This window comes from Scardinius erythrophthalmus (genome assembly GCF_964197995.2).
Source record: "Scardinius erythrophthalmus genome assembly, chromosome: 12".
NCBI classification, from domain to species: domain Eukaryota; kingdom Metazoa; phylum Chordata; class Actinopteri; order Cypriniformes; family Leuciscidae; genus Scardinius; species Scardinius erythrophthalmus.
The window spans coordinates 11487742-11631920 of NC_138232.1; the positions used below are offsets into that span (position 1 = coordinate 11487742).

The 144179-nt window shown below is 38.3% G+C and overlaps 4 protein-coding genes across 4 annotated transcripts in view; all 4 read left to right on the plus strand.

Annotated features, from left to right (window-relative positions):
• Window positions 1-2182: 2182 nt before the first annotated feature.
• On the plus strand, window positions 2183-72200 carry col7a1 (collagen, type VII, alpha 1). The gene is made up of 119 exons (XM_081379845.1): window positions 2183-2482; window positions 8565-8646; window positions 10698-10878; window positions 11734-11890; window positions 12384-12477; window positions 12674-12832; window positions 12996-13153; window positions 13466-13595; window positions 13688-13807; window positions 14906-15061; window positions 16359-16478; window positions 16682-16831; window positions 17595-17711; window positions 18200-18346; window positions 18818-18943; window positions 19095-19241; window positions 19434-19553; window positions 19653-19919; window positions 20002-20145; window positions 20719-20844; window positions 23738-23884; window positions 24136-24261; window positions 24341-24487; window positions 24580-24699; window positions 24801-24950; window positions 28560-28696; window positions 28899-29025; window positions 29314-29457; window positions 29579-29754; window positions 29951-29980; window positions 30097-30123; window positions 30241-30285; window positions 30424-30525; window positions 30624-30686; window positions 30935-30970; window positions 31055-31108; window positions 31189-31260; window positions 31369-31482; window positions 31885-31911; window positions 32620-32673; window positions 32825-32896; window positions 33086-33145; window positions 33230-33265; window positions 33372-33416; window positions 33627-33662; window positions 33783-33827; window positions 33920-33955; window positions 34087-34122; window positions 34225-34260; window positions 34443-34514; window positions 36095-36154; window positions 38391-38426; window positions 38529-38609; window positions 39056-39091; window positions 39178-39222; window positions 39311-39382; window positions 41338-41382; window positions 41475-41510; window positions 41604-41645; window positions 41730-41810; window positions 41889-41924; window positions 42217-42252; window positions 44452-44532; window positions 44617-44652; window positions 44793-44864; window positions 44978-45022; window positions 45791-45826; window positions 45911-45946; window positions 46646-46750; window positions 46875-46940; window positions 47165-47200; window positions 47435-47470; window positions 47572-47610; window positions 47695-47730; window positions 47822-47932; window positions 48171-48380; window positions 48501-48536; window positions 51144-51188; window positions 51311-51424; window positions 51524-51595; window positions 51689-51733; window positions 52532-52567; window positions 53746-53781; window positions 53854-53898; window positions 54039-54071; window positions 54212-54274; window positions 54615-54650; window positions 55650-55730; window positions 55889-55957; window positions 56083-56118; window positions 57612-57671; window positions 57923-57967; window positions 58047-58082; window positions 58191-58286; window positions 58502-58627; window positions 58800-58871; window positions 58978-59013; window positions 60012-60071; window positions 60160-60204; window positions 60579-60614; window positions 60773-60808; window positions 61183-61239; window positions 61514-61585; window positions 62154-62225; window positions 62646-62681; window positions 62796-62876; window positions 63466-63519; window positions 63602-63655; window positions 63738-63800; window positions 64652-64714; window positions 64815-64931; window positions 65428-65505; window positions 65590-65643; window positions 65786-65834; window positions 66190-66620; window positions 68054-68185; window positions 68258-68320; window positions 70872-71045; window positions 71194-72200. The coding sequence occupies exons 2-115, from the start codon at window positions 8574-8576 to the stop codon at window positions 66207-66209; spliced, it is 8880 nt and encodes a 2959-aa protein (XP_081235971.1). The 5' UTR covers window positions 2183-2482; window positions 8565-8573; the 3' UTR covers window positions 66210-66620; window positions 68054-68185; window positions 68258-68320; window positions 70872-71045; window positions 71194-72200.
• Window positions 72201-77188: 4988 nt separating this feature from the next.
• Window positions 77189-81569, plus strand: LOC308699226 (G-protein coupled receptor 22). The gene is made up of 2 exons (XM_081379894.1): window positions 77189-77302; window positions 77455-81569. The coding sequence occupies exon 2, from the start codon at window positions 77562-77564 to the stop codon at window positions 79140-79142; it is 1581 nt and encodes a 526-aa protein (XP_081236020.1). The 5' UTR covers window positions 77189-77302; window positions 77455-77561; the 3' UTR covers window positions 79143-81569.
• Window positions 81570-132562: 50993 nt separating this feature from the next.
• ip6k2b (inositol hexakisphosphate kinase 2b) lies at window positions 132563-138402 on the plus strand. Its single transcript, XM_081379907.1, has 5 exons — window positions 132563-133106; window positions 134723-134939; window positions 135792-135940; window positions 136095-136270; window positions 136993-138402. Exons 1-5 carry the CDS (start codon window positions 132884-132886, stop codon window positions 137518-137520), a joined length of 1293 nt encoding a protein of 430 aa, XP_081236033.1. The 5' UTR covers window positions 132563-132883; the 3' UTR covers window positions 137521-138402.
• Window positions 138403-143714: 5312 nt separating this feature from the next.
• Window positions 143715-144179, plus strand: part of sec61a1a (SEC61 translocon subunit alpha 1a) — a 7119-nt gene continuing 6654 nt past the window's right edge. The window contains exon 1 of the mRNA XM_081379899.1: window positions 143715-143852. Coding sequence (XP_081236025.1) covers window positions 143846-143852 — 7 coding nt within the window. The 5' untranslated portion in view covers window positions 143715-143845. The remainder of the gene's footprint in view (window positions 143853-144179) is intronic.

Consider the following 144179-nt stretch of genomic DNA (forward strand, 5'->3'; position numbering starts at 1 on the left):
GCTGAAACAACCCAGCAGTTTTTTAGAGTAAAGAGTCCATGCATGACTTGGCTAATATTCATTGCATACATTTTTAATGAGAATACATTAAACTCTAATGTGCATGAATCTGCCAGGCTTTCCAGAAGTTTATGAAAAAAAAATTTATTAATAATAACTATCATTATTGTTGTTATTAATTTATTATTTTCTTTTTTATATTTTTTTCTTGATAATAACAATCGATTATTATTATTATTATTAAGCTTTGGTTATACAATGTTAATGCTTTGATGTAATTTCTGTATTGCAATTTGATGTAATTCAATTTATTACAGTTTTTTCCAATTGCTAACACACAATTTTGCAAACTAGGCTGGTTTTATGAAAATACTTAACACAGTTCAAACCACACTCTCAAACTGCAAAATACCTCATATATCCTGCAAAATGAAGCACTGCAACCAAAGCATTATCAAAATCAAACTTTTGCACGAAATGGCACACACTTCCTTCATATTAGCAGATTTTTGTCTAACCAACTACTGTTGGACATAATGAAAAGCACTCTCATCTTTAGTATGCTTTGCCATAATACTAAAATAGTTCAAATTGTAGCACAGAAATATTTGCATATACACACACATGCTGTTGAAACATTTATTTATTTTTATTTTTCACCAAACAAGTCAGTGCAAGATATGCACAGCAGATATATTTACATTGGACTGAACAAAAATATGCTCACAAAAAACAGTAAACTGAAAAAGATTGAAGTGTTAACAATGAATCATTGAGGTGTTTGGCACACACACATGTATCGGCCAATCAGCTCATGGAGTGTCATTTTGAATGGCAGTGTTTTGAAATGGCAAACATGTGACTTTATGTCAGATTGGTGTGTCTTATGCAGAGAACCTTGTTCAGTGCATTTAAAAAGTGCCATTTTGAATTGCAAAATGTGTGTAAAGCAGAAAATGTGTTTAGACTTGAGAAGAGGTTTTGCTCTCTGTGTGTCAGTTTAAATAATTGTGCTGTGCATGTCATTTTAGTGTGTTAGCAATTGGAAAAAACTGTAAAGCAATCATAAATCAGTTTTGCATATTATTCATTCAAGATCAGACAACATTGTGCTACTAACCTTTTTTAAGCCCCAAAACGGTGTAACATAAGCAACTGCTTAATTTAAAGTACATAATTGTTTTGAATACCACCACATTGTCACCCATTGTCCACACCTTTGTTTCCAGTGCAAGTCTAAACCTGCCCTTAGAGAAAATCTGTGATGACAATATACTTCTTTGCTTTTGTTTAGCGCAAAAAAATCCCAAAATAAACCCAAAAAGTATGACACCTCCAATTTTTTTATTATTATTGTTCATAAAGAGAGGGAAAACTAGTGCAACTCAAGATTATGCCTTAAAAAGGACAGATGCCCTATAGGCTTGGATTCCAGATGAGTGTGGACAGATGCTTGGGTGTGCCACAAGTGTGTGTGTGTGTGTGTGTGTGTGTGTGTGTGTGTGTGTGTGTGTGTGTGTGTGTGTGTGTGTGTGTGTGTGTGTGTGTGTGTGTGTGTGTGTGTGTGTGTGTGTGTGAGAGAGAGAGAGAGAGAGGATCAGGAAAAAAGAAAGAGATATGGATGGAGAGAGTATATTTACTGTAAACCTATAGGCCTTTAACCAATAAGCAACGTGGTTACATGACAGATTGAGATTTGCCTAAATGTAACACTGTTTTTTTCCCCGCCTAGATTTGACAATCTCTTTGCTATTGCCTCAGCTTGATCCTGTAAACCTTTTACCCTGGACCTGCTATCTTAATTTAAAACTTTGCTCAGTTCACGAATCTCTGCTTCATAAAATTAGAATGATTCATGCAAACATTGTCGAATTTGCTCAATTTTGTCTTTAAAGAGTGGTTAAATAACTGGAACGATTTTTAATATGGTAAAAAATAAAGACAAAAATAATAATTGTCTCCCGTTTATTCTATTTTTATCAGACGTTGTGATGTTACGGCACCTGAAAAAAAAAAAAACATTTAATTATGAACAATTTACCTGTGCAGGTACAGGCAAGAGAGTAGAACGCACGAGCACCGCTGGCACATGATTTGATTGGCTGTAATGTGAGAAGGCGGGCAGCTCGCGCAGAGTTCTGAAAGACGATCCTGTGAAAAGAGTGAATGTAGGGATGGATTTAGTTAGCTTCAGGCATCTGAACAAGTCTGGACTACAGTGCTTTCACCGCAGCAGAGAAAAACGCACAACCAAGGAAATATGACTTTATTTCTCTGCTCGTAGTCAATGAGAGGATTTTTGCAGCCTTTACCGTTTTGAGGAGGGCAAGTCCACTGGGAGTTTGGCAGATGCTCACTTATCACACAGGAGCAGGTTGATAAAACTAAACTCTTTTCGAGTCATTCTTCGTTCAAATACTCATTGAAGGGAATTTGTCAAATCATGTGTGACTAGGACAACGTCGTTGACCAGTTTTGAGCGGTAAGTAGGCTCTACGAATGTTTCCTTTGAATTAATGGAGCTCTCCATTAGAAGTGATAGAGCGCTCTGGGGTCAGTGATGGAACGCTCTAGTAGTAGTCAGCAATATAACGATGTATAAGGGAGCTGATTTAGGATCAGTTATAGAGCGCTGTCAGAGACTGGATGCTTCTGGACAAGTTATGTCGCGCTGTCAGTTATACAGCGCACTAAAAGGTCAGTGATAGACGCTCTACTCCAGGGCAGTAATCCTCAATCTTTTGACCTCCATTGGATGCTTCAGGAAAAGTTATTTCGACCTGTCATTTATACTGCACACTTTAAGGTTAGGTCAGTGATAGACGCTCTAGGGCAGCAATTCTCAACTTTCAAACCTCCGTTTTCCACCATTGTCCTAAACCATAAAAGAGATCTTGAAAAGATATTTTCTCCCCAGATAGCACAGGTCTATTTGATGTGATGTTTACATCTGGAAGACGTATTTTTAAGAGTGTTTGCACATCTGCAATACTATAGGACGTTTCCTGTCAGATGTCTAATAGACATTTAGAAGATCTTCTAAACGTCTATTTGACATCTGACAGGAAACGTCCTATAGACGTATTGCAGATGAGCAAACACTCTTAAAAATACGACGTGTGCTATCTGGGGAGAAAATCTCTTTTCAAGATCTCTGACATCACATCAAATAGAGGTGTGCTATCTGGGTCTGGTGTTATGCCGAAGCTGTTGTTCTTTTTATTAACAAAAAAGGGCATCAAAATTACTTTAAATAGGCTAATTTAAAATAAGACAAAACAATCATTAAAATAAGCATGTTTAATAAGTAGCCTACATAATACAATCTTAAATCTCCATGAAAATTTTTATAATGACAATACACTTTTCTATTTATGCCAAGCTCTAAAAATCTTTGATCAGGAACAAATTTGAGTAAAAATAAAAAATATATATATTTTCCTTAATCTTTATTTAGTAAATAAAACACTGAAAAAGTCATGGGGCCTATGATTATTGTTGAGGACAAAAAGGTTGGAGTCCAAAAGGTTGAAAACTATGGGTCAGTGATTCTGCAGTCAAATCAGTGATAGAACTCTTTGGGGTCAGCAATTCAAAACTTTGAGATCCTTTATAGTGTGCTGTGTGTCAGTGACAGAGAGAGTTCATAGGGTCAGTGATAAAGCGCTTTAGGCTTGGGAAGAGAGAAGCGTCATGATAGAGTGGTGACTCTTGAGTTTGAAGCAATAGGCTAATGATTTATGAGAGCTGTGGAATGTCAACCTTGTTTTACAATTTAGAGCACAGCTTAAAGCTAAAAAATTGTAAGGACTATCATGCACAATAATGCCGGTCTAATGAACATGACTGATTACTGGCACGACACAAGCTTCTGGTCACAACGGAATAGCTCGATTCTTATTATTTGACTGAACAGATGTGCTTCAAATGCCTCAGATTTATTCATATAGTTCTCATTAGATGTGTTAAAACACATCATCACTGCATAATTAGATATTTTATTTGTATGATACTGCTTGAGGTGTCCTTGGCTCCTGTGTTACAACATTATAATGTAGGCTAATTCACATTTTTTATGTTAGTTAAATCATACAGGACATAAGGAACTAAAAATGGCAGTAGAGAGCACAGATCAGAAAGAAGATCAAATAAATCACAGCACAAATATGGTTCATGACTAGACCACATGTGCACGTGTTGCCGTTTATATGGAGAACTGCTGTGGGGAAATTAGAAAATGATGAGCTGATGTTTCGATGAAATTGAAAAAGAGAGATCTCCACATCAGCATCACAACATTTCCAAATTGTCTGTTCAGGGAGAGGGGCGGGGCATGACCTCAGTTGAACTTGTGTGATTCGTCACTTTGGATATCTCACACTCAGTAGGCAGGGCTGGGGTGTCTAGGTTACTGTGGACACCTGCTGAGCATGCTTGCATGGCCGAGGGGCTGCTCAAGTGTTGCCAACTATTTTCAATGGAAAGTAGCAAAAGCCTACTCAGAAAGTCGCTAAATTTCACAAGATGACGTAATGCATTAACTGTCGGCAGTTTACATCTTTTTGCTCTCCTAATCTGTGCTCAAATACTGTAATTTTAATATAGCTGAATGTCTTATAAAAGCTGTTCCCATTTACATATTTTCTGTCAGACAATGGAACGAGCATGACATAGTGTCTGACTACATGTTAATCAGCAATCGCTAATCGCTTTTTTGAAAAAAGTCACTAGGGGTCTGAAAAGTCACAAAATTGTTGAGTGATTATAGTGACAGTCTGTGAATGTTAGTGTGTGGGCTTTTGTCCTGTATAAAAGAGAATGCATGTCATTACTGAGAACAGCTGAAATGCTCAGTAGTCCTTCGCTAAAGATTTTCTTAAGACTGAGCCAAAAATAATCATATCAAGAACAATTATAAATCGGCACCTTAAAGTGTTCTAGGGTTTTAGTCCCTGTGTTTGCCATTCACTTTCTCAGTTCTTTTGATGTCAATACACTTCTTCAGTAAACAGTAGAAAACTTTTTTGTCAGCACGTTTTGTCGCATGTGTGTGAACAACATTTGGGGCACATATAACCAATAACATCTGTGCGTCAGTCTCCATAGCTTCTCTCCTGATTAGACTGTAACACATACATAGTGAAGCATGTGAATAGAAATGCCTTGTGTATGTCTAGATATTATAAGGGGGTCAGTTTGTCCTGTGTTTCTCCTGGGATGTTGTTTATTTGTTTTCAACTCTTTGCACACACAGAATCTGTGAACTTTTTTCAAATTTGTCTGCATTGATGATAGGGGATAATTGTATATATTTAAATATGGTGAAATGAGTTGAATGAAGTTTATACATTTATTTATTGGCGGCTGAAAAAACATGCATAAATTAATGAAAATAATTAATAAATGACAATGCATGCACCTCCCCATACATGATCGTTTTTTATTTTGGCTAATTTGGGAATATTTTTTGTGCTGAATTACTCAATTACTCACTCACTAAATTTTGTCTGTATTTTGGTTGATGCTTGCTTCTTGTCTTTCTCTATTTCTTTTGGAATCCACTCAACTAGAAGATGTGTTTGTTTTTATTTCCCTATGATATCTATCCTTTTCCAAGTACTCTGCCCTCTCTGTTTTTGTTTCTGGTACTGCTGTGTGGGAGACAGACTGTAATGAAATAGTTGGCAGTGTGACCAGCAAAAAAGCTTTGACATCCATTTTTTCTTTTGTGTTCTAAAAAAAGTGACCTCTCATACTTTAATATATTGAGGATAAACTCTAGTGACATTGTCAGGGCAAGGAATGTTTCTAAATTAATTCCTGTCCCTTTTAGGACATCATCTCCTGGCCATGAGTTTTTCATTGTTCTAAAAGTCTGTTTGAAACATGAACACTTTCATGACTCATAACGCATTGTTATAAACTCATGTCATAAACTCATGACGCATTGTTTTTTGGAGGGAGAAATTAGAATTACACACAATAAATCACTCATTAAAAATTAACAAATTGTGTGCAAAATTCACCAACATGACAATGTCAAAATGGATACCATGTATAAAATCGTTTTATGTGACATTTTGTTCATAATTTTCTGAAAATACAATGAAATCTGTATTTTAGATTGATTAAACTTTCCATTATACTTGTGATGTGTCAAAACAGCATCTACTATTCAGATATGAAAAATCAGCTCTATACCATTAGTTGTTGGTCACATGTATGTTATTCTGAAACAGGGGTATAGTTCACAGAAAAATTATCATTTTGTCGTAGACTTGCTATGTCGTACTTTTCAGCGGTGGTCTGGTATCTGTGTTCAAATTTATTACACCGGTAATGCCGCCAGTTGGATGCTAGGTGGTGCTGTGCAGTAATGTTCTACAGAAGAAAGAAATTAATTCATGTTTAAAATGACATGAGGGTGAGTAAACCTTTTTGAAGAAGCTACCCCCTATGAGGATATGTCTGTTACTATACTTACTATACCTCAGGTTTACCGTTTTCAATAAGGAGGCTTTAGAAAGCTTAACGTAAATTATTATTTGACTGCAATCTTTGGAAAAGGATGGGGAATAAATTACTACTATTATAAACTGTTGGATAGAGTAAGAATCATCAGTCAGAAACATAATATTCCTTGTTTGATTGCAAGTGAGACAGGATGAGATGACAATCAAAATGAACATTTTAATTGATGTATACTTGGTATTTGTAGTGTAGCAGCTATTGTAGAGTGGCATGCATGTAGTGGATTCTTCTCCTAGCATTCACTTTATAGAGCTCAGGAATGTCTCTGTAAATCCTCAGTCTTTTATGTTAAGCCACACATTAAATAGCCTTTTTTATTGTTTGAAAATGTCAGGACTTAGATCTATATGTGAACTGGGTTCACATACAAAAAAAAAAATCAAACGCTGTTACATATCATATTCTGCAAGTATTGCATTCAATTGAATGATGGCATTGCTCCATAGCAATGTTCTCTTGACCCCAGGTTGCAATGATCAATGTGTAGATGAAGGAAGGGAGAGGCTGAAGGAGACAATCTGGCAGTTCAAACTCAAATATGGTTCAGACAGGAATCAGGATACTTATAAATGCTATAATTACCATTTCATAAACCACATAATGATGATGGTATCCTTTTAATTAATGCAAACAACACTGAGAGAAACAGAGACGGATTGACTGAAAGGGAAAGAGTTGAATGGGAGATGGAGAGAACAACTACAACTGTATTCCACTTAAAATCAGAAATCGAAAAAAAAAGTGATTTTAATTTTGATTCATGTGCATATGTGTATGTTTATATTAATAATATTTACAATAATCAGTAATGTGAACCCATTCTGTATATTTGTGTAGTTTACCATATACTGTATATGCTGCTGTTTATGTTTTTATTGCCATAAGGAATTTATTCCTTTACTCTTTAAAGGGGCCACATCATAGAATTTAGTTAATGGCACAATAAAAAAAGATCATGTCACTGGACAAGTTCACTCAGCTGAAAATAGAAAAAACACAAAATGTCTTGTGTATGTGGGCGGTTTGATTGTTTAGATGGGTGTTTAGTCTGTTCGTCTGTGTATTTGCGTGTGTTCCGGATAGGCATGCGTTTTGTGATGCATTAAGGTTTTTGAGATGCGTCTGGGTATTTTGAAAGTGGTTTAAAATATACATGTAGTGGCTTTTTTTAGATTTGACAATGAGACTAAGTTTAATCTGAACTGAAAGTCATCATCATCACGATGAAGACAAAACAGGTAAAATAATTCCTGTTTCCCCCAGACAGTAAGAGACACTGGAAAAATAAACCAATACATATTCAGTTATGCTTGTCTGTCTTAGATCTTTTAAGATTTAATAATGTCCATGTGTGTGTTTTATGTGCATCTCTGTTTGTCTGCAAGTTTTTAACTTTGTTTTTAGGCAGGCCATTTTCCAGAGCAGTCACTGTTGAGAGCAAACCAGCGTGACTCCAAATGTGAACCACGATTTCCTCTTTATAAATCAAAAACAGACCCGTCTGCTGAAATGCATTTAAAAAAAAAGGCGTCTTTGAAGGCACAAATAGCGACACTAAGCACACGCAACAAACATTCATGTTTTGACCACTTCCGTTGAGAATGATCCCACATAACTCTGTCATGGATCTGAATCAGACAATAGCTTATTATTTTAAGCAACAGAAGTCTGTAACTCTAATAGCATTTGGAATGTTCTAATAAACAAATGTTCTCTTTTGAAAAAAATGATTCTTCATTGCCCATTATGGAGCTGCTTTAAAAACTTGCACAAGCTCATCTTCCTCTGAGTGTCTGCTCTTTATTTGTGTGGTGGTGATGGTGCAAGCCCCACCTTGCTTCTCAGTTTCTTGTCTTTGAGCCTCTGCCAGATGTGCATGGTGTCTGGGCATTCATTTCACCTGAAGGAGGAACATTATGTGACTGCTGCTGAAGCTGAAAACAGGGCAGATTGCTTACTGAATAATCAGTTGTGGGCATATAGATGACCTTTTCCCCCCACATTTCTCTTTTTGTGTGTGTCATTATGTGTAGGATTTGAAAATGGGGTGTTTGCTGCAATGGACTGTGCTGCTTGCTGTGTTGCTGTCTCTCCCATCGCGTTCTACAGCTCAAGGTAAAGATTAATGTACTTTTTCAGGAAGTGTCATTCAAATGAATGTGTATAGCGGACCACAATTAATTTATCTGTAGCATGTACAGTACTCATGTAGCATGTTTAATGCAGTAATATCAATTTGCAGAATTTTTCCTTTGCAATGAAAATGAAGACATTTGAAAAGAAATTTGAGTCATGTAAGAAAGTCACAAAATCATAAAGCTAAAGTGATTCTAAATTTAATTTCATAAATATTATTTTATTATTATATTTGTAAATATATATTAAATACTGATATACAGTAAAAGTATGTTTGAATAAAAAACAAAATAGCATTCAAAGTAACAATATATTATTAGTAGTATAATAAGTAGTATAATAGTAGCTAGGCAACGATTAATCGCATCTAAAATAAAAGTTTGTGTTTACATAATATGTGTGTGTACTGTGTATAATTATTTTGTACATATACACACACATGCATGTATATATTTAAGATTTTTTTTTTATTTATCTATCTATATACTGTATATATATATATATAATATAATATAAATCATGTATACATATATATACAGTATATACAGTACCAGTCAAAAGTTTGGAAACATTACTATTTTTAATGTTTTTGAAAGAAGTCTCTTATGCTCATCAAGCCTGCAGTTAAAAACAAAACAAACAAAAAACAGTAATATTATGAAATATTATTACAATTTAAAATAATGGTTCTCTTTTTTAGTATATTTTAAAATGTAATTTATTTTTGTGATGCAAAGCTGAATTTTCATCATCAAGTACTCCAGTCTTTGGTGTCGTATGATCCTTCAGAAATTAAATATATACATGCATATGTGTGTATTTATATATACAAAATAATTATACACTGACAGTACACACACATACAGTATATTATGTAAACACAAACTTTTATTTTGGATGCGATTAATCGTTGCCCAGCACTAATTATTAGTTAGGTGTTTTCAAATAATACATTAACATACATACACAATAATACATCTTTTATGCATTTTTATGCATTAATATACATAGATCGACATACAAAGTTACCTGCACGAAGAAAGACCCCAAAATATTGCCTGATATATATATATATATATATATATATATATATATATATATATATATATATATATATATATATATATATATATATATATATATATATATATAATATTAATCAATACAGATAAAAAAAAAAACATCACTAAAATCTGTCGATAACCAATTGGGTCCCAGTATTGTGCATCTAATTTTAAATGCTGCACACACATAGTACATTTCTTATCATGCCCTATTCATGTGCAGAGTGCAGTGACTCAAATCAAACACAGCAGGTTAATTAGTTTGTTACCTTAAGGGGCATTCATTCAAGCAGCCGTTGAGTCACACACAGTCATATAACTGATAACTGAGTATGACTGGAAGTATGCTGAACTGTGTAAAGGAGAGACACTGCACACGCTGCTGAATTAATGGGCCCAGATGCTTTGTTTTCTTGAATTGGCTTTGCAGACTGGGTGCTGATGGTCATTTCCCGTGTGTCTTCTCACCCTGATCCTTCTCTAATCCTTCACTAAATACATGAATTGAATAGGCCACAGATGTGAATGTTTATGGAAATACTGAAGTTCAAGTTCGCAGTTGCATTTGTCACATACACAATGGTACACATTGAAATGTTTTGTCAAACCCTCTGTGCATCTTAGATATAATAGAAAATATACATTAGCCTATGTACGGTAGGTATGTACAGTATGTTATATATAGACCTATATATACAAAATAATTGTAGGCAAAGAAGCAAATGTAGAACAGTATATTAGCACTGTATATTTTCTTCTGAACGCATTTTTATTCCTGTTAGTGACTGTGCTTTAGCATTTTTGGTCACAACAGTCTAATTTTGGCTGCACTGATGAAAACATGTATTTGTATTAATGAAAACCCACATATCCAGACTTCTATTATAAATATTTGTCTAACTCTTTTACTGTGAAAAGAGAAATACAGTTGTGTATATTAATGTGGTTGTTTTTCTCTGTTGGCAGGCCAGTGCAATGATGTTGTTGCAGCAGACATTGTGTTCCTGGTGGATGGATCATCCAGTATTGGCAGGGCCAATTTTGTGTTGGTCAAGAATTTCATGGCAGGGATTGTCCAACCCTTTGCCAGAGCAGTAGGACCCAATGGCATACGTTTTGGAGTCGTACAGTACAGCGATACTGCCAGGTCTGTGAAACTGTGTTTGTGTACTTAAGTCATGTTTACCACAGACATTATAAAGGTTTTTGTAAATCATTTTTATTGTATTTTATTTTTACTTATTCATTTTATTTATTTATTTGAAATATGTTATTGAAGTGCAATTTTAACAAACGGTTTAGAAGGTGGTCTTTCACCATTCAAGTAAATAGGATAAGTACTAGATTTCCTACATAGAAAATGGCTGCCAATTAAACTGCCTTTAAGGGACTATTTACATTATTTTTACATCCTTACCTCTTATTGTATGCAAATAGTACATACTGTGTGTTATGGCAATACAAGTGGATTCATTTTTATGACTCTAACAAACTGAACAAGGTAAGTTCATATTATTTAATTTGCCAAACTTGTCCAAGTTGAATAAATTCAGAATCTAAATTGAATCTGAACCATTTTGCTCAATATTGCAATGTGAAAACTGTTAGTATTAAAAATCAGCAGAGTAGTATGTAGAATCTTGATGTTGTTGTGTTGTAAATAGTTGTTTGAAGTAACCATTGTGATGATTCCTTAATTTTCTTTTGGTGAATCTTGTGCACCCTGCTCATCATTTTTTTGCAGATGCAACTACTTTGCAGGAAAAAAGATATAAATCATGTAATATAATATGATACAATGGATCTGGATTTTCTCTTTCATTCAAACAGTAGTCAGCAGTTAAATGCACCAAGTCAATTGAGTTAATAGAGCATGTTATTGTGAACAGTGTTGTGATGGCTGCACATTTTATATTTGTTATATACATTAAAGGTTTATGTATGTGTTTGTAAGATTGTTGGGACTTTTGTTGATTATACTTGTGTGTTTTATGCCAATCAGGGTGGAGTTTACATTTACAGCATACCTGAATGGAGCTGAGCTCATAACTGCCATGGAGAATATTAACTATAAAGGTGGGAATACGCGCACTGGGGCTGGTCTCAAATACATCGCAGACAACTTCTTTAACCCTGCCTCTATCAGAGATGTACCCAAGGTGAGCTGGCTATTATGATACATTGTTTGACTTGCCACATCTGTAGTATTTTGACATGGTCCATAAATGTGTAAATTACTTTGTTTGGCTTTGAATTATGAAACACAGTGTCTTATGTAGCATTTGTACACTATGTGCACGTTCCACAATTTGGGGTCACTAAATTGTTTTAAAAAAGAAGAAATACTTTTTTATAATGTTACAAATATTTCTGTATTTCACAATATTACTGTTTTTACTGTATTTTTAATCAAATAATGCAGCCTGGGTGAACATAAAAGGCTAATTTAAAAAACAGTAAAATCTAACTGACCCCAAACTTTTGAACAGTATTGATTGTTAAATTTTTAAGATTCTATGTAAAATAAGTCCCATTTTGGTATCCTAATGGTATCATGAGAAAAACGTATTGGTTGACCACACATTTATAACTTATAATTATGCATAATAGTTTTATATTATTGACTCATGAAATTGTCTTTCATTTTTTCAGATCACTATTCTTATTACTGATGGTAAATCTCAGGACAATGTGCAGGAACCTTCACAAAAACTACGTAGCCTAGGAGTCAAAATATTTGCAGTGGGTAAGAACTGTGCGAATACTGTATATATTATTTAGTATTTAGCCACCACTGTATATTTTAAGGAAATGTTTTTTTCTGTAAACTTAAATGCATCTGTGGGCTGCGGATTCAGTGTGTGCAAATTAAACATACATTTGGTTTTGTATTGATATTATGGTTGTTTCTCTCTCTCCCTCTCTCTGTCTGCATTTCTCAGGTATAAAGAGTGCAGATCCAACTGAGCTGAATCTCATTGCCTCTCCTCCTCAAAGTGACTTCACCTCTCAGATTGGGAACTTCAAAGCTTTGAGCTCTTTGCTTCCCCTAGTGTCTCGACGCGTGTGTACAACAAGTGGAGGCTCTTACTTAAGTGATGGTAAAAGCCTGATGTGAAGTAGACACACTGCAATTAAATCCAAGAATATGATTATATTTGTAGTTTTGTTAAATTTTTCATTTAGAACATTGACACTTGTAAAATGCTTTAATTGATCCTACTAATTGAAAATCATTGATTTGTATTATTGTTTCCCCATCAGAGGCCTACAGAGGTCCATCAGACTTGCAGATTTCAGATGAGACCACCAATTCACTGAGATTTCGATGGAGATCTGCAGGAGGGCCTGTTAGTGGCTATGTGGTTCAGTACAGGCCCTTATCTAGCTTGGGTCAGCCAATCACAGCAGAGCTCCGACAGGTGAGAAGAATGTTCATCCTAAATGACTGTTGCTTTTTTTGTGCAAACTATGACACTAACTTTATGCTTATTATGTTTCTAGTTTTTAAGTTTTAATAATTTTGTTATGTGTTTTTGTCTTTTTAAGTAGTTTTTATTTTATTTTATTTTATATATATATTTCTATGTAGTTTTAATGTATTCTTATTTCAGTTTGTCATTTTATGAATATTTTAATAATGTTATTTTTTGTTTTAGTTAACAACACTGGTTTACACAAAGTATAGCATAATGGTCTCCAGTAAACTTCAGCCTTTATCTTTTGACCTGCAGGAAACAATACCAAGCAACCAGCAGAGCTACATTTCACGAGAGCTGCGTTCAGGCACAGACTACCTGATCACCGTTATTGCTCAGTACCCAAACAGCTTGGGAGAGTCAGTGTCTGCCAAGGCCCGAACAAGTGAGAAATGCCCTTAATAGAAAAATAAATATTTAATTCAGCTTAACTCCGAAAACAGCTCTCATTCTCTCTTACCCCAAACCGCCCTCTAGAGCCTCTCCTGGGTGTGACTACTCTGCGACTGGTCCAGGCCGGGTTTTTTACTCTGGCTTTGGGCTGGGACGCTCCAGCTGACCAAGTACAGGGTTACAGAATCACTTATGGACCTACAGGTGAGAGAGATACAAAACTACATGCATACTAATCCACAATTTTATTACATTTCTCAATAATTATTTTACTCTTTGAATAGTGAATATTGTAGTGTGAGTCAGTGGAAGAGATTGTAAAGGATAAATATAGAAAGAGATAGAGATGAAAAGGATAACTGGGACAAGCAGCACTGTAATATAAACTAGTTGTATTGCTAGTTTATTGCCATTGTTATTGTCTAAAGAAGATGCAAGTGGTGCTTGCATGTGGAAAAAAATCGTCGCGACAGTGTTTTTATGTGAGTTGCTATGTGGTTGCTAAGCTGAAAGTCGTACATCTGATCATTAATAGAAGTAATAGCAGATATATGTATGTATATGATGATTAAATATTCTTGTTTGTTGCACAAATAGTGCAGATTACACACCAAATGTAATAATTAGGGAGAGGAGTTTAAACAAACCCATATTTCTAAGTGTGAGCAATAGTAATAGTGATTATCTCAGTGGCAAGCACCACTAGCTAATGATTTTAGCAGTTTGATAAAAAGAAGATTGGGAAGTGGAAGAGTGTGTTTTTGTTTCCCAAAGGCATTTTTATCAATTGCAGGAGTGCCAGTTTGCTTTACCTGGTTGGTATCCAGGTGTGAGCTGGCAGAGAACAGATCTTGTCAGATTAGGTGTGGCCCTATGTTTAATCAGGTTAGTTTTTGAAGCTAGAGGAAGATGTTTCAACCTGCCTGTCTCAGCCCAATGTTGCTTGTAAATGAATAGACTGAAACTGTGATTTAAGCTTATACTGTGTCATTAACTGACTCATGTATTGAAGATATGCTGCGTTTTGTTGGCCGGCTGGTATGGGTTGCTATGAGCTGCTACCACTGTACCAAACTTCAAAACTGTTCCATGTTAAGTCCCGCCTAAAGAGGTATTATCAGTCTTGAGACCCAACAAAATGAGTGAAATATGAGAAAAATGCATTTGTGGCTTATGAAAAGCTATAAAAATGAGGATAACCATGAACAAAGAACTAACTGTGAGGTATGCAGATAAAGAGATGCAGTTTTCTTGTGCACGTGGTAATTTATAATTTGTTTGTCCTGATTGATTGGTTAACAGGCCAGAGTGATGCACAGCTGAAGGAACAAACTGTTGGAGCGGAGTCTACTTCTCTGACTTTGCTTGGTCTTAAGTCAGACACAGAATACGTGATCAACTTGTACACTCTAATTCCCCGCAACAGTGCCTCACCAGCTACCCTGACTGCCCGTACATGTGAGTCCTCATACGTTACTGTTCAGAAGTTAAGGGTCAGTTTTTTTTTATTAAAGAAATCAATACTTTTTTTCAGCAAAGACGCATTAAATTGATCAATTTAATGAAAGTATTGTGACAGTAAAGACATTTATTATGTTATAAAAGATTTATATTTCAAATAAATAGCAGTTCTTATGAACTGACTATTCTTCAAAGAATCCTGAAAAAAGGTTTCCATAAAAAATCATAGCTGCCAACTCTCACGCATTCCCCGTGAGACACACGCAATTGACACTTTTCACACGCTCTCACGACACACATCCATTTTCTCACGCACAGAAAAATCGCGAAGCAAAGAGGACACGGAGACCGACAGACTAGACAGAGCAGGTTACTTATGATATAAAAAAAATCGCAGCTCTCAGATTCTGTCACTTTCATTACGAAATTCAGACAATAAATACCGTTTTGGCGCTTGTAAATGTGACGCGACAGATCCCTAGCGGCACGTAATCCGATCATCTCTAGCTGATAGTAAATAACATTAAAACACAAATGAACACTGTTGAAAGGTACAGTACAACTTACCGAAATGTATATTCCTCATACATAATATCGACCAATCAATCAAACAAAGGGGTCAATAAAACAGCTGGAGAACAATTATGTCACATAACATTTACCTCAGGAAAGCCATTTAATGACCATAATAATATAGGCTATAGCACGTTAGTTGGCTAGAAAAAAAGCTATAGAGAGTATTTTGCTAAATATGTGTACTATATTGCATATTTATTATATTTTTATATAAATAAAAAAAAATAAAAAAAATGTATAATAAAAAAACGCATTATATTTAATTTGTGTTATTTTTTACCTTAAATAATACTGCCAGCTGATAGGGCTCTCTGTATGTTTACAGCATTAGGTGAGTTGTTTTTTTCTTGAGAAAAATGAATGCCTATCTTGTGTAGCCTACCTAATATTTATCCAAATGAGTCAATATTATATATTATTAATCTCTCTCCAAGCAAAACTCAAAAGTTGGCAGCTATGAAAAATATTAAGCTTTTTCAATGTGATAATAAAAAAAAGGAGCACCAAATCAGCATACTGTATGCATTAACTGTTTTTACTGTGTTATTGATCAAATAAATGTAACCTTGGCAAGCATAAGAGACTCCAAACATTTGAATGGAAGTGTACGGTACATGACAGTCTGAGTCAGCCACACAATATGTTGTCTTCTCCTGCATCTCTGAAGTGTACATGCTAATATATAAAGCTCTTTCTGTGTATATGCCTGTGTTTGCAGTGCGTTTAGAGGGAGTGCAGCAGCTCTCCGTTGAGACCATCTCAAGTAACAGTGTTCGAGTCCGCTGGACAGGCGTGACAGGGGCCAGAGGATATAGAGTTGTTTGGGGCCCTTTCACAGGTCAACACCCAAATCTCAGCTGATTTTTGAAGAGGCTATTTTTAATAAAATGTTTTCCGCAATGTGATAAAGTAATGCATCATCCAGTGAGGATGTCTATGAGTGTTGTAGATATGATTTCATAATCCGTTAGAAGCTCATTTACTTTTTTCAGATTCCTGTTTTCTGCTAAGAGTCTTTTTGGCTGTGTTTTTTTTCTTCAGGAAGTGATGTGGAGACTGTAGAGCTGAGAGGTGATAGTGAATCTCACACTCTGGGGAATCTGACACCAGACACAGAGTACATCGTTACAGTCATCGCCCTGTACAACGGAGAAGCTGAAGGACCTGCAGCCACTGCACGTTTTAAAATAGGTACACAAACACACATGTGGACACATCAACATTTTAAAATAGGTACACAAACACACATGTGGACACATCAACATTTTAAAATAGGTACACAAACACACATGCGGACACGTCAACATTTTAAAATAGGTACACAAACACACATGCGGACACATCAACATTTAATGGTACATTGGAGTGGTGGATAACATTTTTGAAAAGGATGCACTGGTTTGGAAATAATTCCTGCAAAAGGTAATTTCTCAGGCAATAATTCTAAAATAAACAACTAGATGAAATAAATGCATGTGTTGTTCTTCTCTTTCAGATGTCCAGCTAATGTGTAGTAGAGCATTAATTTGTACAGTTGTGTACTTAGTAGACATTGTGTACAAATGGTCTTGAGTTAAGAATAGCGCAGAGGGAAAATTTAAGGCAGCATAAAAGGAAACCAGATGTGTGGCTCTTTTTCCATCTTGTGCACAGTTATCATACACAGACAGTGAAGTGGTTGCTTTTAATCTTGCTATTGACTCACTGTCTGCTAGATCAGAACATAAGAACTGTTTTTTTTTTCTTATGACTCACAGACTACAGCAATTGAACGCGTGAGGGTGTTTGTATATGCATGTACATGTTATAGCGAGAGGCAAAGAGAAAGAAGGGACGAACTGTCTATAAATATTACAGGACATAAACTTCAGAAAGATGGAAGCCATTGTTTTAATATTTTATGGGTCAGGAGGGGAGATAAAGCTAAAAGATGTTTAATGCATTTGGCTTTTAGAGCGCTCCGAGCAACAGGTCCTGAGAGCTACGACAACAGGACCCACCAGCATCAGATTAAGCTGGAACCTCATACAGGCCGCCAGAGGCTACCGACTGGAATGGAAAGCCGGAGAGAGTAAGAAACTCTTTAGTAAAACACACAAACACACTAAAACCCCCCAGGATTTGACTAAATTTAACAGTATATTTTTCAATACAACACTGTATTTAGATAATTTTCTGTCGTAACAAATTACTGTAAAAAAATAGCCATATGCATTGTGGGATGTGGGATTTTATTATAATTTACTTTAAATGTATTTTCTCTCAGCCAATGCAATTGTGTTACACAACACATGATTGAACTGTATTACATAGAAAGATACGCCTTGAAATCTATACTATATATGGCAGTGTTGTAGGGAAATAATATTTTATAAACAGTTAAGGGGTCGTTTGCAATGCAGTTGTATCTGATATGAACAATCTGCATACAAAACATAATTTTACATAAATAATAAACTGAAAAATACCATTTGAACATTACAAATGAGTAACTAAAAGTGACTACAGCAACAAACTTTAATACATTTTTTTATCTTTTTGTAATCCTGCTGACCACAGGAGGCAGAGTTCAGAAGCAAGATTTCCAACAAAGCACCACCAACTATGAGCTCAGAAATCTGCAGCCGAGCACCGAGTACGTCATTACTCTATTTACACTCTATGATGGGCGAGAGGAAGCTACATTCTTTTCAACCAAATCAACAGGTCAGAAAAATCATTTGATGGAAACCAATATGATATTGTTTAAAGTTCACTATTGCAGTTAAACATAGACACAGTGGTGAGTGTGAGACCACTAGTGAAAAATATTTTTCTAATTTTCTACAGATTTTTCTTTTCATTAGTTTTCATTTAACATTATCACGATATTTAAAAAAAATGACAATTGACCTTTTTTGTCATCTCAAAGTAGCATTCAGGCTGCATGAAACAAGTTTGTGTCAACCTGATGATCATGTTACTCAGCATGGTTTGAAAATGAACCAGATGATCTATAAATAGTACAGACTAGTTAAATATTTATTCTTCGTTTTACATTGTAACGGTTCTTTGTTTAAAATTTTATTTAAAGTTTATAAAACAGTCTGGTGCTTATTTTTCCAGGATGTGACTAAATAATTTGTTTGTGCCTTCCATGCCTTTCATGTAATATGTTGACTCGTGGGTTGTCTTTAGTAGAGCAGTCAGTAGGTCGTGTCACGAACCTGAGGGTGGTGGATTCACTTGGAAACATTATACAAATAGGATGGACAGGAGTCTCTGGGGCAACGCAGTACAACATCAACATACGTAATACGGAATGTGAGAATATTATTCCCTTTTTATACAAATACAGTATGTCAGTATAGCATTAAAATGTTACTTTGTAATACAGTATATCATTCATGAGGTTTCCATTCATTAGATCTGCCACTACACTGCCTGTTTCAATCGATTTACCCATATTTTACAGCAAATACAGAGGTGAACAGAAGAGTTCCTGGGAATCAGACCACTTTTGGCCTACGGGACCTCATTAACGGTGTGCGCTACGCTGTCAGTGTGACGGCACTAGTCGGATCCAATGAAGGGGAACCAGCAACAGTGTACATTCAAACAGGTTTGAGCATGCATCAGAGTTGTTTTTACTCTGATGACTCTCAAAAGAGTTTGATGATTATCAGTGTACATATATCAGGTTCATAAATCTGGGCTATGATACTACAGTAGATACTACTGAAGACACTGTGGATGCATTATTAATGTGCAATCATTTGGTCTGAAAATAACCTGTGGTAACTATATTTTCAAGAACCACCACTGAGGGTGACCAACTTACGGGTAGTTGGCAGCAACAGTCGACGAGTCAGGATTGCATGGACTGGTGTTTCTGGGGCGACAGGCTACCGGGTTACCTGGAGACAAAGCAATAGTAGGATCTGTTTTTTGCAAACACTAAGGTTTCCTTTTTTAATTGATATATCATTTATGTTGGATTTAATCAGTTAGCTGCTCTCTCTCTCTGTCACAGCTGCAGAAGAATTCCGTGTGTTAGGTAGCGATATCACTACCTACACTATAGACGGGCTGCAGCCAGATGATTCTGTTGTTGTGGGTGTTGCTCCAGTGATTGATGGGCAGACTGGAGAAGTGGTCTCTGTGTCTACTAGAACCAGTGGTTCTACTGGAATAGTCACAGGGCTACGAGTCGTTGAAGCAACATCCACAAGGATACTAATAACCTGGACTCCTGTGAATAGAGCAACAGGCTATAAAATCACCTGGCGGCGTAGTGATGGTACGGACAGCATTCAATTGAGTGCCCTAAATTGATGCTAAGATGAAAGTGGAATTATTTTCTTTTGCTTTTTATATTGTAGGAGTGGAAGACTCTGAGAATGTGCGCGCTGATGTGGCTTCCTTTGCCATTGATAGACTCCAGGAAGCTGCAGCCTACCAAGTATTAGTCTCAGCCCTTTTTAACTCACGGGAAGGGCCTGCTGCCACTGTGACTGCAAGGACAGGTAAAACTCCACATATGTTAATTCAGTAAGACACAACCATAAGCAAGCATTCTAGACATGTTCACATGATTATACGTGTCTTTTTGTTTTCAGAAATATTCAATTAACCATACATGTGAAATTTTTAAATGCTTTTAGTAACCATAAAATTAAAATGGGCAATTCTTATTTTTTGTGGAGTATTGCAGAGTGTGTTATAAATGATTTATCCATGCATATCATAAAAAAAATCATGTGCCCTTGTCATCTTTAATCAAAAACATTATCCTCCCCTTCCCCTCACAACGACATCTCTTCTCTGATAATGTGCACTGTCATGAGGGCTGGACAATAATCTCTCCCCTTCAGCATCCTTTCACGAAATGGCAGCAGTTAGCAAATGACAACAATCCTACAATCGAATCAATTTCCGATGGACAAAATCAAGTCCCGCCCTACATTTATTTTTGTTTGAGAAGCCATTACACTAATATATATGTCACAATAGGGAAGAAAAGACAATTTCTGAACTTTCAGCAATAAGAAAGGTTTAATATCAGTCTAATTTTTAACTGTGCCTATTCTATTTTTCAGATCAGGCCATAGTGGGTCGCGTCACCAATTTGCAGGTGCTGGAGGCCCAAGGGGAGGTTGTTCGAGTCAGCTGGGTTGGAGTTCAAAATGCGACATCATACAGAATACTCTGGAAGAGGACAGATGGTCAGATTTCTACAAATCACTCTACAAAAATTCTGATACTTGCTCTGATGATGATATTGTGGCACCGTTCCTAAATAATATAAAATTGAATGAGTTAAGAGTCAATGGCAAAGGATCTGGATGAACCTATTAAAGAAAGTGAAATAATTGAGACAATCTCTACGTTGAAGAATAATAAAAGCCCAGGACCCCACAGATATATAAATGAATTCTATAAAAACTTTAAAGAACTAGTTTCTCCGCTCTTATTAAGAGCACATCATTATGCGCTGCAATATGGTACAGTGGCGCCCTCGTGGAGGGATGCAGCCATTGTTGTAATTCACAAAGAGGGCAAAGATCCTGCTGAATGTCAATCATATTGGCCTATTTCATTGTTAAATAGTGATTTACGTAAAATTCTTGCAAAAAGGGTATATAAATGAATTAGTCAAATTATACATCCGGACCAAACCGGATTTTATCCCAGAGAGATATTATGGAGATGGAGCGTTAAATATTATGAGCTATACAAAATCTACAGGTGCAAAGGCAGTATTCTTATCACTTGCTCATAAGGCATTTGATCGGATATCTTGGCAGTATCTGATCCAAACTCCCCAATTTCATAAAGTGGGTTCAAACACTCTACATAAATCCAATCGCCTCAGTGAGAGTTAACAGTTGTAGATCTGGACGCTTTACTCTAGAACGTGGATGCAGACAAGGATATCCATTGTTGCTGTTTGCTATCAGCATCAAACCTCTTGCTCAACTCATTCGGGACGACAGTGCAATTGAGGGAATTATAATTGGAGGAGAGGAACATAAGTTGTCGTTACACGCCGATGATGTCCTACTTTTCCTAACAGAACCTGAGACAACAATTCCATATTTAAAAAAGCTAATTCTCAAGTATGGGTACTACTCTGGATTTAAAGTGAATATGGATAAAACTGAGGCCATAGATGTTAATGGTCAAATTTCAAAACAAAGCCAAATTAAAAGCAGGTTCAAATGGCCCAAGAATGGGTTTAAATACTTGGGCATCTTTATTCCCTCCTCTTTGGACCAGTTATACGACACAAACTGTAAAAAAGTGATTAAAAATATTAGTGAAGATTTAAATCGTTGGACAGCTCTCTCTGATTGGCCGTGTTGAATCTATTCGTATGAATGTCCTGCCGAGATTACTCTATTTGTTTCAGATGTTACCTATAGAAGTGCCAAAATCTATCTTTGATTTGCTGAATAAAATAATTTTTAAATTTGTTTGGCAAGGAAAATGGCCAAGAATAAGGTTTAAAATAATACAGTCACCTAAAACAAATATTTTTTTTGGTCCAATACTTTTGGGCATCTCAATTGAAGTCACACACAAACCCGGTGGATCAATATTGAAAAGAGCCTCTGTTCCAGGCCCCTTAAAATAGTACCCTTTTCCAGTGTATTATAAAAAAAATACCTCCATGGGTGAATGGACCAAAGTTACTTTAAAAATTTGGAGAACTATACAAAGATCATTTGGTTTGTCTAAATAAATCTCATCTGCAGCAAGCATTGGCTATCTTAATGACTTTGCACCATCTCATACAGACGTGGGTTTCAAAAAGTGGTCACAAAATATGGACTTGAATAATTTCATAATGACACACGTAAATCAGTTGAACAAATAAGAAATAAATTTACACTCCCAAGGTCTGAATTTTTTTTATATTTACAACTGAGACATTTCCTCACAAAGCATAAGGAACTAGAAATTATTAAAACATTCCTCCCCAATAGAAGGTTATTTTAAAGAAATACAAATTGGACATGCGGTCAACAATTTATTTTCTAAAGGATATTTTTGTCTAAGAATTCAAATAACACATTACAGATCAAGGAAAAATGGGAGGAAATTAATGAAACAGTTCCTCTTGAATCTTGGGAGGAAGCTTGTGGAGAGGTACATCTTGTGTGTCCAATGTCTGGAGGGAATTCAAATGGAAGATAATAACTCGATTTTTTCGAACAAGTGCTGGAGAAATTGTGGTCAGCATGTTGGTACCCACACCCATATTTTGTGGTCATGTCTAAAATTAAGAAATTACTGGAAAGATATATTTAATACCCTTAAAGAAATCTTCCATTATGAAATCCCAGAAGACCCCATGATAGCCCTTCTAGGTGTGCGTCCAGAGGGCCTTGAGGGTAGAGCTAAAATATATTTACTACAAATTTTAGTCAATGCAGCCATGAAGTGTATTACATGCATATGGTTAAAACCTGACCCTCCATCATACAACGCTTGGATTCAAAAAAGTATGGCAGTTGTACGAAACAGAACAAATCACGTTTGCATTACAACTTCAGAAAACTGTTTACTTAAAGAGGTGGGCTCCTGTAATGCCTTTAATACTTCAGTGATCATGAGTTATACTATCATATTCACCCTGTGTTCATCTCTGCCTCTCTCCCCTTCCTCCCCCTGTACTAGCTGTATTTGTTTTCATTCTCTGTATAATGTGTACGATATAATTAAGTTTGAAGAATTGTCAATTTTGTGGGAACATGATAGACTAACATGTTAAAACCCAATGCCATACTGTATTGTATGTAATGCTGTGGTTCTAAATAAAAATGTAAAAAAAAAAAAAAAGGACAGATGGTGAGATCTTGCAGTGATTTTAAAGTACACTCACATAGTCAATTCCTATAGGAAAGAAAAATCACCCATGTCATCTTTAGTATCACAATTTTCTCCTAGACTGCAGTGATATTAAATGAGATACTTTTGCTAATACAAATTTTTTTTTTAAATCAAAATGCAAAAAGGTTTTGGTGTTGGTTTGTGACCTCCAGGGGTTAAAGCTCATAAAATATGTAGACTATAGACCATGATAGAAAAATTAAATTGTGAGTGTGATTATAGGTGAAGAGGAGCAGAGTCAGCTGGTTGGTGGTAACGTGACATCAGTGGATCTGAGGCAGTTGGATGAAGGGGCACAGTACGAGGTTAAGGTTTTGGCTCTAGTCCGGAACAGAGAGGGCCCACCCGTCTCTGTCAGAATCACCACGGGTGAGTGCTGTTCGTTTGTTTCCCTGCTTTTCGAGTCATATATACTTAAGTATGTTTTTGGAGAAGTTCATAACCGTATTCACATACTTTTCTAATCTGCAGAATAAATATATTCACAAAGTGAACAAAATAAATAAGTGAACACTTTTCTTTTGATTGTCTTTTATTGTGGCTTGGCTAAAGATCAGATCAGGTTTAATAGAGATGTTTCCTTATGAAAGTGTCCTTTGAATTTACTGTTTGTTGTCTAGGGGGACAGAAGGTGACAAGAATAGAGGGTTTGCGTGTTTTGGATTCGACCCCAGGGGGGCTCCGTATAACCTGGAGACCAGTGAGAGGAGCCAGCTCATATCAAATCTATTGGAGGTCTTCACAAGGTAGTTATAAAGGCACACATGTAACCACATATAAATACCAGACACAACTAAGTTTATGTAATGTTTCTTTTATGACTAGGTGAGCCTGAATCAAGTCGCCAGATTAGTGGTGATGCAACTTTTTACACCCTTGATGGACTGCGTCCTGGTCTAAGCTACACTGTAAGATTGTCTGCTGTGCTGAACAATGAAGAGACTGAAGCTACCTCTATCAGAGCAACCACTGGTACACATGACACAGTCTATCTCATATTTTATCTCTCTGTCTTTTTACAGCCTCTTTCATTCATTATTTCTGTGGGTTTTTTTTTTTTATAGATGTCCTGCCACCCGTGACTGGTTTGAGTGTGACAGACATTACTGAGAATTCAGTCCTTTTAGGCTGGTCACCAGTAACTGGAGCTACAGGCTATATTTTACGCTGGATAGAGGGAGAGGGTGAGTCTTCCAAAAGTTCAGGAATTGATAGTGTGTGGTTTAAGGATCAAAAACACAATTAGAGTTGCATTTAGTGTATTAAATACTCTCTCTCTCTTTAGAGACAGGAACGAGTCAGTCTGAAACGCTGCCCGGAACAGCCACCTCGTACCGTGTGATGGGTCTACAACTGGGCCGTCTATACCGTTTCACTGTGCAACCAAACTTCCAAAACCAGATTGGACCTGAGACCACCGTGGAGGAACGAACAGGTTATACGGTTTCTGTCTCTTTCACTCCTGACTACAGTATAGACAAATTGAAATAGTTGAATTAATTAATTAATTAACTGATTGTTATAGTTAAAAGCATAAAACACATGTGAGGACTTCAGATGCATTGTGCACATATTTATAAAAAAACACAAAAACAACCAAGGCTGTCAATGTTAACTCGTTAATACATGTGGTTAATTTTTGTCCAGTTTAACACGTTAAAATATTTAGCGCAATTAATGCAGCATCCATAAATTTTTGTCATCCTTTGGGTAGCGTTACATTATATGACCATGCTCTTATTCATGTAAATGCTTTCAAACCATTCAAGACAAAAGAGATCACGCTGCCTGTGAATGACCTGTCTATGTGACACACACACGACACAGAAAGACGCGCGCCAGTATCATGCGCACAGACAGTGTTAGTTCCAGAATATAGTTCTCTTTCACGCTTGAACGAACAATAATACGCACAATTATGCCAAAATGTCAGTTTTGTTAAGTAACCTCATGACATAATAAATCAATCAGAACGTCATCTCACATTCCCTTTAAGCAGACGCGCTTGTTCTAAAGTGGATTCCTATTATAACGGCGGATTTGCCAGGCGCACGCCAGGAGCGGTTCACAGCCAAGGAGAGCAACGCTCTCCATTGGGGATGGAGAAACCCACCCAAATTAACTTCAGTTAAAAAGGCGTATGATAATTTGTCGTAATAATTACTATCTATCGTAATAATGTATGATTTGCAAAAATGGAAACTGCTGCTTCTGTGTAGATGAGAGAATCAAAGTGTATGCGCGTTGTGCACACACTACATTGATTATGGCCAAGCATGCGCCCTAAAAATAGCATATGAATAACATGCGCAACGCGCCACTCACTTTAAAGGTATAGCGGAGGATCTTTCCGAATTTTAGATAAGAACCGCCCTCTCCACTTTTTGAAAAAATGCACATGCGCACAACACTCTACCTGCTCCCGAGAGGGAACGCCTATTAACGTGTGCGAGGTTCTCCTCGTGCACGCTCTGTTTACAAATTGCTGTCGGCATCGCTCATACAAGATTACTTTCCAAAAGAAGATTTGCACTTTTTCTCCAAATAGCATGCCAAACTTTACCTGTCGAGTAGAAACTTCGCGACTGAGGCATCAGTGGGAAGCCCAACATGTGTTATCAGCGCACGCCATCGTGTGAAACAATCTCCCAAAAACACTCTGATCTTGTTTCTCTCTTCTGAGGCCTTTCTCTTCTTCTCATACAGTTCGTACAAACTTTTTCTCTTGCGACCCTCAGACATTTTCAAAGGACCCGGTGAAACGGCGAGCTTCAATGAATGGCTTAGCTCTAGCTCACCAAACATAAACACCTGAAAGTGCGCATGCGCAGAAAGCGAAAACTAAGGGACGAGCCAGGGACGAGCACGTACGACGGCCTTACGTAAACATATCACCAGAATGATTGACACTTAGGTGGACCAATAGTTTACACTACCCACCCGGAAAAAGAAAATCCTCCGCTATACCTTTAAACTATTTTTTCCTGGTTAGTTTCGCAATTGTTTTCTAAACCTGCAAAATAGCATGAAGGAACGTTTGCGCCGGAACACGCCTCCTTTTTTGTGCTGAACCGCCCAGGGAGCACAAGTTCATTCCCTATTTTAGCGACGTGCTTCTGTGAAGGGAAAAGCGTGCTTTGCGCGGGTGCGAAATAGGAATGATACATGCGTCGGTGTACAAAGTCAATTGCGCTGGGTGCAAGATAGGGCCCATGGTCTGCTTGCGCACTTTTACCTCGCGCATGAGCAGGTCTTTCCACCATAGATATCATATAAAGGCTAGATGTCTCGTCCGCGCTGCTGGCCAATGGAGCTCGACATCCGCACACGGCGGCCATCTTACGACAGGGTGCTCGCTCACTCATAACATGGTGCATGTACTTTTTAAATAACCATAACTTGCTCAATTTTCTACCGATTTTCAAACGGTTTGGTTTGTTATAAACGTCAGAGATGTAGCTATTATACTGCATACATATGAATAATTATGTTCAAAATGTTTAAGCATTCAGAATTATAGCCACGTTAATAACGTTTGTAAGAAACCAAACCGTTTGTAAATCCGTCCAGATTTCAGCGAGATAAGAGGATTTGTGTGCGTGCTGCTCACCTTAATTCACAGAGCCCTGTCCTAAGATGGCCGCCGGTGATGCCGGAAGTGACTCCGCCTTAAGACATCTAGCCTTTATATGATATCTATGCTTTCCACTATCAAATCATGTAAATAGCAGATCTGCCATGGCGCGAGCGCAACTGGCATTTAAAGGGAATGGGAGATGAGACTCTGATTGGTTTAACGCACGTAAATCCCAAAACACACCCATTACTCATTAAGAGAATAGGGACAACCCCATAGACCATGCGTTAAACTAGCAAAAGTGGATTCAGACACGCACGTTAGACCATGCGCTTAGATCGTTAAAATAGGGGCCTTAATAAGGATTAGTCTTTTTTTAATTTATAATTTATGCAGTGCAGACTGTTGATTAACTTAATATTCCTACCTGTTAGACAGGAAGGGTACAGGTAAATATGACATTTATTATGGGCTTATGTGAGGATTGTTTGAAGTTCACTTAAATTAAAAGTTGTTTTATTTTTTTAAGCCTAATAAATGTTAAAAATGTATAGCTTTCAATTACACTGTAATGTTGATTGGCTATAATGAATGTTTAAAATGTTAAATTGGGAGGGGGGGCAGCATCAGGGATACTGACCTTCATTCATAAAAAGATGCCATAAAACTAGTATACTATCTTTATGTTTTTTCTAAATTAATTTGGAGATTAACTGTGAAATTATTACATTATAAAATATATAAACTAAATATAAACCTATAAAAACGTAAGTGTTGTTAATTGCAAATTTTTTTAATCGATTGACAGCACTAAATAAAACATACTATATTATTGGTATTTTAACAAATGTAAGTACTTATTTCAGTATTTATATGCATTTGTGTTCAGTATGAGCAATATATTTAATTTACCATTATTTTTTACTCTAAAATAAGTAACAATGATGTTTATAGAAAATACAGGTCTGACTCCACTCTTTCAGTAAAACCTTTGTGGGTTTATTTCATACAGTACTCTCTTGACTTTGAAGTTGAGGCAAATTATAGCTTGCAGTGTGATTACAGTGAACAACATGCCATTATACTAGTCAGTCACAGGGACATGTTTCGCTCACTACATACTCTCACTACTAGCAGTTTTTTCAAAGTTACAGAGACCGACAAATGGTCATAGTGCTTGATGTCATGTTGTACTTTAACACACTATCAATGTGCAATGAATGTAGTCATCATTTATACAGAAAAACACACATAGCTGTGTGCTTATATTAGCTTAATTTTTAGCATAGCTTTATTTTTACAAGCCAAGATTTCATGGCTGTGTAGCTGGGTAACAAATGTTTCTAGTTGTTCTGCAAACAGCAGTGATGATTTAATGGACTACATGAATTGCAACATTGTTCTATTGACTGTATTGTTCTTCAACTGTATTCATAGCTTAATATGTTTAATGCATCCATGTTTTAGTGTGTGTTGGAGGCCGTTTGGATGTAGTCTTCCTTGTTCCTGCGTCTCGTGATCGCTCGGGTCTGGGAGCACGTGTGTTGTCTATGTTGGCTAGTTCTGCTAGATCCTTCACCTCCATCGGTCCCAGAGACTCTCAGGTGCGTTTCTTTCTATCTTTTTATACTAGGTACTATGTACTATACTATGTACTGTAGTCATGATATTCACTTATATATATATATATATATATAAATATATATATATATATATGTAAATTGAGAGTACCCTCTTCTGACAGAGTGAATGAAGCATTGAGCAGGCCAGTGTTAATGAAGTGCTTGTAATACCTGTTTGCTCCAGATGGGGGTAGTGATGTACAGTGAAGATCCAAAAGTGCGCTTCCTCCTCAATCGTCATAGCAACAGTGAGAGCCTTCTGCGGGATATTTTGTCCATCCCATTCAATGACAGACCAGGAAATAATATAGGTTAGTTTGTATGTTTTAATTTTTAATTAACATTTTTAAACTTTGTGGCTATCCTTTTTTAATGTTGGTGTACCAGGAGTAAGTATGTGAATGTCCAGGTCATGTTATATATGTAAATTTTTTCCACCTTAATGAGAGCATTGAAGGGGGTTTTAACTGTGACAAAACATAACACCAAAGTTTAGTTTAATTTCAAAATATATATTTTTTTCATCAGAATCTAAATTATATATATGGTATCATTATGTTGAACGTGAGTGTACTGATATTTTCTGATTTTATGTGCAGGCCGGGCAATGACATACGCGCGTCAGTTTTTGCTGAGCACGGCAGCAGGTCGGAGGTCTGGCGTTCCTGGGGTGGTTGTTATTATCGCTGATGAGAAGTCAACCGATGATCTTAGCAAACCTGCTGCCACTGTTAGAGCTGATGGTAAGCCATACAAAATCAGACCCAACATATTCAATTTACAAAAACACACAGCAAACCATCCCGGCTGCTCTGTCCCATGTTCATATGAGTGAGTTAGCGCTGTGATAATTCTGTCCCTCAGGTGTGACAGTGTTGGCGGTAGGAATTGGACGGGCAGACCCTACAGAGCTCCGTTTGGCAGTGACTGATGGCAGCACTCAGAATCTGATCTTTGCTCAAGACACAAATCAGCTCTATGGTCTCCACCCCGACCTGGCAGACCTCCTCTGTGGCCTTGCACGGGGGACCGGTGGCACGGTCAGATACAATCCATCCGTCTAAGCTGTCATTAATGTCGTATCATCATTTTTTTATTATGACGCTTGCTTGGCCTGTCAAGCCTGCGAGAGTCATGATACAGCAGAAGGTTTCAAACCTCTCTTATAGTGTCTATTGATGAGAAAAGAAGACCTGGAACAAAAATGACTCACTTTGATTTGTTGTCTCCTTTTAGACAGGGCCTTGTACAGTAGAGTGCCCCAGGGTAAATACATTGAAAATACACAAACATCCAAACATAATTACATAAAAGCTGCATATACACTTAAGCAAGTTTTGGTTTTGTACCACAAAAGATGTTTACTTATGTCTTTGTTGCAGGGTGCTAAAGGGGAACAGGGTCAGAAGGTAATTGTGGTGTCTTTCTTTTTGTTTTTGCACATAAACACTGCAAGTTGACTTGTTGGCCTTTATTTTTACTGTAGTTTTCTTGTGAATACATTATGTCTTTTTGTGTGTATACAGGGTGAAAGAGGCAGAGATGGAGTAGATGGAAGGAAAGGCGAGCCTGTAAGTTCATCTACATGCACATTTAGCTATGTTTGTTCATCTACACAATGGAATGCATTAATTCTTGCTTAGAAACAATTTGTTTCTACATGCTGGAGTAAATGTCAGTCTAATTCTTTGTGTTTGTTTTTTAAATAGGGCCGTGATGGTTTATCGGGTCGTGAGGGCCCCAGAGGACCAGAGGGGCCACCAGGTCAACCAGGCAGTGGTCTGGGAGTGAGAGGAGAGAAAGGCGAGAGAGTAAGTGGCACTTAATTATGCATACACACATACGCGCACAGATCACACATGTTGTTGTACTCTCACCCTCTCTATTTGTTTCTTTCCATCTTTTTCAGGGTTTTCCAGGATTGGACGGCAGTCCAGGTGTTCCAGGTCGTTCTGGTGCAGTTGGACTACCAGTAAGAATGAAACATGAACAATGTAATTAAGTGGTGCTGTTAAAACAGGTATTTATGGAAATATGTACTGTACATCTAAATGCATAACATGAATGGTAATAATCAGGGCTAGATGCATAATAAAACCTCTTAATCTCTTAATTATTTAAATCCCCTTTAAAACAGTGCCACTTAAAATATTAAAGCTAAACAAATTCTCACTAACTGATTTCTAACGTAAGTTCATTGTGTGATGACATTCTGTTTAGGGCAGTCAGGGATTACCAGGTGTTAGAGGAGACCCTGTGAGTACTCATTAACACACTACATATATAGACAAAAAACATACACAAACTCTTACAAAATGTTTTATCTGTTTTGTTTTACAGGGAGACCCAGGTCTTGTGGGGCCTCAGGGATTGAAGGGAGAGAAAGGTGAAAGGGTAAGATATTGAAATTAAAATGAATCTCTCACTGCTCTACTCTACCCCTTTATTTAGCAGGATTTTACTGTTTACTACAGGGGGAATCTGGATCTGCTGTTGGAGGAGGTTTACCAGGCCGTAAAGGGGAGCCAGGAATCCCAGGGATCCCTGTAAGAAACACAAGAAAATCACTCACACCTGCACAGTGACAAAAAAGCAGAATGTATGAGCACTCAAAAACATTACATTACCCGTTCTATGTCTCTCTGTCTTTTTAGGGCACTCCTGGTCGTCCAGGTGTGGTTGGGGCAAAAGGAGAGGCAGGTCCACAAGGTCTGTCTGGACAGGATGGTCGCCCTGGGTTGCCAGGCTCTCCTGGGCTTCCTATTAAGGTCAGAATCCTTTGCCTTTTCTGTTTAAAGTGTCTCTCAATGTGCAGTATGGCTCCTCTTCACCACCCCAGATATAACAGAAGGCTTGATGATTGAACTCATGGCTCGATTGGACTCCTGTTGTGTCAAAAGTGATAATACCTTTCAGTTTTATGGGCGTCACCATCTTTGATATTTCTTTGGACACTGTGTTGCTCATAAGAGAATACGGGGTTGGCTCCTGTTGCACGTTTATACAGATAGTATTCGAGATGCTACTGGAAGTTGCTATGTAAACGGGACATTTTGAGACTTGCACCTGTAATTAAATGTAATTCATTATTTTCACTGTTTGAAGTTTCAGATATGCCTTCAGCTAATCATGTCCTGTCTGTTTTTGTGTTTCATTTCATTTTCCTGCAGGGTGACAAAGGCAGCCCTGGAGAGAGGGTGAGTCGATATAAATTCTTATGATAAAATTCCTTCTCAAAAAAGATGAGAAAACAATTGACAGTATAACAATAATACAGAACAAATATTATGATATAAGACAGGTTTACAGGTTTCAAATATTATGAAATAAGGTTTACACAATGGTGTGTAAACCACTATATTTCTAGAGTTACACTGTCCAAAAGCGACAAAGCATGTTTAGGCTTATTCAATAATGTAATGTTAAATCATTTTTCTGACAATCAATTAATTTATACATTACCACATGAAGCATGTTTTTAGTCTATTTTTCAGTGTATGTTATACATACAGAAATATTATTGAGAAATATTATTGTATTTATTGCATGTATTCCATATATTAGGAACATGGTATTTCATATGCCTTTAACACACAATCTATGTAAACATCAGATGGAACAAGAATTTACATTAGTTAAAAAAATGTTTTGCATAATTTCAGAAGTCCACCACACTCCACTGATAGAAATGAAATTAATTTTACGATGCATTTCTAGTGAATTTGAATGCAATAATAATTATTTTATATGTGGAGAAGCAGTGTCCTATGTTGTTTTAGGGATTCAACAAGGATAAAGTAATCTAATCACTGTGAGAACTCTATGATGGCATACTTACATCTGTTATGACAATTAGGCACATTTCTTGAACATAAATGTTTTGATCTGTTTATTCTGATTAATAGGGTCCTCCCGGAGTGGGCAGTGGGGTAGCTGCCAAAGGAGATGCCGGTGAACCCGTGAGTGTTTTCATTATTCATGACAAAGTGGCAGTGTAAATGGATGTTGACGTATGTATGTGTGACCGCTGCTGTAAATTGGTTGTGTGGACTACAATGTGTGTTTTTGAGTTTTTATTGCATGCACTTAATGGTATTTGTGTGTTTTTAGGGAAGTCCTGGACCATCTGGTCCACAGGGCCCACGAGGACTGACTGGACAAAAAGGAGTTAAAGGAGAAACTGTATGTTTTTGTCTGACACACACACACACACACACACACACACACACACACACACACACACACACACACATATATATATATACTTTGTTTGTAAGCAATTTTATTTGTGTGGGTTTTTGTAAAATGTCTGGTTTTCTTGTCTATGAATGCATTTCCTTAACCTGGCCTGTGTGTGTGATGGTGTTGCAGGGTGAGAGTGTTGAGGGTAAACCAGGCCCCCAAGGAGACACCGGAGACCCTGGTGATCGGGTATGAAAATCTTTCACTAATATGTTTCATGCTCACTCTAACATTCATTCTTATTCTTCTTTTATTCTTGTTATTTTGTTTCAGGGTCCCCGGGGACCTCCAGGTGAAAGCGGAAGTAAGGTAAAGAAACAAATTCAGTCCATGACTTTATTGTGACTTGTGTCATCAAACTTTCTAAATGCATAATCTATGAATCAGTTGATTTTGTTTTTGATTGTTCCTTCAGGGTGACCGAGGACAGACTGGAGCTCCTGGTTCAGATGGACCCAAGGTGAGTATGTGTCTACACATGATCTGAAACATCTCTCTATCAATGTATCCAGATTTGTATTCATTATGCTCTTTAGTGTTCTTCAGGCTTGTTTTGAATGTTATGTGTGCTAAATCGTTTAATTCACCTTTAACAAAGATAGTACAACAATTTAAATTAGTGAGATTTCATTTTGATATCATTCTTTGTATCATTTTGATATTTTTTTAGGGTGACCGAGGCCTTTCAGGTCCAGCAGGAGAAAAGGTGTGCCCTTAAAGCTACATAAGATAGATATAGATATAGCATAGATATATATTTTTTTTATATACAGATAGCTGTGAGTAATACTGTACTTCTTTGTATCTGTTTTTGTTTGTATGTTAGGGAGATAAAGGTTCAGCAGGCCCACCTGGACCTCAAGGACTGAGGGTGAGTGGCTGCACTAACTTTGATAAGTCACAAGCCATGTGAAAATGCATGAGTGTACATGCATGTTGTAAATAATTTATATGTGCCCTCAGGGTTTGCCAGGGAGCAATGGCCTTCCTGGAGAGAAGGTAAGTAAAGATGTCAACAAACAGCATTAATCATGCATTATATATATATATATATATATATATACATATATATATGTATGTATATGTATATATACGTATACATGAATTTATGTGTCTCTGTTTGCTATAAGGGCACCGAAGGTGCAAAAGGGGAACCAGGAAGCAGTGTAAGATCAGACTTTTCATGTTTTAAAATGTATATGAATGTTTCATGCATTTGTAATTGTCGTCTTGATGGTGACGGTCTTCACTGTGGCTTTTTTTTTTAGCAGGGTCCAGGTTCATTTGGGAGAAAAGGAGAGCGGGTATGACTTTTGAGAACAATGCAGAGACTTTGTCTGTGTCAGATAACAGTATTTCCATTTTATTCTTAAGTCTAAATCTTTTTTTATACTGACATTTAGATGGTACAAAACCAGCAAAATCAGATTTTTAATGCCAAAGCTCCATTCAAAACTTCAACTATTTTAACTATTTCTTCTTTTAGGGTGAAAGGGGCTTTGCAGGTCCTGATGGTGCTAAAGGTGATAAAGGAGATGCAGGACAAAAAGGGGAAAGGGTGAGTTTTGTGAATGAATGAAGGTGTTCATCTGGGAAACCGCCTGCTCTTATGAGATGGTGAGGAATTACACTTACAGTTGTGGTCAAAATGATTGGCACCCCTGATAAATATGATCAAAGATGGCTGTAAAAATAAATCTGCATTGTTTATCCTTTTGGTCTTTTATTAAAAAATTGTGCAAAAATCATTGAAGTAAAAAAATGTAAAGTGGGGGATAAATCACATTATGAAATAAATGTATTTCTCCAAAACATGTTGGCCACAATTATTAGCACCCCTAGAATTTTTTTATGAGTAAAATATCTCTGAAGTATATTCCCATTCATATTTACATTTTTTAGAAGACCAGGGTGAGTAGGAACATGAAATTGTCTAGCTATGACTTGTTTCACAGGAGTTTAAATATGAGGAAACACAAAGGCCAAATTCCCTAAATCATCCATCACAATGAGTAAAACCAAAGAATATAGTTCTGACTCTCCAATGATCACAGATGGAGAATTGCAGAGATTAGTTGAGTCTTAGGGTCAGAAAGCTTTTAAAAAAATTCAAACAACCCATACATCACCACATGTTGGTTGGGAGGGTTTCAAGAAAAATCTGCCTCGCTCATCCAAGAACAAACTCCAACATATTCAGTTGTCAGACACGACTGGAACTTCAAAAGGGACAGGATTCTGTGGTCAGATGAAACAAACAAAAAAAGCTTTTTGGCAGCAAGACCCAGATGGGTTTAAACCAAACGGATAAAAAGTACCCCATATCCACGGTTAGATATACTATAATGCTGGATCTTTAATGTTACCAGGAGATCCTGGACATTAGCAAATAGCAACAGATTAAAAATCTAAACCTGACAGCCTCTGCTAGAAATCTTATAATGGCCAGTGGTTGGATCTTCCATCAGGACAACGATCCAAAACAAACATCAAAATCAACACAAAAATGTGTCATTGTGTACAAAATGAAGTTTCTGCCATGGCCTACCCAGTTCCCTGAACAGAGCCCTATAGAAAATGACTGGGCTGAACTGAAGAGAAGAAGCACCAACATGGAACTGGGAATCTGAAGGACCTGGAGAGATTCATTTTGGAGGAATGTTCTCTGATCTCTTGTCAGGTGTTCTCCAAACTCATCAGGCATTATAGGAGAAAACTGTCCAGAGCTGTCTTGGCAAAAGGAGGTTACAAGAAGTATTTAATGAAAGGGTGCCAATAATTGTGGCCAAAGTGTTTTGGAGAAAACCATTTATTTCATAATGTGATTTTTTTTTCCCACTTTCAATTATTTTACTTCAATGAAAGGTTAAATGTTTGTGAAATTTTGGAATGAAAGAACAAAAGGATAAACAATGCAGATTTATTTTTCACAGCCATCTTTGATCATATTTACCAGGGCTGCCAATAATTCTGACCACAACTGTATGTTGACATTGAGTTTGTTTATGGTGATCACACAGACTTGTGAAATAAGCTCTTATTATTCTTATTATTCAGAAATGGATTCATAAGATTAATTTCAAGGTGCAACTGAAATTGTGAAACTGCATTATTGAACCTTTCTAATCTGTCCCACAGGGTGCCCCTGGAGCAGGAGAGCCCGGCCAACCCGGACCTAAAGGGGACCAAGGCGATCGGGTAAGTTTGTCTTCATGACTTTCACAGGGAGGAAATGTTCACACCGATATATAAACTTGTGACAATACCGGTATTACCTAGAACACCTGGGGTGGTGTGGTAGGGGTTTGAATTAGAATGCGTGCTCACTTTTCACATTCGCTTACAAATTAGACAGGGTTTCCGCGGGGTCTTAAAAAGTCTAAAATTCTGAACTTTAAATTTAAGGCCTTAAAAAGTCTTAAAACCGGCCAGATTTTCATCCTAGGTCTTAAATTTCATTTAGTCAGGTCTTAAAAAGTGTTTACCCTCGTTCATTTCCAGAAACGCTGGCCGCAGAAAGTTATTACAAAGTAGCAAAAAAGTATCGAGTTGTAGCCTACAAAGCGGAGCTCTAGCAGGGGTCTCCAACACGTCGCTCGCGTGCTACCAGTCGCTCGTGGCTTGATATGAGCTAGCTCGCCAGAGGCCGTTCACATATCGCGTCTTTTGCGCGCTCAAGTTTGTTCAAATGTAGGCACGCGGCAAGCACGCTCATAATTGAAGCGACGCGCTCATTTTTTTTACCAGACGCAACGAGATGAAAAAAATCTCAACTTTTCAGAATGCCGCAAACGCATCGCAGGTCATGTGACAGGAACCAACCAATCACCACTTTCCAATATTTAAAGGCTGAAATATGAGGTTTATCTTTGTATAAAACCTTTTTTGTCAAAACTTTATTTGGACTTGTACATGTTAGTAGATAACATGTTGCAAGACACTCTTTTAAAATCTGGCCATCATTTTTAATGGTATTTTAATGTTCACGTAAACAAAAAGTGCATATTGATGCTAATCAATTTGTTATTTGCTGTTTTTCGACATAAAACTTGTTGAATTGACTTCATTCTGTAGTATTAGTACTTTTTGAACAGGATTCTGTGATAACCGTGATAATTTTGGTCACTTTAATCATCTCATCATTTCCTCTCTAGTTATGATCAATTATGATCAACTAAAATCAACAGTTATTGTGTTTTTACAGTTTAATATGCAAAAGTACAATTTTCTATAAAAAAAATCTAAAAAAAAACCACACACATCAGATAATCCTAGATAGATAGAAAGATATATAGATAGATACTTTAATGATCCCGAGGTAACTATCTATCTAACTTGGATAATGCGTCGTGTAGGTCTTAAATTTCAATCTTTATGGTCTTAAAATGACTTAAAAAGGTCTTAAATTTGACTTACTGAAACCTGCAGAAACCCTGTTAGAGATCAAGTGTACTCTGTGTATATAGGCCTATAATTTGAGGCCATCAAGGAGCCGCTATCAGTATGCGGGGTATCAAAATCGCTTTTGAATGCATGCTCGCTTTTTACTTCGCTTTCAAAATTCATGATCACATGTATTCAGGATCTTTTCCGCACCGAATCATTTGCCACCGTCTTGTCAGTCATCTCTCCTTACTCTCTTCACGTGATAAGTGAAATCTGACTCCTGCTGCACTGTGCTGCTACTCTGCAGCTCGTTCTGTATGGAGCAGATGCTTTCAGTTTGTAACTGTAGTGTCCGTTGTCCAACTGAACAAAATGTTTTTTATTTCTATAAAAAAGCAAAACAACAGTGTGGGCAGTGCCGTAATGGGCAAGTAATGTAATCGGTGTACGACTGAACATCGTGTAACACCGGTAACACTGACTACTGCAGCAAGCCTACACTAGATTTGCATTTGCAGATGAAAATACCAGAGCATGGAAAGCAGTAAAAGTATAGCAGTAAAGCTTTGGTTTCAGGGCTTTTGTTCTGTGGAAATGAAATGCCGAATCAACTGCTGTAGTAGTAGTCATAACATTCAACATAGTCTAGTTATCTAATAAACATGACATTATATATTACAAGAATTGTTGGGTACTTGACGAATTGCTTTTGTTCCTCTTTAGTCACTTTGGATAGAATTGTCTGCTAATTGCATAAATGTAAAAATCTAAATGTCACTTCTTGTTTTTTGTCTTTTGTGCATGAAAATCAACACAAAGTGACTCCATATTTGCAGTGGAAGAAGACTAATCACATTTCATCATGCAAATAAATGCATGAAAGAAAAACAATTGCAACTGAATAATAACATTACGAATGTCGAACTGTATAGTTCTGTAACTGTATTTAAATAGATCAGTTTAAAGAAACCAGAAATAGATAGCACATCTACATTTCCCCATCCTATCAATAAGAAAGAAAGATTATTCTTTTTATTTATCTATTCAGGGTCTCATTGGATTGTCTGGAAAACCTGGTGCGAAGGTAAAGTGGGCCCTTAAACTGTCTCTCTCATTCCAGTGACTCCGCATTAGCCTGAATAAGTTGTCATATATTGCTCGCCCTCTTTTCTCTGTGTGACTCTAGGGCAATCAAGGTGACTCAGGGGAGAGAGGGGAGGCAGGCAATCCTGGTTCACAGGGGCCCATGGGCCCCAGAGGGAAAGATGTGAGAGTCTACACACTTTTATACATGAACACAGGCCTAAATGCTGCTTCTAACAACTTCATCTGCAAATAATAGTCATTAACCAACATTTTTTGGGGGTTTAAGTGTGTCTGTCATATTAGGTCTTTCTGAAAGTTACTACTTTTACCATCTCTCTCTGACTATTCTGTTTTTAACATTTAACTCTTTCTTGTTTTTCTTCTAACAACTTTCTTTCTCAGAGAAGTAACAAGTAGTCAAGGTAATAGGTGTCTTCAGATGTTACTCCACACTCAATTAAAGATACTGTATGTGCGCCTGTAGCCTCAGAAATATAGTATTGTATCGTTATTTATGAAGGTGTAATTATTTTTAGTGAATAAGATTTTGTAAACTGTTCTTGTAACAGTGCATACATACAATTTCATTATTTCATTAAGTCTAATCTCTTGGGGTTTTTTTTATAGGGACTAAAAGGAGACAAAGGAGAGGATGGTATTCCAGTACGTTTTCCCTATTTCTTTTCTCTATTTATGAGTATGTTTGTGTTTTTTGTATGTAATATTGCTCTGTTTCTCTTGTCTTTCAGGGAGAATCAGGGTTGCCAGGTAAACCAGGGGAGAGAGGTCTAAGAGTGAGTATGCAGATTTGTTATGTGATGCTACGAATCATTGTAACTTATATTCCAGCCACATCCTAACAGTGTTCCTTTAATATTTAAGGGAATAACGGGTCAATTAGGTCAACCTGGGCCAAAAGGAGACACGGGTGATCCGGGGGAAGATGGACGAAATGTAAGACATATGGCTGCCTAAATGTATTACATCAGAATTAAGGCTTGGTCATGCTGAACTAAATATTTGCAAACTTTCTTTTTGAACCAGAATTATTTATACTCAGTCTGGATTTTATTCCTGAATGAAAGACAATTGCACATGCATTCACAAAAATGAAAATTCTGTCATCATTTACTCACCCTCAAGTTGTTCCAAACCTGTATGAATTTCTTTCTTCTGCTGAACACAGAAGAAGATATTTTGAAGAATGTCAGTAACAAAACAGTTGTTGGACCCCATTGACTTTCATAGTATGGAAAAAAGTACTGTGGAAGTCAATGGGGTCCCATAAAATGTTTGGTTAAAGACATTCTTCAAAATATCATCTTTTGTGTTCAGCTGTGTGTATCTTGATCAAGCGACACTGTTACTACACAGCGCTAAGAGGTCCAGTAAAGAAAGCATTTGAATTCGCCACAGAAGTAATAACATCGCTGCAAGATCTAGTGAGAAGCATTCAAATTTCTCTGTTATTAACCGTAGATCTCTATTAGATCAAACAGCGCTGGAGTGGAAACCAGGAGAAACATTGTGCCATGAATGAACTAATTATAGGCTTTAAGTCCACAGATCAGCAACATTCACCATGGATTTACTGTAGTAACACTAACTGTAACCATGAAAGTTTGGCAGGATTAGTAAAATGCTTTTAAGTACGTCACACATCTTTTTCCAGCTCTTCAAAATTCAAATATTATCATATTTAAATGTTATTTTTAATGTGATGACCAAAACATTATTTGTTTATCCTTCAAAGATTACCCCCATTTATAAAACTAAAAGTTTTTATTTAAAAATAATTTTTTAAATAAATTTCTCTGGCATTTCTTTCTTTTTGCTGTATCGAAAATGCACCAAACCGTGACACCACTGTGTCCTATCAAACCAAACCGAGAAATTTGTGAACCATTACACCCCTACTTACAACAGATGTTGATCTTCCTCAAAGTTTGCCTTGATTGTTCTACGTTTACACTTTTACATTGCACACATTTTGTAACATTTTCAAGAACAAGTTCAAGAGTTTCTTTAACACTTACTTTTTTATCTTAAAGGTGGTATCAGCGATTTCAGGCCCAAACATAAATGATCACATTCATCTAATATTTCGCTAGCTGCACGCCCCATAAGCATGCTGTCAAAAAAACGCGTCTCTCTAGGTAGCCTAGGCTCTGAGATCTGCACACAAAAACAGCTGTTTTCAGTCTGTTTGGCCAAACAATCAAAACCCAAACAAATAGTGTTCCAACCAATCACCGACAGGGGCGGGTGTTGTGAGGTTTTCGCGTGCAGCCGTCATAGGCAGCCGTGCACGAGCGCAAAACCTCACAACACCCGCCCCTGTCGATGATTGGTTGGAACACTATTTATTTTGGTTTTGAGTGATGTTGATACCAACTGTTTTTGTGTGCAGATCTCAGAGCCTAGGCTACCTAGAGAGACGCGTTTTTTTGACAGCATGCTTATGGGGCGTGCAGCTAGCGAAATATTAGATGAATGTGATCATTTATGTTTGGGCCTGAAATCGCTGATACCACCTTTAATATAAGACAAAAAGAAGATAGTTTTGTTTACATTTTATTTTGTTTTTGACTGCTAAAACTAATACAGTTTGTTGTTTGCCTTAATAATGTGGATAAATAAAAAAACAGTGGTTTAAATTCAAACTTTTCTACTTAAAAAAAAAAAGGTTATAAAAATGTTAATCATTATCGATATACCGAACGATATGAAACATTATATTGTGATAAATTAGTTGGCTATATTGCACAGCCCTAACCATACAGGTAAAAACATCAACCTAGCCTCCAAATAAAACAACAACAGATCTCTACTGCGATATATTTAGCACTGTTGGGTCAGATTATTGGTTTCTTTGTCTGGTCATGTGATCAGAGTTTTGTTTTGCGCAGGGTACCCCAGGCCCCAACGGACCAAGAGGCCCAAAGGGCGAGCAGGTGAAAGATTAAAAACTTGTATCACAAATGGTTGGACCATCACACAAACAATTAAATTGTCATCTAACTATCTTCATTATGGGTAATTATAGGGAATACAAGGTCCCCCTGGGCCGCCTGGAGATTTGGTATGTTTTTATTATCATTATCTCTTTTTAACCCCCTCCCCTTTTATATTAGTAGTTGTTTTTGAAATCTTTTGAATTTGTTTATTCTGTTAGACAACTGGAGAGAAACAGCTGAAAGGTGACAGAGGAGAAAAGGTACAGTAAAATGTTCATAGTCTCTTAATTTTGTCTATCACACATATTCTGATTTTGTCATTGTGATACTCGTTCCAACACCAGGGAGAGGCAGGTGACCCAGGGGAGCATGGGGCTAAAGGTCAAAAGGGTGAAGGAGGAGCTTCAGGCCCTGCAGGACCAAGCGTAAGTCAGCATGGAGATCAAACAGTATGTGTTATTGTGAGTAATAGGATTTGTATCTGAAACTGTTTGTTTTATTAGGGTTCTGAGGGGCAGCGTGGTCTACCAGGAGCCAGAGTAAGTACCTCTCTTTTGTGCTTTTGTGCCTTCTAGCCATTTGCACATTTCTTTAATCTGTTTGTGTCTCTATGTCCATGTACATACTGACTGTAAATATAGTGATATACTCACAGTAGAGCTTAGGGCAGTGACAATGCATTTTACAACTGGTTTCTTTCTAAATATTCAGATAACTGAATTGTCATTAAATCTATAGAACCTCACTTTATTAATTTTCACTTTATTAAGTAATTTGTCATTACTTTTGATAGCAGTCTTTAATATCTCATTCTACTTTCTGTTTCTCAAGGGTGACCCAGGTGATAGGGGCAGTCCAGGAGACAAGGTAAGGGTTTTCTCTGTTTACTGTGGGACGTCATGCTGTCTTTAGTTTTCTGGCTACTGTGTCCAGGCTGTAGATTTCCAGAGGAATAAAGCGTTTGACTCTCCTGTCCCAAAACAACACCAAACACATTAACATGACCTCAAGAAATTAAATAAAAAACATATTTTGCACAAAACATTATTTTATTTTGAAATCATGTGTGTATGATTAACAGGTCCTGACATACCTGACAGGAAGTAGTAATAGCCTTGTGGTTTAAGATCTCTGAATCTTAAAGCAAATGCTGCAGGTTCAGTTTTATACATGGGACACCTCACAGGTCCATTTAAATTTTGATTCAGGGAATCATGATGTGATTACAAAACAGTATTTGATGCATCAATTTTTCAGCTGTGCCTTTCAGCCGCAAATCATTTTAGATAAATCATGCAGTAGACCTAGTGGTTCGCTTTTCAACATGCGTGGAAGTTATGGGTTGCTTAAGGGTTCTATGTTTGGATTTGACAGGCGTGAATAGGCTGTTGTTTCTTTAGCTCCAGTTGGACACAAAATATGATTTTTATGTCATGTTCGTGAAAAATGTCAAAAGAGTTTAGCAAATATTTTACAACCCTTGCCTGTAGTGTTTTACAGTTCGCCTATTTTAATGAAAAACTAAAATTAAGTAAATAAAAAATTGTTCAGTAAAAGTATTAAAATGCATCTGGGAATGATTTCTTTCCCCAGCCCTAATTACTAAAATCATTATCTGGCTTAATCACTGCTGAGCAAAGCATTTATCCAAAAGTTGCTAATAAATGGAACAGAGCTAACAATCTTTGTATTTGTATATGATATACTCTACCATACCGTAAGTTTGGGGTCGGTAAGATTTTTGAAATGTTTTTGGAAAAAAAACCACCAAGGCTGCATTTATTTGATCAAAAATGCAATAAAATGTTTTACAATTTAAAATAAATTATATATTTACATATACAGTATACATTTTGTATACGGATATGCCGTGCCGAACCAAGCTCAATTGGAAATGAACTGGAACCGTTTCTTACCGCTATTATAACTGTTCTGGCTGACGGTGGAGAAGCGGCTAATATAAAAGTTTTTAATGTCACTTTGATCAGAATGCGTCATTGCTGAATAAAAGTATTAAAAAAGTCACTTTTGTACCAAGTACCAAGTTTCACGTAACCTGCAATGGATTTTATTTATAGATGGATAAATTAAATGTAAGTTAATTTGATTTTAAATGGATTGTAATGTCTGATCACTTTCCTCTATTACCATTATGGTCTTAAGTTCTGTCTGTTCAAGACATTGAACACATTGCTTCATCTTGCGCTGCAATTTTTTTGCTGTCAATTACTTTTGGAATGAAGCGTCTAATAAGACGCTTTCTTAAATATTTCTTCAAAGGCAGGTGTAAGCGCCTTTGCAAAATCATTCTATTTTAGAGTACAGCAATGACAATATTTTGAAAGTAAGTGCCATACAGTGGATGACAGCTGAAAAATGGCTGAAATGGTAACGCTGGCTGCACTAATCATCAGTGTAAAGTATAAATATAACTGCTTAGTCATGGATCTCTCTATTCTGCAGCAGCTGTGACACACTTCATTATGTCAGGTTTTACCTCTTGGGGTTTTAAATAGCAGGTCTCGCTATAGCGCTGCAATTATTAGTTTTTGGCTGTCTGCAAGACAAGTAATCTTTGTTTACTATTTGTGCTACAGAATTGAAACAAGGTTTGTTTCGCAGTGGGAGGAAATGAGAAAACAAGATTTTACTGATGTCTCGAGAAATATTGTAAACCATGTTGCAGCTTTCTGTTTCCTCTCAGAGAGACAGTTGTGTCTGACCCTTGTGACGTATACTTGTGTACCAGTACTCATCTACAGTAATTTATCCTTTTGATCTCTGTTCCTTTCATAATCATTGTGTAGGTTTTTAGGCGGGGCATCATTGATTATTACATTAAGCTGATGATTGCTGCGTTTGGCATGTGTTTGGTGTTGTTAATGACAAAGACTGGATCTATCAGTCAACCCATTTTCATTATTATTCATTCAAGTTGGTGACAACCCAATGCTGGTTTGAAAATTTGATTTTGACAGTGATGTTGAGTGTTTGTATGCATGGATAATATGTGTGTGTCACAGCTAATTTTGATTGTTTCACGCACATGTGCGTATGCATGTGCAGGGAGAAAGAGGAGTGGCTGGATTGGATGGACGACCCGGTCAGGATGGGAAACCTGGTCTTCCTGGAACTCCTGGATTACGGGTCAGATCACTTCATGATCAGCCTTGCATCAGCCTAATATTCAAAGAATCCTCAATCAGTTCCTAATTGTTTTTGGTTTTGTAGGGTGACCCAGGAAAACAAGGGGATCCTGGACGAGATGTGAGTACTTCTTTTCCTCCCTATGTCAAATCTGTTTGTTTTGTATCATGATGTTGCCACTATTTGGCTACAAATCAGTCCACTTTTCAGTCAGAAACTTTTGATGCTGGATAAATAAACATTAAATTGTTGTGTCCTAGGGATTGTCGGGACTAAGAGGGCCTCAGGGGCCTTCAGGACCACCTGGTCCCCCAGGAACTGATGGCACACCTGTGAGTAATATCATGGCTTAATTTGTGTAGGGAAAATCATTTACCCATACAAATTCCCACACCGGCGCATAAGTCCGTTATCACGTCAAAATAATGTTTTGTTTTATTTCAAGGGTAAAGCAGGGGAGGATGGGAAACCAGGACTGCCTGGAAAAGCTGTAAGTGAAGCTGTAATCTGAGAACCCAACATCTATTCAAAAACCTTTGAATCTACTGTACATGCAATATATGCATGTACCATATTCTCACAAGCCCCTTAATGTTGATATTTTCAACAACCCTATTGTAATATGAGTAGAATGTATGAATTTCCAAGCTGGCACTTCCTGAGTTTATTTTTTAATTTTATTTTTTAATCAAGTCAGCTCAATCTAGAATGCAGTAAGCAAACACTTGTTCCACTTTAGTAACCACACCTTGTCCTCCATAAATGAGACAATTAAACCATCCTGCTGATTATAAATCACCCTCTTAGCAGCCTAATGAGCATTCAGTGGGAGGTAACTCACCCTAATATATGCTTTATAGTCAAAATATGTAAGGAATTTCAGTCAGCCGTGTACTAATGTTCAGTTAACCTGACTCAGATAGATTGCGCCACTGGAGCTGGGTTCACGCAAAACCCGCTTGTCCTGCAGTTTCTTCTGATTTACTGATCACAGCCCTGAACCAGCTGTGGTAATTGCGGGAGCTATATTGGGCAGGATGGCACCCGTCATATATCTGTAATACATGGCTGCGTGTCGCACGAAGCGTTTAGAAGAGAAATTACTGCTTGAATGAGCTGCACAAAATTACAAGAGTTCTCATACCAAAACAGGAAGAGCTGATTACAGGAAGTCTTGATTACAGAAATTATGAAAACGCGCCTCGCACTCATCCAGATGTCTGTGTTTAGTGCCTCGTTTTCTATCAAACTTTTTTAGGGCGAGGACGGTGTGCCAGGAGAGGATGGTCGAAAGGTAATAAAACATCTATTGTATGACTACATTGTAATTTTTGATAATTAGCCTCACTGATTAAATCTGGTTATGCTTCCTTCGCAGGGAGACAAAGGAGAGCAGGGGGCTGCTGGAAGAGACGTGAGTCTCTTGTGCTTATCTTCCTGATCATCCTGTTCTCACTCTCTTCCTGCCTTTCACAACACAACACAACACAACACAAGACAAGTCCATCACAGCTTATCATACTCGGCACTACATAACACTTTCAAAATGTACATTCTGACTTTTCCTACACCTATGTTATGAAAAAGGTTATTATTACCATTTGTGGATCTCATTCTCTATGTGGCATCAAAGTGTCGCCTGATAATGTTTCATTTTGTACTCTGCTATCTCTAAGCCTGTACCTGCTGTTTTCGTCCTGTGACCACATTTCACTTTAAATGTACTCAGATTTTGTTGCTTTATGTTATTCAGTCCATGCCATTATGTCTCTCTGCCCTTTTTACTCGCTTTTTGTTTTTTATCTGTCTCGCACAGCTAATTTTCCCATCAGCCCAAATCAGATTTGTTGTTAAATGGATGTTTTCAATCATAGAAACACACTCGCAAACATATACACACACTCTCACACATATTTTAAATGCGTGGATGCTCTCCTTCCTGTGCTTGATGCTGAGTGCAGTCAGTAATTATGAGTCAGCAGCCTTATGGGAGAAACTCTTCACTGATGAGTTTATTTGATGTGCAAATTTATGCCCATTAATTAAGGAATTAATTTGGATCATGGTTATTTCTCTCATCTTCTCTCTCTCTCTGTTGCTCACTCTTCCTCAGGGTCGAGATGGGATAAAAGGTGATCAGGGCATCGCAGGACTTATTGGCCCGCAAGGTCCCATTGGACCCCCTGGAGTTCCTGGAAACGTCGGACCACCAGGACCTGTGCGTTTGTGTTTGGCAAATGTTTGAATATAAATCGAATACTCTGCTACTCTATTAATCCCACAATAATTATCAAAATGTATGCAAAGGGCTGTATATCTCTATCCTTCTCTATTTCTTCCAGGTGGTCTATGTTAAAGGGGAGTCGGCAATCCCTATTCCAGGGCCCCAGGGCCCTCCAGGAGCCTCTGTAAGTAACCTCTACCACTGCTGGTTCTTAAGTTGTTTTTAGAGACTTAGTATTTTTGCACTTGAGAAAAAAGCACCACTTATATTTCTTCTAAAACTGTGAAAATCTTGTTTAGTAATTTATTATAGCCCAAATACATATATTGCATTGAAGTTTGAATTACCAGCAATATGCAGCTATGTATCCTGTCTTACATACTGTATGTATTGTTTTCTATCAATCAGGGAGTACCTGGAGTTCCAGGAGCTGCTGGAGCAAGAGTAAGTTTATACGTGTGTGTGTGTGTGTGTGTGTGTGTGTGTGTGTGTGTGTGTGTGTGTGTGTGTGTGTGTGTGTGTGTGTGTGTGTGTGTGTGTGTGTGTGTGTGTGTGTGTGTGTGTGTGTGTGTGTGTGTGTGTGTGTGTGTGTGTGTGTGTGTGTGTGTGTAAGAGAGTGTGTTGTGTTTTATTTTTTTATTATTTTATTATTAAGTTGTCATAATGTGACCTTTGTAGGGGGAAAGAGGTCTACCAGGCTTGAAAGGAGATGTGGTGAGTGTATTTTTACGCATGTGTATTCACTGCTCTCAGAGCTGACATAAGGCAGTTCTCAGCATAACTGACTGTAATAATTCAACTCTTCTGACTGACAGGGTGATCCAGGAGAGGATGGCAAACCAGGAACTGTAGCAGTAAGGAAAACACTCATGTACGCAGAGTCACACATGCATGGCTAGCAAGATGACTAATGTTATTTTCCCCCGGTTTTGTCACAGGATGTGAAGAGAGCGTTCTCAGAATTTGGCATTGAGGTACTTAGAAATTTATCAACAAGATTGACATGTTTGTATGTAGATGTACATGTCACTCTCTCCTATCATTTTCATAAAATTTCCATTTTAGGTCAGAGATCTAAAACTATTAATTGAAGACCGAAACAATATAGTATCAAAGACTGAGGGAAAGAGGGGCGATAAAGGAGATGTCGGACCTAGAGGCCCTGCAGGAGCAGATGTGAGTTAAAATCGTGGATACATTATGTGACAGAGTGGTGTCTGGTATTTTAACAGTTGGAGTAGCGTGTTACAGGACCTTATCCAATGAAGAGCATGCTAAAACTCTATTGGTGCTCTCCATGGTGCTGAAACTGAGTTCTGGTTTGAAAACATCCTGCAACTCTCCATATTTCTCCAGTGTCCTCTCCTCTTCTTTTTTAAACCTTGTTCTCTCTTCTTTGCATACTGGCTTTCAGGGTGCACGAGGTCTTCCAGGTGAGCGAGGTGTGAAAGGAGAGCATGGTGAGAAAGGGCCGCCTGGCCCACAGGGTCCTCCAGGCAGGGCAATTGGAGAGAGAGGCCCAGAGGGTCCACCAGGACAGGCAGGTGAACCCGGAAAGCCAGGAATACCAGGAGTACCAGGACGAGCCGGTGAACTTGGAGAAGCTGGCAGACCTGGGGACAAGGTAAGAGAAGAGATTTTTCTACAAGATTTTGTTACTTGTAGAGGATAAAGAGCTGATTAAAGAAGACACTTGATATAAAGTTATTGTAGAAATGAGATTATGAGTTTGTCTTTGTTGCAGGGAGAGAAAGGGGACAAAGGGGACAGAGGGCCAGGTGTAAGTACCATTGCTATCATTTATGCATTCAATTTAATGAAATTAAATGAACTTTGTTCAAGAAAATGCACCAGCAATATATATATATATATATATTATATATATATATACCTATATATATATATATATATTGCAGGCACATTTTCTTGAACAAATATATATTTTACCAGCCATGAGTGTCTTGCAATTTTTGCTTGTATTAGATGCTTGGTGTATGTTCAATATAGTGCTGTCAAATCAATTAATTGATTTTTTAATATTATTTTTTCTACATAATATATATGTGTGTATATATTATTATACAGTATTTACATGTTATATTTATGTGTGTGTGTGTGTGTGTGTGTGTGTGTGTGTGTGTGTGTGTGTGTGTGTGTGTGTGTGTGTGTGTGTGTGTGTGTGTGTGTGTGTGTGTGTGTGTGTGTTTGTGTGTGTTTGTGTGTGTGTTTGTTTGTGTGTGTGTGTGTGTGTGTGTGTGTGTGTGTGTGTGTGTGTGTGTGTGTGTGTGTGTGTGTGTGTGTGTGTGTGTGTGTGTGTGTGTGTGTGTGTGCCCTTGTTTATATACATTGTGGGGACCAAATGTCCCCATAAGAATAGTAAAACCTGAGATCACCTACATTGTGGGGACCAGCCAGCGGTCCCCACTTTTCAAAAGGCTTATAAATCACACAGGATGAGTTGTTTTGAGAAAGTAAAAATGCAGAATGTTTCCTGTGATGGGTAGGTTTAGGGGTAGGGTTAGTGTAAGGGGACAGAATATACAGTTTGTATGGTATAAAAACCATTACGTCTATGGAGAGTCCCCACAAAGATAGTGAACCAGACGTGTGTGTGTGTGTGTGTGTGTGTGTGTCTGTATATATATATATATATATATATATATATATATATATATATATATATATATATATATATATATACTGTATATATATAAATGTGTGTGTGTAAATACAGTATATACACACAGACATATTTAATATATATAAATATATATAATAGTATATATATACACACACACAGGGCTTGACATTAACTTTTTTGCTCACTAGCCAATGTGGCTAGTGGTTTTCCAAAGTTACTAGCCACACAGCATTTTTACTAGCCACATTTTTGTTGTTGTGAAATTACCTGATAAAAGTTGACTATGGCGTGCTAAAATGTACTTGAACTAGATTTACAACCCTTTTAAATGTAAAACCACTGTATACACCCAAATCAAGACTACATAAATATATAACAATACAGGTCATTATCATTAGCTCTGATAAGGTTGTGTGTAAAGCTCCTTTTTAAAATAAAACCATGTATTATGTATTATGTCGCCACATTGCTCCACCGGCAAACGACATAACTCCAGCAGGTTCTTTGTTGTCTGTCACTAGCGACAATATTCATTAGGGCTGTCAAAATTGCTCAAAAATGACCTTCGAATATTCCCTCTAAAAAAAACACAGAGCTTATATTCGAACTATTCGAACATCTGGTTGCGCATTTTGTCAATGACGTGCATTACGTCAATAACAGGACAAATTAATACAAAGAGACATAACTACTTGTATAGGTAGTTTATTTAAGTTTAAACATATTTGACAACGTATTACCTACACGAAAACAAGGAAATCAACTAATGGCCAAGACCGCAGACCTCACTCACTCTCGCTCGCTCACTCGCAGGCACTCTTCATCTCTCTAGCCCTCACACTCAACACCAAACGCGAATAGAGCATCTGGCGCGAGTGTAAAGACGCGTTTACGCGCGTCTGGAGGTCTTGCGGCGCGAATGAGGCGTCACGCGCTCTGTGCATAACAGTTTAAAAATGAACAACAACAATAAGCGAATGTTGAGTGCTGATCAAGAGTTTAATGCAAGCCATTTAAGGTCGCGACTCTTATATAGCAGGCTTCATTCAGTGATTGAAACAAATATTAACATTGATTGAAGTTTTACAGTAGCCTATATATAATCGACATTGAATGCTCCGAGCGAGCCGTGCTGTGGGAAACATGGAACTTTTCCTTGACATGAAACGGTAAATAATCAAACCAGTGGAAGCCTGCAGTGCATGAAACTGCTGTATCTAACCTACCTTATTCATGCAATATCTATTCAGTCAGTACAGTAGCCTACACTTCATGTTTCTGTTTAACGTTAAATAAAATGACCCCTCAGGCAGCGCGCCCACTCACAAAGCAGACAGCCGCGCCTCTGCTACCGCGGGCGTTTTTCCACATTCGAATATTAATTTTCACCTTCGAAATTCTGTTTTTTAAAACTATTCGAATATATATTCGAATTTAGAATATTCGTTGACAGCCCTATGGGAGTTGTAGTGTCGTAGTGTCACACTTATTTCAGATGCCTTTTGAAAAGACTACAATTATTCAACCCGCCAAAGTGGCTAGTTGGAGTGACTGTGTTACCCGCCACGAGCAAAATCCACCCGCATTTGGCGGGTTGGCGGGTTGGCGGGTGTTAATGTCAAGCCCTGCATTATGTAAAACAAAGACTTTTATGTTAGATGTGATTAATCGTGATTAATCGGTTTGACAGCACTAGTTCAAAAACGACTTTCTTGCTTTTATATGGATTAAATCTTCTCTTTTTAGGGTCCGGCTGGATTGCCTGGCCTAGGAGGGCCTCCAGGACCAAAGGTAAAACAAAATGAAGCTCACATTTTAGTACACTAATGGACTAAAGTGTACAGTGAACTGAGATAAATATTTGTAGTTATTAATTTTGTGTGTGGTAAAATTTATGCCTGTGTTTTATCAAGGGCGATTCTGCCACCGCTCAGAGTGGTTTGCCTGGTCCAAGGGGTCTGCCAGGCCCCCAAGGTATCAGAGGTGAGCCTGGTGCAGTAGGGCCTCCAGGATCTCTGGGAGAGCGGGTGAGGGTGGAGTTTTTGAAGTGTTTGTATGTGTGGATTCTACCTTATATGTTTTTGACCTTAGTTGACAGTCTGATCTGTGATGTGTTTCTCTCTCAGGGCTACACAGGTGCTCGTGGGGAGAAAGGGGACAAAGGAGCCAGTGGCGAGATAGGAAAAGATGGCCCCCCGGTGAGTGTACCCTTTTACTGGCCTTAACTGACAATAGAACTTCTCTCTCTTTTTATTTAATTTTACAATAAAACTGTGGTTTTGTTATCTTAGGGAAGTCAAGGAGATCCAGGAAAACAAGGACAGGATGGGAAGCCGGTGAGAAACAAATTCCTATTAGCTGTGTTGCCAGTTTTTACTTATTAAAATGGATTTCAGTTGCTTTGTCTAATTAATGTTGTTGTTAATTTTTAATTTTTAAGGTTAATTAAGGTTAGTTATTTGAACACATCTTTAATCCTAAGTATTAAACTTTGGCATGTAACGTGTCCCACACCATTTGTAGATAGTGTGGCTTGTTGTGGAGAACTGTGCTGTTATTTTTTTAAGCGATGAGACAATTTGTGCCTGGTGGATGATAAAACAGGCAAAAAAAAAAAAAAGGAGGGACCCAAGGCTTATCTGTGAACCAGAAAATCATAGAGATTTTGGATGGGCTTTTGTGGGGCTAAGTCCAGTAAGTAACCACCAATTAACCAACCAGAATACCCTAGCAACCACCCAAGATATCACAGGAACTGCATAGAAACATATTTTGCACTGGCAGGCACCACCTTCTGATGATGTCTTTGCATCCTTATGATTTAACAGTCATGCATATTGGTGTACTATAGTTATGACAAACCATGGTATGTTAGATTACCAGAGAATGGTTAATTCCACGAATCTCCTTCTCTCATTTGAAGGTTTGACAATGTTTAGTGAATTCTGCAACACTTTATAATCAGTTTGCTTTTCATTAGTTAGTCAAGTATGCCGTAATGTAGTAGTCATACAGTATATAAACATGCTGTCTCATTAATGAAATGGAGATGAAAAGAAAGTTTAGCTTTAGTGGAGAGGAAGAGGAGAGTTTATGCTCTCACTCACACCTTTATTTATTCTCCTCTGGAGCAGGGTTTGAAGGGACTGGCCGGTCCACCAGGCCTACCTGTGAGTAACAGCATCCCAACATGGCAGCCTCTCTTGGGCTTGCCATGAAGGAAAGCCTGGGGATTTGCTGCGAGTACTAGGCCTTGCTGTGAGCACTAGCTGACTTCCTTTGCTTGAGGCTCCATAGATCAACCACACAGAAGTAACAAATGCAGCACTGCTTCAATCCGCTAACCAATCTGTCTCCTCTTTTCCTCCACTCCTTTTTGTAATCCCACTCCATTCATTTTCTAATTCCACTCATTTGTACCATCACACCTCTGCTCTCTCTACACTTCCTGTCCCTCCATTCCATTCTCCCTCTCTCTTTAGGGCTTGCCTGGGTTCCCAGGAGTGCTGGGCAGACCGGTAGGTTTTCTGTGGCTGAGATTGTAGGCTGCTTTACTAATAATGGGAAGGAGGCCGTCCTTGTCTGTGTAGTTTGTTTGTTTGTTTGTGTGTGTGTTTGTGTGTTTGTTTAAGTCTGTTAGATGGTCATATATTTGTGAGTTGAAATATACATTGTCTTAAGTCTCTGTAAGCAATGTAAATGTTTGTAATTTTTATACACTACTGTTCAAAAGTTTATTTTGTTTTTTTGAATGAAATTAACAATTTTATTGTTAATTTAAAAACCCTTTAAATTAATGAAAAGTGACAGTAAAGACATTTATAGTGTTGCAAAAGATTTCTATTTCAAATGAATCCTGTTCTTTTAAACTTCCTATTCATCAAAGAATCCTGAAATGACGGTTTCAACAATGAAATTATTAAGCAGCACAACCATTTCAACTGAAGTAATAATAATAAAAGCACCAAATCAGCAAATTAGAATAATTTATGAAGGATCACAGGAAAAAATTACATTTGAAAATATATTAAAATAGAATGGAGTTGTAATAATATTACAGTTAAATTGTAATAATATTTCAATTACTGTTTTAACTGTATTTTTGATCAAATCACCAGCCTTTGTAAGCACAATTCAAAAACATTAAGAAAATTGTGCTGGCTCTCAAAGTTGAACAGTAGTGTATGTGTATTCGATGTTTGTGCAGTCGTTGTCAGAAATATACAGTATGTCTGTCCATTCAGAGCTTGTCTGTGCTTTTTTTCTGTGCATGTGTGTGTTTGTGTGTGTCTGTGTGCATTATATTTGTATCAGCCTGCTGTTCATACCAAATGTGTATTTTGCACAGGGGAATCCAGGAGAACCAGGAATAAGAGGACCAACTGTACGTATATTCAGTTATGTACATACTCAAATGAAAGAAATATTATTTCTAACCTTTGGTTTGGAATTTCAGGGTCCGATGGGTGGAAATGGACCCCCAGGGGCTCCTGGTGTGAAGGTAAATACTGCATTATTTGACATAGACCCCAGAATTTCATTCATTAGCAGTAATTTCAGATAAATCACAATAGCATGAACCATGTTTGTTATTTTGTCTTTATTTGTGTCCTGATTATTTGTGTATGCATGTCATTTTAGGGTGACCAAGGAGAACCAGGCATTGGAGTTCAAGTAAGTTTTCCAGCTGAGTAGAGATGAACACTTTCCTTCAGGCGATTTGATACACAGAAGGAGGCCGTGTGTTTTTGGAGTTACATAACTAACCCACCAGAGTTTACTCACTCTTCAATATTTTCTTTTCATTCTTCAAGGGCCCTCCTGGACCTCAGGGCAACAGAGGGTTACCTGGACCTGCAGGCACTCCAGGAGCCATAGTAAGATAAAAATGCAATATTGGAGTCTTTCCAACAGCTAAGAGGAGTTTGACCTCTGTCTCTCCACAGAGGTCATTAGACAATCTCTGCAGCTTCAGCTTAAAGCCTCTTCACATGCTCTGTTTATCCCTCTGTGTCTTCGGTTTGCCCTTGGATTTTGGCAAAATGACAGTATTTTTCCTCTTCGCGTAGGCCTATTTCAGCAGATACCGCTTAAATATCAGTGTACTGTGACGTTCAGTAGATCCTGTGGGTATTTCATAGACATCTTGCTCTTATAGAATGTGGTGATTTATATTTGTCTGTGTAGGGATAAATGCAGAATTTTCTATGTTTACAGGGGCCACAAGGACCCCCAGGGCTTCCAGGACAAGTGGTGAGTAAATAAACATAGCAGACAAACATATATTATAGAGAATTTCATATTAGGATAAATGCTCTATTACATCTATTTCGCTCTTCAACCAGTCGGCAAAATGGTGAATGTGAGGCAATGCATAGTTGAGGGTCTGAGCAACAAATGACAAGAGCACTTGACTTTGGATTTGAACAATAATATATCGGTTTAACAGTGCCATCAGAACTGCTTCTATAAGGTGCGAGAAAGATTGAAACTGAACCCGCAATTCACTCTTTCGAACTGACACGGTTGGTGCAGTTGCAGGCACAATCCAATTATGATATCGTGATGCATGTATTGCATGAATGAGTATGGTATTTTGAGGTAGTTGGCAGTACCCAGACCTTGTTTATATGAAGTGACTCTCTGTTCTCCTGTTGTCTCACTAACACACACACACCCACATTTACTAAGCTATCTAAATGGGGACATTCCATAGACTTCCACTGTTTTTATATACAGTTAGTTGTAAATGCTAAAACCTTCCAAAATGAAGTTTTGTCAGGTTTAAGTCACCTTTTGGTGGTGTACATTTTTACCCAAAATATCATTATGTAGGTACACAGACACACACGCACACACAGTCTTTTCATACATTACATCACACATACACACAAATACTCTGTTTAGACATTCCCTCTGAGATTTAGGGCATGCATAAGCCTACTTAGGGGTATTTTTCTTGTGAATATCAATTATTACTCAATTGTCAAAACAATTGTTGATTACTTGATTACCAATCTAATTGAAAATGCCAGCTTTAAGGGCAAAAGTAGAAGGAAAAATAAATAAAATATAAGGTGCATTTTCTCTTCAAATAATTCACTATTTCATTACTTTTTCTGCAGGATTTATACATTAACATACACAAAAATGTATTTTATTTGTTTCTTTAGCATGTTTGTGATAAGTAAAAAAGACCCTTGTATGAGTAACAAGGTTATCTTTAACATGTTAACTTAATGACATACACAGGGTGAAGGGGGCAAGCCTGGGGTCCCAGGGAGAGATGGTGTTACAGGGAAAGAGGGCCTGCCAGGATTACCTGGGAAACAGGTGAGTGATCAGAGGCCCTTGACATTTACTGAGACATATGCATTAATTTCATGATCTTCTGCTTCTTCTTTTTTCATCTTTTCTTTGCTTCTTTCTGTTCTTCCCTACTTAACCGCTTTCTCTTTGTCTAATTATCTCTTTCTGTCACTTTCTTTCAGGGTATTGCTGGACCCATCGGCCCCCCAGGGCTTAAAGGAGAACAAGGAGACAGCGGTCCACCAGGAAAGGTGCATCCATATGTGCATCTGCATGTGTGGATTTGCACGTAATGTGTAGTTTGATTGACACTATGCTTTTAATTCACAACCTGTTCAATTTATCTCTCTCCCTTTATTTCCACTGTGTTCTGCAGTCTGTCACCGGACCCCCTGGAATGAAGGGTGAGACGGTAAGTTGTTGCCATGGTTACAACATAGCGAACACTATGTGAAGATCAACCCTTCTCACCTGCTTGAACGATAATCTCATTTGCAGCAAACATAATGTTAGAGCGCCATGTACGTGAGCTCTTCAATAGAGTGTTGACAAAACCCAAATGCCAACTGAGGAGCAGCACAGTATTCAAGTAAACCTCGGACAAGTGAAGACTTTTATTTGTTCAAGCCAAGCATAGAAGCTATATTTTATTTTACTTTAATCTAATGTTTTATGACTGCTTTCGATTAAAAGGTTTCCTTGATCCTTGATTCTGTTTTTTCATACCAACTTTGGGCATTTTTTGACAGTTTCTAACTTCCTATATGGTTTCCATCCAGTTTCATTAATGTCTTTATCATGTTTGCTGGTGTCTTTAAAACAAATCCAACACAAGAAGGTCTACAATGTTTCATAACACAAATTAACTATCAATTAGTTAACTTAGTTAACTAGTTAACTATTAGTCTTGAACAGAATTTGAACAGAACAGAAATTCACAATGGGGCAACAGTGCAACAAGATAAATGTAAAATATTGACAAGTCTTAAACATTATACATACTAACAAAATTCAAATGTGCTAAAATTAATTACTAATTGTCAGCAAAGTTATATTCAATCAATCACGACCATGTAAATCCAGTAATTAAACAAAATTTCAGCATGAAACATGTAGAGATATCAGACTGTAGGGACCATTCTACTCATAGAAATGATGTTGGTAAAAAATACTGAGTAGTTTATCTGCCTAGAATAACGCACATTGTTGTCCAGAAGAATTAATACAAAAAAGCCCCTTACTTTCTAGACTTCCATTTTAAGTGCCTTATTTATTTATTTTTTTATGAGCGACAAGTCAGAATTATTTGAGTCTGATTAATATATTTAGCTGTATGTATATGTACTTTCAGCTTCTAAATAAATCTGATACAGGAAAACTTTGACCCTTCTTTTTCAGCATTCTGCCATCTCTATGACACAAATACTCTGTAATTGTGCCTTATTGTGTGTGTGGGTTTACTTAGGTACTGGCACTGATGTGCTCCATATATATTTACCACATTTGTTGACAGTTATAACAGGACAGGGAAGTAAACTACTGTGACTGTTGCACATTAAACGCCATGGGCAAAAATCCATCACCTGCCTTCACTGTACAGCTAAACACTTCCAGGAGCACCTAATCTGTCAAGAGATCCCATCAACAGTTTAGACTATGATGGAATCTTGATAATATCTGAAAAAATATGTACAGCATGTTCTCAGAAATGTGCAGAATGTCCTGAAAATACATGAATGGAATAAACATAACTCAAGCATTTGGTACAGTACCAATTCCCCTGAAGGAAGTGGATGGCTTATCTGCACTGCGCCATGACATAGATTGTAGATAATGCACCATAGATGTATTTCTGACATGAATATTTCACATCATTAACTCATATATTTTTGCTGATTGTTTAAGGGATCTCCTGGTCAGACATTGCCAGGCACTGTTGGAGAAAGAGGCCCTCCTGGATTATCAGTGAGTTTCACTCGTTTTGGTCATATATGTGAAGTTCTGTCCAGCCAACTATTCATTCTGATGTTTTTATCAACCTTTCAATGTTTCTGAAATTGATATGTTTTGATCTGCATATTTATGACCCATCATTTATTCTCACAGTTTTCCATCATATTCTGTCATCAGCCATCCTTCATCATTTGTAGAACTGATTCTGAATTCATATTTCATACACTAACTCATTTCTTTTGTGTGCCTGTTTTGTATTTTAGGGCCCAAAAGGAGACAAGGGGCCAGCGGGGATAAAAGGAGAAAGAGTGAGAACTGTCTGATAATATTATAGAGCACCGATCTACATTGTGTAGAAATGGAATTTAAAGTGTTTTTTACGCACAGGGTGCTGCTGGTGATCCTGGAGATTCTGGAGAAAATGTGAGTACCTGCATTCACTTCAAGGGCAGAAGCAATAGCACCACCATCCATTTCATCTCCACTATAATCCATGCATCCTTAAAAGACTTTTTCACATGAATTTTTTAGGGAATGAGAGGCCCACAAGGGCCCAAAGGATTCAAAGGTGAGCCAGGCGTGGGGATGGCTGGGCCTCCAGGACAACTTGGACCCATCGGCTTAAAGGTCATTGAATAATTTTATTTTGGAGTTGTTATAGAACTGTTGCTAACAAACCTCAAACTCTAAGTGTTAACTTTGGCTTGTGGCTCATCCATACAAACATGAATGATAGTACCGCAAATCGACCACATGGCAATGCTTTTGCAATCATATAGTCAACCACAGAAAATTAAAAAACTAGTGTGTATATTGAATCGAAGGTTTTTAATCTGCTCCAGGGTGACCCTGGCTTGCCAGGTCCTCCAGGCCCTCCTGGACCACGTGGATTGGCTGGGACACCAGGACTGGCAGGACAGAGAGGTGAAGCAGGTCAGCCAGGACCCCCTGGACCACAAGGAGAGAGGGTTAGTTGAGTAACTGCACATACAGAAACAAATGTGACACATGTTTAGAATGGCTATTACTACATAAAGAAATGTGTTGTTAAATACAATAAACAAAATTACTTGCTGAATTTTCAGTCTATTGACTGCATCCAGTGATCACAATTCCTCTGATGCCTCTTATTGTTGTAAGGGTCTACAAGGATTTATAGGCAAAACAGGAAACCCAGGAACATCTGGAGCTGATGGACAACCAGGACCCACTGTAAGAGAATTAAAATCAAATTATGTGCATACAGGTGTTTTTTAGAGCAAGTATAACTGTGTCTATCCCTCAGTGGTATTCAGTGATGTCTTTATCTTCATATTAGGGTACTGCAGGCCTTCCAGGACTCAAGGGCGATAAGGTAATTGATGTGTTGCTTTTAAGGGTGCTATTCTCACAATTTTTTTAATAGCACCTGTATTCCTAATTTAAAAACTTTAGAAGCAGTCAAAAATTTAGGAGCAGTTAAAGTCATGCACAAGTATGCATGAGAAAGGGGAGCTTATCAACTATAATAGAATTCAAAATTCATGACAAAGGAGTTTGCTTGCTGATAAATCAAATGGAGGCTGCAAAAAAAAAAAAAAAAGACAACAGTAAAATTACAATACTAATACTGTATTTATGGCTGTCTTACTTTTTTTGCTTTCAATCATTAAACCATAGAGCTTTTATTGCTGAAACCTCCAGGAAGACCTAAAGCTTCTCATTTGCTGACAACAGATTTATAAATAATTCTGATTACAAGATGGTTGGCACACTCATGTTGCATTTTTAAATGCACGTCATGGATGACCCAAACCCCCAGCACTTGCAGAGTTTGCGTAGAGCAGCATTTTCTATAAACCGAGCCTCTCTGAGCCACTGAAAATACCAGATTATGAGCTACTAGAACAAAATGATGCTGTTCATTCTGAAACACGTCAAACTATAAATGTACATAATTAAATCACAGTCTTTACGATTTTTACTCGAATTTGTCGCTTGGCTGGTGTTAATTTATTCATGAGTTTAACTGGTTCAGTCGCAACGGTGTGCCTAAACAAGCCCTGGATTGGATCTGTTTAGAGTTGCTCAATCATATATCAGTATATTTTACAATATATAGTACATAGTTCAAGTTTCCCACATAAATCTGGAAACAACTTGTGGGGTTCATCCCACCCTAAGTGCATATTGTCACTGAAGTAAAATACAGATATACCAAATACTAAGACATTCTGAAATGTCTTTTCACTCAAATTTATGTTGATTATATATTTTGTAATGAAATATACAAGCATTTTCAAGAGTGGTGCTATTGGACAAGTATTTAAGAGTACATTACCCCTTTTCTCACTTTTCCCCCTCCACATTCAGGGTGAAATTGGAGTAGGATTGCCAGGTCTAAGAGGAGAGCGAGGAGACCTCGGGCCTCGGGTAATGTCCATGACTAATCTAAATTATGTTCATTTGCTTGTATGCTCATCAGATTGTGAAGGTGGGTGTATCTTTCTAATTTATTTAGGGAGGAGAAGGTCGGGCTGGAACAGATGGAGAGAGAGGCCCTACTGTAAATATACTCCTTTCTGTTCACAACATTCAGCATTCGCTCATTATTTTTTTCCCCACTACATCCTGTTATCCACTACATATTGATGTCAGTCAGACAGAAACAGTCAGTTTCTCTTGATGGGTGTCATTGATCTGAGCCCTCGTCTAGATGTGGAAAGGCTGATGCAGGGATAGAGGTAGCTGTACGAACACACTGTATTCGTCATACTTTATATTCAGGGCTATGATGTGTTCGTCTCCCACTCGCTGCAATTTCAAAACCATTATGAGTCAAGACCTCTTGCTGCGCTTCACGTCTTCTATCTACAAATGCATACAAATGTTCAAGCAAATAAGATTTCTCCTCTACTCATCTGTCTGTCCCACTGACAGGGTCCTTCTGGCAGCAAAGGGAACAGAGGAGATAAGGTGTGTATAACTTGTCGTCTGCTGCCACAATCTGTCTCAGGCTGTCCTTTACTCTGCTATAGAAAAAGAAAGAAAAAATAATAACTATGTCATAAAATACTTTAATTTACATGTCATATAAACTTAGAAATAATGTTAAATATACCAATTCTTCACAGGGCGAGCAAGGTCCTTCGGGAATTAAAGGCGAAAAGGTGATTTGTTTTTTTTAAATATGCATTGATCATCCTGCTTTTTTACACAGCTCCCTGAAATGCTTGATTCTGATTGGTCCATTGGAATATTTTTTAATAATAACTGCTAAACTTGGCCATTAAACTTGATTCTTCTTATATGATAAAATGATTGCATCTTTGTGCATCTTTTTTATTTGTAGCTGTGTAATAAGCAGGACCATGAACAGTCAGCTGGTCATTTTTGCAAAATAAACCCCTACAAGTGTGATCAGATATGAAGATGACGAGTCTTGTACCACCTTGATGGGGTTTGTTTTGTATATTAGATGTACTACAATTTTCTTTTTAAATATTTAATTATATATTTTTGTATTTGAATTTGAATCTTCAAGGGAGATACTGTGCTGGTGGGGGGGCCTCCAGGAGAGAAAGGAGTGAAAGGAGAAACTGTGAGTCAAAATTATTTGATGAAGCTGTGTCAGGTGTTAAACCGCTTTTGTGTCACTTTATAAAAAATTAAAGGCCAATAATGAAGGTTAGGTTGCTGAAGGTCTCTTATCTTTTGAGAACATGTGCCTATGAGAACTGGTCATAAAGCATTTATGTGTGCCTGCCTCAGGATCGATTCTGGAGATTGTTAACGAGTCAGTAGGCAACAGGCTAAAGGCAGATCAATTGGGTCGATGTAAACCAATCAGTTATACTGAACACTGCTCTCCTCAGGGGGAACGAGGACCTAAAGGTGCACAGGGTGAAAAGGGTGCAAAAGGACAGGAAGGACCATCAGGAGAACAGGTACAAATTATTTTTTCTTGTTTTTATGTACAACTACAATATAATGTTGTGATGCCTAAAATCTATTGTAGCATTTAAAACAACTGATTTTAGACAAAATAGTATATCATTTTAAAATGGGCTATTTAGTTGTCATCAGCCTGAACATGAAAAAACAATTATCAGCTTATTGGTCTCAGCCACAATTTTAATATTGGTGTATCCCAAATTAAAATGGTTCTTCTCTTTTGATTCCTTTTAAAGGTTGCAGTTTCATAACTTTGTATTTGTTTAAATGTTTCTCCCAAAATTCCTTAGGTGAAATAAATACAGACACAAGTGAGACGTACACTTAGAGCTATAAAATGTATGTGAATGGCTTTAGAAGGTTTTAGAAGAATCTGACAAATGTTGAAATCTCTTACTTTTGATTACAGACGTTGATGAGATTTCTTCTGAAACACTAGAGAAGATATGTGTCAGATTGCTAGGGTCTCTTCTCAGAAGCAGGAGAGTCAATATATTTGTTTAATCTCATTACTAATATATGAAAGAAATTTCATTTGTGATTTTTCTTTAATATTTGTAGGGTCTGAGAGGTGAGCCAGGAGAGAGAGGTTCCTCTGGTTTCCAAGGAGCCCGTGGTCCTGGTGGTCAGAAGGTGAAAAATATCTTCTCTTCTCTTACAACTAAACATGAATAAACACATGCATATACATGAATACGGTAATGGTTTTAGTCCAAGGATGAAATAAATAACGACAGTCTTTATTAAACATAAACCAACAACTGGAAACAGTATGCACAAACAATACCGAACAAAGAATGAGTAAAGGAGAGGAACTAAATACACATGGTGATGAACTAAATGATGAACAGCTGTGATTATTAAGTTAATATCCATGGTAACTTATTATGGCTGGAAAAGGAGAACAAAGGAATAGGTGATTAAACAGACTGATACGAAAAGCAAACGAAAGCAAAACTAAGCATAACTGTGACAAATACATTTGGGTGTTTAAAAATGTACATAAATGTGTGTGAACATCATGTTGATCATTTTTTTGCTTATCATTTGCAGGGAGAAGCAGGGCAGCCAGGTGTCCCAGGTGAAGCGGTGTGTATTCTTATTCAGATGCCTATAACATCAGTGCATGAATAACACATACAGTCCCCAGACTCAGCTGTATCCCTATGACTACCTCTCATTTTTTTTATCTGTCCTCTACAGGGAACACCTGGTAAAGATGGCCTGCCTGGCATGAGAGGAGAGAAGGGAGAGGTTGGGCACATAGGTCTGCGAGGCCTCAAGGTGTGTGTGTGTGCATTTTAATGGTTGTCTCTTTGATTAAAACTCAAACTGACTCTTGTAAACGTTATCAGTAACCTTGAGGAGCCCTTCAGACCAGATGATCACACTGCTTATAATTCCTCCACAGTCTGGATTCCAGGCCATTGTGTCTGATATTCATCTGCATATGTACCATAGAGCCATCATATCAAAGTTTTTTTGTGTGTGTATGTGCGTGCATGTGTAGAGAAATTGATTTGTCGAGTGCAGCGAGGCACATGAAAGACTGCGTATGAATCATTCCTCTCAGGGATGCATGGGCCGCTGCAGACAGTACTAGCTGCCCTTCAGCCAGCGGCAACATAGACACACACCCTCACATAGCAGATAAGAACTTTTATCTGGATTCAGCATCCCTGATAGACCTCTATCTGTTGTCACTAATGAGAAAGACAGTAATTGAAGGGTGTGTGTGCTTGTGTGTATGACTGACACATGAATAGTATTTTATTCTTTACAAATAGTCCCTCCCTGGGAGCTTTTCTCTAGTGTCATTACTCCCTGTCACATTGAGTGATTGACAGGTTGACTGAGCTTTAATTGCTTACAGGGAGAACGAGGCTCCAAGGGGCTATGTGGACCAAGCGGACAAAAGGGAGACAAGGTGAGTAATAAAGAAAGCTTGAGGAATGTTTGTGTTGTGTTGCAATGTTTTGCTGGGAGTCATGAATTGTGTCTGTTAATAGGGAGATGCTGGGATTAATGGCAGACCAGGATTGCCGGGGAGGAAAGGAGAGCAGGTACGTACACACATTTATTTGTGTGTGAGGGGTGCATGTGATTCCTGCTGTTATCTTTGTTTGAATGCAAGTTTTATTTCAGGGTGAAGTCGGGTCTCAAGGTCCCACAGGAAGTCCAGGGAAGGAGGGACTCATTGGAGCCAAGGTAAAACATCTGAGGTCTGAGATTATATTGAATAATAGGGAAGGGTTGATATAATACAAACATTCACAATTCTTGATCAATTATTAAACCACGGTAAAACTGCCATTCAAGTTTTTATTTAAAGACAAAAATACGTTTATTAAGCAAAGATGATAGTAAAGGCATTCATAATGTAACAAAAGATTTCTATTTCAAATAAACGCTGTTCTTTTGAACTTTCATCAAAGAATCCTTTATATTTGATAATGAGAAATGTTACTTGAGCATCAAATCATATTAAAATGATTTCTGGAGGATCTTATGACCTTATGAAGCTGAGTAAGGGCAGTTGAAAATTCAGCTTTGCTATCAAGAGAAATAAATTCCAATTTAGAATATATTAAAATAGAAAAAAAAAATGTTTTACTGTATTTTTGATAAAAAAAAAAAAATTCAAACACATAAAACATCTTAGTGCATATTACAAAAACTGTGAATGTAATGGGTGCATACCAGCATTTTTATCACGGTTGGCTTCAATCGAGTCTGTACTACTGACACTGTATTTTATTATTGTTGTATTTTTATCATCTTAATATCAGATTGGTACCAACCAGAGCATGTGAGTGGAGCAGTGTGACGCTCCAATTAATATTTCGCTGTTGAGGAAATATTACTGCTCACATGCTCTGGTACCAACATATCAATACTTTTAACAACCCTACTGAATAAGCCAGTGGACAACAAAATGGTTGAAACTGTTTTACAGTAACATAGAACTGCATAATCTGTAGCCCTTTAATTAAAAAAAAGTGGAACAGGTGCAATGAAACTTTAAACAAACTGCATAACATTCATCTGTTGATGCCCAGGGTGACAGAGGCTTTGATGGAGTTTTGGGGCCAAAGGGAACACAGGGAGAGAAAGGTGACCGGGTGAGTATGCAAACCTCTTTAGCTCCCTGCTGTTTAAATCTAATGCTGTTGATCTAAGTAAAGAAAGAGACTTATTAGTTGTTCCTCTTGCTTTCTTTAGGGCCCACCTGGTATCCCAGGCCCTCCTGGTCTGAGAGGTGTGGATGGACCCCCTGGTCTAACAGGCCCTCAAGGACCTGCTGGTGGTAAAGGTCCAGAGGGTCTGCAGGGACAAAAGGTATCAAACTTACTCTATACCACTGTGTATGTGCAAAGCGACATTTACATAATCATGGAGGTCATATCATCGTTTCAATGGATTAGTTTTTCATGGGGGGGACAGTATCACTGTCAAAAATACACATATCACTGTAACAATCTGGGCTCATTTAATGTCTGACATAATAACCTGTGGTTCAACTAACAAGTGAGTAATCAGCAAATTCAGTGAGGATGTGAGTTGTCGTGCCAATTTGGATCATGATTCAAACCATTTACGCTGTTCTTTTCAGACTGATTTGTCAATTGTTTGAGAGATGCTTTATAGAGTGTTTCTCTCTCAACACAGTAAAATTCTCAAGTTATTTATTTTATTTTATTTTGCTGTGATGTGTGTGTATGTAGTGCTGTGCAGAGCTGTGCTGCTCCTGAATAGCGCTGCAGGAAACCCTGATTCATATGCACAAGGGGCAGGGTTAGTTCATCATATGTGAGGTATTGAATATTTATTGTAGGGAGAAAGAGGTCCTGCAGGCCCTGCCATGGTTGGTCCACGTGGCATACCAGGGATCCCTGGAGAGAGAGGAGAACAGGTGACTATACACATAATCTACGTCTGGATTGATTCTTTATACATCTGTCATTGCTAAATGTGTCTCTTTGTGTTTATGTATCAGGGTGAGATAGGCTCTGATGGACCTAAAGGAGACAGAGGAGAACCAGGCATGACGGTCAGAACAAATAGACTTTTACAATTCATGACTTATTGTAATGTTATGCATAATTTATTCTTCTACCTGAGCCTCACATTGAACCCTCAAGATAAGTAAGAATGACTCAAGGGCTGGTCACATCTCTCTTTATTCTTTAAAGGAGGATGAGATTCGGGGTTATGTTCGAACTGAGATGAACCTGCATTGTGGTGAGCGGATCTTTGATAATTGTCATTTATCTCCATCTATAACAATTTTCCATCACCATCAATGACCGTTTCACTTCATGAAGTCAGGAAATCTACATGAATCCTCTATAGCAACTTTCTTTTTTGGTGCACTGAAAGAAAAAATCCTGTTTAGACATTGTTTTAAACTTTTGTCCGCCTCATCAGTGGCAAAATCAATTTGTTGTCTGTCTCCTTTGTGATATGGAACAGCTGGGCAAATGATAAATGTGATTTTTCATTGTAAATTCTTTTACAGAAGTAAAATTAATGTTGATTTTTTCTCTTATGCATCTTTAAATTCATATCTCTTTCTCTTTCTCTCTTTTTCCCTAAGCTTGTGGAGGTAAGTTGTGACTTATATATCCTCAGTATAGCTGCAGTTTTCTATCATTGCATCAGCAACTCGTGTCCACACAGTACACTAATAGTACACTTGTGTGTCTTGTGTGATGTGGTCTCAGTCTGTATAAACCTTGTTGTTGAGAATGTTTGTGAGAATTTCTGGTTTGTGTCCACATGGCTAAACTTTGGGTTTTGTGCATGCAAAATTGTTGATGTAGTGCATGAACTTTGAGTACATCTTTACACACATGAATGCCTGTGTGTGTGCGTTCGCTGATGGGGTTTGCTGTCTTGCATTTGTGTAATTCGTTGTGGGCTTGTTCTCAGGTGTTCAGGACGTTCAGGTACCTGTTGCAGTGCAGACTTACCGAAGTCGCTCCTCCACGTCCCCTGAGCGCTCACTAACCCGAGGGGACGAGGAGGGTGAGTCCTATCCTCAATTCGTCCTGCTATCTCGGTTTATCCATTTCTCTTCTAAGCTAAAAAAATTCCTGTCACTCTGTCCCATATTTATTACTTTCTTGAAAGGACTAGTTTAAAGAAACGGTTCTCCCAAAAATGAAAATTCTGTCATCATTTACTCAATCATCTCTCATTCCAGGACTTTTTCTCATCTGTGGAACACAAAAGTAGATATTTTGAAGAATGTTTTTCCTGAGCACAAAAGTCCATGAGTCCTGTGCCAAGTGCAACAGATTATTTTCACAGAAAGTTATCTGGTTTCAGAAGAATTTACGTTAGCCATTTGGACTATTTTTACTGTGCTTTTTGGAGTTTGACCTTGTGAAAACAAAGTGCTTAATTCTATTGAATGTGCACTTCTAGTGTATGTCAATTCTTAAAAGTATATTTAAAAAACTGTACAAGCAGAAAATATTCATTAATAAAACTTAAAAAGATTACAATAACATTTCATGACTGTTACTTACACTTAAAGTGCACTTTGTAATATAAAATTAAAGGTTTTACTTTAAAGTATATTGTAAATCATTAATTTTATAATCTTTTGTTGTGCTCTTAAAAAGTACACTTTCTTTTAATGTTTGCTAATATACTTAAGCTCATGTAAAGTGATTAAAATTTTAACTGTAGTGTTATTCCATATTACATTCAAAGTTAATATATTTTTATTGTACTAAATTGCGCCTTCATAACAAATGTGTTATTACAAATATATTTAAATAAATGACATTAAAGTATATTTTAGTTAACCATGCTTGTCAGTTCATTCGGCAGAGCACTAACCACATTTCAACAAACAATAGGGGTCATTATGAAATTACATGTAAAAAAAAAAATGTATTTAAGTCCTACTGAAGTGGGTCAAAAAAAAAAAACTCAAAATTTAAGCTAGCTGCATTTAATATAAATTTTAATTATAATACTTGTTCATGTAATTTCTTGTACATTTCCAAAACATTACATTCAGTTCACACTTAAGTATTTAGTTTTAAGTATATTTCCATTAATTTTAGTATGCTAAAGTGCACTTTTCTCCAGTGGTGGTCACGATGCATTATTTAAAAAAGAGCAGTGTCAACATTCCTCAAAACATCTCATTATCATGTTCCATGGAAGAATGTACTGTAAGTCATATAGGTTTGGAACAACATGAGGGTGAGTAAAAGATGACAATAATGAATTTTTCTCTTTAAACTACCCCTTTAAACAGAAACTATGTTTCTGCCATGAAAATAAGTGGGATCTGTTAAATACATGCTTGTATTTAACATTATCCAGTTGCACATGTACATCGATTGCTTTCAAACTACGATATTCCAGCATTCTAAACTCTGATTTCCAAAAGCTTTCTTTATTTGTGCATCCATGCACATTTTTTATTTATTTTTTTGCAGGTCCAAAGCTGCGTGTTGTGCTGAACACAAATGATCAAGACTATGAACACATTTACTCTATAGAGACCTATGATGATGACGCTCCAGTGGTGGAGATTGCTGACTATGACACCACTGTCAATAAAAGCCAGGGTATGCCTTTTTTCTTCAGAATTTTTTTAATTGTATGTGCAGACACAGAATAATATATTGATTTTTTGTCAGGTCAAACAGTCTCTGTTGATTCATTAAAAGCTGAAAGGACAAAAAGAGAGGTTAAAGGTGAAGGTAAGCCATCACTCGTGATGTTGCATGTTGGAGAGCCTGCCTATAGCTTTACTGTGGAAATAACAATGTTGATGGTGCATATTGTATTAATACATTCTTCACATTTTTACTGCTTTTCCATGTTATTGTTGGGGACAGAATACTTAGAAATGCTATCTGTAGGAATGTATTCAACTTTTGCTTTGTTGATGTCACTGTCTTCAAACCCCTGACAGAACTGATGATGGATTATCATAATTTTGCACTCTGTAATTGCTGCACACTATTGTTCTTTGCTGTGCTCACTTCCTGTTTTTCTCTGTATCTGCTGCATGCTGTAAACCCGCTGACTCATCTGCATGACAGCTCTTAGTATGAGATTGCAAGCAGCTGTCCCGCCACAGAAAAGAGCTGGATATTTCTACAGATCTCTGTGGCACTCTCAACTATAGAAATGCCATAATGACAAGTTTAAGAGTTGAATCTGCCTTGTGTGCATTTAATGACAGTCTTTCGCCATATTGTTCAATTTGCATTAATTCAGGATAATTAGATGTGTTGTTTACGAAATGTTTCTGCATACAGACATATTGGATGTAGCTGAAAAAGCTAAACTTGTAAATTAGTGGTAGGTTCACATACTTTTGGCCATGTAGTTGAAAATTTTGGGGTCGGTACGATTTTGTAATGTTTTTGAAAATCCTCTTATGCTCCCCAATACTGCATTTATTGATTAAAATACAGAGAAAACAGTAATATTGTGAATATCATTACAACTTAAAATAACTGTTTGTTTACCCTTAATTTCGATGGTCCACTTTAGGCATTCTACAAGTAACTTTACAACTACATGTCAACTTACTCTCATTAGATTATTAGGTTAGGGTTAGGTGTTAAGGTTCATGTTAGTGGAATAATTTTGATGTAGTTGCATAGTTATTTCTACTAATACTCTAATGACTGGTTGTTGATATTTAGCTGCAAAGTTACTTATAGTTAGTAGAATGTCTAAAGTGGACTAAAGTATTATCGAAATAAAGTATTAGCAACTGTTCTCTTTTTTAACATTTTAAACTGTAATTTATTCCTGTGAATTTTCAGCATCATAACTCCAGTCTTAAGTGTCACGTGATTCTTCAGAAATCGTTCTAAAATGCTGATTCGGTGCACAAGAAACATTTCTTATTGTTATTATCGGTCATTTTTGATCGAATATTTTTTCTTTTACTTCATCGGAATGGTACAAAATTCGGTAAAGGTTTTGGCACTTGCAATGTAAACATGCAAAAAAATCATGGACATGATTCGAAAAGGTTAAATGGTCCTGAAAAAAAATACGAAAAATGACTGCATCGGAAATGAATGGGAGACAAATTTCATCTAGTGAAATCTTTTGGTACTGCGGCCAAACAGAATCTTACTGAAAGCTAATTTTTTGAGACATCAAGCTCAAATCTGGAACATATGGAAGCTTGTTTCCGCCACAAAAAAAAAAAAAATTGCAACTTTTTATCTCACAATTGCGAGTTTACAATCTCGCAATTCTGACTTTATTTCTCAGAATTGCGAGATATAGTCAGAATTGCGTGAAATAAAGTTGCAATTGCGTGTTATAAAGTCAGAATTGCGTGAATTACCTCAGAATAGTTTATATCTCACAATTCTGACTTTATAACACGCAATTGCGACTTTATATCGTGCAATTCTGACTTTATATCTCCCAAGTGCGACTTTATTTCTCAGAATTGCAACTTTATTTCTCAGAATTGCGACTTTATATCTTGCAATTGCGACTTTATATCTCGCAATTGCGACTTTATTTCTCAGAATTGCGACTTTATTTCTCACAATTCTGACTTCATATATCGCAATTGTGAGAAAAAAAGTCGCAATTATTATTATTTATTTATTATTCAGTGGCAGAAACAAGCTTCCATAGGAACACAACTTGTTTAGATTTATGGCTTAGATTTTTCTTGCAGTTTTAGAGTAAAATGTGTTTTTTAAAATATAGATTTCATTTAAAAATTGAAAATAGTATTTTTGTGCATTTTTCATAACAATAAACGTAAAATTCTGTAACTTTTTTGTAAAGTGAACTTTTTTCACTTAAGTCTAAGCTTTTAAAGCATTCAAGATTTACGACAGTTTAAGTTAGAAATGTACATTTCAGGTCTATGCTCAAAACGTGAATAAATGGATTATAAATACTGCGTAAATGTAATGTAGTACCATAAAATCCCCTAAAAATACAAAATATTAAATAAAAAACATTATCAAACTAAAATATAGTACATTCCTTTCATTGAAATAAAAAAATCTGCAATTTTTGACCGCCACGCGAAGAGCACCAGAGGGTTATTTTTCTGGAGACCATTATATGTGTTTTTTCAGGATTCTTTGATAAATAACAGTTAAATGCATTTTTAATCATTTAAATAGAAATCTTTTGTAACATAAATGTCTTTGTCACTTCTTATCAGTTGCATACATGCTTGCTGAACAACAACAACAAAATCCTCCTGACCCCAGACTTTCAACCATTGAACCATTATTTCATGTGTCTTTTTAGACTCTTGCATCTTGCCCATGGAAGAGGGTGATTGTTCCCGGTTTACTCTGCGCTGGTACTTTAACTCTCAGGTGGGCGCCTGTAGACCTTTTATCTACAGCGGCTGTGGAGGGAACGCTAATCGCTATTTACAGAAGGAAGAGTGTGAGAAACTCTGTCTGCAACAGTAAGAAGGTACATTAACACGCACTGGGCTGAAGGTGACACATGGTGCATTAATGCATATTTGTTCATGAATTATTAATTGGATTGGATAGAGAAGATTTTGCACTGCATCTATCTATAAGAGGTTTTCCTTACAACCCTGTCTATTCTGTTACAGAATTGTGTTTTAGCGTGAAGACAAGAGCTGACTGTAAATGGATCTCTGACTCAACAATATAAAAACCTAAACCTCAGTGTTGAACTCTGCCATCATGCACAAGAGATCGAGGTAAAGATTGATGTCAACACCTTTTCCTCAATGGGACAAGCAAATTTTAAATATTGATCAGATCTTAAAGATCTTTTTCTTGTTTATTTATTTTGTCTGTTGAGCTGCCGAACATCTGTTAATCTTTCTGCCAGTCTAGATTCATATAGATATATTGTATTGCAGGCAAAGGTAAAATAGAAACATTGTTTATAACATAACATACTGTCCATGTACGGATCCACAAGAACATTTAGGTAAATAAGTTTATATGCAAATATACATGTACGTTAGTCCAGTTAGTCACAGCATACCACATTATCTTTCATTTCTCACTTAATCCGACGCCACACATTTACACCCACTGACATTTTCTCAGGTGCTAAAAACAGAAACAAGAATACATTGTAATATTCCAGTTCTTAAAGAATTGATCTTAGACTCGTTCTTAGAATAAGTCTATGCTGTACAAAATTGTACTGTAAATGTAGATCTGTATTTTTATCTGCTTGAAAATGAGAATGAATGTTCTTTCATTATCAGATGTTGCATGTTTACTTGGACAAATGGTGCTATTTTTAAAGATATTTTTATATTGTTGATTGATTTTATTGTTTTCATGTATTTCATTGATTATATTCAGTATTTGTGTTCCATTTTAGTATATGGATTACACTCCTACAGACCTGTTCATTTAAAGTGATGGAGCAGTTTACATTTTTATTTGCACAAGACAAACCCTGTCTGCCAATTTTAATAGCACATAAAAAGTTTCATATACATTCATACATTGTAAAGTGATCAGTCTTTTCTTCGTGTTCAACATTTGCTTGGAATAAACATTGATATTTAAAGGGAAAAATAAACATGAGATTAGACAAAATGTTCACTGGATTGTAATGAACAAGTCTGAATTTAATGATGTTGGAGCTCTCATTTTTACTATGAATAGTAAGACTAGCCTTATATGGCAACTAGAGCCTCATTAAAAGGTCAGTAACCACCTGTAGTTTATGTAGGACAGAACTGTATAGTCTCTCTTGTTCTCTCTTCTCTCATTGCTAATTTGCTGTCACTCTATGTTGTCTTTTTTGGTTGTTTGTGCATCAATCCTTGTTACACATCTGATGATTCAGTAATGATTCTGGCCCATCTTGTCTAGATGCCAACGAACACTCATTACTACTCTTTCAGGGCTGTCACTCAAACACTGTTTTCATATTCATTTTTACTCATATTTATTCATTGACTGCATTGTAGCCAGTCCATCTGTTAGGGTATTTTGTTTTAAATTCTCAAGCCTGCTTAATAACAAATCGTCTGAGAGCCAGTCTATATTTTTATTCTGTTATTTTAGAGGAATCCGTCATTGTGCCTTTTAATGAGTTTATGTCAGACACTGACAACTGTGCATCAAATTTGAGGCTCCAGAGGTCAACCATGTCTTAATCTATATCATGTTTTAATCAAGCCTTGGTGCATTGAATATATATATATATATATATATAAAGAGCTTTTCTTTCATGTGGATGCATTCTTCATCCTCTCAGAACATTGCATATGCCTCTTAAATTGCCCTTTCCACATCTACTAAATCGCCTTGGGAAGGAAGGAGTAAATTGCATTGAATTTGACATTGAAAAGCAATTTCTTTGCCCTTTCATATTGTGCTTAGCATTAAAGTTCTTAGAGGAAAAATGTATACTTAAGCTCATATTTACATTTACAGCTAATGACTGCTATTGAGATTTCATGTTTTAATTCATTCGAATAAAAAATAATAATGGAATAATAAATGTCATCCACGCAGAAACCGTATCTTGTACATTTGTTTTTTAAGAATCGCATGGACTGCAGACAGTAGCTCGTGCGTTTCCACGATGAAGCCTGCAGTGTGCGTGTGTGTGGATGCGTGTGTGTGTGGATGCGCGCTCGCGCTGAGTGAGCGGGTTCAGCACGTCTACTACACAGGATAGCGGCACTCATGGGTACTCACAGAAGCAGCGTGGCGATTTCTATCAGCGTTGTTTAGCACCACTGAAGGTGAGACATTTATTCCGGGCACGTACCTGACAGCGGACTGTCCTGAAGCCCCTAGGAATCTCGCGCTCTAGTAGAGTGAGAGAGAGAGAGTAGCGCGCGCGCTGCACGGACCGCAGTGGAATGTAGCGGGGATTCCCGGCGCGCGGGGCAAGGTGAGTAAAAACCTCCTTCTCCATCTTCACACTACTCACGAGGCTATATTTCCACTTGACTGCCATTCGAGTCGATTTTACCATCTCTCTTCATTCGTTTTTGTCTGTTTAAGTGGTACATTTTGACAGCGCGCGCCTGGGAATAGAAATTATGAGAGACAATCAGCGGTGTCGTTTGATCTGGACGCGACTCCTAATATTTCTTACACTGCAACAACAGCAACAAAAATTGGCAGCAATGCCATATGCGGGGTATGTCGCCACTACGGACGATTTGTTTACCGAGCAAATCCAAGTGTTGCCTGTTATCTGCAGTGAGCCTGTGTATAAAATTCAAGATGTCATTTGAATAGCTGTATTGCAAATTAATGTTTTTTTTCTTTTCCCCATTAGTTTGAATAGCCATTGTTATCAGTCACTATGGACTTCTCAGCTTATGGGATGCCTTATGACATTCCAATTTGAATCAGGGCATCATCCTCTCACATTGATAATCTCAAACACAACTGGACACATGCACATGCTCAGAGACACGTGACTCCAGCAAAATTATTGAGAGAAAAAAAAAAAGTTAAATACGCCTGCGTCAATCATTTGACTTTCATCACACCCATTATCATCTTTTGCGCTTTTGCTCCTACACGCACACACATTCTCACTGATTACAGCCAAATGGATTTTCAGATGCACTTCAGACCAGGCTGCAAGATGCCAGTTGAAAGAAGGAAAAGGAGCATGTATGAGATGGAGTGTGTAAATTTATAATAAGATTAAAGGCTACAGTTGGCTTCTAGGACAAAAAGCAACAGCAAGAAACAATGGAGTATAGAGCAGGTATATAAGTGGCCCTGATCTGTTGAGAATGTGTATGAAAGGAAAGAGGAATCTAGATCATCAGCTATTTTAGCTCCTTCTAGATGTGGAGTTATTTTGGTTCCTCCTTGCCTTGTGAATGTAGATTCACATGTTGTCACGCTCTTTCATTTCCACAGTCTGTAAACAAATGCCTTTGCATATTAATTCCACCATTAATATGCTCATTAGAAATCAATTTTGACTTGGTGCACCATAGGGCCCTTTGTCCATGGAGACAACAATAAATTCTAACATGCAGTGGTTTGAATGCCTCTGCTATTGTTATACAAAGAATAGAAACATTTTATGATTGTTTACTCAACCTCATGTCATTTCAAACCTGCATGCTGTTATTTTCTTCTATCGAACGCAAAGGAGAAATTCTGAAGAATCTTTGCACAGCTTGGCAGGTTTGATGTCATCATGTGACCAATCTCAGTGTGGCAGTGTGAATATGCGGAATAACAAGATTTGAAAGCTGCAGCAGGGTTGTTATAGTGAACTAAAACCATAAAAACGTTTTGTTAAATGAAATAAAATAATCATGAACTGAAATAAAATATTAAAATTAAACTTATTTTATTCCAGCTATATAGGGAATAAATATTCCATCTTATTTTATTCCAACATTTTCATTTATAATGTAAATACTAGACATATAAAAAAATAAAAAAAACTAATAGAAATGACAAAAATTATTAAACGTTAATCAGATTAAAATAGAAAATACAAAAATAAACACTAAATCAAAATATATATATTTTTAAAAGTATCTCAATGATACTTAACACTGAGCTGCAGTGGAGGGAAAGTTAATTTTGATTGCATTTAAATTACTTCAGAACACTTGGAATATTGTGCACAAGTCACCTGGATCCTTTTTTTGGAGCTTGACAGATGAGGTCACTATGATCTGTCATTTGATGGAAAAAAGCTGTGTGAATAACATATTATGTGTTCTACAGAAAAATCACAACATGCTGGTTTAGAACAACATGAGGGTGAATAAATAATGACAGAATTTTTATCTTTGGGTGAACTGTTGCTTTACCAGGCAGGCTAAAAGCCAGCATGGACAGACCAAATTGTCTTGGAAAACAACCATAATGAAATAGAGTCTGATAAATGGCAGAAAGAGCTGAGGCAGCATGGTTAGTCTAAAGAAAGATGGATGGAACTCAAGCATAGCACAGTGATGGATAGATGGTAGGAGGTAAAAACAAACTCCTCCAGCGATTTCTCAACACAGTGTGCACCTGCACCTCCCACTCATCTCTCATTCTCTCCCTCTCTCTATCTCTCACCATTCCTTAGTTTTTTACATGCAAAGCCGTGATCCCGCATCTCTGACAAAAGTCAGGCTTACTTATTTTTGCCTCAGTCTCACTTCTGTGCGCATAAGATGTCAGGCTTCAGTTGTTCATCTGAGCCCTAAATCTAAGTATTGTACTGTCAGTCAAAAGTTCCACTGCAGTGACCTCCTTTCATTACCAGCATGGCATGGGGCGCATCGGCATGCCAGCCGTATTGCCCTTCCTCCCTCTGCAGTCTCATTGTGTTAAACATCAAAACTTTCCTCCTGCGGTCATTATCACAGATGTGCTCAAGAGGCAAACTCTGAGCCCCACTTGAACAGCCACAGATGTAGAAAGTCTCAAATTTTGTATTTTTTGACCACTCTTAAACTGTAGACCAGTTGCCATAGTAACAACCATGCTAGAAATGGGATCAGTCTCAAGTCAAACTCATTTATTTATTTATTTATGATTTTTTTTTTGAATGACAGGCTGTTGTAATTGCGCAGCCTATAATTTGAGAGTTGACTTGATTTGAAGGCACATATTTTAGAGCACTTAAGATTGATTTTGAGTTTATTACAATCATGTCCGTTTCTTCAGCACGTTACAGTGCAAGTAGTACTTACAATCTGACATCGAGCAGTCTTTGTACACTTCTGTCTCCCTACTCCATAGCCAAATTCATCAAGGTTTCAGCAGTTGTTTGTGTCCTTGGTCATGTGTGAGAGATTGTTCTGTGATGCAATTCATCTCTCTGTTAAAACTTAAAACCAAAAATGAAAATTAGCCCATGATTTACTCACCCTCAAGTCATCCTAGGTGTATGACATGCTTCTTTCAGACCAGTACAATCGGAGTTCTATAAAAAGTCCTGGCTCTTCCAAGCTTTATAATGGCAGTGAATGGCCGTTTCTGTTTTGAGAGTGCATCTATCCATCATAAAAGTGCTCCACACGTTAATAAAGGCCTTCTGAAGCAAAGCGATGCGTTTGTGTAAGAAAAATATCCATATTTAAAACATTATAAAATAAAATAACGGCACAACGAACATACAGATTCCACTTAAGTCTAAAGCGCAACTTACGCAAATAATGCGACGTACTGCTGATATTTACGCTACACCATGACGTACTACGCTACTTCCGACGTCACAAGTTATGTAAGTTGCGCTTTAGGCGTAAGTAGACTGCGTTTGGCCGGAAAGCTAGAATTTTAAAGATGAATATTTTTCTTACACAAACTCATCGCCTCTCACAGAAGGCCTTTATTAACTCCCCGGAGCCACGTGGAGCACCTTTATGATGGATAGATGCACTTTTATGGACTTAAAAAACAGAAACAGCCATTCACCGCCATTATAAAGCTTGGAAGAGCCAGGACATTTTTCAGTATAACTCCGATTGTATTTGTCTGAAAGAAGAATGTCATATATGACTTGAGGGTGAGTAAATCATGGGCTAATTTTTATTTTTGGGGGAACTATCCCTTTAACTGTGTGCGGGACTGCAGAATCATGTAGCCTAAGTCATACTCATCTTTTTCGTTCTGTCTTGCTAGATCAATACCTTTTTACACTTCAGAAGGACAAGTCAAACCACTTTTTCACCAAAATGATGCCAGTGCTCGGTTGGTTGCATCGGTGAATCTCTCTTAGTCTCTGTATATATAACGGTAATACACTTTTAAATTTTATATACAGTAAATATATAAATAAATTCAGTGGGAAAGGGGTCAGTGGATCTCACTGTGTCCTGCTTCAGTAAATTCTGTACATTTTGGCCTGTTCATTAATGCTTCGTTCTGTTTTTGTCTTCTCACCTTAGAGCTGTCAATCGTTCATCAACGCCCCAAAAAACACCTGAGTAGGTGGAGCATGGCCTGTGGGAGTGGCTGGCGTTGCTATGCCTAAAGGCACGTGGCGACGGTGTCCATGGAGACAGATGGCAGCTTCACTGAGGGCCACGGTCTGTCCCTCTTACAGGCAGAAGATAGCGTGGGGGTCGGACTCGCACAGCAGGACGGGACGTGGCTGGGCTTCCGGGCTACACTGAGCGCTGTGCTGCTGCTGGAGTTGCTCCTGGGGGTGGGCGGCAATCTGACCGTGCTGGTGTTATACTGTGGTCACTGCAGCCTGTTGGAGTCCGTCAGCCATGCCGTCACGCTCAGCCTGCACACCCTTGACCTGCTGCTCTGTCTCCTCTGCCTGCCGATCACTGCCACGCTCCTCATACTGGGCGGAGCCTCGGTTCCTCACCACGCCCTCCTCTGCTGTCTTCACGAATCGGCAGCCAGCTTCGCCAGCGTAGGCACCGCACTTAACCTGCTGCTCATCAGCTTAGACCGCTATGACATCAGCGTCCGGCCAGCCAATCGTCTGCTGACGCCTCGAAGGGCAACCGTTTTGCTTGTTGCAGTGTGGGCGATTTCTTTAGCCATGCCACTCCTACCATTCGTGGAGGCGGGGTTTGTGTCGGGCCAAGGCGAGGGGGTGTTTCTGCACTCCAATAGCACTGTGCTTTGTTCAGAGTGGGGAGGAACTCTGCAGGCTCATCTGTTACTACAGGTTCCCGTGTTCCTGTGCTCTCTCGCTGTGATGCTGTTTACATACTCCCGAATTCTTCAGGCGCTGCGCATCCGCATCGGACGCACGGCCAGGCCCCATCGAGACAGCAAACGACCTGGTCCTGGACTTCGCCTCTGGTTACGCTGTAAAAGGTCAATGAGGTCGCCGGATCACATTACGACAAACACACCCACTTCCCCCCCGCCGCTTTCGACCGCACCGCTTATCACCTCGGATGCAGTTACCACAGTAACCATCAACACTGAGACGAATACTCCCTCGCTCACCACGCCCCTTAGCCCCACCCCCACTGTGTCTGTGATAACTTCGCCTTTAAGCCCCACTCCCACTGCATCCATGGCAACCACGCCTTTGAGTCCCACCGCATCTGTGTCTGTCATAACTAGCACCCACATTCCCACCCTTGGTACATCATCAGTGACCACGCCTTTGACTCCCATACCCACTGTGTCTACAGTAACCACTCAGCTAAGTCCCGCCCCCATCCAGGGTCCGTCCAGCATGGGTGTGGGCGCATCAGTGTCGGCCATTTTGGCTCTGCGTCGAGCGGTTCGGCGCCATCGAGATCGAAGGGAACGCCGAAGGCGAGTCTTTCGCATGTCCGTCATCATCGTACTATCGTTTCTGCTATGCTGGGCGCCTCTCTCCATCATTCCTCTTCTCATGCTGGCCATCGGGCCGTCTGATTGGCTAGAACGCCTGAGACTCTGCTTTCTGGTGCTTGCTTATTGGACGGTAGTGCTACATCCGCTGCTTTATGCGTTCACGCGCCAAAAACTGCGCAAAGTTCTACATACCCGTCTGCGCAGGCTGCGGCCACAAAACACACATACTCGTATTGGCACTAACACCAGGATCCGTCGCAAGCAAGGGGCAGATTGCAGCGATGCTACTGACCGCTGCCTGGCAGAGGCTGTTAGAGAGTGAGTGTTTTTGTGAATGTGGTTTGTAACTAGGCTCACACGGAATCTGAATGTGCATTCCCTTGTGTACATCCATCTGTCCATTTATCAAATATTTGGAATAATTTAATTATTTTGAACTCCTTTTAACATATTTCACCATTTTCAAATCCAACGCCGTAACCATGTTTTGAACACTGGGGGGACCAAACCACTTAAAAAAAAAAAAAAGAATTAAAGGATTTAAGGGATTAATTAAAGGATTTAAGGGAACAAAGAAAAAAAGAAGAACAGTAAAAGAACTACAATTCATTGTAAAGTAATCAATTTGAACTATTTGCAAATAAGATTTTTTATTTGAAAATATGCACACATTCATTCTTAATGCCCAGGTATATGTTATTTTCCCCGTACTGCTCCATCTCACGCAGTGTTAAGAATATACTCTTTTGACCGCGAGTGTGGACCAGGTGTGGACAGACGCGTTCAATGTGTGTGCACTAGTTGACTCAAAATCACTCGCACACAGAGGTGGACAAAGTACACAACTTCCTTACTTGAGTGAAAGAACAGATACTACTGGTCAAATATTACTCCGTTACAAGTAAAAGTTGTAAAGACCGATTTTTACTTAAGTAAAAGTACAAAAGTGCTCGTTTTTAAAAGTACTTATGTATCAAAAGTGAAAAGTAAATGTCAACGCATTGTTTTATTATTGTTGCATTGTTTAAAGTACCTTATGCCTCTGAATCTATGCCTGCCTACCTACCCTCATATCAATATCAAATTTATTTCTAGAACACAGTTCCAGAATAAGGTCACTCAATAAAACGTCCACAATGGTTTTGGACACCCAAATGGCTGTTCCCTCAAATAGTGCCCTATTTAATTTTTTTGTCTTTTAGTATGAATATGTTAGCCTTACTGTTATCCATAAGCTAGTGTGCCCCAAAACAATTTAAAAATTTGCATTTAGAAGACCAAAGCCAACGTTGAAAATGAAAATCAGGTTGATGTCAGAATCCAACGTCAGTCGGGTTGACGTTGACATCAGTGACGTCAACCCGATTTTCATTTCCAACCAAAATCCAACGTCTTTCTGACGTTGGAAGGTGACGTCAAACCGACGTCGGGTTCTGACGCGATTCGTATGTTGGGTTCTGACGTCAAACCGACTTTCATTTCCAACCAAAATGCAACCCCTGCAACCAAAATCATCCCGACTGACCTTACAACTTTCTACTCAAGGACATTGACAGAAATGTAGTGGAGGAAAAAGTACGATATTTGTCTTTCAAATGTAGTGAAGTTAAAGTAAAAAGTTTCCAGAAAAAATAATACTCAAGTAAAGTACAGAATTCAGAATTGCGAAACTAGAATTTACACATTAGCTTTCTGTGAACAGTAACAGGAACATCGCTTTATTTGATTTGATTGGCTATCTTAGTCATTTTGATGTTGAAGAGCCTCTAAGGCAGGTTTCTAAGGCAAACTACCCTAAAAAAATGATTTTTCAAACTTTTTTATCATCCTAACAGCAAACAGAGTGGTGTGTAATGGATTAAGAATAAAGAATATAAAATATCCGGGGGACAATTTGGCCATTTCTGTTCAGGGTTTTTTTGGTGGTTACGGGCCTGTTTAAATCCATTCCTCAGATTTACCCCACAAATGTTAAAGAAAGATTCCGTCTGGGCCTATTTATGACTGTAGGTAAAAGGTGTGTGCAGGAAACCATTAATTTGTTAGATGTGTTAGATGATATGTGTGACTCGCTCACCTCTATAAAGGAAATAAAAAAAAAACCTTGGTAGGTCTCTATTGTCCACGAGTGTGTAGTATCATTGGCAACTAATAAGCACAGGGTTTCTAAAGCACACTGAACTCTGAGGTCAACAGGGCACTGTCTAATTAACCAGTAGAGCACAAATGTTCCCATGGTGCTAGAGGAAAAGAGCAAGACTGAGAGTACCTACAGGTGTGAGTCTGCAAGAGGCCATGTGCAATAAATTACAAATCCAGGTTATGCATCGCATGATTTCCATGTAAATTAATACCAATTCATCGGCATTCATTGTGTGGTGTAAAAAGTAACCGTCTATCCACCAGTACACATACATGTGCACATATTTTACAGTGTGCTTCTCACTGATAGTCTAGAGTGCAATAGATTTATCATTATGTTTATTAATGTATATGATCAGGGATGTAAATAATCACTAATATTTCTGTGGTTTGAAACTGCAGCCAATTTGAATTCTACTCTACCAAGGGCATAAGTCTCTGAAAATATTGACAAAACAACTTTTACAAAGTCGAAATGAATTTATTTGATTTGTGTCCCGTATATGTATATCTTGTCAGTGGTGTGCATTATTTCAGTTTGAGATGATTGTTGTATTACTTTACAATAGAGGAGCAATAAGTCTGAATTACAGTAATAAAAAGATTCAGCCTCTTTGCTTGTTTGCTTTGTTCCCTAACCTCGGCTGTCATATTAAACAAGTATTACTTTTACACAACAGTTAAATACTGCTGCAATATGAATAACTTGCAATTTATGGTTTGAATTATTTATTTTATTTTCTGCCAATGAAAATTGTTTCAAGCTGACAGGCTTGAAGTGAAAGCATCAAGCAAAAGCCGATCTGGAATATAGTATAGTCGAGTCAAGTCACATTTATTTATATAGCGCTTTTTACAATACAGATTGTTTCAAAGCAGCTTTACAGAGATTAAAGAAAAATAATGCAATAAAGTTTGTTTCCAGAAGAAAACAGCGTCACAGTCCAGCTTAAGTAAGTTCAGTGATGTTTAATTTTTGTTGTAAAAACGTTATTAATTTAGTTCATTTATATATATAGCCGCTCTGAAGAAAACCGTGATATCATCGTCCAGCTCAGTTCAGTTCTCATATAATGGTGTCAATGCAGGCATATCAATATTATTGTTTAAAATTAAATTAAATTTTAAATTTAGCAAGCAACAAAGGTGAAAAAAGGCAACAGTGGCAAGGAACCAAAACTCCATCAAGGTGACAGAATGGAGAAATAAAACCTTGGGAGAAACCAGGCTCAGTCGGGCGCCAGTTCTCCTCTGGCCAACGGACGAACAGTGTATGATTATGATTCAGGCAGCATTAAGTCAGAAGTCAGATTGGAACAATCAGAATATTACCATTTTTTACAATCGCTATGACAGATTTTTCAATACATTTAACAAGTTTCCTAAACTCTTAACGCACCAACACACCTAAAACACACAATTGGCAAAACGGTTCATTTCATGCTCAAAATCACACATTATAAACTAAACTGCAAAACTAATTTTCAAAATACAATAATACACTAACACAATACACCATGTCTACCAAAACATTAACACATGTTCTCTTCCACCAGGAACATTTAGTCAATCATAGCACAATGTCATAAAAAACACTAACATCAGATGGAATTACAGAAACTGCATTATTTTATATGTGTCAGGTCTGCCCTTATACAACAGACATATTATTCTATAGGTATATTACAGTTTTTCTCGATTGTTTACACACATTTTCTGGTACTTGAGACACAATGACCATAACGTGTAACTCATTCACCAACCCCCTGAGCCAATTCTGCTAAACTACAAGCACAATTCCTGCTTTACACTCAAATTGCAGTTCTAAAACACACTTTTTTCAAAACACTACACACAATTCTCTGCTTTTGGCACAATTTTCATGCAGAAAATCTCTTGTTTTCACAAGGAACACACTGCCATTCAGATATGCACACTGACTCATCACATGGGCAAACACCCGTCACACAGTTTTACAATTAGCAATCAGAGCTTTAGCATAAAAGGGCAAAAGGTCAGCTCTTCAATGGAGCAATGGATGCCAACACTGGATTTTTTTTTTTTACTGTATTACTGTAACTGTATACAGTAAATTCTTCTGTTGTTTTGTATGTAGACCACTGTATGTGCAGCTTTGTGTTGGTTAGGATGTACACTGTGTACATTGTTTTTGTGGGGAAAAATAAAATATATTTGTTACCGTGTATTTGTGTGTTCTGAGTATAAAAACCATATTCTCAAATATTTTACAACACACTTATGTATGTACTGTCTGTAGTAAGTGTAACACTGAACCAAAAAAAGGCCTAAGTCATTATGATGAATGGAGAAGAAATGTTTTCCATTCATCATAGTGTTTTACATTGAGCACATCAGTGTTCAACTGGTTCTTATAAATGTCTATTCATATGACGGTTTGTGTGTGTCATTTGAAAACAAAATATCATTTTGAGAAGAAATAACATTGTTTTGAATGTAAAGTTTCATTTTGCAGGAGAATTGAGGGGTTTTGCCCATTGTGTGTGTGTTTTTGGATTTGTGTGTAGAGTTCTGAGAATATGAGGCATGCTTTCAGAAAATGTGTGTAAACAATCGAGAAAAACTGTATACTATATCTATTATATCTATAGATAATCAATCATAGATTGTGTTTTGCACTGCAGTTTCTTTTGAAGTCTCTACATTTTTGTTTTGTTTGTAATGTAAATGCATTTTGTTGTTTTTTTGCAGCAGAAATTCAATACAACAAAATAAATGACCCTTCTTAGAGTAGCTTTATGGAATGTATGGTTTATGAAAAAAAGAAGACAGAGACAGAATTACTGCTGTAACGGCTTTATTTGCAACAGGACATTTTTGCAAGATAACAAAAATATGCAATATAGCTGCCATTTACAGTATTACTGTATGTGAAAATACAAAATATACAAACAGAAAAGGTCATCTTCTAATCTGCCCAGTCTTCTACATTTGTCCACATGTTCTCATCCACATCACACCTGATATCTTCCCTGGCAAGGTATCTTGGGAATAATCTTTTACAGTAACATGCCTTATCCACCCCTGGCAGTGTTCAGCTGTGATGTCTTGGTATACAGCATCTTCTGCATACAGGAGGGACATTTGGTCCTGTGGACTATGGTCAAAAACCTTTCATCTCCAGGCTGAGGAAACTCCTCAATGGGGTTGAGGAAAGGGAAGTAAGGGGCAAGGAAAATGGTCATCATCCTCTGATGGGCGTCAAACCAGGCTGTGACTAGACGGGAATGGTGGAATGCCACATTGTCCCATATTTGCATAACTTCAATCAGCTGTTTCTCACTAGCAATGGAATAATGTGAAAATACAAAATATGCGAACAGAAAAAGCACCAGAAGAAAAAAAAAAAAAAAAAAAAGATCTTCTAATTATTTGCATAATTCAATCAGCTGTTTCTCAGTAAGAATAGAATAAAATACAGGGGATATATTTGTGTTTCAATTCTCAATATAAACAGCTGTTTACCTTGACTTTAGCCTGTAAGGTTAGGTTTAGAACATGGTGTTATCTGTTCTGACATACAGTGTTAAAGCATTGGTAAATTTGGCAGTAAAAATCCATTGTTTTGTTCTTGTTTGATCTTGTGTGTAAAAGAAGTTCAAGCATTTTAAATTTGTGTTAATTGTATGCATTTTGTGTTAAAGCAACAAGAAATGTGTTAATAGTCTAGCTTACACAGGCGGATGTAGTGCTAACTGTGTTAAGAGTTTTGGAAAATTGTTAAATGTATTGAAAAATCTGTCATAGCAATCGTAAAAAACTGTATCCAGTTCCATCTGGTTTAAGATTGGAGTCAGTACGCCAGTATGGAGACGGGTTTGTTGAGGATCAGTGCCGATGGCTGTCATGTCTTCACAGGGGAGAGTCTGGTTGACACAATCTCTGTTGACACTTCAGGGATGCGTTGTGGTCGTGTCCAGGCGCAGGTCCTCCATCTGATCTGCATACGGCCCGGATCCGGCTGACTACATCATGCGTTGTGGTCGTGTCTAGATACAGGTCCACCGTCTGATCTGGATACGGCCCAGATCCAGCTGACTACAGTAAAGCTTGGAATAAGCAAAAAGACTATAGCGTAGATGCCATTTCTCTTATGATGTAACAAGTACATCAGGTGTTATAGGAAGTGTTCCCGGTTCCGGTGACTTAATTTATGCAGCCTAACAATCATTTAACTGATTTAAATAATAGGAATGTATAATTTTCAATTCTAGTATAGGAGTGGTGCGGTTCTGTAATCACTCCGTTCCAACTCCACTCCGGGTTTTCCTGCTCTCTCCCAGAGAAATTGGTGTTGTTAGGCCATAGTAAAGACGATAAAAAACAACTCTGTACATTTTGATTCTTCCTGATTAAAAAAGTTTGCTGTTTTGAATGATTAATAACAGTCTGAGTTGCTTGCTCTGATAGTTAATTGGTGTATTGTAGCGTCTTCTCATTACCTGAATTTATTAAGAAGTGCAGTCTGCTTTAATATATACAATTAGTCCAAGCTGAGAAAGGTTGACTGACTTCATCCCAGTCGATAAAAGTCAAACAGGCAATTAAGAACCTCCTGTGTCTCTGTCAGCATTTGCAGCTTCTCACAGAAGATCAAATGCCATATGAGGGACACTCAATAAAGTACCTGTTCAATTAGTGAAATGGTAGCCTTTCAAACTCTCTCTCTCTCTCTACCGGATTCAGAGACCTTAAATGTTATTCATCTTTAAAGACTTGGTTGTGGTTCAGTCAACATGCGTGTGCAGTGAATGGGAGACATTCGTTCCTTATTATGGGAGATAGAAGCTGCACTCCACTTGTGAAGTCTGATCGTATTAACACTTATTAATGTTTGATGACACATACTGACATTTGCAGGAGCCTAATAATTGGAGGGCCGATACTGGCGATGGGGTCTTGCACACATACAGGGATGCCTCTCTTAATGGACATGAAAAGAACTCTGACCACACTGGTTAATGAGGGTCAATAAGCATCTGGCTTCTACTTTTTCCTTGATTTCATCCTTTAATTATAATTTATTTCGCATCACCACACCACCACAAATATGAAATGGTAATGCGAGTTTTTATAATATAGGCTATTTATTTAGTGGTCATATTGTGTGATTTGCTATTATCTAAAATAGCATGTGTAAGGTTTACACAAAATATTGTGGTTGTGCCATGCTGCTGTGGTACATTGAGGTTTTGAATGACGACCATATTCATGCATATATTTACATTTCGAGAAAAGTCTCTTTTACTCACTAAGGCTGCATTTATTTCATCAAAACTGAAACAGTAATATTGTGAAATATTATTACAACTTAAAACAACTGTTTTGTATTTGAATTTTAAAATGTAATGTATTCCTGTGATGGTAAAGCCAATACTAAAGTCTTCAGTGTCACAAGATCCATCAGAAATCATTCTAATAGGCCTATATATAATAATATTTGGCCAATAATATTTGTGACCCTGGACCACAAAACCAGTCACATGGGTCAATTTCTTTAAATTGAGATTTATACATCATCTGAAAGCTGAATAAATAAGCTTTCCATTGATGTATGGTTTGTTAGAATAGGAAAATATTTGTCCACGATACAATTATTTGAAAATCTGGAAACTAAGGGTGCAAACACATCGAAACATTGAGAAAATTGCCTTTAACGTTGTCCATTTATGTTCGCGATTGTGCTGCATTCACTCACAAAAATAAATTAAAAATAAATGTTTTATATATTTGCAGTAGGAAATTTACAAAATATCTTCATGGAACATGATCTTTACTTAATAGCCTAATGATTTTTGGCATAAAAGAAAAATCGATAATTTTGACCCATACAATGTAGCCTATTGTTGGCTATTGCCACAAATATACCTGTGCTACTTGTAACTAGTTTTGTTATCACAGTTGAAAAAATCATTTTGATTAATATTTTTTTGTGGAAACTGTAATACATTTTTTTTTCAGGATTCTTTGATTATTAAAGTTCAAAAGAGCAGCATTCATTTGAATTTTTTTGTAGCCTACCACTGCAAAAGTCTTACCGTCATTTTTGATCAGTTTAATGAATTCTTGCTGAATAAAAGTATTAATTTCGATTAAAAAATTAAATAAAAAATGCTGACCCTAAACATCTGAATGGTAGTGTACATTGTTCCCCAAGGTACTTTAAAAATTCCATAGTATTTATTTTTATTTATTTATAAGTACTTATGTATAGTACAATATAATATATTAAATTGTATAGCCACAGCCATTTTATTTCATTAGGCAAATTAATTATTATTCATCAAATATGTATGAGTATGCACTTATGTAAACACACTGAATGGAGTCTATTATTATGGGTGCATTCAAATATCCTATTTGGAAATGCTCATTTATTTGTTGATGAGGTAAATTAATATACCTAATCAAATTTACAAATTACACGTTAAATTGTTTAATCAGCATCTCCCTCCTTCCCTCTGTCTGACAAGCTCCCTCTTTTTATTTTGAAAACTCAAGTATGCTGATTAGTATGGACGCCTTCTGTTTGTGTGCCTTCACGAGCTAGGAGAGAAAGACAGAAAAGGAGAAAGAAAAGGAGAAAGAGAAGGGTGAGTGTGTGGGTGGGTAATATTTTTTCTTACTGTATGCAACATGAAAATACTGCCATGTATTCATTAAAATCTCTCTCCCTCGCTCCCTTTCTCACTCACACGAGGATATTTTTAATCTCATATGTTCCACTCACTGTCATCATCTTTCTTCATTGCTTTCTCTCCCTGTCCTTCCTTAGTACTCCTCTCTTCTCCAGACTTGCATAAGAACAAAAAAAGATCTGCCTGTGCAAAGGGAAAGTCACCTTGAAGGAGAGAGAGAGAGAGAGAGAGAGAGAGAGAGGGACGTGTGGGTGGAATAACTAGCAGAGGGATGTCGATGAATCCCATGTTGACTGAATCAGGCACATTCCTATGTGTTTGTTGCTTACAGATTCAGTATGCAAGCGGTATGCCCTCTTTGTTTTCGTGTAACTTATCTTTTTTCTTCTAGGTTTTCCTTGTTCGTTATGGCTTCATTTGTATATTAATCTGACATAACAAAATGACATTCAACAGTATTTCTATCAATCATCATTCATCAACCTTCGGTCGTTCAGGTGTTTGCTGTATTAAAGCAAAAATAATAAAATTCGAGTCAATTATTTTAGCACTTTACCAAACCTCCATACTCAGAATTCTACAACCCACGTTACATTGTGTGTATCGTGAATACACACACAAAAGCTACATACGATCACTGGCCGAAATAGCTCAGTTGGGAGAGCGTTAGACTGAAGATCTAAAGGTCCCTGGTTCGATCCCGGGTTTCGGCAGTTTTTTTCCTCGCCTCAGAGTACCGAGCGATAATTTTACGTGTGCACACGTAAAGTTTGTAGAATCACACATAGCTGTAGTTTTCAAATACGCCTTCCCTGAAGGACTTGGTTAGCTAGATCAGGTGCATTTGGTTAGGGTGGAAGGAGTCGCGTGTTGGTCTGTGGTTATGTAGCGTGCAGTACATATTGCGGCCTGATGATGACGCTATAGTATTAGTTCATTCTTAAGCGCCACTGCCATTGTTCTTTAAGAGCGCCAGAGGGCGATGTTTTTCAACAGTAGTCTTACCACTTGGAAAACGTTAGAGAGACCGTGTACTTGTGTTGGCTGTTGACCAGAAAAGCATGGGAGTTACTGGACTGCAGAATGACTTTACGGTACAGTACTTTAACGGATTGAACCCAGTGTAACGTTGCCTGTTTTAAAAAAAATACAGCTCAACTGACTGATGTCGTCTTGTGCTTCACAATATAAATGCTGCTATGTTGGGCCTGTTACATAGGCTATCGTAACATATCCTATAATAGGATAAAAGTTACAGTATATCTCTTGATACCTCAAACACAAATAGGTAGGTAATCATCTGGGTATCTGTTTTATTTATTTAACCTTTACAACAAAGAGTTCAGATCCAGGATTTGTAGTGTGTCTGTAGACCCACCTTTGCAACATGTGCCGGCATGTCTTTAGAGTCTAATAATTCACATAAAGTAGACACACACACACACACACACACACACACTCTTGTACATCTATCTTTATGAGGACATTCATTGACACAATCCAATCTCTAGCCGCTTACCATAACCTTACCCATGACAACTTAGTGCCTAACCCGAACCCTTACCCTTAACCTTATAACCTTAACCCTAAAACCAAGTCTTGACCCTCAAACAGGCCTTTAAAGGGGTCTCAGAAAGTGAGGACCGGCCAAAATGTCCTCACTATACTCTCTTTGTCTTCACTTCAATGGTCTAAAACTCAAACTGTTCATCACAAAGATAGTTGTACAAGTACACACACACACATTTTGGAACTGGTATTACATAACTAAAAACCAACGTGCAGCAAAGTCCCAAAAGTGCTTAATTTCCAAAGATTGTCTCTCACACATATTAAATACACAACAACGTCTTCTGTTTGGTTATGCTAAATCAATCATCACATTCTTGTCAGTCAAGCTCCCATATTTGACATTCTGTACTGTATGTCTTTGCGGCTGCTTATTGAAGCTGCTCACTCATTTATTTTTACTCATAATCTCTGGAGGACACCGAACCCCATGAACCATAAATTTGACACGTGAGTCTGGTATCTACTTCCAAGTTTCTACTCTTTAATGTCCCGTCTTGAAGATGTAGCATTTAGTATGTGCATAAATCGCATAGATTTCTTTTTTTTTTTGGTTGTTAAAAGAGTGCAGGTCACAATTAAATATTGTTGGTTATCATTTAGTTTGCTTTGGACAGTATGTTCAAAGAGAATCATCATAAAATGTCTCCAGTTTCATTTTCCAGGCCCTCACTGGCTTCTCATTAAAAACTTTATGGTTCTTTATAACCCTTGGATATCTTTCAGTGGCATAAACGTAGTTGTAATGATCAGTGCCAAGCAAATAGTTCTGACATACATGGAGCCGCCTCTTTTTTATGGTGTAATGCGCAGTACATATTGTGCAATTTGTCAATGGATTCCCAATTCAGAGTCTGCATCCTTCGATGGGCACATTCAAAGGCCGACTGCGTCACCACGGCGTGACGAAGGCTGTCCCAATTCGAAGGCTCCATCAAATGCGCTCTCCAATGCTTCATTCGTTTCCTGTGAAATAAAGGATACAACAGATGGATCCTTCGTGGACTTGCCTACCCCAGAATTCAGTGTATACAAGAATATAATTGTCCAATAGAAACTGTTAAATGTGGTGGTAAAGCTTGTTTTGGTGATGAACCTGCTCGACTCATATGTGTGGAATACCAGTTGTTACACTGAACAAAATTATAAACGCAACACTTTTATTTTTGCCCCCATTTTTCATGAGCTGAACTCAAAGATCTAAGACCTTTTCTATGTACACAAAAGGCCTATTTCTCTCTAGTGATGAATCATTCATGAACGATTCGTTAATTGTGTCTGTCACGTGACCAATGAACGAAAGACTCGGAAGGTAAATGAATTATTTATGTTCCCTGTAAATTATTTTTGAGTGCATTATAATGATTTCTTAATTCAGAATATGATCAAGATTGCGTAGGTGGATGTGTTCGGGGAATTTGCCTGTTAAAAGTATAAAATTTAAAGCCCCTTAAATGAACGAAATGACTCGAAAAAAGATTTGTTCATTTTGATGAAGGAGATCGAACAAGAGAGTCAGTAAAATGATCCGAACTTCCCATCACTATTTCTCTCAAATATTGTTCACAAATCTATCTAAATCTGTGTTATGAGCACTTCTCCTTTGCTGAGATAATCCATCCAACTCACAGTGTGGCATATCAAGATGCTGATTAGACAATATGATTATTGCACATGTGTGCCTTAGGCTGGCCACAGTAAAAGGCGACTCTAAAATGTGCAGTTTTACTGTATTGGGGGGGTTCGGGGGGGTCCGACCAGTCAATATCTGGTGTGACCACCATTTGCCTCATGCAGTGCAACACATCTCCAAAAACAAAAGTGTTGCGTTTATAATTTTGTTCAGTGTATAGCCAACACTAAATGATTTAAGTTGTGCTCCGCTCACTGCAGAGCCAAATGATGACATCCAGTTTCCCCTCTCTTGATGTAATAGGTGGGGCTAGACCTAGTCTGGCTCCACCTCTGTGGAATAATGGGTGGGGCTTGACCTAATGAAGTTTAGGGATAGGGTATGGTTAGGAAGTGGCTGGATCTTCAAATTGCAAGTTTTTGAAAACGACACTGTCATCATCTCAATGTAAATGACAACATTTATGAAAATGGCGACGTCATGTGCAAACATATTACATGTTCAGTCTATAAGCACTTTGTTTCTTTACAAAGTGACGTTGCCAAATACTGGCCTGGCATACATAACAGCATTTTTGTTTGTTTTCTCAGATTCCTGCTATTGAATCTCGTTTTGACAACGCTGTATGCGACAAAAGCAAAGGAAAAACTTTTCCATTTTTACTACATCATTGTCATGTAAACATACCATTAGTTAGTTGGCTAGTGGAGCTCTCCAGTTTCCTAGTTCCTAGTCAGCCCACATTTTTATATTCTAAATTAGTTTTTGAACTATTAACCTGTCAGTATAGAACGAGTATGTTTTGTGGTCTTATTTTTCATCTGACTCTCCTTATCCCGTAGTATCTGCTTTGTTTTTGTTATTGACAGTGCTTTTATTATCACAAAGTGCAGTAATTGTCATTTATGCTACTTTAGATATGAGGATATGCCACTGTTTTCTTATCGTTCTTGTCTTAATATTATAAGCTACTAGATCAATTTAAGCACAATATCAAACTCAATAAGGAAAACATTGATCTTTCTTTAACAGAAATGCTGGCAATTTCCATCTTCTTTATTGCACTCAAGCAATATATTCTGTGAGTGTGTTTACTTGTTCATACAGTACAATATAAATCACACAGCGTCAATAAATTGTTATTTGTAACTGAAACCGCACCCCACCTGCTTATTGCTCTGGCCTTCCTTGATGTTATTGTTTTCTTGGTTTATAAATTCCAGGAATTTTCTGTTTATTGTTTTTCCTCCATCTCAAAATTAAGAACAATATTCAGACTTAAAAGGAGTCAGCAGGGAGCTGGAAATTGGTTAAAGGTCAACTCAAGATTATTCCCCCTTTCCCTCTATAGCCTCAGCAAGTTTTGTATTTGTTGTCAGTAGTGTTGAGAGTTATGATTGTGTTGCCTGTCTAGACCACATTATTGTGGCCTTGGTCTGGAGGTGGGTTTTAGTTTTTGCTTTCCGACGAGGTTACAATCTGTTTCTAATTAATTGCCATAATTACCTGAACCATGTTCACCATTACAGAAAAGCACGTGGCTCCGAAAGGTTACTTAGCCGCGATGCCCGCGAGCAACCTTTTTTTATTTACTACTAGCTGAAGTTCTATAGATTGCATCTAATGTTTTTCAGTAGCCAGCACTGTAATTTAAGAAGCAGAGAGTCCTTACAAACCAAAAATTTTGTTGACTACTCAGACCTGTTTTGCAGGATGGAAAGCATGATAGAGATGCTCTATGACAGGTCACGAATAATAACACGTGAGAAAGATGCTGACAAGACTACGAGACGGAGATAAAGACCGTCCTTTAACCTAATGTCTTAAAAAAGCATTTTCTAATGACAGTCCTGTCCTGCGGCAAAATCATCCATTAGTCTCGACTCTTAGTGTTTGGAATTACTTATGAGTGAATCACATGAAGAATGAATCCCAAAATCAAAAGAAAAAAAATAAGATTTTTTTTTATTATAAATAATTACTTTTTTTTGCATTGACATAATGTTTATGACAATGAATCATTTTGAACCCCAAGTTCTCATCAGTTTAATGGGGAAAAAACTTAACTACTGTTAAGTCAACGAAAATCATCCTGTTCATCTACAATAATGGTTGTAAAAATATATTTTATTGTCTTCCAAAATCCATTTGTGGGGTTACTTTACTATCTCTTTACTTACAGTGTATATGTGTGTATTGTATATACTGTACATATACATACATATACACACACACACAAACAAATATATACACACACACACAAACAAATACAGATGTACCACCTTCAAAAATATCAATATAAAGGTAGTGTTCTGTCCTTGTGTGTATCAGTGTGATTTAATGCACATCAAGGTCACCTGTCACCCCATGTGCAGGTCCTCTTTTATTTGATGTCCTGTCTGAAGTATAATAGCTTCACTGGCAGTGATCCAGATTGACTGTAGGGGCCATCTGTCTTAACATGCTCTACTTTCAGGTAAACAAATGTTTTCAGCAGTGATAGCTGACCTAAGAATAGCAGGATTTGGCAAATTACCATAGCAACTGCAATAGTGTTTCAAATTAATAAAGGGCCCATACCTTTGTGACACATAAGACTAGGGAAGCACAAGACAATCACATGATGGGAAGGGAAATGCATGGAAACAGGAAACATGACTATGAGAATTTCAAAATAATACGGACACCGACTCCGGCATGGATACACCAGCACGGACACCGGCAACGGACACACCGACACGGGCACGGACACCCTGGCTAGGACACCGGCACTGGATGCACCGGACACACCGACACGGAAACCAGGCACGCACACACCGGCACGTAACAAAAAGGACACAGACACCGACATGGACACGGACTCCGGCACCGACACGGACACCGGAATCCGGCATGGACACTGGCACGGACACAAACTCCAGCACAGACACAAACTCCGAAACGGACACAGACACCGACATGGAGACCGGACTCCGGCACCAAAACAGGCACAGACACCAACATAGACACCAGCACCGGCGCAAACTCTGGCATGGACACCAGCACGTAACGAAACCGGCACCGAAACGGACATGGACACGAACTCCGGCACGAACACACAGACTCCAGCACTGATACCGGTTTCCGCCACGGACACTGGCACCTGCATGGACACCGCCACGGACACTGGACTCTGGCACGTACACAGGCATGGATACCAGACTCCGGCACAGACACTGGCATGGACACAGGCACGTAATGAAGCCGGCACCGAAACGGGCACAGACTCCGACATAGACACAGACCCCAACATCGGCATGGACACGGACTCAGGCACGTACACTGGCACGGACATGTACACTGGCACGGACATGAACTCCGCCACAGACACGGACACTAACACTGGCACGGACACTGGCATGGACACCGGCACACGGACACTGGCACACGGACACAGACACACCAGCATGGACACTGGCACTGGCACCGACACTGGCACTGGCACAGGCATGGATACTGGCACAGACACCAACACAACACGACAAAATACATGAATTTGACTTGGTTACATGAGACTCACCAACAGTAGTTACAAAAAAAAAACTAGACAAGATACAATGAAAATATGAGGGCTATTTATACACCAAGACTAATGACTAACAAGAAACGCCTGTGAACAGTCAAGAAGATCAACCAAATAGAATATGTGTACAGACTTGAGCTGTTGACACTGCCTCAATAAATGTAGGATACAGCTCTTTCTCTGTCTGGTTGCCTTTCAAGGGATCCTGAACTGCAGCTCACACGTGTTTGGCACTGAGAGGGAGAGATGTGCTCTGAGATTTGGACTCTTTCAGTTTTGTACACATGAGATCACTTAAAGTAAATCGTACTGGTTACTTTCGTAACCTCGGTTCCCTTAGAGATAAGGGAACGAGTACTGCGTTGCAAACGCTATGGGAAAACTCCTTTTCTCGAGAATATTGAAGCCTTTATTTTAAAACGCATTTGCTACAGCACAGGCGAGAGCATCAGACCCACGTGAGTGAGCTGATAGGCTGTGCTGTGGGCAACTGCACGAACCAATGGCGGATAGACAGAAGCGCGCGAGCCAATCAGGGCGCTTGGCGCTCTGTCACTGTCAAGCGCGCGAAACTACACGTGACCATAACATATAAATACAGATAGAATCCGCCATTTGACAGGTATAATCGACTGAAGCGACAAACCTGCCATAAGAAAAATAGCACGGCAAGGCAACGCAGTACTCGTTCCCTTATCTCTAAGGGAACCGAGGTTACGAAAGTAACCAGTACGTTCCCTTACGAGAACGTTCTCTCGTACTGCGTTGCAAACGCTATGGGAACGTTTCCATTTAAAACGCCGTGCTATTAATCTTTTGGCCGCTCTGACTCACCAGAGTTCCGGGAAGTACAGAATAGCCAGGATAAAAAGAGACCGAACATCGGGCCCATCAATTATCCGTAATAAAGACTGGCCAGAGCCAGTCATTTAACCCACAAGGTGATAGCCGTGTGTTTAATATCAAACTAGTCTGGGTCAGCAGAGCCAGAGTCTAGACTGAAAAGACTGTAACTGCAAAGCAGGGACATTAAAGTTATAATTCATCGGATCTGGCCAGAGCCAGTCACTTAGCCCACAAAGTGAAAACCGTGTGTTCAATATCAACTAGACTGGGTCACAGAGCCAGTGTCTAGACAGAAGAACTGTAGCTACAAGCAAGGGCATTAAAGCTATAATTCAACAATGTGGACGGAGCGGATATCCGGCCGCCGCACATATGCTATAGATGGGAATACCCAAGTGACCATGGTTCAAAACTAGTCTGGATCCACAGAGCCAGAGTCTAGACAGAAAGAACGCATGTCTGCAGAGCAGGGACATCCAGCTTATAGAATCTCACAAATGTGGACGGAGCGGACCAGCCGGCCGCCGCACAAATGTCTTCAATGGGAATACCACTTGACCAAGCCCACGAAGAGGCAACACCTCTCGTGGAATGAGCTCTAACACCTATGGGACAAGAGAGGCCCAGTGAGGTGTAAGCCAGGGCAATGGCGTCAACTATCCATCTGGACAGTGTGGTTTTAGTGACCGGGAGGCCCTTGGATCGGCCCCCGAAACACACAAAGAGCTGTTCAGACTGTCTGAAAGAGGCCGAACGCTCCAGATATATTCTCAAAGCTCTGACTGGGCAAAGCATGAGAGAATCGCTATCCTCCTCGGAGGAGGGGAGAGCTGACAGAGAAATAACCTGGGCTGTGAACGGAGTTGAGAGCACCTTAGGAACATATCCATGTCTTGGCCTAAGAATGACCTTGGAGTCATTAGGACCAAACTCCAGACAGGAAGCGCTGGTAGACAGCGCCTGTAAATCCCCTATTCTCTTTACTGACGCCAGTGCTAGAAGCAGGGCGGTTTTCAGAGAGAGAGACTTAGGATCAGCTGACTGAAGTGGTTCAAAGGGAGGTCCCTTAAGAGCCCGCAGGACCAAGGAGAGGTCCCAGGCCGGAACAGACGGTGGCCGAGGCGGGTTAAGCCTCCTGGCGCCCCTGAGGAAGCGAACTATAAGGTCGCTTTTTCCTAAGGAGGCCCCGGCTTCCAATACGTGAAAAGCAGCAATGGCTGCCACGTACACTTTGAGAGTGGAGGGGGAGCGACCCGCGTCCAACATCTCCTGTAGAAAAGACAGTACTCTTGGTACTTCACAAGTGTATGGGTCGAGGTCTCGAGCTAAACACCAGCTGGAAAACACTGACCATTTACTGAGATAGAGGCGTCTGGTAGACGGAGCTCTAGCTTCCTTTATAGTATTCAGGACGCCCTCTGGGAGGTTCTGGGGTACCCGTTGAGTGGCCATACATGTAGGGCCCATAAGTCGGGACGGGGATGCCAGATTGTCCTGTTGGCCTGAGTCAGGAGGTCGCGCCTCACTGGGATTGGCCACGGGTCTGCTACAGACAGCTGCATCAACTCTGGGAACCAAACCTGGGTCCGCCAGAGAGGAGCTACTAATAGCACTGCGCTTTTCGTGTTCCTGATCCGCTCGATGACCTGAGGGAGCATCGAGACCGGGGGGAACGCATAGAGAGGAAGGTTGGGCCAGTCGTGGGCCAACGCATCCCTGCTCTTTGAGAAAAAGATTGGGCATTGACAGTTGTCTTCTGAGGCGAAAAGATCTACTTCTGCCTTCCCGAAGACCTCCCAGAGTAGGAGAACTGTCTGAGGGTGGAGAGACCATTCCTCTGGGGGAACTCTGCCCCGAGAGAGCATGTCTGCTCCTGTATTCAACGTGCCTAGCACGTGAGCTGCCCTGAGCGAGCGCAGATTGGTGTGAGCCCATAGCAAGAGCTGTGAGGCTATGGCAAACAGGTTGCGGGACCTGAGGCCGCCCTGGCGATTTATGTAAGAGACCACCGACATGTTGTCCGTCCGTACCAACACGTGGTGTCCCGCCAGGTATGGGAGGAATGTTTTTAGGGCTAGAAAAACTGCTCTCATTTCGAGGCAGTTTATGTGTAGGCGTTTCTCCGAGCTCGACCAGAGGCCGGAGGCAGGCCTGCCCTCGTACAGAGCTCCCCAACCGGAGTTGGAGGCGTCTGTTGAAATCATCCTCCTCTCTGAAACTACCCCCATGCTTACGCCCTGCTGGTACCAGCTGGCGTTTTTCCAAGGGGCCAGGGCTTGAACACAGCGCTGGTCCACCTTGATAATCAAGTGGCCTGAATGCCAGGCGTGGGGTGGCACCAGAGGAGCCAGCCACAGCTGAAGAGGACGCATACGCAGTAGGCCTAGTTGGAGTACTGATGATGCAGAGGCCATCAGGCCAAGGATCCTCTGAAACGTTCTGAGGGGTACAAGAGAGCCCTCTATGAACGATGCCGTGAGCTGCTGAATCGTTAGAGCACGGGCCGGTGTGGGCCATGCTCTCATAAGTACGGAGTCGAGAACTGTTCCCAGGAACGTGATACGTTGGCTGGGCAACAGAACACTCTTTGCAACATTGACCCTGAGCCCTAGACATTCTAGATGGCTGAGGAGCCAGGCTTTGTGAGTATGTGACTCCGCCTCTGACTGGGTCAGTATGAGCCAGTCGTCGAGGTAGTTTAGGATGCGCATTCCCCGCTGTCTCAGGGGGGAGAGAGCTGCATCCATGCACTTCGTGAATGTACGAGGCGCTAGTGCCAGTCCAAATGGAAGAACTGTGTACTGGTATGTCTGCCCCTCGAAGGCGAATCTCAAGAATGGCCTGTGGTGGGGGTTCACTTGAATGTGAAAGTAAGCGTCTTTCAGATCTACTGAGAAAAACCAGTCGCCTGGGCGAATCTGCGTCAGGATATGTCTGGTCGTGAGCATTCTGAACGGCCGTGACATGAGAGCCTTGTTCAGATGTCTGAGATCTAAAATGGGTCTCAGGCCGCCGTCTTTCTTTGGAACAAGAAAGTATCGGCTGTAAAAACCTGACTCGCTCAGAGAAGGGGGGATCTTCTCGATGGCCCCTTTCGCCAGCAGACTTAACACTTCGGTGCGGAGGACATGACTCAATGTGCCCCTTACCGTGGTTTGTATAACCGCGCGAAAACGCGGTGGTCTGCGGGCGAACTGAAGCGAGTAACCATGCTTTATGATGTTCATCACCCATACTGAAACTCCGGGGATAGCTTGCCAAGCTAGAGCCCGCAGAGCTAGAGGCATTATCATATCTGGAACACCCAGAGTGGGGGGCTCGGACTGACATGTATGCATGTGAGAAATTATGCTCGATTTGTGCTTTGTGTGGGTCGCTGTTAAAACAGCGTTTGTTTGCAGGGGTGCGTGACATGTGACGGGCCCATGAACTGCATTTAGAACTGCTGCAGCCGCCTGAACTGAAGAGGGAGCCGTGAGCAGTAGTTGAGCGATTTTTGGGGCTGGTCCGGCCGCAGCGGGACAGTGACCCCTCTTTGTGCCGGTTAGGACGGCTTCTTGGGCTCGTGATCGAGCGTCAGCTTCGGCCTCGGGCCCTGGCGCTTAGGGAACGGGAACCGTTTCGCTGGCTTCATGTGCTTACTGGTCTCAGCCGCTGGGCGGGGCTGGAGGACCTGGGACACCACTTTCTCAGGTCGCGGCGTGCTCTTGGGGCGCCGTTGGACTGAGCTGGAGCGCTTTGGTAGAAAGTGTCTCATGGCGCTGGAAGCCTTCTGAGCTTCAGTGAAGCGATCGGCGAAGCCGCTGACAGATGGGCCGAAGAGACCTGAGGCTGTGACGGGCGAGTCGAGGAAGGCAGATTTATCCGCGTCCCTGATCTCGGTTAAGTTTAGCCAGAGGTGGCGCTCCATTACCACTAGGCTGGCCATATTGCGGCCCAGGGCTTGAGCGGTGGTCTTCGTGGCCCTCAGTGCCAGATCCGTGGCACTCCTGAGGTCTTTAAATGTGTCTGGGTCCGGGCCTGACTCATCCATGGAACGGAGAAGTTTGGCCTGGAAGGCTTGAAGCGTCGCCATGGCGTGAAGCGCAGAGGCGGCTTGACCGGCGGCAGCGTATGCGCGGCTGGCAATGGCCGAAGTAGTTCTGCACGGCTTAGAAGGGTGCACCGTCTTAGACCTCCAACTACCTGCAGTGGGGGGGCATAAGTGTGCAGCGACCGCTTCCTCCAGTGGGGGGAGAGACACATATCCTTTCTCTTCAGCGCCGTCAACAGTGGAGAGCGTAGAAGAGGCAGATGAGCGCGTTCGCGCTGAAAAGGGCGCGCGCCAGCATTTTGTGAGCTCTTCGTGAACCTCAGGCATAAATGGAGCGGCGCGCTGACGAGGGGCCTGCTGGCGCCCCGGCAGGTACCATTCATCGAGGCGGCTTCTGGCGGGCTCAGCTGGAGAAAGCCAATCGAGTCCCAACTCGTCAACAGCGCGAGACATGACACGGAGAAGTTCGGCGTCAATGCTCGCTCGAGTATCAGAAAACTCTAGCTGAGAGGGGGGGGCGGGGTCCGCGGAGCCCGACCAATCCTCGCTCTCAGATGCCGCCATAGAAAGTGCGTCATCGACGTCATCCGGAGATGCGCCGAAAGAGACGAGTCCAGCCGCTTCAGACGAGGGGCGCTGCTCGCTCCGAGAGAACAGGACAGGCGAAGAAGGCGTGGGCGAGGCACGAGGAGAAAGGCCCGGCGTGCACTCGCTAAACTCACCGCGCTCAGGACGCCTCTGATCGCGCCGCTTCTTCCTATGGGGCTCGTGGGGCGCCGAAGACGGAAGGTGGGCGGAATCGGTCACCGTCGAAGACAGCCTTGAACGGAGAACGGAGACAGGCATCCCGTCGCAGAATTGGCAGCCGCCTTACATGAGCGCTGCCTCGGCGTGCTCAGGGCCGAGGCAGGCCGCACACTGGGTGTGTCCGTCGGATGCATGCAGGGAGACCCCGCAGCTCTCACAGATGGAGAGAGGCATTATGCCACGCTGTGAAAACAGCGGTTTGCTCTTTTAGATAAATATGCAATGAAAAGGATATAATTTTTCGTCGGATGCCACAGGGAAACGCTCAGCTGGCGAGATGCCGGGATGCGAAGCTGTTCCGCTGGACGGCTTTTCCACGACGAGGGCTTCTTACGACCGGAGAAAATCAGCGACGAGGTGAGTCGAGCTGAAGGAGATTAAATCTGTCAAATGGCGGATTCTATCTGTATTTATATGTTATGGTCACGTGTAGTTTCGCGCGCTTGACAGTGACAGAGCGCCAAGCGCCCTGATTGGCTCGCGCGCTTCTGTCTATCCGCCATTGGTTCGTGCAGTTGCCCACAGCACAGCCTATCAGCTCACTCACGTGGGTCTGATGCTCTCGCCTGTGCTGTAGCAAATGCGTTTTAAAATAAAGGCTTCAATATTCTCGAGAAAAGGAGTTTTCCCATAGCGTTTGCAACGCAGTACGAGAGAACGTTCTCGTAAGGGAACTCTGCAGGATACTGCTCTCACACAAATATATAGAGGAATAAACATCTAACATTTGCAAACTATTTTTTCATTTTTTTTTTCGTCAGTGTAAAACAGTGGCCATGAAAACATTTCAGGAATACTTTTTCCAACAATTAAAATTCTGTCATTATTTACTCAGCCTCATGTCTTTACACCCCATCAGAAAACTTGAAATGGCATACATTATTAGTTCAAAGATTAAAAACAAATAAAAAAAAACTCTGCATAGTTTTCTTTTTAAAGAAAGGGTGGGGGGTATATATAAATGCTCCCAAATAACAGCCAAAGTATTTTTTTAAACACATTTAACTGGCATTGAGAAATCCGGTTACCCTAAATTTAGCTTTCCCTGAAGGCAGCCAAACTCCATTTATTTTAATGGTGTTCACTGAGCTGCATGCATAAAACAACAGAGAGGTGGCAAAAGCTCAACATCACTTTTTTTAATGCTGCTTTCAGGAAATAATGAGAACACCACTGGGTGCCAGGCAGGCTTGTTGACTCAACAAGACTAGCTGGCATAAATGTGCATTTAACTGCAAAAAAGAGGGTAGTTTCCGGTATTTCTCACATAATCCCTTTTCCTGACAGTGTTGAATGAGTCAGCTTACGGCAAAGCATCCTACTAAATGACAGCCTTTTTATCTGATTAGCTCCACCTTTTCAATTCTAACAAACCAAAGCTGTTGGATATATGTCACAGCCCCCACACAAGAACAGACATTTAGGAAAATTAACTCTTTGAAGGTTTGTTTGTTTGTATGTATGCTTGATGGATCATTGAGCACTTTTCCAGAAGTAAAGTAAGCCAAGTATGTTTCGAAAAAGTGGTTTTACCTACTGATTATCTTATAGCAGTGCTGGAGAAGCTACTTTAAATAGCTTCTCAGGCTACAAGCTTCTTTAAATTTAAATTAGTAAAGCTACAATTGTTAATTGTTTAGCTACATGACAAGCTATTAACATAAATTTGTAAACCATATTGATCCCATTTAAGGTAATATTGCTATAATGATATATAATAATAATAATAATTCATAAAAAACATCCTACAAAATGTATCATGGTTACCACAAATATATTAAGCAGCACAACCATGTTTAGGATTGATAATAATAAGAAATGTTTTATGAGCACCAAATCAGCATATTCAAATGATTTCTGAAAGATTGTGACGCTGACTGGAGAGATGAAAATCTAGCTGGCCATCACATAAATAAATGACATAATTGCATAAAAGGCTTCTTTCAAAAACATTGAAATGTCTTACCAGCCCCAAACTTTTAAATAACATAATTATTTAATTAAATAATTTATTTATTTAGCAGTCATCGCAACGTTCAATTGACACCAAACCTAGATACAACAAACAAAACAACAAAACTTTTTATAGAAGAAAAATATTTTGTATGGTCAAAACAGTGATAGTAATGTAACATTTAAAATTAATACAAAAAAAAATGGCTACAAAAAGACAATTATTTTACGTAAAATTCCTTGCAGGGACTCAAATTAAACTGTTAATCATTATTTTTATCATGTTCATTGAAATGAACTCTCTGCATGTATCATTGTCTCTCTGCAAGTATCATTATAACGAATCATCCGATAGATATGAGAGAGGGTATATAGAGATTGTTATTACTAGATGCTGCATAACATTAAATTTAGTATTCGCTACTTTTAGTTACACTGGACTGAAGTCTTATAGTTTCCAATTTAACAAGGGAGGAGATGATTAGTGTCTATGTCGTGTTATACTTGTACTATTTAAAATATAGGGAATAGCAAAAGTATATAATATAAGGAATAGCAAAAATAATAGAGCTAATAATATCAGCTTTCTCTCACACACACACACACACACACACGCGCGCGTGCGCAACTTTCACTCTGTGTATATGTTTGCACCCTACAACTGGTGTCATTTCTCGGTTCTGTTCTGTCTGGTCTTGTTGGTTATACTCCGGTAATGTGATGCTCTGGGCTAGATTTATAGTGCTTATGTTAGAGAGAGCTTAGATGATACAGATCAACTGTCAGGTTTGTTTGTGCATAACTCTGGTCTCTGCCTGAGCCAGAATATAGAGAGATGTCCTACTGTATAAGTGTTGCTCTCCATGAGCTGACACTATCCCGTGTCTGCTAGAGGTTGTTCACATGACTTTTAAAATGTGGTCTGTATCAGACACCGTTCCAAACAGGTGACACTCCTAAACTGACCTATTTATACCAGTATTTCCTGGCATTAATGCAAATTTAGTTTGATATAGGCTTAATATTAAATGTTGTTATCAAAACGTATGTATACACATGTATGTATGAATGTATGTATGTGTAAGTACTATGTACATGTGACCCTTTCTGTGTGTAATTATTCCTATAGTGTGCAAAAAAGGAAAAATGTTGAATGGCAAGTTATTGGATACGTACCAGTATTGTTTTACATATGAAAGTGGTAGAGACTGTAATTTAAAATTCATATTCAGCAGGATTTTTATTGTGCACACGGTCTAAAAACACAGACCCATGTCATGTGAGAAAAAAGAAAGCTGCCTTCAGCATGAGCATAACCTTAGAGTCCTTGGTGAAGTGAATAGGTCTTGTGTTTCAGGAAAAAAATGACTTGGAGACCTAGAGAACCACGATCTCAAATTGTTTGACCTCTTAAACCGGGAACACACTGCATGACTGTCAGGACAATTATGAATGTAATTTGGTCATGACGACTGAAACACACTGAGTATGTTGTGTTTACAGTCTGTGTTTAAACCTGTGTAGTGTGTGATGTGTCTTAGAATTTAAAGTGGTGGTATAATGCCCCTTAAAGTGGTGGTATAATGCCCCTTTTTACAATATGTAAAATAAGTTTCTGTTGTCCCCTGAGTGTGTATGTCAAGTTTTAGCTCAAAATACCCCACGAATAATTTTGTACAGCATGTTAAAGTTGTCCCTTTTTGAGGTCAGTGTCCCTTTAAATGCAAATGAGCTGCTGCTCCCGGCACAGAGGGCGGAGCTTCAAGAGCTCTTGTGTTAGCAGCTCCGATTACCTCACACAGACAAGCACTAAAATGTCAGAAACCGTTCTGCCTTTCATGTTTAAACTGGAGTCTGACAATGATGGAGAGACTCAAGACTCAACATGTAGAATGAACAGGAAGTTTCTGAATGGTTAGTTGATGAATTTATGTTGCTGATGTGGAGTTAACTATCTTAAAGTCATTGATTAGCATATTCTGTCATAATAATCTGGAAAAGACGTGAAAAGACGGATGCGACAGCATAAACAGACTCGCAAATGTGCTCGACTACAACAACTCTTCCTCTCAACATGGACTGCGTGTTCTCGGGGGCAGGGTTTATGTAAATTTTAGGGTTGGTGATGTCACTAATCCGGGAGGAATGTTGTGTAGTCCCTACCAGCAATTTGTTGAAGTCCTTAAAAAACGATTGCTTTAAAAGCAAATATATTCCTTTGCTTTGAACTTTGAGCGTGGTAACTTTGCAGATGTTGTTTATGCTCAAACAGCAACATTACACACTAACTAAAGTTAGAAAAGTGAAATCATAACCAACCACCCCTTTAAGAACCAGATGTTGCCAGTCGTCTTCACAAAGATTTTTTTGAAACATCTTTAATATTTTCGACTGCCGCTTGTGACTGCTGTGGATATGATATGTATTCCTTGTCATAATCCAACATAATTCATCCTTATTTTTGTAATTTTTGCTAAATATCTTCATCTTGTTTTTGATGTTTATTTTAAATTGTTTCATAAGTTAACATTGCAAGTGAATTGTTTTTAGGCTATTCATTTTGTTCTGCAGACGAAAAAAAGTGAAACTGCACTCTGTAAAATTTCAGAATAAGCAGCGTTTTCTCTCATTTTAAAAATATTACGTATTCTTTTATTTCGATCTGGACTACTAAAAGTTAAACAGAAAAAATAAAATCGCTTATGTAGGCTATATAACTGCACTTGTTTCTGAATATGTATTAATTTAAATAGTCTAAACGAATAAATAAAGTAGTATTTTATTTCTTAAAGGGTCATTTCACCCATTTGAACATTGTTTTTTATTTAAAGTGGGTCATATGTGTAGTCGAAATGTAAAATAATTTTTGAATTTGGTGCCTTCGTGACCGAGAAAAGACAAAAAATAACTTCAGAACGCATTTGTATGAAAGACAACAACTCCCACAATGCACCACATTGCACAGCTCCGCAAGCCACTCCCACTAATCCAGAAAGCGCATATCTGCCTATAGAGAGCCTAAGTCCCGCCCCTCCGCTTCCGGCTCATGGGACCTTAGTTCGGAAAAAATATGTATGGAAGTCAATGGCGAGAGATAACTTATCTTTTTATTCCGTCTGAACTGTGCCCTGAACTACACATATGATGTTTGTCAATTTAAAAGGTAATTATGAAAGTCAAGAAAGTCGCAGTTTGTCATAAAACAGAAGAGTAACGTTTAGTTTTATGTGAAAATCGCTCAATGAACTACATCTCTCGTCTCGCACTATGTACGTCACAAGATCCGTTGCTTGTATGTGTGTATTCTGGCTCAAAACACTCAGGCATGACGGCGTTAAGTTACGATTATAATGTAAGACTATAGAAAAAATGACAGTCGTTAGCTTCAGTAAAGTTAGCTTCATTCATTGAGAGAAAAGGTATGACGTCGCATGTGCGCCTTCTGGGTTTGTAGTCTTTGTAATTACGTATTTTCACAGTCTTATACCTCAACAGTTTTACATCAAACTGCGACTTTCTTGACTTTAAAATGTATCTTTTAAATTGACAAACATCATATGTGTAAATCAGGGCACAATTCAAACGAGATCAAAATATTTGTTGTCTCTCGCCATTGACTACCATACAATATTTTTCCGAAATAAGGTCCCATGGTGGTCGACCGGAAGGGGAGGGACTTAGGCTCTCTATAAGAGAAATCACTCTTCCATCTACAAGGCTAGCTACTACCAGAGCTTGAAATTCATTTCACATTCACACAAAATGTCTAGTTAGTTGGCGAACTCATATAGTGCATTACTACTCGTTTGTATTTCTTTCGAAAAGGTGAATTATTGCATGGTACCTGGATGTTCAGTCAGAACATATGCGGTGCGAAAAGGACAGTTCTCAACACAAACGTCCGTGTCCTCGTCTGATTCAGAGATTTCGTCCAGGAGAAATTGTCATCGTTGAAATTCTTTGCCGCAGACGGACTCTATCTCTGTGTTCGTAGCGGTTCGTAGCTGCATTGTGAGATCACCGGCGCCACCAGTCCGCCCTAACTCGAGCCAGTCCGTGCTCCTCGTCCGCGGCAGGCAGGTCTTCTGCCTCGGCTGCTCTTCGCTATAATGCGGCTTGTAAAGGTAGCCACAAACACCTGATTTAAGCATCAGACTTCCGAAATCCTCTTCTTCTATATCATATTGAGCACTCTCCTCCGCTATTGTCATAACTTTACATCTGTCTCCACAGCGCCTGTTAGCTTAGCTTCAAACAAGATGGAGGATATTGCTTTCAGTTTCAGAGAGTAAAGTCCCACCCACTGATCTGTAATAGGTCTGTAGCGTGAGCGCGCCCCACCCTGGGAAAGATGAGAAACTAGTGTCTGTAGTCTTAACAGAAATCCCCCCCTCTAACACTTCCTCCTACAATGACGCAAAATGACGATTTTTGCGTCATTGTAGGAGGAAGTGTAAGAGGTAAATAACAGATTTCTCCCGTCTCAGGGGAAAATGAGAGAGTGTTGCACGACCATTCAATAGTATGACTGGGTTTCTAACAATGCAAAGCTTAATGCAAATGGGTGAAGTGTCCCTTTAAACTGCTACCCTGAACCAGAACGAAAAAAAAGCCTAGTGTTTTTGCTACGAACAAACCAATCCATTTTTTTTATTTATTCCTGGTTTAAGAATGGCCTTTCAGTTTACATTATTGCTTGGTTTAAAAACAGCACTAGAAATGTTGTAATTAAATAAATGAATCTGGAAAAACATAATGAAATGTCTCTACTCAGGGGATAATGGCAAAAGGAAAGCGTGGAAGAGAAACCTAGGACTTTATGTAAAAATATATATATATATTCAAGGCACGTTGCCGTGGCATCAGCATGCATTTATCATTCTTACAATCAGTCCATTTTCTTCTGCACACATTCCACTGCAAATAAGTAGCGGCAGCTGTCTGTTGACTCCATATTTGTTACATAGTTTCAGACAGTTGAGTTCGGCAGACCACCAATCGTTAGGTGTGTTGTGTAGTGTTCTGCCTTAAGCAGATTTTAGCTTTGTGCTTTTATCATACTGTCAAAAACTCAAATCTGCTCCAGTCGATGGAAACAGTCTTTGTGTATAGAGTTCAGTCTAAGAATGTTTCAGCTAGTCTTTAAGTGTGTCCCCAGCTTTATTTTCAAAGATTTTGTTACTGGAATGCAACCGTTGTCACAGAGACGGCTGATTCACTACTACAGCAAGTGGAATATCAGGTGGTTTCCCTTTTAGCTTAGCGTAATGCTTGTGAGTCTGTGGACTTTCCATGGGACGTCTACAGAACAGGCTCTTTGCCTGGCTAATTTTAGATTTTCTAGTGCTCTCCATTATTTCAGCATCTTAAATCACAGTAAATAGAAATACAGCTTCTCTCCAACTCCATCTCTGTATGCAGTTTAACACGCATTTTTCACTGTTATTTACACATTCGCATAATTTCCAACATTTCATTTGAAATAATAAAAGCTCAAGGGTTTGAACATTTTGAAAGTAAAACATTGGTAACTTGTGTAAAATAATTGATCAAATATTCATTTATTTCACAGTACAACTGTAATTTACAACAGTTACAGTGATATGATAGATTGATGTATTTTTTTATTTTATAATTTGAGTTAAAACTATTGCTACTAATATAATAATAAAGACCCTGAAAAAGGTCTTTGGTTTCAGCAGCAGATGAAATGTCATATCGCTGTTAAAATCGCCATACATGGCCAAAAAAATAAAAAAATTGCAATCATTTTGTCAAGTTGTGCAGCCCTATATAAAAATAATTTTCAAGAGTAAATATTTTATGTAAAGGGTTTCACTGACAAAAAAGGAACCCCTGATCTAGACAACTATAATTAATTGTCTTTCAACAACAAAATCCTCATTTGTAATATCTTTTAGTTTATCAGTGAGGGCAGTCATTTTAAGCATATTAATCGTTTCAAATGGAGGCTCATAACTTTCCTCAAAGCTAAATTAGTAAAGCTTTCCATGTTTAAGATTAAGCCAGGATTAGGCCTTAGTTCAATTACTACATTTAAGTAGCTTTTATAAACGTCGCCTTAGGAAAAAAACATTACTGGTGGTGAGCATCTTGAGACAAAACAATTGCACTGGCATATTTTAATATAAGTCAGTGCAAGTTGCTTTCAGTTAAAACAGCTCAAACATGCATTTTAGTCTGGGACTATGCTTGAGCCTCGTCTGTAAACCGGGGGTTAAATTATGCAAACATACTTTATGCATAGCACAATGTAAAATAAGCTGCTTATTTCTGTAAGCATATTATTATCGATGATGGATCCAGACCCAGAGGACATTTATAAAGTGTGTCATCTGATCTCTCTGCACTGTGAAGCTATTATGTAGGTAGAGGAGACCCATTAGCTAGAGTTTCCCTGACACAAGTGTGTGCTTTTGAGTGTGTGTTTGCATGGTTATATAAGTGAGTTGCTCTGTCTCTCGGCAGCAGGAACGGAGGCAGCTCAACTCCACTGTCATGACAAATATGCTGATGGAGACCAGCAGCTTCATTACACATATGGCACACCACATCTCCATACATCTTACTTAATTACACTGATGTGAGTGTGTCTGCATGTGTGCGAAAGTGTTGGCTGAGGGTCTTCTCATGTCTCATTTGATTCTGATTCACATGCAGGATTTAGATCCATTAACCTTTGAGGAACGTCATCCTGTTTCAGCTACCATTTCCAGTTTCCACACACACATGCACTCATTTATACACACTTAGAACACACAGATGGTCAATGGGGAGACTTGAACATTGCCAGACAGAATAGTGAGGACTGTTAAACCCCTGGTCTGACACGACAACATGCACTCACCGCCAATTACACAATCTGCGTTCAGAGCTTAAATAGCAAATCTTTTCTTTTTTTCCCTGCTGATATTTTTAGAAGCGATTTGAATGGTTTCCCTAGAATTGATCTACTTTTAGTAAAGAAACTGGAGGATTTTGTGCCCTGCATTAACTACGATTGTGTTTGTGATGACTTAGGGCAATCTGTCTGATGAGCTCCAATGAAAACTGCTGTAATTTGCAATTTATTAGCACACCAGAAGAAGTTAATGATTAATGGATTCACTTTTGAGTTGTTGTTGCTGAGCTCTAACCACAGTAATGGGAATTTCTGTCTACAGGGACTTTCTTGTGAATGGCAGTGTACAGATGCATTTTGGATATGGACATGGGCTCTTTTGACTTAACATTAGGGATGCACTGATATTAAAACTTGATATTAGCTGATATATATAAAAAAGTGTCTAAATAAATTACAAATAAAACACTAAAATAAATCATTTGAAATACTACAAATGAACATAGGCATCACAACATTATAATGTATAGTATGGAAAAATGGATAGGCCTATTTTGAGATTTGCAAAAGATTTGAACTTTTTTAATAGTTTCATTCAATTATTACTGTCTTAAAGGGATAGTTCAGGCAAAAAAGAAAATTCTATCTATCTTTCTAACGTTCTGTCATCATGAATTTCTTTCTTCTGCTGAACACAAAAGAAGATAATTTGAAGAATATGGGTAACCAAACAGTTGATGTGTTCCATAGTATGGGGGGAAAATAGTGTTCAGCAGAAGAAAAATTTCATACAGGTTTGGAACAACTTGAGGGTGAGTAAACTTTAAACAACTTTTGGGTGAACTATCCCTTTAAAGATTAACTTTAAGTGATCAGTGGTTGATGGCACAAGGGAAATGAGCATGCACAATTAAATCATTTTTTAAAAATCTGATATTGGATAAAGTTCTAGTTTCGATTTTCTAGTGTTCGATTTCTCGTTGTCTTTCATTCTCGACTTTGCCATCTGTGACTTCTGCCCTTCTTTTGTTGTTGTTCTTTCTCTTTAAACTCTGCTCTTAGTGGGACAGTGCTAAACGTTATGCAACAGACTGTGATCCATACAAAAAGGTCATTAAATGGCATTCACTCTCTTAAGCATTAAGCCTGGACACACTGCCAGAGGGTTATATAGGATGGAATTGAATGTTTTGTGTGTGTGAAGTGTGGCGCCTCGGGTTTGGAGGTGTGTTATTGTGTCTTATAAAAATAATTTTCTTGTTTCACAGGGCTGGCCAAACATAAGACGTGAAAGAATAGCAAAGAGGAGGAATGAAGTGGAATGATGAAAGGATTTAGTAAAGAATGAAAAAGCTGCAGCAACAAAGCTTAATATCATCACTCTGCTCACGCAGCGGTTTTCTTTATAACAACACGCATGCACATTGTCCAGGGAAGAGATATAGACTATATATGAGCAGGCGTATGTGTGAAAGCTGTTTTTATCTGTTGGATTGCACTTCTTTTATCGCATTGCCGTCTAAAATTCATTTTCTCCTCTTTGCTGTTCCTGAAAGCCTGCAGTCTGAATCATGCCTACACACTCTCAGCTGAAACTGCGTCACTTCTCGCATTTGCACGGACGTCATAAACACCAGTCGCCCTTCAGGTGCAATGACAGTCCAATCACAGACACTCCCGCACAATTACACTGTCCACTGAGCAATAAACTGTCAAAACGGCAGCATCAGCACTGCGTGACACTACACCGGCACACATACTTTATGATAATGTTGGCAGGAGACTGCTGAATGGTCTTCAGAATATGATTTGAGGCCATTTAGCAGATGCTGACTTGAGATCTTGTGAAGCAATTATTTTTAGGGGCTTTTATGAAATCCTCCACTGTATAAGCTTACTTTGTTACCTCCATTTTCTCACCCTCACTCACAAAACGTGCATGACTTACTTTCTTTTGCAGAATGTTGAAAAATGTTGGTAACAAACTAAGTTGTAATTTTGTATTAAAAAAAACACTGAGACATTTCCCAGAATAGCTTCCAGGAAAAAAAAGTCAGATTTGGAATGACATGAAGATGAGTAAAATCTATCCATCTATCGTTCTGTCGTTCTATCTATCGTTCTAACGTTATATCTATCTGTCGTTCTATCTATTGTATCTTTCTATCCATCTATCGTGTAGGTGTGTGTATATTTTTATGTACAGTATCATTCAATCATTCAAACCTAGTTTGACCTCTAAACATTCTCACACTCTGATTGATGCTGACAAAGTCGTGGCTCTTACTGCTACACCAATTATATCCAACAGAGACCATGTGGAACTTGAGGAGAATCTAGATGCTCCGCTGATAACATTTTGAATAGAATGATCATTAAAGCTTGCAAGTGAGTGAATTTAAAGGTTGAGCGTCTAATTTATATAACAAAGGAACAGCTTAGATGTCTCTGCATATTAAACGTTTTCTTTCATCTTAACAAAACATCAAGCATCCTATTTCACGTTAGGGGCAGATGGGGTCAGATTTGATATGCTCTACGTTATTGTTGTGTCATGCTTGTGTGAGTCTGCTTTGGATAAATATGTTGTGATATAAAGGAAGACTGTGTATGAAATGAAACCGTAAATGCGGGCAAACGGTTACGTGTTGCCTGTGTGAAAGGTGCCTCTTGTTCTATTTACAATGCAGGTATTGAAGTTTGTGTATGTGCGTGTGTGTGTCTCTGTGTCAGCCGGTATTTTTCCACTCCTGTGTCCTCTGTGTCTTGAGCTCTTTTATCAGGTAACTGGTCACATATATTGCTGCTTTCTGCTTGGAAAATTCCATGCTGCATTCTTGAAGAGGAGAGAGTAGGGAGGGAGAGGGTGAAAGATGAGAGATGTGATGGAGAGAGTGTTCGAGAAGAAGTGTGAAAAGGACAGGAAGAGTGTAATGAGATGAGATTAGATCATGCTTTGGTGTGAAGAGGAACATATCGACCCTTATATCGAATCTAATGCATCTAATGTGAATGGAAAGCTCAGGAAACAAGAGCAACCACACAGAGAATGAATGTCACAGGGAAAGTGTCTTTTCAAACCATTCGTTAGCAGAGCTTTAAATAGCCTCAAACGTTTGGTTTTTTTCATGTGCTGTAGGCCTATAGAACAGTGTTCCTACAGGCATGGAAGCCTGGAAATATCAGGGAATGGATTATTTTTTTTTTTTTTTTTTTAAGAAAAGTCAGAAAAATCTTGTGGGATTTTACATTCTATCTCTATAAAATGATGATGAAAATCCTTACTCTGTAATCATGAATTACTAGAAAAGTTGCTTGCCAAAAAGAGGTGGAACCTTGTATGAAAATGTTACTTACTGTTGCAGATTTTTACCTATAATAATTTTTATTATAGTAATAATTTTTTTTTTTTTTTTCATTTTATTAATCAGCCTTACTCTTGTATGTTGTTACAAAGGTCCAAGACAAGTAAATTGATAACCTAAAGAAGTTAAAAGATTAATTTTCAAGTTTCCTAAGTTTCAAGTTTTATCTTCATTCCTTGGCCCTTTCTGCAAATTCTGCAGAATCTCTACACATTGCTTAACAGCTTTTTAGCTCATTTGCATTCTGCTTTGCCATAGCAGTCCAAAAATTTAACCAAAAATTGGTTAAACCTCCAATAACAGCCAAGCTGTTTTAAGGTTTATTAAGAGTGTGGTAGTTATGAAGTTCTGGTCCCCCATATATTATCATCTGTTCCCATACAGGACTCTCATTAAAAATCTGTTGAAACGTTTTGGCCCATTGCTGGCTTTCACTTAGTAATCTATATCTCTGTCAGATTTAACACCATGTTTGCTCTTTGATTTACTGTCCAAAGATTAGATCCAGGCTTTTTTTTTTTCTCACCTCATAAAATCAACTAAGAGATTCTGTTTAACTAATTATTAAATAGCAAAGATAGTTTTGAAGTTGAATTCACGGTTATTGCGCTCAATATGCTTCAGTGTATTTTTGTTCTTGATCATTTTGATGATAAAAATGTAGTTGATGTTCATTTACCATGTAATATTGAAAACACTGGTTGGCATTAGTAAAATTCTGATTCAGATGTTTTCGTAAGTATATTAAGTATATTCGTAAGAATATTATTTTGTTTGATTAGTGCCAATTTGTCAATTTTGAGCCTATTATCTGTCTGTTTGGCTGATTAAATTGTACCTCTCCACGTGTCAGTTCATATACCAGTACAATATCACTCTATTTTGTGAATTTTTAGTGAATATTGTGAAAAATAAGTGCATTTAATTTCAGCACTTTAGCAAAGTCTCATAATAGAAATGCATTATGTATAGGCCTATTGCTAATATATTGGCCAGTGGGCACCATGCTGTCTAGATATTGGCACTAAAATCAAAAACGCATATCAGTGACCATTTGACAGTTTGGTCATTGTAGATGTTATGTTGTAGCAGTGGATGTTTTTTGCAGAGAGGGAACAGAAGATGGATGTGTTCAGCCCTGAAGAGAGGTAGTTGCAGTATGGAGAGAGGCAGATGAGAGAAAAGCAGATAGACTGAGTACATAAGAGGATAGAGGGGAACTGCTACACTCTGTACCAGAAGTAAGTGTGTGTGTGTGTGTGTGTGTGGTCTCTGTCTGCAGACCCACGTGCTGCTCTGCTCACGTGCAGCAGTGATTACAAAAATTCTGCAGTACCCCTCAAATACCATCATTGACTCACTCATCCCTCTGGTACCAACCCATTTCAAACTGTATTCTTGAAGACATACAGAGTCCTACAGGATTGCCATTTTCTGCACAGTTTTATCAGCATTTCTCCAGAGAATTTTGCTAATGAGCTGTCACACAGCGACAGAACACTGCTGTCAGTCACGTTGGAGCACTTGGTATGGTTTGCTCATACAAAGATCAGTTTTGAAATAGATTGACATTCTATCTCATATAAGAAAAGAGGTTGTCTTAGTGTTTTTTTAGGAATCAAAACCAAATTTTGAGAGTTACTTTGGTTGATATGTGCTTTATGAATGGAACCACAGTCAATAACTAGTTATCTGTCATATCATCAGCATGCGTTAAGGATGAGGTGCATGCTTCGTGGGTATTTTTTGCTGCCTATCGCTAATGTCTGATGGTTAAGTGTTTGTGTGGAGGACAAAAATATAGATTTTTTTGGGTTGGAAGCAGTTGGAGCTGCCCCAAAATAAAATGGATAACAATTAGGCAATATCCTAATAGTGTTTAGTATATAAGAACTGGGTCGTTTACCAATGTGCAACAGCACCGTCATTCGCTGCACAAAGCTGTGGTTGAAACACAAAATTGAATAAAAGTTAGTATGGAAAATAGAAATTCTGTCATATCTGACTCTTTCTTGCATTTTGTTTTAGCAATGTAGCTCACAGGGATTTTGTTAATTTTACCCAAAAACGTTCGTATTGCAGCTTTAAGTAAACTGTTTACCAGGTATAGTTTTGCTAAAAAATGTTTTACCTAATTTTTGCATTAAATAGAAATCATACATTATGACACAAACAAATTGCCCTTTTGGCCATCTATAAAGTGACAGTGACGTGAAGGCAGAGTATGGTAATCCATACTTGGAATTTGCCTTCTGCATTTAACCCATCCAAGTTAGTACACACACACATTAGGAGCAGTGAGTAGTGCATACAGACAGACACACACACACACTGCAAACTGTGGACACACACCCCCGGAGCAGTGGGCAGCCATTCAATGCGGCGTCCCGGAAAACTTTAATATTATCTTTTGATGGGTTCCAAGTAACATTGGACTGACTGGTAATGAGAGAGCGGACACGGCTGTCAGGGATGCACTTGGCCTGGAAATATCTGACTGTCAAATACCACCTTGATTTCAGACTGTTAATTAACTAATATATTACTAACAAGTGACAGAAGTAGTGTGACGAATATAAAAATGATAAACTGTATGAATGAAGTAAACCCCAGTATAAAAAGAAATGTCTCCCATAACTTCAAATCAAGACATGACCAAGTTTTCTTCATTAGGTGCCGACTGGGTCACTCAAGACTTACACGGCTTTTTATTGAAAGGCACAATATGTAACTTTTTTTGCTTTAAAAATAGTAAAAATCACTATATCTATGTTATATATATTTTTTTAGTTGTGTACTTACATTATCCCAACTGTTTCCAACAACTTTCAAACCAGGAGAAATTTGTAATTTAATTTGAGAAACGTCCCGTTTCTTTATTTCCGTTTTGTCGCCGCCAATGGCGTCATATCCGCGTTGTCCATGGTTTCCGCTCGTGCTGCCATGGCAACCAGAGCCCTCTGATAGTAACCAAAGCGACTGACGCGGACAACTTTGTAACGTTAGTTCGCAATGTCTATTTGCACGCTGTTGTTGTTTCGTTCAAACATTATGGACCATGGCAAGCAGACTTTGGATAAAAAAGGAGAACTGAAACGAGAATCAATGTCAGCGCGGTGTTTTCGAGATGCCGAGAGCTCCCACAGACAGTATATAAACGAGAGCTCCACGTCCGAGACTTCGACCACTCCTACATGTACTTTATTAAACAGGTGAGCACATTTACATAAAACTAATCAATGTTTTATAGTTCAACAATGATAAAATGTCAGAATATGATCTGTATGTTATTCTAATGTTGATCTAGTTTCCTGCTAACGTTAGTCTCATACAGACAGACTAACACATTAATTTCAACACATTCAAATGCAGTTTATAGTGTAATGTTAGACCAAGTGGAATAGCGCTGCGTTACCTCACAAGTTTAATTTGTCTAATAAACTGACCTGTGAGTAGTAATTCTGCGTGTAGTTCGGTAGAAAGAAATGTCCATATTCCTTTTATATCTGTCTCTTAGCAATCCCGAACTGCTTCATATCACAGTCATGATAAAAGCATCGATGTATTCAGTCATCCATAAACATTATTAGATCGGTCGGCTTGACGTTGACGACAAGATCCATAATTCTTAGCAAATGTTGCGTCATCAATCTACGCCTTTGTTATTGTAAATAGGTTAGCGACCCCTAGTGGCGAAAAATGCCATACTGTACGTTGAAATGCGAAGTTCCTCCTTTATGTCTCTAATGACTGTTGAACATATTCTGTTGGATTGTAATTTTTACGATACTGCTAGAAAACGCCTTTATTCAGAAACATGTTTACATGGAATATTTCATCTTAGATTTTGATGATAGTTTAAATATTTGATATAATGTAATTTAAATGTTTGCCATGTAAATAGCCCTGATGCTACCATGGCGTTAAAAACTTAAAGGGTTACTTCAGGATTTAGCATTAAGCTTTGTATTAGTAGAAAACCTGTAGTATTTTCGAATTACCATGCTTTCCCCCCTCATATCCCCCTGAGACGAGAGATTTATGTATTTTTTGTCTGGAAAAAATCCTCCGATGACGCAAAAATCGTCATTTTGCGTCATCGGAGGATTTTCTGTCCAGAGGCTAAAGACTACAGCCAGTAGATGGCGTTGTTCCGCATGTTTTCAACCCGCCCATACAGGGTGGGATCTCACTCACAGAATGTACACAGTATCAGCCGTCTTTCTTTGGAAGCTAAGCTAGCATGCTCTTGTTCTGTGGAGAAAGCTGAATAATAGGAGAAAGCTGAGTAAGTAGGGGTTACCATCCTCCTTTTCCCTGACTTGTCCGGCGGGCGAGACTGTTAAAAATGTCCGGGATTCGGCTTTTGCGTTCTGCGGTCGCCATTCATTGTTTACATGCTCACCTCTCGTTTCAATCTAACTGAATTAATTCCGATCGGTGAATCTGACTGTAGTGTTTACATGAACGCTAAAAAAGTGATCGGTTGATGTGCGTTTTAACATTGCTAAGAAAATTCCCGCTCCTCCGTGAGAGATGCGAGACCCGGCGCGTCTCAGTAATGAAGCCACCGGCCTCGCGCCGTTCTCCCGCGGCCGTCAGCCTCGTCCTGCTCGCCACAGTAAACATGATGAATGGCGACTGTAGAACGCAAAAGCCGAATCCCGGACATTTTGGGTCTCTAAATCCCTGGCAAACTCATCACTTACTTAGGCTAGCCTTGTTGTTTTCAACTGTGCTCTCTAACCGGTAGGCGTGGCCTCCTAAGGCAGCGAAGCAAGTGCATTCTGGGAGTTGTTGTCTTTCATCCACATAAGCCAAAAATACATTTTCTGGCTTTTCTCAGTCTAGAAAGCTCCAAATTCAAAAAATACTCCACATTTCTTCTACTTAAATGACCTATTTTAAATACACATTCATCTTCCCAGAGGTGAAGTATCCCTTTAATAAACAAACAATGCGGCACCTGGAGAGTGATTGGTTTTAGGTGCCTTGCCCAAGGGCACCTCAGTCATGGCTGCTAAAGTTTGGGAGAGTGTGCCGTTCATTCACTCCCCCCACCTAGGCTACATTTTCCTGCCAGCATTGAGAATAGAAAGTCTGACACTCTAACCATTAGGCTACAACTGCCTAATGCGTTAACAAGTGCATTATAAAGAATGTACCTACTTTCAACTAATTTTAGGAGGATTTAAAAAAAAGCAGAATTTTCATTTTGTTAATGTGATCTGACAAGTTGCAGCTTTTGCCTTGTCAGAGTATCTGTGAGAAACTTCATGTCCTCCATTCCTTGTCTCTAGTGACCCACAAAAGACATTACACTCATATTACATAGTGGCCAATTTGTGCAGCAGAGAGACTGCATTGGGGGTTGATATTAGAAGACACACAACCTGGCAATCACTTTAAAACAGCTGCACACACAAAACTGTAGTGCTCCGCACATACACACCCAGTACTCCCCCCCTCACACTGCCATGGATGCAGGTCATTAGAAAATTAAATTGATTAACCCAATATCAGCACTGTCCCAGTACATCACAGTTGGTTGGGTGGATGTGAGTGTCCATGTGCACAAGATAAACATGCCAAAGGCAGCAACTGCACTGAAAAATATTTCATCATTGCCGTCTTCTCTTTTTCTATACACAACAAGATAGGCTTTAAGGAATTATAAAGTGGTTGAGACACAGAAATGGTGACACTAATAGTGTTATAATGGAACAATAAGGTTCCATTTGTCAACTTTTAGTTAACTACATTAGTTAACATGGTCTAACAATAAAAATGCTCTTAAAGCATTTGCCAATCTTAGGTAATGTTAATTTCCACATTTACAAATATATTATCAAAATCAAAATGATCAAAAGTTGTATCTGTTAATATTATTTAATGGACCTTAGCTAACATGAACTAACAATGAACAGTTGTATTTTTATCAAGTTAAGAAATCATGTAACAATGTTCACTCTTAACTAATGGGAACTTATTGTAAAGTGTTACTCAGAAATTAAATGAAAGGGAGAGAGAATGTAAGTGAGGACAGACTAGGTATCCAACTGTGAGACTGGTCACTTCTAGAAATGTCTGCAGATAGTGTTACTCTCAGTCTTGCTCAAGTGTTTTTGTTTTGCACTTACCAGCAACTGCAGAGACACAGTGTCTCACATAGTGTTTGGGTTTGTCTTCTGTATTAACTAACAGGTGTGTCAGAAATAAGGGAGTAACCGTAATGCTTGAAATGATGTGGTCCTGCTTTACTTTTAAAATAACTTACTGTAGAATGTGCACGTGCATTAGCTGGACCTGCCATAATTTGATCTTAATTGGCATTTTAGTAGCACAATATAATTTCAAATAAGTCTTTCCACTAGATCAGAGATTTACATGCATAAAAATACACTCACCGGGTCATCCCCCTTTTGCCTTCAGAACTGCCTTAATTCTTCGTGCCATAGATTCAACAAGGTTTTAGACTTTGGTCCATATTGACATCACGCAGTTGCTGCAGATTTGTCAGCTGCACAACCATAATGTGAATCTCCCATTCCACCACATCCCAAAGCTGCTCTATTAGACTGAGATCTGGTGACTGTGGAGGCCATTTGAGTATAGTAAACTCATTGTCGTGTTCTAGAAACCAGTTTGAGATGATCTAAACTTTGTGAAATGGTGCTTTATTCTGCTGGAATTAGCCATCAGAAGATGGGTACACTGTGGTCATAATAAAAGGATGGACATGATCAGCAACAATTCTAAGGGAGGCAATTGTTTCTTGTTCTTAGTTGACAGGAGTGGCATCCAGTGTGGTCTTCTGCTGCAGCCCAACTACATCAAGGTTCAACGTTTTGTGTGTTCAGAGATTCTCTTCTTCAGAGCTCTGTTGAGAGAGATATATTTACTGAGCGAGCAGTAAAGCTGTGGGGTGATTGAAGTTTACTGAGGTTATTTTTGGCTCCCTATTTACCCTCTGAGCAACCGTTTGAAGGGCATGTGTGTGCACGCGCCCATCTGAGCATGTGTTTGCTGCATCATCTCTGCTTTCTCCTTGACATTACTGTTGTGATTGGGTGGTTCTGAGTTGTGGAATCAGGAGAATGTGACGGAAATGGCATGTGCTAGACTTCTGTTGGGTTTGAGAGGCTCTCAGCTTTCCTAATAGTCTCTCTTTAAAATACTGTTTCCTAAAAAGCATTGCTATGTGGTTTAAACATCTCCTTAATGTCAGTGGGTCTTTGATAATGGTCAACTATAATATGTTAATGGTAAACTCTTATGAAACTCTTCTCAGACTTTAAAGGCAGGGTAGGTGATTTGCTTTAAAAAAAAAGATTGTTATACTGGTTGAAAGTCTCTTCACATCCCGATAATCACTAAGTTAAGTGGTCTAAATGTATTTATATCTATTTATATTGTCTTTGGAAGGCCTAGGACCATAAAATGTTCGTCCAGTCACTGCCCTTGATGTCCTACCTGCCTGTCAACTAGGGCTGGGCTATATTGATATCTCGATATTGTTGGAATTTTTACGATATTCAATATAAATAAACATTATAAAAAATATTATATTCAAGGAAAAAATATACTATGGAAGTCAATGAGACCAGAAACTGTCTGGTTACTGATATTCTTCTAAATATCTTCCTTTCTGTTCAGCAGAAGAAAGAAATTCATACAGGTTTGAAACAACATGAGGGTGAGTATATGATGACAGAATTTTCATTTTAAAGTGGAGTATCCCTTTAATCTCCGATTTGGTTAGGATTGTCAGACATTTGTTCTCAAATGTATTCTGTTACCAACAGCTTTTCTTTATTTTTTTAAATCAAATCGTATTTTTCAAAAACATAAAATCTTTCCGACCCCAAACTTTTGAATGGTAGTGTACGTTAAACTATTTTTGTGTCCAAAAAACATAAAAAATATAAACACTTTCAATAGGCTTACCATAGTGAATAAGACAAAAACACGTTTTGGAAGAAGGATTGATGATGTAATGACTTCAGTATTCATGCCTGAAAGATCCATTTTTTGACTATGCAGAAATTATGTAGTGCTCTTTTCAATCAAATAGAATCAACAAAGCCCACAATCACCAGATATTTTTAAAGAGTGTTGTCTCCTGAGCAGAGCAGCTCTTTGTAGTTGGAGACCTTCCTGATTTGAACTCTCTCTAGCTTTGTACTGTAATCCAAAGCCCCAGTCAGTCAGGCTATCTTTGCTCCGGTGGGCTCAAACCGGACTCTCCAAATATGGCCATGACTGCCTCTCATATAAATGGCTTCTGGTTCAAAATGTGCTCTATATAGTTTACAACTCATATGTCACTAATAAGTAATGATACAAGTCAATATATTGTGTGATATGAAATGCCAAGGCTGTCCGTGTTGCTAAGTGCTAAGCAGTGGTTTGGCACATGTGGTTATGACCACGTTAGTTTATTCTATTTTTCATAAAGGTCCCTAAAATTTCGAAATGTACTCTATGCATTCTGCATTTGTTATTTTTATTGGTTGTCTCAAATAAGCTGCAAACAAATGTCTGCAGCTAAATTAAAATAATTTTAATCATTATAATGAAGAATATAATTATAGGCAAAGCCCTTTTATTTATGAAATCCAATGATTTGTTGATGAGTTGTTCCCAATTAAAATGTTTCGAAACATTTTTACCTTTTAATGAATCTGTCCCAGATAATGACTGTTTATCAGCATAAATGTGCTGTTGATTTATTTATTTTCTTGTAAATGCCTAAGATGACCTGTATTTGTCCTGCTTGTTTGCTGATCCCAGCAAATTTGTGGATGTTTTGAATATGGCCACTGACCTTTGGCCCAAATGTTTTGTACACCCTGAACCCTTGTAGTTGAATGTGAACAAACTTTTTTCTTTCTTTTTTTCTTTTAAGAAAACTTGCATAGCATGGGAACACTCACATAAATAATGTCTTGCTTTTGGCATTCACAACTGCAAGATAACACAAACATGTGTACACACAAAGAAAGCCACAAGTGTAGACATGCATGCCTTTATCTTGGGAACTCCTAGAAGTCCAGGAACACTGAGAACTTTAAACATCTGCTGAAAATGTACTCGCTGAACTTGCAGCCAATCAGAGGGTGTGTGTTTGTAAACTTTGGCTCACTTCTTTGTTCGCTAGAATTGATATATTGTGTTTGACTTTTTTTTTTATAAGAAAATCTTGCTTTGTTTCTATATATATTTGAATTCGTTTTTTGTTGTTTGCTGCTTCATTTGTTGTTTGATTTTGTCTGTTTCATAAATGTATCTCTTTGTTTATTATCTAAACATACTTGCATATGTTCATGTAAGTGCATGTGTTTACTGTTTATGCATGGCATTTTTAGATTTTGGCCATTTAAACATATTAATTTTTCTAAATAAAGTTTATGATTTATATAACTATATTTTCCATGTGGAAAATCAGTATGTTGATAAATCAGTATGTAAGAGCATGTGCACTAAGCAAACCTTTTAGAATTCAGGGGAAAAAAAATTAACAGAAGAAAAAATTATTGACTTTTTATGTGATATGAAATTGTTTCTTTTGTGATGTCTATAGGATAAATTCCTGCATCAAAGGTAAAATCATATTCGGTAACACTTTACTTAAAGCCTTTATATATAATGCATTATAAAAGTATTTTAATGCATTAATTATGTCTTGTAATGCACCTTATAATGCATTGTTTAATCTCATGAATAATTGTAACCACAGTTATAATATAGTGTAGTACCTTTAGAAAGTAGTATAATGCATTTAAACAACGAATTTCAGAATTCAGATGTAACAAGGAATCTGCAAATATTATAATGCATTTTAACTTTGGTTACAATTATTTATAAAAAGATATAATACATTATAACATACATTATGAATACCTTTATAATGCATTAAACATAAAGGCTTTAAAGTGCCCCATTATGCCATTTTAAGCGCTCCTAATTTTGTTGTGGATGTCTCCTACAACAGGTTGACATGCATCAAAGGTCAAAAAACAGTTTCGTTTTCTCATAACATACATTGCATAACATTCATACATAGTTTGGTCTACTGCTTAGCGCTTATGCAAATCCGGCGTTGAACTCCTGAGATTTGAGAATCAGCCATCAGTAAAATTTGAGGGCTGGTCAAGTTTTTCGCGGCGAACAACGTACAACAATTATGCAAATGTATTTTCTAGTGACACAGAACCGTCCCGCAGTGGGATTCGAAATACAAATGACTCGTTCAGAGTCAATTCTTTCTTTTAGGAGACAATAACTTTATTTATTGTGCACTTTCGACTTTAAAACTTTGCAGAACGTTTACATTCACAAACAGCTATATTACAAACTGCATGAAAGGGAATATTCGAAAAACCATAATAGGGGCACTTTAAATAAAGCGTTACCTCATTTTCTATTGGGTGCTATGTTATATGTCTCCATCTGTTATTATGTGAATGTGATCTGGTTTTTGGCAGGCTGGATTCTCTGTAGAGGGTCCACGTGAGCCCTTCTGATCCACGTGCTCATTTTGCTTTGGTACCTTCAGGCCGTATGGATTCAATCAAAGTACAGTTCCACAGAGAGAGTGGGAGGGTGGTATGGTCAGAGGGAGAGTTTTTGAGCCAGAGAGGAATGAAATGGATTCAGTATGCTTGAAAATGTTACAGAGTATATGCCAGAAAACAGTTTGTGAACTTGAACTTTAAGACAGAGTTCATGAACAGAGAGTCTCCTTATTGTGGAGATGCAGATAGAAAGTGAAGGCAGAGTGTGGTGTCCTTCATAACCTCTAATTTGAAATGGATTTCGGTGTGATATTTAGTGCATTTATTTTTAGTATTTGTATTTAATGATGCATATGGTGCAACTTAATGCAATTAACTTTTATTCTGCACAGTTTCTTTTACTGTAAGCATAGTTTTGATATTACCTTTATTTTCTGTAAAACTAAAGCTTTTGAATGTTGCAGTTTTATGTTGATGCCTTTACTTGTTGCAGTATGTCTTTAAAACTTTAACTGTGTGACACAGTGCACTTCAACTAACATCTGGAACATCCTTTTCCCATCTGATAAGTATTTTCAAATCTTTTATGGTTGATTTATTCAATAATTTAGTATTCATATTTTAGAGGTCTGTATATATTGTTGACACTAAAAGCAGATTACTCAATTTTAAAACTGAAGTCCAGCAGTTGTAGCCAAAATTCCAGTTTTAATGGTACTATTAAATCGAGAAATCAAATTTCCTACATAAAATTCCTACATAACACATACTTTTTACTTAAAAATAATTTAAATATCAAACTAAATAGGTTAGCTTATAGTGATTGCTTTATTGTATATGGTATGGTAACTTACAGTTAAAGATTATACAACTAACGTTATACCAACTAACATTTTGTATTACTCTTTTTACTTTACTATGTTTTGTAATATTTAAAAAGTTATTTTAGTGTTTAAAAATGTTGTTGTATTATACTTCTGATAGAGTGATCAAACTGTGGATTTATTATCTTAAGTATTTAACCAGTTGAACTGCTACAGTTACCACACAACCTAAGCACAATAGTCAAGTTCCAGTCTTGGACTAGTAGCTTATACTCAATGGAATAAAGATCCATCACTTTAAAAGCATTTACCATTTACCACCGTCTCGGTTTCCGGTTTCAAGGTCTCTAAAATGTATTTTATTTGCTAAAATCTGAATACACACTATATGCACTGTAGAGCTACTGTGTCTCCTGGGAGACAGTGTGATTTCTACAAGTTTCTAGTGAATTGAGGGGGCTGTGTCGTTCACATACACATATACACGTCAGTACTACATCAGAGCACATTACACACACACGGAGGCAGGGGGTCACATGAGGGTCTGTGTGGAATCTCTGCTGTAACTGAAACTATGGTCGTAAGTAACCTGCAACTTCACTGACAGGAATGCAGGGGTGTGTGTTTAAGGGTGTTGATGGATGAAGTCCAGGATTAAAAGTATCAGGGACACCATATTGGACAGTGCTGAACACTCATTATAGGCCTGAACTTCAAGGCAGAATTTAAGTTTATCAAACAATTTATTGGGGCCCAGGCCCAGCCAACAGTCCCAATACTGAAAATGCCTATAAAAATAATGAATATAATTATATTAATGGGTTATGTTTGAAGTTAAATGTAGGGTTAATGTATAAAAAAGCTTAGTATTAGGACGATAGAAGTCAATGGCAATCACCATGATTGAAAAACAAAAGTGTGTGTGTGAACGAGAGAATGCCTGATATTGTGCAGAGCTTGTTGATGGGTTTGTTTGTGTATGTGTGTGGGAAAGTATGTCAGCAGTGTCTGGGGGATATATGGGCTGGGGGTGTATTTATAGGACCTTGTCAGAAATGTCACGTCAGAGCATTGACTTTGCACCATCTACCCACGGTACTGTGCAGACCTCACAAGCATTGAAACCGATTGAAACGCACGAACGATCTCTCTCTGCAGACATGCGTCACTGTGAAACAGAGGTCAAAATCTGCCTCCAACTCTATCATTGGTATCTTTGCTGTAATTTTTAAGGGAAGAGCTAAAGGCATTGATGCAGAAGGACTCTAAAATGGGTCAGAGTCCAGACACGACACACGCACATTGCTTTTTGATGTGCATCAACACAGATTGATAACAGCATGTAACACATTTAGATGAGCTGCTGTACATGCTCATTTGGTGAAAAAAAATCATAATCACTATGTTATAAATTTGTTTTGTTTTTTTAATCTGATTTGGGCAACTCCGTTCTGTGCTATATATATGCAGTCCATGTCTATGTCTATAGTGTGAACTGTTAATCTGTTATGTCCCTTACACATCACACATTACTGCATGAATGTGAATCACTGCTGTCAAAATTCAATGCCAGGTGGCATCTATTTAAACAAAAAGGATAAAGAAATACTGAAATTGGAAAATTTAAATCTAGACATTGTGCATATCATTTCTCAAATCAGATTCACAAAGACGCATTAAAAGTGTATAATATATAACAGTTCACAAAGGACTTACTAAAAGTACTGTATTTACCTGATATTACTCATATTTACGATGGTAATGAATTTTACCTTATTCATACACCATGGTACTCCAAGGTACTTTGCATTTAAATAACATTATATTCAGTTAGATGTTTTTATCCACAGTGATGTAAAAACCAATAACACTAGCAGTATCAATAAACCAAATTTCAAGAGGAAACTATTCCTTCAAGGAATACCTTAATACATGTACAAAGAAATGGTGATGGTACTAATTCTTAGAGCTGTAGCTGAGTGAGTGAAGGATATATGTGTGTGATAAATAGAAATGGAAACTATGGTGCCACTCCTTGTTTAGTAAGTTACGAACAAAGTTCAATGATTAAACTATGCACTCGTTATGATTCTTCCCTATGTTTAAAAGTAGGCCACATACAGTGCTCAGGCTTCGGGGTTAAGCTTCAATGCCTTGAATGCATGTGAATTTTATGCTTAAAAAGTACTTATGTTCACTGAAAAGGGTACATGTTACTTAGGCAGAGGTGTGTATCTGATCCAGCCTGACTTGAACTTTTATTGTGAAGTCCATTATAAAATGTCCACCTCTGTGTCCGGGTCTTAAACCCCATCCCTCCCTTTTATGTTGAAATAAGATACTTTGTTTTCGTCCAAAAGAAGCACATGCTTGCATGCTGTGTTGAATGTAAATACTGGACATGATGAGTGTAAATAAAGTGTTTTACAGTTCATTGCTAAAGCAACAAACAGAATTTAAACGTGTTTGTGCTCATATGCCGTTCAGGAACAGAAGCGAGAAATATTCCATCACAAAGAAAGACTTTCTCTGGAAAATATTGATGTTTTTGTCAGAACCTAACCGTAATGTGTGTCTGTGTGTAGTAACTCAATAAGTTTGTTGTGATAGTGCGTGTGCTATCCTTTGACGCATTTCTTATCATTGAAATCGTTACCCATCTGTTTCCATGACGTAAAATGTCTGTATTTTGACAACTTTTTTCTGCCTATGTTTGTAAAACACTTATAATTTCCAAATATCAGTGTGTGTGTGTGTGTGCAGGTGTCTGTGAATAGTGAATTTTGCTTGTCTTGCTTTTTCTGTTAGGTTTGGACTTGTTTTTAATTTTAAAGGCAGTTTTTCTACATGTTGATGATGATGATGAATTGGTCTATCTAGTCTGGATTCAAAAAAAAAATATATTTTAAAAAGCAGTAGTCGCCTTTAAACTGAAATAACTTTGTAGAAACTGAAATTGCCTTTGTATCAATTACTGTGAATTCTTTGTAGAGATACCACAGGTACCACAATCAAAAGTGTCCTATAGTGGGTTACCAAAAAGAAGTTTGAAGCATTTAGCCCTCCTCTCACCTCATCACACAATCAGCACGTCTATATTTTGCCACAGAAGAGGTGTGAGTCTGTGGGTCAATGTGTCTGTCGTCCTCCTTTTTCTCATATTGACACTAACATTTATTGCGAATACCTTTGGCAGGAAATGTAGGCCATCATCCTCAATCAATTTTAGCACCATCTGGGTCATACAATCTGACACGTACACACACACAGTATGATATGTGTCTGAATCGCTCAGTGTCACACTTGGCCAATCTCAGCATTACAAGCTTGTATTTTATGTGTCTGTGGTGAGGGAACAGCAGTTTATCATAGCTAATTTGATATTGCAACTAGGGATACATGAAATATTAGGGCCATATCGGTTATTAGTGTCTGTTGATGTCAGATATTTAATTATGCTCATTTTTCCTGTTTTTACATTTTAGAGCAGTACGGTTTTCAACCTTTTTGATTCTAACCCCCCATTCTTCACAATATTTGAAGGCCCTATGACTTTTCCAGTTCATGATTTACTAGATACAGATTGTTTTTTTAAAATAGTTGTACTCACAATTTCTAATCGATAAATATTTATTAATATTTAGAGCTTGCCATAACTAGAAATGTTACATCCCGGACGAGCCCCCATTTGTTGCGATCCCGAAGGATCATCACAAATAAGGAGAAAAGACGAGTATAGTTACGTCAAAACATCTGAGCTTTATTTAACAATCATGCTAAAATAGAATCAAGATTAAGGCCATCTCGAGCCAAAGGGTACAGACAACTTCACCCAGCTCAGGACAAAGACTGCCAGTCGAAAGTAAGAGGCCGTTTTTGTAGAGACAGAGACACCTGCGCGCCACTCATGCAACAATCAGCTGATCACCTGCGAAAAGACAGACACAACACACACAAAACGAATAACGACTAACAGGGACGTCACAGTATGATAATCATAAAATGTAGAAAAATAATTGTACTAATTTACATGAATTTTCCAGATCTAGAAGTCACACTTTTAAGTATATCCAGGCTTTTTTTTTAACAGTGGGAACACTGGTTCTTCAAAGAAAAAGAAAAAAAAAACTGTTGTTGAGGAGGTGAATTAAAATAAAAAAATGTCTTTTTTGTGTGTCTAACTGTACATTATACGGTGTTGTGATGACCAAAGTCACTTGTAGAATTTGAACTGATTTTAGTTTTTAGTGTTTTATTTTTAATCGAATTAAATTTTAATAGCCATTTATCAAATTTCAGCCACAACATTAAAATATATATAGGCTTATTAGAACAGCAGCATCAGTCTTTTTGTTTGTTTTTTATCTAAAAAAACCCCATCTAATTCCATGAAATTAATTTATCAATCCTTCTCTTTGCTGAAAATTTTAAAGAAATGTCACTCATCACTTTTTTTGACTATCTATACAAAAAGTACTATAGAAGTATCATCAAATGATACTGCCATGGTACTTCAAACTTTCATATTACCATAGTATGTGGTAATACACCCAAACACCTTAGCAACCACATAGCAATGCGACTAATCACAACATCATGACGACATCATTTGCATGGACAAGTACCACTCAAATTTTCTTTATAAAATGTCCAGCTCTGTTGTGTCCTTGTCATGCTTGTACTGTATTTCTTAATGTGTAGGTAGGCATTGCATTTTTTTTGTAGATGCCCACAATTAGCCAAATTATGAGAATTACAGTTTATAATGAACTGCTTTAATTGCATGTGGGTGTCTTCTAACAATGATCTCAGGTGTTTCTATAACTTTCTGTTGATGTTACATAAGGTGTCTCTTTATCATTCTAATGCACAAACTCAGTCAACTAGACTGAGTGACTTATTTATCATCTTACTTAATGTTTCAGACAGATTCATGGATGATTAGAGTGCAGGAATAGGTGGCGTAAGAAGATCTGGCCTTGTCCATGTTGACCTTTCCTGGTTGCATAAGCTAGATTCCATTAGCGCCAGCTTGTATTGTCTGGACCCATAATAGAGTGTGAACCCCACTGTGGGTGCCAGGCTGATATCCAGTAACATAACGCACAAATACACCATGACCCCTACCATAAAGCCCCATGCCCACTGGCTCATGCTCAGTGGCCTAGTTTCTCATTGTCTGTGGATTATGGTTTGGCCGAACCGAAGAACACCAAAGACCTTGTGTCAACATATTTCATAATCACATTTAGATACAGCAGCTTGCTCTCATAATCATAATTATTCTAACACAACATTATCAGATGCATCACATTCTTATAATTTGGATCCAAGATTATAATCAGCACATTAACATCAACCACAGTCAAGCAGTCACCATCTCCCTCCATTAGATGGTTGAATGGTTATCATTTCTGCAGCTCATTGAGGTCTGTGTTAGTAGGTCAAAGCCAAAACCCATCTCATCCAATTTTAATACTGAACTTGACCTGAAACTGAAATATCTTTTTACAACGATTCGTTATAGTACTCTAATCTCAAGCTGCATTCCAAAAGTGTTGATTTTTTCTTTCACAGTTTGTATCACTCTAGTCGCCAGTGCAGTGCTCACAGATTTCCAGACCAGAAGTATGTGAGTCTGTGTGAATTTTGCCTGGAGATAGGAGTGCATCTGTGTTTTCTCTGTCTTCAGGTTCGCCCCGAGAGGGGTTTCTCTCAACGGCTAGTGGGGAGTGGAAAACGGAAAACCCGGAGTGTTCTAATAGAGAGAAATCTAATAGTTATTACAAAGCGTTTTTAGTGGAGTAGGGAAATGGTGGTCTCGTCTCTCCTCTCAAACAGGTCACTGTCTATGCAAAAAAAAAAAAAAAGTTAGACCCAAAACCATCTCAAGCTTGAGACTGAGTAGTACTTTGTCCAATCCTGTCAGGTTCAGGTCTGGCGACAGACTTCTAGTAGCTCATTGCGATGAGAGAAACTGAACAAACTTTGTGAATCAAAGAGGATTATTTTTAAAACTAAAGTAATGATTGATGGCATTTATAATATGTATTTTTAAAGCAGATTGGAGGCATTGCGGATTTATATAGAAAAACAATAACAGATAATCTGTTTTAATATATGCCCCAGATTATGTGAGGGTTTTTTGAGTCAAGATTTATGTGAGAGTATGTGAAACTTTAAAGTGAAGTATGTGATTAAAATGATTTTCCCTAAAAGTCTAGATCAGCTAAGTTTATGATTGTGTATTCACTCAACGATTGCTTCTAGATGAACAGATTATAATCTGTGTCTATGACTCTGGATTAGGATTGAGTCCTCGCCCAGTGGTCATTGATCACACACACAAATCCTAGTCTGGGGAAGTAGCACAGGGAAGATTACTTTGTATTTGTGTCCACAGAGGTTTGTGTGCAAAGGCATGGTTGTCTCGTTGTCCAGTTGTCCTATTGTTGTCCCAAGGCCTCAGGGATAATTTAATGTGTTTGTGTGTACGTGTTTATGTAACCATGTGCGTCAGCCTTGCCTGCTGTCTCATTTTTAAACTGAATTACAGGATTGCTCACTTCTAGGCTTAGATTTATTATCGAGTGACTTTATCGAGAATTTGTATTGAGTGTGTGTGTGTGTGTGTGTGTACCCAGTAGTTTTTAAATTTAAAATGCAACAAGGAAATTACATGTAGACACTGGCCTTGTGGTGCAATCAAAACATTACATAAAACCGACATTAAGTGTGTTCACATGCACTTTGAAGATTCAATTTCAGTCAGACTAAAACAATTTGTATTTTTAATGTCTTACTGAAATCGTACCAGTTTGATTTTTGTGAAGTCAGACTAACAGACATAGATAACATGTGAGAAGAATGCAACTTTGTCCAGCATGTGTACGTTAATCACACTACAGTTGGCCTCAGCTTTGTGCGCTTGACCCGAGAGATAAAGGACATGTGCAACCTGTATTTTATCTTTCAGATATAGCATTTTGCATTGTGTCATGTATACCTGGACATAGAAATGAAGACTTGACTGGCATAGTGCAATTTGACTATTCTGTAGCTAACATATTTGTTGAATCAACCAATGGTGTGAGTTTGGGGTGGGACTATCTGTTTGTCTAACCAATAGAAGCACTGTTCAGGATTTTTTTTAAGTCTATTTTTGCTCTCTTAACTTAAGCCCAAAGTCTACTTCAGTTTTCATGTGAGCACTTAGTATATGAATACAATAAAGCTCACAGGCAATCAAAACATGCAAACTAGAAAGATTAATCATTGTCCAGTGTCTGTGCTATTTATCTCCAGAATTATGAACAATAAACATGTCTTTTTTTATTTGTTGAAACAAGAGTTGCGTCTATCTCTTAATTCCTCTTACATACAACCTCACATACAATATAGGTGTTGTAGTTTGCTGTTCCAAATCCTTTGTTTATTTAATGGTTTGGGCTAGTGTTGTCACCTTGTGGGCAAACTATTTAGTGTAAAAAAAAAAGCCGACTGAGCATACAGATTAGCGCAGTTAGAAAGATTGTGCTGTGCTTGTAATATTCTGACAGTATTTATACATACCTAGTTCTGTCATGAAACTCTAAATGGCGCAGACTGATGGGTCCTTAATGCAAGCTGATGATATTTACAGCGTTAACTACTTGGCACAGCGGATTGGTTCATGTCGCATCTGTAGCCAATGAGGTTGCTGCTCAGCATTTAAATGGCTGGTTAGCATTCACTATAGCAGTTTGCAGCACCCTCCACTTTCCCCAGCTCCATCTGTATAGATCTGCTATGGGTAATTGATATACGGTATGCCATTTGTTCAGCAGCAGTATATCTTACATACTTACAGCTGCGTATTGGCGTATGTATTGGCAGTAGTATATATTTAGTAGTATGTATTTGCTGCTCTGCAGCAGTAATAATGTACAATAACCGCAATAATCAACAGCAGCAACAATTCAGCAGTAGCAGCATAGCAGATCTATTCCGCCAAGACCAAATACATTAACATTGTCATATCCATTACCATGCTAAAAATCTTCCGAAAGTTGTCATGATAGAAATGATAATATTTGTCACACACACCTTAGCGTACACTTACAAACTGAATGCTTTGAGCTTTAAAACATTGTGAATTCCAAGGATGTAACTAATGGCGCTTTTCCATTACCAGTACCAGCTCGACTCAACTCGCCTCAGCTCGCTTTTCGCTCCGTTTTCCATTGCAGATAGTACCTCCACAATAGTACCTGGTTGTCACAGCGACGCCGCAGGAAACTGCCGTGACGCAATCTTCTACGCGTCACTATGCTGATTCTCTGACCAATCAGCAGTCTGTCGTGTTTTCATGTCACATTTTAGTATCACCTCAGCTCGCCTCAGCTCGCTCAGAACCTCGCCGGAGGTGATACGAAAAAAAGTACCAGGAAGCAGGTACAGGTACAACTTATACACAGTGGAAAACCAAACAAAGGCGAGTCGAGTCGAGGCTAGCTGGTACTGTGTAGTGGAAAAGCGCCATAAAATACTCAAGATTAAGGGAACCAAAAGTAATATTTTATGAATCGCCCATTGAGAAAACTGTTTTGATTAACCACTATTCTGAAGACTAGTGGCATGGCTCCCCATCAATGTCCATTGTAAATACAAATTTCTAGTAATATTGTCATTTTCCATGTTTCTACTGTTTTTCAGCTTCCTAGTCAAGCAGAAGAAAATAGCTGAGGACGACAGTGCACTTTCTCTTTCCTTTCCTTGTTCCTTGCATCTCTTTGTTTTGGTCTTTAACACCAACCCCCAACCTTTATCTCTCTCATACACTCTCTTTCCTTTCCCTTTGTTTGTTCAGTTTCCCCTTTCTCACTTCCCACCCGACAACAGCTGCTGTGCTCTGATTGGCTGAGTTTCAGGAGGGGGTGGAACCATGTGACCTGTTGTGATATTTTCTTGCCTGCTTAGAACAGATCTCTCAGTTACAGAACAGACGGGGACAGACGCACTCTCACATTCTGTCCTCAGTGTCAAACAACACTGCTACGCGCTTAAAAAAAGCATTATTGTAACGTATTTCCTCCTGGATTACCATTTCCATATTCAGTTAAAAGGAAAAAACAGGAATATTTTTCTTTTTCTCTGTCTTCTTTTGGTTTTCTAAGCCTTTTGTGCCTGAACTGCCACCAGGGAAACAGGAACAACAGAGAAGGAGAAGAAAGAAAGAAAGCAAAACCGATAGACAGCATAGATCAGCCTGAGAGAGACGGATGTGTACGGAAGATGAGTCCGGCTTTAGAAGCGCTGATGGAGGGGTGTAGATACCCAGGGAAAGGAGAAATGAAGGGAGGAGTGATGTTGGAACCGTTTGTCCATCAAGTCGGCGGTCACTCTTGTGTACTGCGGTTTGGGGAACAGACTATCTGTAAACCACTAATACCTAGAGAACACCAGTTTTACAAGAGTCTGCCACCAGAGATCCGCAAATTCACGCCACAGTACAAAGGTAAGTGGACACTTGACAGAATATGATCATTACAGCCAATCAGGCACATCTTGTTTATGTCCTATTGTGTGCCATAGTCTTCCTTTCTCTATCTTCCTTTCTATTTTGCTCTTTCTGTGCATACATTTTAATAACAAGTGCTGTAAATCATCATTTTGAAGAATTTAAATGAATAAGTTACACTGACTTAATTCCAACAGTTCTGCGTGACTCCTATAACAAGGCCACACAGACTCTCATATGCGCTTACTGATTGGATGGCCCTTGAGTTTTTATTTTAAATGACATTTAAATTGCCATAGATGGACAGACAGATTGATACATTTAAACATTTAATGGATTGAAAATGGTAGATTGAGTTATGCCACAAGAACACGCTCAACACACTTTTTGACACTCAGATTTATGCTCATGGCATCAGATGGTATATCATGTTCAGTTCTTTTAATCTGGTATATTTAAACATACGCACACAGACACTCTGGCATCTCTCGCAGTGTATTTGGCGGTGTCTTTGACTGGTCAGCGATGCAGGACTAAAAAAAACCTTTGCGGCAGAGAGGATATGACATATAGGAAAGTATGTGCACTCATTCTCACGTGCTTGAGCATACTTACATTCTCTTAGACACAAATATAAGGCTCAAATATGATTTCAAAAAATGTCTTGCTCACCATAAAGCCTAACACATCAAGGAGAGACTAAACACTCATGTACTCTGACTCAGCAAGTATAGACCAAAGTGTGAATGAGCGTTGGTGCAGAGACGTGACATCACTGTTAGTGATGTCATCGTTCTACCATGACTGCAGAGGTTGAGAGGCTGCAGGGTCCTAGTGCCTGGCACGCTCCATTACATATAGTTGCACACAAACACCACAGACAAGTTTCAGCGGTTAAAGCTTATGTTTTGTGATCAAAATTATTGGCTTTAATGCTTATGCCATTCAATGTTGAAAAGATTTTGCTGTTCTCTTTCTTTCTCTGTGTGTACCCCCTACCCCACTCAGTTACCCATAATCCTCTTGTGATGCTTTGTTCCATCTATGGTTATCGTGATATACCAGCTTATATCATGTCTTAGGCCACATGCTACTTATGTATATGTATATTTTTGCTTTGTATTTTATGTATTGATCTGTATTTCAAATGTATCAAAACAGTTTTCCAATTTGTTGCTGTTTGTAAATTTCAATGATACATTTTATGTAAAACTTCTTATCTGTATTTGATATCTGATGTGGTAATCTTGCAGATGGTTTGTCCAATGAGTCGTAATAAAAGAGCTCATTGAATTGTACCCTCTCGCCTCCTGTGTTTTTTGTGTGTCTTTTTTTGCTTAGCACTAGAAGGCATGCAAAACACTCTCGCAGTCTTACATTTACATGACAGTATTGAATATTCACTATGTACACAATTACATTATCTTCTTAAACCCTTACTTTTATTTTGTTTTATGCATATTAAAGTACAGTTTAAGCCGGATTGGGTAAGAGCTACATTTTTTTAATCATCATATGATTCATCATATTTGAATCATATGTTGTTTGTGTCAACACAACGTCCAGTGTACTCATCTCTCTTTTTCTTTTTCTTTCCCTCGTGCTCTCTTCAGGTGTGGTGTCTGTGAGTTTTGAGGAAGATGAGGAGGGGAATCTGTGTTTGATTGCATATCCGCTTCTCAGTGATCCAGCTGTTTTGGAAAACAAGGAGCCCTCTCCTGAGTGCGAGCCCAAGAATAAGCTTGTTAAGTGGGGGAAGAAAAAACCATCAGGCCTGCTCCCGGAAAACGATAGAGCCAGACAGAGTCGCAAAGAGGAGAAGGGCAAAAGGTGAGGGAGGGCACATGACTCAAAAATCTGGGATCAGTATGATTTTTAAAAAATCAACTGTACATTGTTACAAAAATGTATATTTAGAATAATAACTTTCTATTCTTCAGAGAATCCTGAAAAAATATCACTGATTCAAAGAATAATATTAAGCAGTACAAATGTTTTGAACATTGAAATGTTTCTTGGATATCTAGAGTAATGGCTGCTGAAAATTCAGCTTTGCCATCACAGGAATAAATGACATTTTAACATATATTTAAATAATATTTCACAATGTTACTGTTTTAAAATGATTTTTGATTAAATAAATACAGTCTTGGTGAGCATAAGAGACTTCTTTCAAAACAGCTTTTAAACAATTAGGTCCCACTTTATATTAAGTGGCTTTAAGTACTATGTACTTACATGTACTTACATTGATATTAATAATTTGATACAATGTACTTATTGTGTAACTACATGTTTTTACATTGCACTTACATTTTAAAAATTCCTGAATGTAATTACAGCTGTAATTAATTTATGTAATTACATTTGTAATTACACAGTTGACCCTTCCCTTACACCTTAAACCTACCCAATCCACCACACCTGTCCCTAATCTTACCCGTATCACACCTCAATAGCAGCAAAAGTGTTTTACAATACAACATGAACACAATAAGTACATTGTACTTATTTTTTGACGTAAGTACATAGTACTTAACGCCACTTCATATAAAGTGGGACCAACAATTGTGTTTGTTATATGTACAGTACATCCTTATCATGTAATTCAATGTTTAAGCACGCACCAAAACGCACATAATGATTATAATTTGTTAACCCTTTCTCCTCTGATCTCTGCAGTAATCGGGATGACAAGGCAGAGGTATTGTACTTCAGCCTAGAAAAAGGAAATGTGGTTCCTCAGATCAAACACAACCCTTGGAGTCTGCAATGTCATCAGCAACACTTACAGAGGATGAAGGAGAACTCCAAACACAGAAACCAGCACAGTATCCTTTTTAACAAGTGAACACACAAATTACCACTGAATAATGATTAGAAAAGAATACCAGCACAAAATCTTATTATACGACATGCAAACACGCACTATCAGATATTCAACCGTGTAGTAGTATTTCCTCCTTGACTCCTGACCCCTCTTAGAATTTATTCTGCTGGAGAATCTAACATGGCGGTACCGGGTTCCGTGCGTTCTCGATCTGAAAATGGGAACGCGTCAGCATGGGGACGATGCCTCTGAAGAAAAGAAAGCAAATCAGATTCGTAAATGCCAACAAAGCACTTCCTCTTCTATTGGAGTACGCCTCTGTGGCATGCAGGTAATTACACATCTTCTAAATAGTCTACATACATGTGCACACCAAAAATGTTTTGAGGTATACACAAAATATGTATAGTCATTTTTTAAACTGTTAAGTCACGGTTGTTCAGGCAACTGATTTTGTATATAGCCATGCTGGTTTAATGGTTGTAGTAGGACAATTGAATATACAGTATCTTGACAGATTTTGAATTGTTAATTTAATTGTAAATAATAATTTCCCCAATTTTTACACTTTTTTTTGCTGTAATGACCGGCTTATTATACATTATATCCAGGGGTGCAGATAACTTTTTTGGTCTGGTTCTCAAGGGAGCACCTTGAGATGCTGCTTGGTACTCGTACTTTACGCGGCATACTTATCCTACAAGCTGTCGTCGTCACTTTCCTCCTGACTGCTCTCCTCACTATAACACTATTTGTTCACTGTAGAAATTAAATATAGGTTAATCTTTGTTGCAGCTGTATTTTTTGTTTTATTAACATTAATGACACAGACAATAGCAGGAATATTAGGCTGTTGTCACTTTAAGACCAAATGCACAGACCAAATATACTGACACATGCGGTTTCTCATAAGTGCTTCCCTCCACGTTTTCTGCTGTGCATCGCTTTTTTGTAACCTTTGCACCCCTGATTATATCTTATTAATACAATGTGTTCTTTTTTTTATATTTTAGTGATTAGTAGTAAAACCCTAATCTGTGTTTCTCCTAATAGGTGTATCACAACGCTACAGGGCAGCTGATATTCATGAATAAGTATCACGGGCGTAAGCTGAGTCTGGCCGGGTTCAAAGAGGCTCTGTGCCAGTTCTTCAGTGACGGCCGAGTTTTGCGCAGGGAACTCCTGACCCCAGTGTTGCAAAGACTAAGAGAAATGAGAGCGGTGCTGGAGGCCTGCGAGAGCTATCGTTTCTTCTCCTCCTCTCTTCTCGTCATCTACGACGGGGCACCACCACCTGCCCCATCCAGATCACGGCCCTCCCGTGGAGGAGAGGAGGAAGATGAGGAGGACGACGATGAAGATGAGGACGACGATGAAGAGGGAGCCTACGGAGGGCGTCACGATCACTCCAGCGGCATTTCTCCGACGGTGGATGTTCGAATGATCGATTTCGCCCACACAACGTGCCGTGATTACGGAGAGGATGGCATCGTTCACGAGGGTGGAGACAGCGGCTACATCTTCGGCCTGCAGAATCTCATCAGCATTCTGTCACAGCTTGAGGAGCACAGCAATGACTAAGCGCTTGTGCGACATCTTACCGTGCATCTGCCATGCCAAGCTTACCGTGGGCACCCTGAACATGCCATCAGGGGTTAAAGTTCACGCTTAGCGGAGCAGTTACGTAGGCAAGGGTCAAAGGAAAAGCCTGAATTCCTAGAATCCTTCAGGAGCTGAACGGACTGAACTGTTTTGTAATTTCTCGCCGAGGCGATGGAATGCGGTCCCTCTTCACGCTTGTAGTTTCTGCTTGCCCTGAATCGCAGATGGGCGGCAGTAGATGAGTTTCTGTGACATCTCATCTGCTCCTGTATCTTTATCTGTTCCTTCATCTATGAAAGATAAGAGAAAAAAAGCTGATGCTTGCATTAAAAGAGCGGTTTATACAAAGACATTTGCAAAAACTGATGTTCTACACACCTTTGAAGAGAGGTGGGTTTGTAGCAACTGTAGCACAATCATAAATTGTCATGAGAAGCCACTTAGCAACATACACGAAGGTGCTTTAGAAACACTAACCTGCAGGACTCAAGGGAAGAGACTTACTCTGTACTTGTAGGGAATGATGGGTTTGTGGGAAAGGGAATTTGCATAGTCCTTTCCACATTCCGGATCATAAAAGACTTTTTCTCTTGGACATTTTAATATATCTCAGTGTCTTGGATCCTCTTCATTCCATATCCATGTGTTGAAGATTAGCATCCTCACTCCAGAGACTTTAAAGAGAACCCTATTTATTTATAAAAAATATTTCTATCAAACGTGAATGGAAATGTGACATTCCATCCTTTAGTTCTACCGTATGTTGTAAGTTATATAGGTAGATAAATGATTTTTATGTCATGGTTTTCTCTGTTTTGACATCATGAAACAAAATAAAGAGAAATCTGTTTTGTTGTGGTACATTTTGAAGCCTATTATTTCTCTGTGTGTTTGTTTTGTAAAAAATAAGATTACGACATGTCCCTTTAAAACAACTACAAAGTACCAAAAGCCAACTAATATTAGCTCTCTGGTTAGCGCAAATGTTTGTTTGCTTGAAACAAATGGCAAAGCAGCAAGTCCTCCAAAGGCAGAATAAATTTGGTCAAAGACTTGTGTAAATGGCAATGTATTTGTACAGCAGGCTCAGGCTCTGGTCAGTGAACATTAAAATATAGGCCGTTGGTCTTGATATGAAATATAATGAAGTGAAAGGCTTTATAAACCATAAATAAGCAACATCACTTTCATTTGACAGAAAGCACTGGATTCAGACACCAGATGTACAACTCACTGCTGCTTTATAGGCATAATACCGGTTTGCTAAACCTTATACTAAAAGCTTTCTGCAAGCACTCTCTAAGCCTGTTATTTGTGCGTGCGTGCGCAGGAGTGAGGGGGGATTTGAGCTGGGGGACATGAGGAAACGCATATTAGAACTGCAAACTGTGCGTTTCCTCATGTCACCTCTCTTGAGTAAGGATTTTGTGAATGTTTGTGGAATAGATATTGTGTTTTGGTGTATTCACCATATACAGTATGTTTGTCCTCTTGTGGCCTTGGCGCAGTCTGTGACTGTCTCAGCTGTTCTAGCCCTCACATTCCTGAGTAAAGCTCTGGATTACATTCTAAGTGCCGGAAAACTCCTCGTAATGGGAAACACCGTCGCCATATTTCTAATCAGGTCAGCATGTGAATGCCCTTCTGGAAGAAAAGCCATTAGTTTGAAAACCGAAACTATTGCCAGGTAACAAACACTAAGTGGAAAATATACATGGAATGCTGTACAAGAGTCATCCAAAAGAGCATGAATGGAAAATGCCAAAAAGCTGCTACGTCATGATTGCAAAAATTTTCCCTCGAAACAGGAAATGTGTGATTACTCAGATTACTTTGAATGCCTTAAATAGTACAATTCGCTTACAATTTCTCCACGTTTGTGTATATAAATTTTTCTCCACAGAAATGTAATTGAAACCTCTAGATGTCTTTAAACTCCTGAGTTATGGCAATTATGCACTTTCAGTATAATTTAGTCTAGTTGCAATTGCTGACATTTGAGTGTAATGTTATGTTGGCTGTGACTAAAGTGGTTAGAGTTATTTTGAACATTTGTGTGCTGTCTGCATGAATATACATTTTTTACAGCTCCCATGACAATCCTTCTTCTCATCTGTTGCTGTGAGCATGGGTTTTTGTAATAATGATGGAATACTATGGCAACCATCGCTGTATTTTTAGCTAGATGCATAATGTGAGTGAAAAAAAAAAAAGATATGTGGCCCAAAAACCCAGAAATGTTTTGGGGGCAGAAATAGACTAGAAGATATAGGCCATATCTTCCCTGTTATGTAATACTAATGTGCATGGAGTGCTATATACGTGTACGCACGTGTGTGTGTGTGTGTGTGTGTGTGTGTGTGTGTGTGTGTGTGTGTGTGTGTGTAGATGTGTACAATATTTATATCACCAAAAATGAAAAGAAAAGTCACATCCCACAGGTTTAGAATTAGTAAATAATGGCATTAATTATGGGTGTACTATTCCTTTAACTGACATAATGAAGCTCATTAGGCTGGATTACAAGATGTACGTGGAGTCACACGTGCAGTCGTTTCTTCTCATTCTTTTGGGACCTTGTTATGTGCTACCGCAGTGCTTACGCAATATGTTAATTATTTGATTATCTACTTAACTGCCTTGTCCACCCTTATCAGCAAGGCCACAGGAATAGTGAAGCACTTAAACTGTAAGCTAAACTTCTGTACTACACACTTCCATTGTCTGTGTCCCAGATAATGTTGTATTTTTAACTTGTTCCTTAAATGTACTTTGGTACTAAGACTTTAAGAATGAATGTAAGCACTTTATTCACAGTATATTCACAGGACACTGATGTAATGATTAAACAGAACACAGGACAGCAGTCAGGTGTTTATTGTCTACACCCGTTCCACTAATTTGAATAAAATAATAAAGACGCATAAAGACAGAATGAATAATAGCATTAGAGTGACAAATAAAATGGGAGGGAGACAAAGAGGTATTGGCTTTGGGGTAATAATAAGGAAGGGAAAATACATCAGGAGAGAGTTATTTAATCTGACTGTGATGAAGAACATTCAGTTCTGGGCAAAGTTCATTATACTGCTGACAAACATTATGGACAAAGTATACAACATCACCAACAGAGCAGAGAACACACACACACACACATACATACATATTAGTATGTTTTGTCATTGTTGTTGGGCTGTCCTGATGTTTCAGATGACCATAGCAAATATTCTACTTTTTCTATTCTATATTATCTTAATTAATTTATCTTAATTTCTCTTTTTTTTTCTGATGAACTCAATTAGTCTGTTTGAGATTAAGGGGTATTTAGGACTCTGTATGATAGCTTTCATAATGTGCAGAACTACTTCTCTACCCTTTTGCCATAAATGAAGTTCTACACTATTCAAATGAAATGGTGACTTATAGTTTTGATCTATGACTAACACAATTTACAATCTCAAAATAACATCTAAATGTTCCACTAATGAATCATCACACACAGCAAGTCCCACATAGAGCTGACGGCTGTGTGTGTGTCATGTATGGCGGCCCATAATCTGGTATAATCCAAATCTGTTTACTACCGATGTTCCCAGTAGAACTGGTAGTAAAGGACAAGGGTCTCCTTCTGAAGTGTTATATCATGTTTTTTTTTTTCCTCATGTGTTTGTTTTAGCTTTAAAACTGAATTGTGGAGGCTCCAAAAGAAACTGACACATGGCATTGAGTAGCCTACTTTTGTGTTTTCCAGAATCAATCTTCTTGGTTTGCGTTTATACATGAGTATAGGTTGTAATGGTCTGGGTGTATGTTACTTTAAGACCCATGTTTGGGGTTTCCCTGAGCCTTGCATTTGTGGGAGAAAGACGGAGGTGAATATATGCTATGGCATTCTGTTCTGCTTTGTGCGTTAACGGTTATGTTACAATGTTAACCCTATAGGTTACAATGTGTGTAGGTGGTTACATGATCCTATGATCCACACTGATGTCATCACTGGTCATCAAAACCCCCATGACATCACAGCCTTCCCACTTAAGGGGACGACATGGAGTCTGATGAAATCCTTCTGAGAATAGCATGGTTGTGTTGGCATGTGGTGTGTGGTGGTTACACCCGTTCCCTCTCTGTGTAATACACACAAGATGGAAAAGTAAAGGGTGTGACCACACGCCACACATTCCTTAAGGAGGAAGGGAGACTTATACATGTAAATTTGTGTAAATCATATGTAAAATCAAGTCCATTCATCTGGAAAGTGTCCCATTTCAGTGAAGTGACTTATATTGACACAAAATATTAAATATCAACTGGCTTATGATTGGAATAATGTGATAAGAATAAACTGTAACTATTGTCCTGTCTGTTTTTAAATCAATGTCTTACATAATTTTGGGACAGTTTATTGTGTCTCACACAGGCCCTTACTGTAATGTGTTATGGTATGGATAAGAGAGTCAATTACAGGATGAGATAACCGTTTATTATAAGCATTTTTGTTGACGCAGCGGTCTCATTATTGTCGCATAGACTGAGAGTGACCTGATATTAACTCTGGTCTCAGTACTCAGACTGTCTCTAGTTTGTTTCTTTTAACATTTTTATTATTATCTGTGGTCTCTTCTATTGAAAATGACATTCATATTCACAAATGCATGTAACAGGAAAATGCCTGCCTGCTATGGATAAGTTAAGACTGAGACTATAGCCTACTGTTGACAACATCAGTGACCTTTGACATTTTAAGACAGTAGGTCTGACCAAATAAAGTCTGATATTGTCTGGTAGGTTAAATTGTGATTTAATCTATATCTGAAATGTGACAGTCTAAGTCTGATTGTGTGAAAGAAGAAATAAAGGGAAGAGGAATACACCTTGTGATGCTGTCCTCTAAGGGCAAATTTAGTTATGTAACAGCAATGGACAAAACTGTCCACTGTTCAGCAGTCTGTGTGTGTGTGTGTGTGTGTGTGTGTGTGTGTGTGTGTGTGTGTGTGTGTGTGTACTATGTAGTATGTATTTGCATTTATTAGGTTGTATTAGGATCAATTCCACATCAAAACACCAACACCATATCCACAACACGTCTTGTTTTTGAATTACCATGGTCAGAAATTAACCAAATAAAAAAAAGTCCTTCATAAAATACATATCCAACTCTTGCAATGTAGTACTCAGTGAGTGTATATACGCCTGAAAATGACAGAAAATACTAGCCATAGACAAGCATTTATTTTGCTGAATACATGGAGCCCTCTGCTGGTTAGAAAAATAAACTGTAGAACTTCTGTTATGTTTTTCTAAACATTAATTTGTTTTAACTTTAAACTAATGGTTCCATGACACCCACTGATCGAAAGTGAAAACTGCTCGTTTAATTTAATTGGATTGGATTTCACTGAACATCATTAATAAGACTGATCGCTGACTTTGAATTCTTCCCATTTGGCCTTTAAAAATAAGGAAGGCTCTGAGAAAATCTCTTAAGGTGATTTGTTTTTATTTATTCTTTTAGCCTATCATAAATATTTTCAGCTTTGAAAACAAGACCAAGACGGTTAATAATGTTGAGAACAGCCTCTCAATTTGGCCTCGCTGCTTCGCTATAATCAATAATATAAGAGCAGAATTTGATTTTATAATCGCTGAAGTGGAAACTAATGTATCTATAACAATAAAAAATAATTAAAATGTCATAAGTGGACGTCCATTTGCTCTGGATACATTAAGGAAGCAGGCGCAAGCCTTTTAAACCGGAAGTACACGATCATTTAATTTATTGTTTAGCGTTCCCCCTTTTTAACTTTCTTCATAAAACTTAAACTTTCTTTATTTTTGTCATAACAATATTTATTCTTAATGATATGCTAATTATTTAAATGATACAATATTTTTAAACGTAACTCAATTAAATTAAATTAATTTACACAAAATGAAAACAAACACTTTAAATGCTAATAATCTAACCACTTGAACAGTTAGCTAAGTTAACTTTTAAAATATTTTCTTTACTTTGTAGACCTACATATAAAAAATCGAAGTTAAATTCTTCTACAAAGAGACACACAGCGGCCGTTTGATCAAATCACACGACGTGAAACAGAAGATCAACTCGCTGTACATCTGACGTGTAGTAGAGTCTGTGTAGTGTTGACGTGTCTCTAAAGCGCTCTCCTCCCTTCAGCTCACTCGCTTCGGTCTTTCTCTTTTACCCGGGCGGCGAAGCGCACCGGCAGGGCTGTACTATCCGTTTACAGCTCGCTGGGACTCCAGATAGTGACCGTGATTTCAGGGAACCGTCACCATGGGGAGTGAGTAGATGGTTTTGAAGTGTTTCTCGTATGTTTAATAGAGTTAATGAATGTAATTCTGCTGTTATATCACACTCGAGTTCTGTTAGCATTATTAGCATGCTAGCCAGACAGCTTTCTTTGATTTGGGACCTGAAAGAATGGTATCAGATTCGTGTACTTTTTCATATTTATTTAGATCTATCTTTTACTGCAAGTAAAATGTTTCTCAGTTCCTCTATGTTTGGTTGTGAGTCGTATGTGAATTAACATTTATATTGCTTTTCTGGCAATTGAATGGTAGCGGGCAGCTAGTGTTAGCCTGTTAGCTACTTTCTTTACACATCT

What these genes read in the sequence shown, in the direction of transcription:
- ip6k2b (XM_081379907.1), top strand. Translation starts at nt 132,884, where the DNA reads ATGAGTCCGGCTTTAGAAGCGCTGATGGAGGGGTGTAGATACCCAGGG. An exon ending in CAAACACAGAAACCAGCACA is followed by an intron (nt 135,941 to 136,094) that starts GTATCCTTTTTA and finishes GACCCCTCTTAG; the next exon opens with AATTTATTCTGCTGGAGAAT. An exon ending in TACGCCTCTGTGGCATGCAG is followed by an intron (nt 136,271 to 136,992) that starts GTAATTACACAT and finishes TTCTCCTAATAG; the next exon opens with GTGTATCACAACGCTACAGG.
- LOC308699226 (XM_081379894.1), top strand. Translation starts at nt 77,562, where the DNA reads ATGGAGACAGATGGCAGCTTCACTGAGGGCCACGGTCTGTCCCTCTTA.
- col7a1 (XM_081379845.1), top strand. Translation starts at nt 8,574, where the DNA reads ATGGGGTGTTTGCTGCAATGGACTGTGCTGCTTGCTGTGTTGCTGTCT. An exon ending in AAGGACCATCAGGAGAACAG is followed by an intron (nt 61,586 to 62,153) that starts GTACAAATTATT and finishes TAATATTTGTAG; the next exon opens with GGTCTGAGAGGTGAGCCAGG. An exon ending in CGGGGAGGAAAGGAGAGCAG is followed by an intron (nt 63,656 to 63,737) that starts GTACGTACACAC and finishes GTTTTATTTCAG; the next exon opens with GGTGAAGTCGGGTCTCAAGG.